We start from the raw sequence: 144,179 nt of genomic DNA on the forward strand, positions 1-144,179 counted from the left end.
ACATCATCACTCAACTCATAGCTCAAAGGATCCAAAAATGTTTCTCGATGTTCTACTACTTGAATTTATGTATAGTCTGTATCAACTAGAATACATATGTCCTCCTTAAACCTATCCACAATTGCAGTTGAGATCCCAAATCTCTATTTCATCTCATTTTGGAATGTCCTCATAATCAAATTACCATTGTCAAATACCTTGTCTGTAGGGAGCCTTCTGCATACCTCTATGATCTTTTCCATAGTGCATCTATAACTATTAATTATATCTGTTACTGACAAGTAAGGAAATCTCTCCAGCACATGAAAGAATATGTGATTTATCACTGGTTGGAATCTAAATACACTATTCTTTGTTCTCTTAATCTTTTCAAGGTTTTCCAAGAGTTTTATCCTTAGTATTTCACTCAAATTAACTTGCTCTTTCTCAACACATATCTTGTAAGCTACATAAATAAATCCTGCTGAAAATTCATCTATCTTAGAACTTACACAAATTAAAGAAGCAATAATTCTGCTAAGAAATCTCACATCATCCTACTTGATGGAGTTGATTACCATGGATTTCCCATTGTATACTACCTTAGTGTGACTTTCTACTTTCTTCTTAACCATTTTCACCTATGGATACACTGCCTTGTTTGCTAAGACTAGTTACCTCATGAATTAGGTTGTTAGAAATGCCTACTACGTTTTCTTGCATCCACAATTTTTCATAATGTATCCCACTCAATATGATTTGAGTCCATTCATCTGTATCTAGCTCACTGTAGAAATGATACTTAAACAAATCAAATTCCTTTAAGTGATCAAATTCGGGCTTCATAGTCATCCCATGGTTAAAGACTAGTTCCATATCCTTATCCATATATTCATTGCCAATTGACTCAAACTTGCAATTCAAATAATTTTCTACATCTTCAAGGTAAACTATGTTTTTTAGAGTAATAAACAATGCAAAGTTAAGGTTTCCATCACTAGGTTTTACAGAAACTACATTGAGCTTAGGTCTATTCTCATTCTCAACACTATGAACAACTAACATATCCATGATGTTTATCAACAATATCTTTTATCGAACAAATTTTGCAAAAAAATGATAAAATACCTCTTTCCAAAAATAGGGTTTGCTACGAAATTGCTTTGATAATTCACTTCCAGATGCTCTTCACTTCAAAAGTGTTCACAATGAAGTAAAATTCAATTTTGTACTCCATGTATCCATCAACTTGAAAATTGCATTAATTGTGTACTTTGCAAATATGAAAAAGCTATTATTTGCATTTTGTAATTAGATAATTGCCCAAGCTTGTCTATCTGATCTTCGGATGTCACCCAAGGTTTACTATAGCCTCCTTCCATCATGAAAAACATCCTTAGAACTTCACATCACAAAATTCTCTGAAAAAATACATTTTTCATCTTTTGTTACAGAATCAATTTTTACTGTAATACTAGTAACTCTATTTCATCATAATTTTTTTAGATGAGCTCCAAATCACAAGCAAGCTTAAGTACCATCTAAACATGACCGAATACACCTTTTCGCAACTTTGCTACCTCTAATTTGGTCTCTGACTAAAGTTATCAAATTCTAATGTTGTGAACAAGCTTAATTCAACTTGATTGAATCAAACTCAAAAACTGACTTTGATCTTCTTGTCTCATCATCTAAATTTTCTTTTAAGATATCTATTCCTTTCATGAATGCTTCATTAATTTCTTCTCAAAGTTCACTCACAATGTTTCTTTGTTCTTCACTGTTAGATCCAGAGTTCCTTTCATGGTTCCTTCTATCATTCTTTTTGTTTCTAAAGTTTCTTCCATTGTTCCTTCTATCTTTGGAGTTTTTGTCCATTTTGTAGTACTTTTCTATGTGTTTGAAGTTGTTACATAACTGACATACAGGTGTTCTATTTCTAGGATTCTACCGATCATCAGGTGCATGACAATTCTGAGCAATGTGTCCTAAGTTGTTACACTTATAACACATGATCTGTCTTTTGTCATCATAAGATCTTCTTTCTCTTGATGTTCTTTCATTAGATCTTCTTCTATCTATAGGGTTAGTATTTCTAGACATTCTACTATTTCTTCTATCATTATCATACTTAGGTTTCCTACAATCAATGCATTATGACCCATACAATGATAATTATGACAATAAAATTTATTAACATGATTAAATGACTTATTAGTACAATCTCTTTTCATATGACCTATTTTATTGCATAAAAAGTACTTACCTTTAAATTCATACTTGGTTGTTTTGGCAATCTCCACTTGCTTTGGTTCAACCAAGATTTCAACTTCATTGATTTGCTCAATTTCTTTAGGTTTCTCAGAAGATTGACTAGATTCAATCTTATCATCATATTTGCCTTTTTCTTTTGGATCTAATCTAATCTTAGGTTTCTTTGTAGACATGTTAATCAGATAACCAAGACTAGTCTTATCATAAGAAGGTCTTTGTCTAGACATAGAATCATCAGTTTTTTCTCTGCTAGAATAAAGTTTTTCAAGCTATTGTTTACACTATGTGAATTCACCTTTCACAATAGTATTTTAGTTATGGAGTTCTTCATGATCTTCTTTCAATGCTTCAAACTCAGATGTTTTCTTTGCCAGACTTTCTCTCAGATCTGCATTTTCATTCTTCAAATCAGATTCAACATTTCTTAAAGTCAACTTTAGATTTGTAATCTTCAATTCATGCTTCAAGATCTTGTACTCTATCTTCAACATTGAATAGTCATCATTAGTAGTTCCAAATTCAATAGATTCTAGCTTTGATTTTAGATGGTCAATCTTTTCTTTCAACTAACCAATGTGTACTTTGGAGTCTTCATATCTATCCTTCAACTTGTCTCTTTCTTCAATAAGGAGATCAATTTTTTCAAGAGCTTCTTTGAGGTTCTTCATCAACTGTTCCATATCCATAGGTATCTTACTTAAGTTTTTAAGCCTCTTCAAAGTAACTATGCTCTAATACCAATTGTTAGAAATAGGGATTACTAAGATGGTTTTGAATCAGTAATCTACAAACTTTAGTCACCAACTAGATATTATTACTTACTTTAAACCATGCATAAAAAAGCAATAAAGTAATACTAAATAGTAACAATAACAATACAAAAAGATAACTCATGACACCATATTTTGTTAACTAGGGAAACCTTGGCTAAGGGAAAACCCTAGTGGGGATAATACCCACTAGATAATATAATGATATATATATATATATATATATGTTCCTTGTTAGAGGATGGACCCTATTAGGAGTCAATGAGAAAATTTAGTATAACCAGTGCCTATTAGGAGACTTTGAATCCATGTTAGGAGATTCCAACCCTGTTAGGAGTTGTAGTATAATGTATGCAAGAAGAGTCTATTGCCCAAACATGCAATTTCAACTACAAGAAGAGCTCACTACTCAAAAAAGTAATTTACTATTATTTTCCTTCCTTGTCTAATCTTTGATCTTCAGCTTGATCTTGGATCACCAGATAAAATTTCACATATATCACTTTCACAAAAGTTTCCTCACTTCACAATCTTACAAGATAACACTAATACCCCAAGATTGCCCACTTCTTATCACAAGAAGTCCTTTGCATAAATACCATGCCTTTACATAAAAGATTTCTAGGTCAGCTAAGACCACAATTCACTTTTCCAAGTTAGAGTAAAAATCTAGGATGCTGACCCTAATTGGACAAGTAATTGTTTTGCAATCAAAACAATTCTTTCTTTCAATTCCGTTGTCCTACTTCATCAAAACATGATTAACTCTATTCCATATAGTCCATACAAACTTCCAAGGTTATACACATCATAACCAACATGTATACTATCTCCATGTAACTTTTCTTGACATAATATGACATTTACAACATGTTATAAACAAAACAATACACTACTATAAACTAAATTCTATACTTAGACAATTTTCTAGTAGCCAAAAAACTAAGTATCTTTATTTCTGAGGTTTCCTGTCAACATGTACATCATGTTTTACCATTAATGACAACAATTACATATCACTATTAGCCAATTTTCAACACTCAGGTCCTACAGTTTCTATTCAAATGTCCAATCTTATGACAACTATAGTAAACTATACTTCGATTCATCCAACTTTTAGATTTACCTTTGAAATGTCTTCAGATACAATTTTTTGCAATATGATCATATTCTCCACATAAATGTCAATTATAGCATGTATTGAAATCCAAATTATATGAGTTACCTTGTTTAGGTGCATTTCCTTGCTTCTTGGCTGTCTAATTAGGTTTTGCCTTTGATTTATATTGTTGCGCTTCATGTCCATAGTTCTAAAAATTGTAGAAATAGCCTTCAAAATTAGCTGCAACAAGTGTATTTCTAATTTTGGATCTACATTCATGTGCTTGATGTCCTAGCTTCTTACAATTAAAACAATATCCATTAAATTTGGGCTTAAGGTTTTTCTTACTAGTCTTGCTTCTAAAAACATTTACTGTATGACCTAGTTTTCCATGATGATAACATGTAGATTTGTTGTTCTTTGGATTTGCATTCTCCTATTCTCCAATTTTTGACGATTATCCTTCCTCAATAGATGATAGGTGCTCAACATAACCTAGACCAAATGTGTCATGGGGTCTTCTTTGTGATCTCATTAGTTCTTGATAGTATCTCACAACTCCATTGGGTTTATTTAGCCTTTCAATGAATTCCTTTTCAGATCTCTACTCGTTCCCTAGATGCTCATTCTCATATTTTAGATTTACAATCTCCACATCTTTCCTATTGAGTTCTTGATTTGCACTTAGGAATTGATTGATCATATCAAATTACTTGTGTGTGAGTTTTTGTACATCAAATATTCTATAATAAAGTCTTTTAGCCATTGTACGATTTCATAATAGATGAAGATAATCACACCATTGTCTTTCTCAAGGATACTATATCTATTCTAAAGACTACTTATTCCATCATGAAATACATTTGAATTGTCAACCTAGGGATGTAGGACTTGAAATGGGTCAGCACAGTATGTGCACTAAGTTCCTTTAAGAGTCTTAACACCTATGCTAGAGGAAAGTAAAATGCATGAAAGGAGTCTATACTATTGTGACAAAACAATAAACACACTTGGACTAACAACACATAACTGTACAAAACTTTGGAAAATGAATCTAAACTAGTTACAACTCAAAACATCCACCATGATCATTTTCCGCAAGTGTTGTAGGAACTTTCACAGTAACAATGCTGCAAGTCTAATACAGTAAATCTATCTTGAAAAGAGGAAATTAAAAGGAATGAATCTACTCTACCTAAATATATTCCACCTCCCAAGTGGCCCCCCTTGGTTGGTTTCAAATAACTACAAACACAACAAGTATTCCAAAATCACCTTTTCATTAAAATCCTTCTTTGACTACATCCATTGAATAATCCATGATGAATAAGTAACTTTTTGAATCTTAAACTAGCATTGTCTATATTCTCCTTAGCTTAATATGACGATTTGAATCCTTTATTTAGAGGATTGGATACTTATTAGAAAAACATGACATAAAAGTCTTGAGAAAACATCGCTAGAAAAGAAGGCAAAAGATCAACCATGACATAGTATATTGATGACTAAGGAATATAATAACAATTTGCAGGAAATATAGCAAGTTATGTCTCCTAAATTTCCTAGAATAGTAACTCCTCTTTAGGCATGGCTGATCCATAGGAACTAAACTATGCTTTCCCTTTCCATGATCGCTCTCCATCATCCTCTTCCTTTAATGTATTAATCACCATCCTTTGCATCGCTCCTCATTTTCCTAAAAGTTAGAAACATCTAGAACATATATGCAAGATAAAACTCTTACTCTTATTTTGATATTAGAACATAGCTTAAGATATTTATATGAAATATTGCATTCTATGTATAATATTAAGAAAAGTATGTCATATACACTACCCATAGGTTTAGTAGGTTCTAACTTGTCTCTGGCATAATTTCACAAGATATTTACACAAATATTTTGGACATGTTTTTGACAAAACACAAAGAGTAAGTCCAAATTACAAAAACTATATCAAAATTAAGATATTAATATGTCCCATCATCTACCCCCCACAATGAAAATTCTTGTCCTCAAACATTATACTTCCTTGCCATAGCTCTGAAGTCTCCCACTATAGTTTACCCTTCCTTCCCACTTCTAAAAGAATAGAAGAATCCTCTAGTATGCTTCCAATGTTCACCTATGTGTTCCTCAACCAATGGATCTAGTTTGGTAGCATCATGACCATAAAGAGGCCATAGAAGGGTAGGAGACTAAAAAGTTAATGGCATCTAGAATTCCTTTCTGATTTGTCTTCCCAGTTGTATATACTTGGCCACCCTATTAATAGTTACCTCAATATTGATAGGGCTATGTGGTTCTGCCTTTTTGATAGCTTTTGGCAATTAGTTCCATCAGTTCTTAAGCCCTACAATAGCTCTTTGCTATGTAAAGTTTGGAAGTATCTGGTAATATCGATAAACCTTTTCTCTTTCTAAAAACACTTTCTCCTTGATCTCTGGTTTCAGTCTTCCATGGTTAATCTAAACTAGTCTCTTAGAAGGTCATTAGGCTTGTGCAACCCATAGTGGTAATGGTTTAAACTTCTCAAGATCTCTATAGGTATCTAACTACCTATCATAATTTGTCTCGTTATGCATCTAGGACATTAAAGCTTCGAGGTGAACATCCCCTATATAAAGCAGAGGATTCAACTCTATCTCATGTGGAATTATGAAATTATGTAAATAAAGTTCACACAACAAATTCTTCTACCATGAAGACAAAGTTTGATACACATTGTAAAAATCTTTAGCATTTTTACCTTCATAATCAACATCCCTTATTTTCATCATTAGTTGAAATAGCAAAAATTGCTCATTTAGATAAAGGGAATACACCCTGGGTGGTGGCTTGCAAGCCATTACCTGGTTAGCTAACTTTAAAGCTTTATTCATTTATTGTTCCTATTTCTCAAGTCGCTCTTACAGTGACTCAATTTCCTCATCTTTGTCAAATATTACTTTCTACATTTGGTCTCTTTCTTGCCTCCATAAGGCCTTTTGAAAAATGAAGTGATTGTATAGACCAAATAATATAGATTGAATTGTAGATGAAGGGAATTCTTGAGCCATAGATTTCTTCTTCTATTCCTTAGCAACTTGCTGGAAGTATGGGTATACTAGGAGGATCTATAAAGCATGATAGAAACATTATAATATACATGGATTGATGGCAAAGTAGGTTGATCATTCTCAGGGGCTTTTTCTGAGACAATAGTAGGGTTCAACTCACTCATTTCCTAATTTCCCTATGGAATTTCATTATCAAGCTCATTTTCATTTGTTTCCACATTTTAGGGTTCCAACCATACAAGAGAGTCATCTAGAACATTCTCAACCACTGATTCTATATGAGATTTTGAAATTGAAGCATTTAGGTTTTTACTAGAAACTAGGGTTACTTGTCCTCACATATGAGGGCTTTGATACACAAGAACCTCTTTAACTTCTACTATTTTGTGGGTCTGCTTTGGTTTAGGTGCTATTGGGGTAGATGTTGTAGGAGTGGTTGCTGTAGGAACATACCTTTTTTTCTTTGTCACTTTAACATAAGGGTTTTGGGCTTCCTTTTCAAGATTAAGGCTCTCTTTACCAACCTTATGCTTGCCTTTTTTCTAGAAGAGCTAGTTATGTTACCCTCTAAAATAGGCTCAATAGTTTTATTAGGAGAGTTAATACTAGTTCTTTTTCTATTTGAGCTAGATTCTAACTAGGCTTTGTAATTTCTTCTTCATTTCCTAAATTTTGCAGAATAAGGTTGGCTTGAGGCTGCAAGGTTTTAAATTCAACAAATTCTACCCATGATATAGGTGAAGAATCCCTAAGAGACCTTTTAGCTAAAATTTTGATGAGGGCATGATGAGAAATATAATTTACATTTCCTTTCTGAGTTTCTTCAGTGCTAATACACATCATATTATAAAGGAAATTGGGGACATTAACTTGAATGTTATGTCTTAGACAACTAAGCAGCTTAAAATAGTGAGCATGCAAGTTTGAAAACCTACCTTCAAAGGTAAAATACCTAATGATATGGGTTGCCAATTCTAAATACAAAGCTAGGAGAGAGAGTATTTTACACCCTTTCTTTGTAATTTCTAGTTGAGGGTCACTCAACCAAGACAACTACTCCTGTGACAACCTGGCATCATGTTTATTTGGATAATGCTCCCCATTAGCTAGTAGTCCTATGACTTATGCTATCCTCCTTAGTAGAAATTACTATTGAGCCCCATAATATGGCTTCCCCTTTATCAAATGTCCTCACAAACTTCATTGCTTCTTCTTCATTGAGCTCAGTTGACTATAGAAAGTAGCCAAGCCATCCACAAGCATTGAATCATTGAACTACTTCCACGTCCACAAGTAGAATACTATGAACAATAAGCTCATGTCTCAACAACTATCCTCCCATCTTCAAAGTTCCTAGCCTCAAATTCTTCTATTCTCACCACTTTGATACATTTTACCCCTTTAACACTTCTGCAAATACCCTCTTCTCAAAATTTCAAATTGATCTTTATGAGAAGTGTTGATACCACATTCTCTTAACAAGAATCTGTTATGTTTGACATGTAAGATAATGATGCAATTAATTATGAAGGACTTAAGGCTTATACGATACATTTAATGTAGTATTATATATAAATATCGAAACCTATGCACTAAAAATGAATGAGTAAAAAATGTTGTACGTAAAAAATTTAGAGTGTACTTCTACATGTTAATTGATGAGCTGGTGAAGTCTAGTAACCACATAAAAGGTGCTGATGGTATGTTTTATTGAAACTAGTAAAAATAGAATTTGTGGGTGGCATGGAGTGTGAGTGGATGATAGATAAAGAAATGAGATGTGTTGGTATGAAGAAAAAGAAAAATGAATGAAAGAATGGACCTTAGATTAGATGAGGTTTTATTATGAGTGCTCATTGAAGGTTTATCATGGTATGGCTATAGGAAGAAGGTTTGCACCCTCTGCTACAGGAATTGTGTCCGTAGGAGTTGGTAAACTATTTAGTTGGAACTGCTGTAGGAGCTCATCTTTGGTCTATGATTTATGGTAGAGGTGCAACCTATGGCCATTTACAAGCAATTTGAATTGGACAGGATCAATAGTTGTCAGTTGGACTACTCCATTATTGAATACATATTTAATTTCATAAGGCCCTAGCCACTAAGTCTACAACTTCACTGGATTCTCTTTGAAATGAGAATTATATAGGAGAGCCCAATCTCCCACTTGGAATTGTTTATTAATGATATGTGCATCATGCCACTTCTTTCACTGCTGTTGAATGACCTTTGTTCTTTCCAAAGCTATCTTTCTCATTTCATCCAATGAGTTCAAGTGGAGAAGTCTCTCTTCTTGTGTTGTAGGAAGACTGATGTTTAATTCCTAAGCAATGGGTAGTTTTTAATGTTCAAATTCAATAGGGAGCATTGCTACTTTTCCATACACACATTCAAATGGAGTGAATCTAGTTGTTGTCTTCCATGTAGTTCGGTATGCCCAGACAACTTTAGTTAACCTGTTGCTCCAATCCTTCCTATGTAATTGCACTGTCTTAGTCAAAATGGCCTCAATTTCTATGTTGGTGATCTCTTCTTTCCCATTTGATTAAGGGTGATAAGGACTAGATTTTTGGTGCCTTATGTTATATTCTTTCATAAGTTCAATGATCAAGTTTGATGTGAATTGGGCTCCTTCATCTGTGACAAGTTCTCTAAGAACTCCATAGCATGTAAATATTTCCTCATATAAGAATTTAGCTACTTTCTCATCTCTTGCATTTTTCATTGCCCTAACTTCCACCCATTTAGTTAAATAATCTGTGCATACTAAGATGTACGATTTTCCATTTGATGGTGGGTCAATTGGACCTATAAAGTCCATACCCCACTTGTCAAAGGGTGTTACAACAATCTATGGATTGAGTGGCATCCATTTGACTTGGTTGGCCAAACCATCCTCTGGCATTTGTCACACTTGGTTGCACAATTTGCAACATCCTTATGTAATGCTGGCCAATAATATCTAGTTGTAAGTACCTTCAGTGTTGTTCTTGTTCCTACAAAATGGCCTCCACATGGCTCATCATGATAGGCATGTAATATGTCATATATCTCATCCTCCTTGACACATATCCTCATGATTTGATCTGGTCTAGTATAGAAGAGATTTTTATCTATCCATGAATAATGAAATTTTTTCTCTACGAGCTTCTCCTATCTTTGTGAGAAAAGTGTGGGGGCATTCTATTTGCAGCAAGATAGTTTTCTATGTTTACATGCCATGGTCTATGAGTTGCTATGTGGAACAAATGTTCATCTTGAAAGGTATCTTCAATTGGAGTCAGATCTTCATCAGTAATGTGCAGTATGGAAAAATAATCAACAACTATGTTGGACTTTCCTAGCTTATCAATAATGGTAATATCAAACTCCTACAACAACAAGAGCCATCTTAGCAATCTACTGGTTACAACAGGTTTGTTCATTAAGTACTTTATAGCTAAGTGGTCAATATAAAAAAAAAAAGGATATCTAGTTATATAATGTCTAAATTTGTTTAGTGCATAAAAAATAGATAAAAGTTCTTTCCGAGTTGCTGTGTGAGTTAGTTCAAGACCATGGAGGCTTTTACTAATATAGTAGATTGCATTTTCAAGGTTAGTAGGCTTTTGTCCTAATACAATACCTACAACATAGTTGGATGCATCAATATGGATATGAAATAGAATTGACCAATCTAGTCCCTTTAGAACTGGTGCTATGGTGAGGAGTTTCTTAAGCTATAGGAAGGCTTCATTACATGCACATGTCCAAATGAATTTAGCTTCTTTAGTCTATAGTGTATACAAAGGACTAGCTATTTTATTAAAATATTTTATGAAACTCCTATAATAGCCAACATGACCTAAAAAAGATCTTACATTCTTTGGTTTTGTAAGTATGGGCACTGTTAGAATTATCTCTATCTTAGCCAGATCCACTTGTATCCCTACAACTGATATAAAATGACTGAGCACCACTCCTTCCTACATGAGCATGAAATATTTCTCATTATTGAGTGATAGATTATGTTCTTTGCACTAGACAAGAACCTTTTCAAGATTCATCAAGGTTTCCTCAAAGGTGACTCCAAACGCTGTGAAATCATCCATGTATATTTCCATGCAGTCATGTGATATATCAACAAAAATATTGATTGCAACTCTTTGAAATGTTGCGGGAGCATTACACAGGCCAAATGGAAAGCCAAAATATGAAAAAGTACCCCATGAGCATGTAAATGTATTTTTATTCTAATCTTCTAGAGCTATACTTATCTAATTATAACCACTACACCTATCAAGGAAAGAAAAATATTTCTTACTAGCCAGAGTGTCCAAAACTTGATCAATAAAGGGTAAAAGAAAGTGATCCTTCTTTGCTGGCTTATTCAATTCTCTGTAATCTACAAAAATCCAACATTTCTCTCCCTTTTTATGTACTATAACTAGAGGTAAGACCCATTTACTATTATATATAGGGTATATAAAACCAGCATCAAGCAACTTTTGCAATTCAATTTTAACTATTTCTCTAAGTGCTGGATTAATCCTCCTCTAGAATTGATAGAGTGGTAGGCACCCTTCATTAATATATATTCTATGAGTGCATAAGGTAGGACTTAACCCTTTTATATCCCCATAGTCCCATGCAAAAGACTTTTCATGTTTATGAAGAATCTCTGTTATCTGTTTCATCTATTTGGGAGGCAGTTTATTTTTGACGTGGGGATTAGGACCTTTTGACAACTCAACAGTAGTTGTGAGATCAACCATAGCAGTTTTAGAGATCGAACTTGTGTCTAGTTCACATGGTAAAAGCTGATGGATAATGTTTGGCTCCTTGGGTAGAAAATAATTCTCATTAAATTCCTCATATGTAGTTAGTTCCAACACAAAACTGTCAGATACATTCTTTTCTACCACAAAAGTATTATTACAAATACTCTAAATTACTGAATCCTCCTCTTATAACTTTAGAAAAGACTATCTATGTAACATCATAAGCTATGCTATAGATTTTAACTCTTCCTCTCCATCCCCACTATTTGCAAGTTGTAGAATTGTTGGGGTAGCCCTTAAGCCTTCTATATTCAACTTTTTCATAGTATACTTGGTCATAATATTTATAGCAACACCAAGATCAATCAAGGCATTTTTAATAGATTGATAATTTATAATCATATTTTCAACTGGACTTCCTAGATTAGAATATTTAGGAATAACCAATTTTCTTAACATAATATCAGCCAATTATCCTATAACATGGACTATGGTTGGATCCTTTTTCTTTCTCCTGGGCTTTTTCAAAAAAGCTTCTTTAATGGCTTTGCCATAAATAGGAACATATTTAATAGCTTGGAACAAAGGAATCTAGACATGCATGTCCTTTAGCTGATCAATGATGTCAAAGGATTGTTCCTCTATTTGTGCAGGTTTACTTTGTATGAGCTTTTGTGGAAAAGGAGGTGAAACTTCTGTTTGAGTTTGAGCTGAGCTAGTTACATTGGTTGGGTCAACCATTTGTGGCAGAGAAGTTGCTAGTTCTGATGCTGCAGGAATATCTCATATTTCAGTTATGAGAGGTAGTTTAGGTGCTAGTAGGGTTGTACTAGATCTCAGATGTATATTTGCAACATTTGGAGCATAAGTAGGATATTGCTGTTAGTTTGTGGTGATTGATCGAGAAAGTACTGTACATACTTCATAAATTATTTGGGGCTTGGGGCATCACCCCAAAAAAAATTGGGCCCTATTTTATCGAGATTTTGGGCTAACACGTAATTATTAAATATAACCTTAAAGAGGTAAAAATACTTGTATAAAATGGCTTAGGGCTAGGGATTGTTTTATAAGGTGATGTGAAAATTTGTTCTTGCAGTGGTATGGAGCTGTAAGGGATTATAAATTGTAATCAGGTTGTAATCACTAGATTGTAAAAATATTGGACTTGTTATTTGGTGGATGTAGCCCAAGGTTTGGGTGAACCACGTTAAATCTTGGTGTCTTGTGTTACTTTCTGTGTGATCTATTATTTTCTAATATTGGTTATATTTGCATATAATTGTTATTTTTGTTTGTGGTTTTATCCTAACAATTGATATTAGAGTGAGTTTTTTTTTAGTTATCCTCTACAAGAAAGTTTCATGGTTGAGTGGGAGTCTCACAGTTGAGTGGGAGAAATGGTAGATGAGGGTAAGCTGAGGGTTGATAGGTTTAACGGGAAAAACTTTTAGTTATGAAGATACAAATGGAAGACTATCTGTTTCAAAAGGATTTATGGAAGCCATTGGAAGGCAAAACCAAGAATCAGGGATCTATGTCAAATCACGAATGGGATCTTTTAGATAAAAAGGCACTTGGAAGCCTTCAATTATGCTTGGCACCATTAGTGGAATTTAATATTATAAAAGTAAAGATGATAGAAGAATTAATGCAAACCCTAGCCAAATTGTACGAAAAGCTCTCTGCTTCAAACAAGGTATTTCTCATGAAGTGTTTATTTAATATGAAAATGGTAGAAGGTGGATCTGTTGCAGATCATTTAAATGAGTTTAATACTATTACTAGTTAGTTATCTTCTGTAGGTATCAATTTGGATGAAGAAATTAGGGCTCTCTTGATATTGTGTTCTTTGCCCGAAAGCTAGAATGGCTTGGTAATGGCTATGAGTAATTTTGTTATGGATCTAGTACCCTAAAATATGATGATGTGATTGGTGTTGTTTTGAGTGAGGAAACTCGTAGGAAAACCTTGGGTGGATCCATATTAGGAAGTTTGAACGCACAAAGAAGAGGTATAATGACCGAGGGAGGAAGTAATTCTAGAAATTGTGGGAAATCAAGAAAAAAGTTAAAGGGGAGGAGGTCTCAATAAAGAGGACCGAATGACTGTTGGTATTGTAGGAAACCAAGGCATAAAAGGAAAGATTGTTGGAATTGAAGGAAAAATGAAGGAGATAAACCAGATGGAGACAAGGAGGCAAATGTGGTAAGTAATAAATTCAAAGAGGATGCTTTGCTTCTATCTTTATAAAGTGTTGATGATTCATGGGTTTTAGATTTTGGTGCTTCATTTCATGCTACACCTCATAGAGGTTATTTCATTGATTATGCCCAAGGGGATTTTGGACATGTTTATTTGGGGGATAATGAACCTTGTCAAATTGTTGGAAAGGGAAAAATTAAGATTAAGTTACAAAATGAGAATCATTGGCTACTACATGGGGTAAGACATGTTCTAAGGCTAAGTAGGAATTTAATTTCAGCAGAGCAACTCAGTGATGAGGGTTGTGTAGTTACTTTTAATGATAACAATTGGAAGGTTTCAAAAGGTTCCCTTGTAGTAGAAAAAGGTGTGAAAGTAGGCACCTTATATCTTTGTATAGATCATATTTTTCCTTCTACTTTAATTATTTCAAATAAAAACAAATGTTCAGGAAGAATTGCTGTAGTTGAGCAGGAAGAACAAATAACTACAATAGATTATGATACAACGCTATGGAACAACAGACTTGGGCACATGAGTGAGAAAGGTATGAAAGTACTTCATTCAAAGAAAGTTTTACCAGGTCTAAAATGTGTTAATATGGATTTTTGTGAAATTTGTGTGTATGGAAAACAAAAAAGAGTAAGTTTTGTGAAGGCTGGGAAGGAAAATTAAAAGGAGAAATTAGAGCTTGTGCAAACAGATGTATGGGGACCAACTCAAGTATCTTCCCTTGGTGGCTCTCATTACTATGTTACATTCATTGATGACGTAACTAGAAAAGTATGGATTTATTTCCTTAGACATAAATCTAATGTATTTCAAACTTTTATGAAATGGAAATGCTTGGTTGAAAATGAGACTAGTAAAAACTTAAAATGTCTTAGATCTGATAATGGCAGTGAGTATTGCAATCATGAATTGGAATATTATTGCTCCATTAATGGTATTTGTAGATAGAAAACTATTCTAAGGACTCCACCGGAAAATGGAGTGGCTGAACACATGAATGAGACTATAATGGAGTGTGCAAGGAGCATGAGGTTGCATGCTAGGTTGTCCTTACACATGTCGGTGAAGGCTATCAATACTGCTATATATTTAACTAATAGAGGTCCCTCTACTCCTTTGGGTTGTGGTATTCTAGAGGAAGCATGTATTAGCAAGAGGGTAAGTTATTCTTTTCTCAAAACCTTCGGTTGTGAAGCTTTTGCTCACATAGATTCTAAAAATAGAACCAAGATGGAAGCTAAGTCAAAGAAATGTGTATATATTGGATATGGTGTTAATGAATTTGGTTATAGGCTTTGGGATTTTGAAAATCATAAAATTGTAAGAAGCAGGGATGTCATATTCAATGAGAAAGTGTTGTACAAAGATCTATTACAACAACATGAGAATAAAGAAGATGATTATGTAGTGCTGGATGATACTCCAAAAGATGATGTTCTAGCCATTCCTCATGATGTGCAACAACCGTAGCAACAAATACCACACACACCAGTGAATGTTAGATGGTCAACAAGGTAAATTAGACCTCCAAAAAGATTTTTACCCTCTTTGTATTCTATTTTACTTATTGATGCTGATGAACTTGAATGTTATGATGAAGCTGTGCAAGTGGATACTAAGATTTAGTGGGAGTCTGTAATGAAAGATGAAATGGACTCTTTGCTGAAGAAAAAGACATGACATTTATGCAAGTTGCTTGTAGGTAAAAGAGCTTTACAAAATAAGTGGGTTTATAGGTTAAAAGAAGAGTAAGGAGGTAAGAAAATATTTAAAGCTAGGTTAGTTGTAAAAGGATTTTCCAAGAAAAAATGAATCAATTTTGATGAAATATTTTCTTCTGTTGTTGAAATGACTTCTATCCATACTATTTTAAGTCTTGTGGCTATTGAAGATTTGCATATCGAGCAACTTGATGTTAAAACAACCTTCCTTCATGGTGATTTGGATGAAGAGATATATATGGCTCAACCATGGGGATTTGAGGTCAAAGGTAAGGAGAACTTAGTGTACAAATTGAAGAAAAGTTTATATGGCTTAAAGCAAGCACCTCGATAATGGTATCTAAAATTTAACAGTTTTATGCATAAGAATGGATATAATAGGTGTCATTTAGATCATTGTGTTTATTTTAAGAGGTTGGATAATGTCAACTACATTATTTTATGTTTATCTATTGATGATATACTTGTAGCTAGGTCTAACATGGATCATATTAAGGGGTTGAAAAGCTAGTTAGTACATGCATTTTCTATGAAGGATTTGGGGAAGAAAAACAAATCCTTGGTATGAAGATTTGCAGAAATAGGAAGAATAGAAAATTGATGCTATCTCAGGCTGATTATGTTGAGAAGGTGTTGCAACATTTCTCTATGGAGAATGCTAAAGTTGTCAGCACACCTTTACCTGGTCATTTGTAGTTGTCTAAAGAGATGTGTCACAAGACACAAGAAGAGGTGGATAAGATGTCCAAGATACCCTCTACTTCAACTATAGAAAGCTTGATGTATGTTATGGTATGTACCAGGCCAAATATTGCACATGCAGTGAGAGTTGTTAGCATGTATACGAGTCATCCACAAATTGTACATTGGAATGTAGTTAAATGGATTCTCAAATATCTGAGAGGAACATCCAATAAGTGTTTACACTTTGAGGGATCTACTACTAATTTACAAGGCTATGTTTACTCAGATTTGGTAGGGGATATTGATACTAGGCAGAATACTATAGGTTATGTCTTTACTATTGGTGGGGCAGCCATGAGCTGGGTTTCTATGTTATAGAAGGTTAATGCTTTATCCACTATAGAGGTAGAGTATGTAGTTGCTTCAGAGGTAGACAAGGAGATGATATGGATTTAGTTCTTCTTGGAAGAATTGGGACACCTTTAGATGGATCATTTTTTGTTTACAGATAGTCAGAGTGCAATTCATCTTGGAAAGAATTCAGCTCTCCATTCAAAGATCAAACACATATAGTTGCAGTACCATTTAATTTGATCAATTTTGGATAATGGACAATTAAAGCAAGACAAGATACATACAGATGAGAATCCAACAGATATGTTTACAAATGTAGTAACAAAGGAGAAGCTGAACTCCTCTTTAGCTTTAGTTAGTCTTCTAGACTAAACATGAATAAAAGAACAATAGAGTCTAGGGTGGTTTGATGCAATGGGAGCCTCATGGAGTAGTGTCATAGCTATAGGACCAGTCTCCTAGTGGGAGATTGTTGTTTAGTGTAGAGCCTGATTAGTCCCCAAGTGGGAGATTGTTAGTTTGTGGTGACTGATTAGGAAAGTACTATATATACTTCATAAGTTCTTTGGCATCTCTATTTTATCAGGATTTTGGGCCAATATGTAATTATTAATTATAACCCTAAAGTGGTAAAAACACTTGTATAAAAGGACTTAGGGTTAGGGATTGTTTTATAAGGTGATACAAAAATTGATTCTTGCAGCGGTATTGAGCTATAAAGGATTACAGATTGTAATTAGGTTGTAATCACTGGATCGTAAAAATATTGGACTTGCTATTTGGTGGATGTAGCTCAGGGTTTGAGTGAACCAAGTTAAATCTTGGTGTCTTGTGTTATTTTCTATGTGATCTATTATTTTTTGATATTGGTTATATTTGCATGTAATTGTTATTTCTGTCTATGGTTTTATCCTAACAATTGTTGAGCATCAACAAAATACATGGGTTATTGTGGTTGTTGGTTATTTGGATTTGGTTGAGGTTGTGCAAGAAACTAGGTCTACTTTTGAGGTCCAACAGTTGTAGGTGGTGGCATTAGTGCAGGTTGTTGGATTGGAGGTTGTAGTTGTGGATTACTAGGATTTTGGTTAGGCCATTGCTGAGGTCCTATCCATTGGTTTTTAGGTTGCCAATTCCTTTGGGGTGGTTGCCATTGGTTTGCTAATTCTACCATTGATTATTTTGTTGGTTAGACCACTAGTTGTTTTGCTAGTTTGGCAGGGAAGGTTGGGAGTACTGAGGCCATTAAGGTTGTTATGGATTACTTTTCCAAGCACTATTCCAAGTAGGTTGACTATATTGTGGAAGACCTTGGACATTATGATTTTTCCATTGATTTCCATATGGATTTGAATTTTGTAAAGGGTCTTGAGGCATACCTTGACGTGAGGCCCATGGTTGGCATTGAGCAATGAAGAATGCTTGCTTATCCTCTCCTTCTATCTTGAGCTACTTAGTTGGAAGATGTTGGTTCTCCATGCTAGAAACCAATTTGCATTGACAATCTTTCTTTTGCTTCTAGTAGTGTAGATAGTACTCAACTAAGTGCTCCATAGCCTCTTCACGCTTCTTCATTACAATCATTGTTTCAAGATGTGTAGTGACATTATTTATGATTTCTTGCTTGAAATCTGAGAGTAGATTAGAAATCTCAAGCTTTGTACCCTAACTGATCCCTTTAGCGACTGTGGACTGGTGTCCTCTACCTTTCTTCATAGTTGACCTTGAGTAGTTAAGATAGATTTTCTTGAGGTCATCCCAAGAAGATTGATATACATCATCCTCAGCCATCAGGTCTAGTGCTTGATGATAATTATCATTTATCCCTCTCAAGAAGACTATTTTTTGTGAATCCTTAGCCAGTACATCCTGAGGGTTCTTCTCTAGTGTATACAAGAAACACAAAACACTATCTTCCAATGTTACATCCTCCTTTTGTGATATTATAAAGATATCATCTCCGCTTGGATCATTCCCGTTGCAATGCTATTTGTATTTATCTAGAAACATAGTTTGCATTTCATCCCAAGTACCTGCTGCATTAGCTTGTAAGCACATGAACCATCGTAAGGTTGATTCTTTCAGTGTTGCTAGAAATAACTTAAGCTTATGTGCATCAGTGTTATAGTCAAAGCTACAAAAGAGTATGTCAAACTCAAGCAAGAAAGTATCAGGATCCTTAATTGCAAGGTCATAAAACTTTGTAAGATTAGTTGTAGGTATATTTTTGAGATTAGCATTGGTTATGAGGCTTGGGAGAGGAAATGGAAAAGTAGGTTGTGCCATTACTAGAGGTATTTGATTATGGAGTTGCTGTTGAAAAGGAGTGTTGGTTACAGGATTGTTAACAATAGGTGGATTTGGACCACAACTATCAAGAAATTTGGCCAAAATTTTAGCAAAAGGTTGAAGACTGCTTATGTCTAAGGGTTCTACTCTAGAGGAAGATCCTACAAGAAAATTAGGGCTTCCATCCTCAAAAGGCAACTCAACTTCTTCAATTTCTTCATTCAAATTAATAGACTCCCATGGAAGAAATCTGTCATATTCATCTCATTGTCTTCCTCTTGATGCATGCAATTGAATTGGTGAGTTGTTAATCAAGCCCACAACTTTGTTGTTTTTAGCTAACAAACTAATTTTGAAAATAAAGGACTCATGAAGGTTCCTAGTTTGACACCATCCCCAACAATGATGCCAAAAATGTATAGATTCACAATAGATGAAGATAATCACACCATTATATTTCTCAAGGATACTATATCTATTCTAAAAACTACCTATTCCACCATGAAATATAGTTGAATTGTTAACCTAGGGATGTGGGACTTGAAATGGGTCAACATAGTATGTGCACTAAGTTCCTTTAAGATTCTTAACACCTATGTTGTAGGAAAGTAAAATGTATGAAAGGAATCTATACCATTGTGACAAAATAGTAAACACACTTGGGCTAACAATAGATAAATGTAGAAAGCTTTGGAAAATGAATCTAAACTAGCTAACAACTCAAAAAATTCACCATGATCATTTTGTATAAGTGTTGTAGGAACTTTCACAGTAACAATACTGTAGGACTAATATATTAAATCTATCTTGAAGACATAAAATTACAAGGAATGAATCTACTCTACCTAAATCTATTCCACCACCCAAGTGGGCCCCATTGGTTGGTTTCAAATAACTACAAACACATCAAGTATTCCAAAATCACCCTTTCATTAAAATCCTTCTTTGACTACATCCACTGAATAATCCATGAAGAAAAAGTAACTTTTGAATCTTAAATCAGTATTGTCTATATTCTCCTTAGCTTACTAAGATGATCCAAATCCTTTATATAGAGGATTGGATACTTATTAAAAAAACACTACATAAAAGTCTTGAGCAAACATCACTAGAAAAGAAGGAAAAAGATCAACCATGACATAGTATATTGATGACTAAGCAAAAAAATAATAATTTGTAGGAAATATAGCAAGTTGTGTCCCCTATATTTCCTTGAACAATAACTCCTCTATAGGTGTAGCTGATCCATAAGAACTAAACTATGCTTTCCCTTGCCATGATATGTCTCCATCATACTCTTCCTTTAATGCAATAATAACCATCCTTTGCATCACTCCTCATTTTATTAGAAGTTAGAAACATCCGGAACATATATGCAAGATAACACTCCTACTCTTATTTAGATATTAAAACATAGCTTATGATATTTATATGAAATACTACATTCTATGTATAATATTAAGAAAAGTATGTCATATACACTACCCATAGGTTTATTAGATTCTAGCTTGTCTCTAGCATAAGTTCACAAGATATTTACACAAGTGTTTTGGAAACATTTTTGACAAAACACAAAGAGTAAGTCAAAACTATGAAAACTATATCAAAATTAAGACATTAATATGCCTCATTAGCAATTAACCTTTTGGCTTCATCATCCATTGTCTTATCTTCGTGAGCTTTCTTTTTCCTTTTAGTCACTTCACACAATCTTACTGATTGGATTTCATGTTCTCTCTTTAGTCCTCTTATCTCATCATTCAATGTATTGATCATCTCTAAGAGATATGCTATTGCTGCACTACTTTCACTAGAATTTCCATCATCAAGTAGTTCTTCAATGTCTTCCTATTGAAATTATGTATCATTTTGAAAGATTTCCATCTTCTTCCTTCTCTTAAAGATTTCTTCAATTCCTCTCTTGCTTAATTTAATATCTCACTTGACACTATGATTAATTAATTATATTCTTCATGTTCCTCTACTTATTTAATTAAATAGGTTCACTTTCCTAATGTATTTAAATTTAATTTAAATGCATCCCCTCTAATGTGTTAAATTTATTTAGTGCACAGTGCTCAATAAAATACCCTCTTAAATAAATTTCATTTTATTTAATTCCCTGCACTTTATTAAATTCTATAATCCTATGATTGAGTTAAATCATATATAATTTAATCTTAATCCCACCTAAAACCTAGCCTACCACCCATCACTCTTATCTTTCTAAGCCTACCCACTAGTTAATCCCACTTAATTATCCTAAACACCTTTCTAAACACCATTTACCCCCTAAGTGGTTTCTCACACATGTGTGAGTAACTCAAGATCAAAGAAAGCTTCCATTTTATTATTTTATTCAAAGCCTCTTACAACTCTTACACAATTGTGCCCCTTTCCTTTCTCCAAGGTTTCTCACACAGGTGTGAGGAAACCTTGAGCCATCCCTCTCACCAAAAAAGGTTAATGTTGACCTTTGCATGGGTTGTCTCCTTAGCCCATGTGTCTCTCGTGTGGCACCTATGTGGATGCCACATAGATGCCACCTCCCCAAGGCCTCTCTCAAGCCTATAAATAGAGACCTTTTCTCAAGCATTTCTCATCTCCCTCATTTGCATTTTTATCATGCTAGTATAATATTAGATTTTTTAGAGATTTTCATGCTTAGAGATAACCCTTGGTAGTTGTTTGCATTGTTTCAATTTCTAGATTTTGCATAGTTTCATGGTAGCATAATTTTTTTAGATCTCATTCTTGCATTGATAATCTAGTTTACTTTCTTGCATTCATTTCCATTTCCTAGAATGTTTTTAAGAGTGACTTCTTCTATAGCCTCCTCTTAATTATTCCTCACTCACCTAGCTTAGGTTCATATTTCATTCTGATACTTTCATCATCATGGGATTCATTCAATAGTTGTGTTTGGGAGAGCACATCCACATCTCTCCAACTAGAACACACCAACAAGGTTCACAATGGTGTCCTTGTTGAGCTTCTCCGAGGTTGCATGGGGAGTCTTTTCTTACAGTTGCATTAGTGTAGTAAAATTACTATACCCTTAATATTATTGTATATAGGGTTATGGATAGTCAACTTGTGGCTATCTTAATCCTTAATTAAGTCATGTTACCATTATTATATTATAATTTAGGTAGGTAGGTTGGCCTAGGTGTTATGAAGGGTTGTGTCTACTCAACCTAAGCATGATTAGGTATATATAGGAGGTTGTGAGTCTTATTTCATGATCATATTGTGAATTGTGTTCTCATTGGAGATATTTGGAGGTTGCCCCCTTGAAGTGGCCTATTACTTTCTACTATTATCAAGTATTTATATAATATTTCATATTATTTATTCTATTATGAAAGTTATTTCATTATAAGTGGTATCAGAGCATGATCTTGACACCATAGAGGCAAGATTTTTTCTCAACATTGGGGTGATTTTGGGTAGATCATAACTTTTAGATTTTAGTGATTTTTTAAAGATTTTTAAAGGGTTTATGAAGAACATATTAAAGAGTCTAAAATTTAGAGGAATTGGAGCAAATTTGAGGAAATTATTACAGAATTACTATTTCTACATATTTTTTTGAGATCTTTATATCTCTCACATCCTCCTGAATTGGAGTATAACTTGTATTGGGTTTTTCAATACATAGTAGACAAGCCTAAATTCAAAGCTTGGAGAAACTGAAAAATAAAAATAAGTAAGATATTGTAAAATTAGGAAAATTCTCTCTCAAGGTAGCAAACTTGCTAATTTGTTTGAGGATTTTTTTCGAGTAAGGATTTCTTGGCCCAAGTAAGTTACAATAAAAGATAAATAAATCAAAGAATTTACATTTCATTTGTGTGATTTATTTCAAAAACATTGGTTCCATTATGACAGGTCCTCCAACAAGAGGCAAAAAGAATTCTACCAAACTAGGGAAATCCTCTGATCAAGATCGGGAAGCAACAGAAGATAGTAAGCCCAATGAGGAACTCAGTAAGTTCAAGGAAGAGGTTAAGATGGATATGTGTGACCTACAAGGAGATATATCATATATACAAAGCATGTTAAGCACCTATATGAATGAAAAAAGGAAGGAGCTCTCAAGCAATCAAGGTGAAACCTTCAAGTCAACTAATAATGACACAAATTTTATTAATCCTATGGGATCTAGGAATTTTTTTCCAAAGGTGGATATGGAAAAATTTGATGGCAAGGATCCTCTAATATGGATAAATCAAATGGAGATTTTTTTTGAAATACATCAAATCCCATATGGACAAAAGGTTATGAGGGCCTCCTTATATCTAGAACCAGATCAATTCATTTGGTATCGTTGGATTTGTACTCATAGGAGGAAAAAGGGTCTCACTGTAACATGTTCAATTTTTATAGAAGAACTCCAAGCACAATATAGCAATAGTGTGACATAAAACTTCTTTAGCCAACTTGATAAGCTTCAACAAATAGGATCAGTTAAGGATTATATTCAACAATGCCAAAATCTATCCTTAAGAGTGGATACAATTATAGAGAAGAACTTGAATGATTTATTCTTGGGTGGTCTCAAGGATCACATTCAACATTAGGTACGCATGTTTTGTCCCTGTTTAGTAAATTAGTCTTTTATATTGGCACATAGGGTAGATGAGAAGTTCTTGATTTCTAGAAAGTAGGGGGCTAATGTGACACGAGTCAAAGGATATTCAACACCTTATCTTCCTCAACCTGCTAGGTTGACTCCATAAAAAATTGAGGAGAAAAGAGAAAAAGGGTTGTGTTTCAATTGTGATAGCAAACATAGTTGAGGACATAAATGTAGTGAAAAGAAATTGTTCTATATTGAAGGTCCAAGTGAGGAAGAAGAGGATGAGCCCATATCAGAGGAGGATAGGGAGTTAGGTGAGAAATCACATGATTCTCAACCAATCATGTCTTGTCATGCACTTTGAGGATTTAATACACCACAAACTCTCAAGGTAGTGGGTTTCTTAATGAAGCAAAAAGTAACAATGTTGACCAAATTAGGTAACTCATAATTTCATCAACAAAAAGTTGGCAACTCTTCTAATTTTTTTAAATTTATCCAGCCCTAGAGTTTCAAGTTTTGATTGTAGATTGGGGCACAATTAGTTGTTTAGGGAAGTGTCATAGCATCAAATTATCCATAGGAGATTATAATCTTGATACCCCAATGTATGTGATATCCATGGGTGTAACAAATATTGTTTTGGGAGTACAATGGCTTACTACATTTGGAACAATTGAGATGAACTTCCAAGAACTATTCATGCAATTTCAATTACAAGGAAAGGTAGTGGAGCTAAGGGGATTGAAGGAGAAATCTCCAATAGATGGTAAGCTTTCATCAAATGAAAAAAATTCTTAAGAAAGGTGTGGATGGATTTGTGGCCCAACTATGTTCATTCAAAGTCTCTCAGCCTAATGCTCTTACTCATCTAGATTTAAAAGAAATAATTGATCATCACTCAATGATTCTTGGAGATATGCCTAAAGGACTTCATCCTAAGAGGGATCATGACCATGCCATGAAAATAGTTCTAGGGATTCAACCACCAAAAATTAGGCCTTATAGGTAATCACACATACAAAAAAGTGAGATAGAAAAAATTGTTGAGGAAATGCTAGAGGCAGGAATTATCAGACATAGCCAAAGTGCTTACTCCTCACCTACTATGTTGGTGCATAAGAAGGATAAAACTTGGCACATGTGTCCAAATTATAGAGTTCTCAACAAGTACACCATTAAAGATAAGTTTCCTATTCCAGTTATTGATGATCTTCTAGATGAATTAAATGGAGCTATGTATTTTACCAAGTTAGATCTTAGATCGGGTTATCACCAAATTTACATTAAGGAGGAATATATTTGTAAGATAGAATTTCAAACTTATGAAGGTCATTATGAATTTTTGGTGATACCATTTGGTCTAAAAAAATGCACCATCTACATTCCAAAGTTTGATGAATTCTATTTTTAAGAAGTTCTTAAGAAAGTTTGTGTTAGTGTTTTTTGATGATATATTAATTTATAGCAAGACTTGGGAAGAACATTTACAACATGTAGATCAAGAATTAAAATTACTAGAAGATCACCAACTCTATGTTAAACCATCCAAGTATGCTTTTGGTCTTAAGTAGGTGGAGTATTTGGGTTACATGGTTTCACATGAAGGAGTAAAGGTGGACCCTAACAAAATTAAGGCTATCATGGAATGACCAATTCAAAAAACTATTAAGAAGTTGAGGGGTTTCTTGGGATTGACAAGATACTATAGAAGATTTGTGAAGAATTATGGTTGTATATAAGCACCCCTTACAACTCTATTGAAGAAGGATTCTTTTCATTGGAATGAATAATGTATCATTTGAGCAATTGAAAAAGGCTATGTGTACAACTCTAGTGCTTGCCACTCCAGACTTCACCAAGGAATTCATTATGGATCCTTTTTGAGCCTTCATGTACTTTTATTTCATACCAGTTTTGAGTCTTGGTGTTGTTTGGTCCTTTGCAATGTAAAAACTAGCCTAGGGAAGTTCAAGTTCGTTAGCACCACCTAATTTTGGTTTTAGGTTTGAGGACCATGACCAGTCTCCACTTGAGAATAGTTCAATGAGTATCATAAACCCAAAATATTATGTTGACTTGACTCTTTTTTTGTGACTCACCTTTGGTATTTATAGTCATCTATTGTTCCCATAGTATAGGTATCCCTACTATGGCAAAGGGTGTAATTTTGTTTGGAGGGTGGGTGGCCCCTATGGGTGTGAATAACCAATCTTTCTACATCAGCCCCTTGGATCTGTAGTCTAAAATTAGAGAAACAAGCATAAGAAGAAGAAAGGAAGGCTTCTATGCCCCAACCTACTACCATTACTTAGAGTGTAATTACATCCAAATTACCACTAGGGACAATGGCTTCCCCACCAAAACTTGTGTTTCTTGAGGACCAGTTGTCACCTTTGGAAGCTTTCCCTACAATGCATAATATGCCATTACACCCTCAAAACAATTTCCTAAAAAATGAACATTTGGCTCCCTGAGAAATAAAAGAATATGTCCAGGCATTTAAGGATACTCTAGTTTGAAATAATGTAGAACACAAGGATGTTTCTTGCTTCTTATTCTTGATGAACCTCAACTCTAATGAGCTAAATTGGTATCTTAGTCTTCTTGCTAATTCCATCAGTGAATGGGTTGATAAGGAGAAAACCTCTATATTGGTATTTTAGCTTGAAAGTGACCCTACTTTGTAACATCACGAGTTCATTGGAATCTAAAAGGAACCAAAAAAACCTTTTCCAATATTCAATAACCTATTCCAACATGCTCTCAAATGATGTTTGGATGATTTTTATCCCACACTAAAACTAGCCCTAAGAATGTACTTGGATTCTATTCCTTGAGTTGTCTAAACTTTCATCATATAGACAATGCCTCAAGTGGACCAAGATACCTTGGCCAAAGTTTACACCTTATCCTTAAAGGTATCTATCCAACTTACAAATTATTCGTTTGATGCTCAATGGAGTATACCATGTCAATCTTAGTCTAGAGTAGCTCCTCACTTGGGTAGTTATAACACTATTCTTGTAGAAGGATTATAAGCTTATCACATCTCTCACTACACATATGTGCCACAAGCTACCTCTACCTTGACTATGAAATATTATTGTTGGACTCAGAAGATGGTACCATAGGTACATGGGACTTCATTTCCTACATCATCCCCATAAGCCATACTATCTTATGAAGTCCCTACCTTTTATCCACTAGAAAAAGTGGGAAAAATCCTACCATCCCCATCACTTTTGTGGTCATTTAGGTTCAATATTCACAACCACCTAGTAAAACTACATGTCTTGTGACTAATATAGAATCCTCTTGAAGAATCATCATTGATATGGATAATTATATGAGCTATCTTAGGATAGAAAAGCATGTAGGAACAAACCAATAGTTTGCTCCTCCCTAGTGGGGTAATATCTTCTCATGATAGAGAGGTTCTTACAACTCTAGTCCTTGTAGAACTAGTAGTGGCAATTACAACTAGTAGTCGGGAAACTAACAATAGTATGCCAAATAATCGGGGAGTTCCCCCGAGTCATCTAGATAAGCAAGGAAGTGCAGGTCCTAGTCACATCATCCTCATGGAAAAATTATATCCTTGATCAATTGGTGGTGGTTACACGATACCAGAATGCATTCAAAGGCTACTTACACCACCATGAAGAAAGTGATCCAAATTTCCTCCTCAAACTTGTAGTCATGATCTAACCTGACATCTCTAGGTATCTTGGAAGAACCTTCTAATTCTTCCTTTGTCTTTGAAACTATTTTTTATGGGTGGGATGAGAATGAAGATGAGGAGCCCATTCTCTAAGGATTCTTTGATGACCCCATTGCTTCTTACAAGGCCAATACTTTCACTAATACATAACCTTTTTATGACATAAGGATCCAAGTCAATGAGGGCTCCTTTACAATGCCATTCCCACCTAAGAATACCTCCATACCTCCTAACCCTCATACCAATGTGAATCCACCTCCTTTCATAGGACCAACCCAACAATGTCATAGCTTTGTGATGAAAGGATTGGATCAATCTAGAGTGAAGTTTGATATCAAATGGGTGATGGAGAATACTAAACATCTCCTTGATGGACATCTTATTGAGCTACCCTGAGTAGTAGAATGAACTTATACAACAAATTGACCTTCCCAAAACATGACCAACTAGAACAAAAAATGTGACCTTTAATGATGCCAATGCAACCATTTTTTGAAGAAATACCGAGGATCATCCCTTCTTTCTTAATCTGAGAATCTATGGTAAAAAATTGCACAACTACTTGGTGGATTCTAGAGCTTTGGGTAATGGCACACCTCTTTCCATATGTAAGAAGCTTGGATTGGTCCCCACACCATCCAAAGGTGTTGTAGTGCAACTTGATAATACCACCATCAAGATGGTGGGTGAACACAAAGACATTCAGATCCAACTGGTCCAATAACCTCAAGTGTCTAACATCATTGACATTTAAGTGGTGAACATTCCTAGGACCTACAAGATGTTTTTAAGTTGCAATTGGAATAAAGCCCTAAATGGGTACATTTCTACAAATTTTTCCCACCTATGGCTTCCTTGGAGGGAGCAAGAAAGTTGGATCAAAATTGACAACAAACCATGAATGAGGCAAGTGCTTACTAACTATGGTTAGGTAAGAAAAGTTGCATATGCTCATCTTGAACCTATACTATATCACACCATGGCGACTTTATCCTTGGACATTATTTTAGGAGGGACATTCCCTAATGAGGATGAAATCCTTACATGGAGAATTCATGACCTATCACACAATTGAAACATGACATCAATCTTTAGTGTCACCCTAATTCCTTTACCAATCTCCTATTTGACACATGGTACAAAATCTATTATGAAGGACATTCCAAGTTGGAATGTGAGTGTTGGGTGAATTTAGAAACTATCTTCCTTTTTGTCATTCCCTAGGAAGAATAACAAGGACAAATTCATATTCAAGACATCCCTCCAACAATTATATCTGAAGGGCTAATAGTCGAGGGACTTATCTTTGTGTTACTTCTGAAGGTAAATCCCCCCCTATGTTCCCCACATCAGAGTACAAGTTAGAACCCCCTCCACCATAAGTACTACCTTCTACCCTACCCTCTGAGTCTTTTTCTATAGAAACTAGTCTATGGATCTTTAAATTTGATGGATCCCAGGCTAAGCCTAGATTAGGCATGGAGGTAAAATTGATTAACCAGAAAGGGAGATCTTTCCTTGCCTCCTATAAACTGTAATTTAAATGCACAAACAACATATACAAGTATGAAACTTTGGTGTTGAGTCTTCTTTCTACTCTATGGAAAAGAGTCACTTGCCTTAGGGCACTAGAGGAATAAGAATTCATTGTTAAACAAGTTAAAAGATAGTACACATGCCATGAAAAATGAATTATTTCAATTAGGTTTAAGAATTTCTTGAAGACTTTGATACCTTTAGTATTGAATTCATCCCACAAAAAAAAAATTACATCCCTGACACCTTGGTTGTATCTACCAGGAATCTTAAGCCCATGACAGGTTTTCATCTTCAATGATTATCTATGGGATTGGTAGCAACTCCAACTATCCTCAAAAATGTCAAGAACTTCCAAGTATTTGAGGATGAGCACCATATCCTAACCTTCTTGGCCAATAATGGTGTGTTCAAAGATAATCTTTTGGAAGAAGAAATACATGAAGATACGGGACAAGAGAATGACCTCAGAGAAATCCTAGATCTTCCTACCAACACTATCTTGAAATAGATGATAGACATTAAACCTATGTTTGACTTGGATCTATGGGTCAAAGATAGACATCCTCCCACCTCTATGGGAGGAAAGGTCAGCCTAAGAACACACATTAAGGAGAAAAATGTGTTCATTGGTACCATCACTTCCCCCAAACAAATGGAGAAGATTCTTGTTGTGCTCTAAGAATACATAGATGTGATTGCATGGAGCTTTGAATATGTGAAGACATAAAAGACATCCATGATGACACACACTATACCCCTCATTAAATGCCCCACCCAGAGATCCTTGGAAACAAGGATGAAATACAAGCAAGAAATTTTTTTTTAACCAAGTGTAAGTGTACACGATAACAACCTACACAGATCATAAAGATTGCAATGGAAGACAACAAACAACCTCACACCAACGGATCTCCAAATGCCATAACCAACCAAAAAATAAATAAGAAAACATAAGAGATCTACCAAGCTAAAAGACATAAGATGGCTCCTAAAAAATTGGCTAAGTATGAAATTTTGAAGTCTTGAAATTTGGCCAAGTCTAAATTTTTGAAGCCTTGAATTTTCCTAGAATCTTTATCTTAGCCCGTAGAGGTTTGAAACCCATCTCAAATGAATCATCGCATTTATTAAAATATATCTTAAGTATATGGAATTAAATATAATTCCTTATACTTAAATGATATATTTTAAACCTCAAAGGACTACAATAGAAACACACATAAAAGGATTTGAATGGAAACAACCTAGATACAAAATGTGACACCATAGGGTTAAAGAACATCGAAGAGGGTATCCAAAATAACTCTGAAAAGTTTGGATCAAATTGAAAAGTGCCCACTGCTAGCCCACACAAGTTTTTACAAAATTTGGGTGATACTTTAATACAACACTGGAAGAATATCGTGCGACATTCGTAAAGAAGGACGGCAACACTTTTAGGGACTGGGCAATACTTTTCTCAAAGGTGTGTGATACTTTAAGGGTATCGTATGATAGTTCTCAAAAGGAGGTACAATACTTTCCAGTATTGCACAATATTTTTGCAAGGGGCATGTGATACAAACAAGGAATGTACGATACAATTCCTATGGGTGTGTGATACATTATTGTGTCACACAGTGTTGATAAAATATAGCCTATAGAAACACAAAAACACTTAAGAGAAGCACAAAAGGGGAAAAATAGATTATAAAATCTCCACATCGGGGAGTGCTGGATCCAAAATTTGAGGCTAGAACACTCAAACACACTACTGAAAGACACAATTTACATCAATCCATCTAACAAGTAGTGAAGGAAAAAATACTGAAGTAAACATCGTAGTAACTAAAATAACATCATAATGAACATAATAACCAACTAAGTACATAGTTCCTCCCAATTATCAATGGCATCATAAGACCATCATGGGTCCTAGCCATCCCTCATGCATAACATCCCAAGCCATTGATCAGATCATCGATACTGTGATAATAGGGATGTCACTACTAAAACATGCTACAGTCAAAGCATAAGGAAATCTAACATGCTAGTAGTAAAGCATAAGATAAAATTGCAAGTAGATAACATCACCTATCACATGCCAATCATCATAATAAGGAATGTATTAAAACTAACATCATCTAATCATGGTAAACAACATCCCAATGAAAGCATAAATGATAAGAAGCATAATCTGTAAAGCGAAGTACCAAGTGAAATGTCCAGCCATGGTCACACTAGAACAATAGACTATCTATGTACATTGATCCATAGCAATGGTGAAGGTAGCTATGCCTCCCAACCACGTGACACCCGTAGGTCCACACCTACTGTGCTAATGGAGATAATGATCCAACCACAAACACACAAAACAAAATCCATGGATAACACACACACCAAGTAGTATGATGACTAAATCTAAGACATAGACAATGCATAAACTACAGGTCATGGCCAGACACCTCAATGGGCTACTATGTAGGGACTGACATCATGGAGAGTCACTTGGCATTGACAAGCCCAAGTTAGGATCATGCGGATACAAAAACCCTCAACGGAAAGGCTCTCACACATACATTTTATTATCTTTAATTTTATTACCACCCAAAGTTTTCTTTAGTTATCACTTAATTAAAACTCCCTCTGCCATACTTATGGCGTCATGACTGCCAAGCTGCAAGATAGAAGCCCCCTCCATATGCTACCCTACCCTACCCATGCTCATCTAATGATGAGTGCCCATAGGCATGTAAACTCCCAACCCAACCCCAATGATCATAACTTCTAGAAGTACCATGGAAGATCAGGCCCTACAATTCACTCGATAATTGTACACATACCTACTCATGTGTGGCACACCACCATCACAAAGATCAACACAAGAAATGGATGAGAACACAAACATAGAGGACAAATGCAACATGCATCCCAATGCAACATAAAGTGCAAACATGGTATGATGGATATCCAAATGGATCATCCAAGTCCACGAACCACATTGTGCTGAGAAAACTCAAGAAAATAGGGTGACATGCAAAACGAGGCAAAAACCCCAAATTTTGGAATATTTTTGAAATTATAACCCATTTGGCCTATGGGTTCAAAAACCTCAAAAATCCAAAAATAAAAGAAATCGGACACCATATGAAAAAATGGCCAGCATAACAGCTCAAAAACCCAAACCCCCATTTCAAAAATAGGGAAATTGTTCATACCCAACCAACCGGGCAGAACTAGCATACAAAAATGGATCAAAACACTAGTTCTCAGCATCCTAACATACTGCTACAAGAAATGGAAGTAGAAACAGAGCAAAAATAGTAAAACGGGAAGGCCCTACTTGACAACAAAAGGGGCTGAAATTGAAACTTGCAGAATAAAATAAATAATTTGCTAAAACTGCTAAAATTGACGGCAAAGCACAAACTCCCCAAGCTAAATCCAACGAGACCAATCGCACGAAGATTGCATGCTCACAACTCCCAGAATGAACAAAAGACCAATCCTTCGTAAGAGGATTTTTGAAAAAGTTCTCCAAATTCGAAAATCCCAATATCCAAAAGTGAGGAATTCAATTCCTCTTTGAACACTTATTCACTTTATGAGTAAATACTTGATTAGGACAAATAGCCAACTATAGTAGCTAAACTCTGAATCGATCCAAATGAAAATAGGTTATTATCCATAACAAAAATTCACCTAAGGCAAAGCTACTAGAAATTAAATCTGAAAAGATTTAAAACCCCAAAACCCAAAATAACAGAAAATAACTTAACACTTTCGCAACAAATGCAAACTTCTAAATGCACAGACACGCTCATTGGTCTAATCACATAATGCAGATGAGTTTAGATTTACTAATCACCGAAAGGTTTTAATTAAAATGATTAAAATAAGGATACAATGGCCATACAGGGACAATATTGGTAAATATGAATAGCTAAATCACTAACTCCATGTGCCATTGCCAGGGATATAATTCTTGTGCACTAAAATACATGATCAAGTGCAATTGCATATAATATCATAGCCGAAGGAACATGTATTAAAATACCTATTTAATCCATTTACATTACTCATGTTTGCAGAAAGCACAAAGATACAAGAATGAAGTAAATAACCATATCATAAAATTCATCTCATAACATGATTTACAAACATGTCCAATAAACCATATAACCAAATATCCTCATAGATCTACTGTCATCTCAAAATAGCATCAGCATGCAAATATGATAAACTGAATAGTATAGAAGTAAAACATCTATGGTACTAAATCAAAGTATAACATTTGACCCTCAGGTCATCTCAAAGAACATATAAAAGAGTAACGAGTATCTCTCAAATCAAAAATAGAAAAGGTACAGATTGTAAACATGAGAGGCACTACATCCTCCCCCACTAGCATAGGCTTACTCCTGGAAGCCAAGAAAAAGATAGGGGTACAATCCCCTTAGTCGTGTAGCATCCTTCCAAGTCACAAAGGTCTCATCGCTTGGGTCCCATTGGACCCTTGCTTGCTCTATGTCTTGACCTTGAAAGGTCAGCCTCTGGTGCTGTAGGATATGAATGGGCTCCAAAGTAAGCTACTCATTCGCTACTTGTAAAGCATCCCAATCAAGAACATGGGTCACATCTGGAATATACTGTCTCAACATATAAACATGAAAAGCATTGTGAATGCATGATAGGCTATGTGGCAATGCTAATCGATAAGCAACAGGACCAATCCTCTTGAGGATCTCAAAAGGTTTGATAAAACATGGCACCAAATTAGAGCCTTTCCCATAATGGATGGGGCTCTTCCTCAGATGCACTCTCAAAACACCCTGTCACCAATAGAAAAGTGACAGTCCAACCTATGGGCATCTGCATACTTCTTCTGCCTATCCTGAGTAGTAAACAAATGCTCCCTAATGCAAACAACCTATTGCTCCATATCCTAAAGCATCTCTAGACCCAAAAGAACTTGGTCCTCTAAACGATCCCACCTCAAAGGGGTACGATATGGTCTACCATATAAGGCCTAAAAAGGTGACATGCCAAGAGAACTATAATAGCTATTGTTGTATGCAAACTCAAAAAGGTACAAATAGTCCTCCCACTTCACCTACCTATCCATAACATACATGCGAAGCATATCCTCCAAAGCTTGGTTCACTCTCTTAGTCTGACCATCAATCTCTGGATGATAAGTGAAACTAAAATTGAGCTGCGCACCCAAAGCATGCTAGAGAGATGTCCACAGTGTAGAAGTAAACATTTGATCTCTATCCCAAATGATCTGAAGAGAAATCCCATGAAAATGAACAATATCTACCAAGAAAACATGCGCTATAGAAAAAGTTATGTAGGATGCTCTCATGGGTGAAAAATGTGCTACCTTGGACAACTTGCCCACTATCACCATGATACAATCATGTCTCCATGATGACATAGGCAACCCTGTGATAAAATCACTAGATATCTTATCCCACTTCCACTCTGGAATGGTATGTGGCTACAAATGACCCACTAGATGCTAATGCTCTGCCTTCACTCTCTAGCACTCAAGGCATCTAGCAACAAAATTAGCAACATCACACCTCATCCCTACCAAAAAGTATAGCTGTTTGAGATCAACATGCATCTTCTTAACACAAGGATGTGCATAATACGATGCATGGTGCACTTCTGTCAAAACCAAGGTATGAAGATCACCTAACATAGGTACATAGATACTCCCTATATGACGTAGTAGTCCATCAGACTCAAGCACATAACCTAAAAATCTCCCCTCAAGGGTACATCTAGACTTGATCTCCATCCTCACCTCTTGATACCAAGTGTCACTAGGAAAAGCCTCCAAGATGCGGCCCTGCAAATCCACTCCTAGTGACATCACTGATATGTCATGTCACCTTTTGCTCAAAGCATCCGTGATGACATTCTCCTTCCCTTTAATGTAATGAACATCAAAGTCATACTCACACAATAACTCCATCCAATGATGGTGTCGTGCATTTAGGTTTGGCTAAGTAAAGATATACTACAAGATCCTATGATTGCTATGCAACTCAAACCTCTGTCCCAAAATAAAATTCCTCTAACAGACAAGGGCATGCACTATGGTTGCGAGTTCCAAATCATGAGTGGGGTAGTTAAGCTCATGGTCTTTGAGTTTTCTAGACTCATATGCAATCACTCTACCATCTTGCATCAACACCACACCTACGCCTTCTAATGAAGGATCTATGCAAACCATGAAATCACCTATTAGATTAGGCACTGGAAGGATTGGTGCACAAGTCAAACACTCCTTGAGAGCATTAAATGCTACCTCACACTGGTCTGACCAAAAAAACTTCTTCGCTTTCCTATGAAGAGAAGTGATGGGATGGGCTCCTTGAGAGAAATCCTTCATGAAGCAATGGTAATAACCCACCAATCCCATGAAACTACTAAGTTTTGAGACATTAGTGGGTGTCGACCAATGCATGATGGCACAAATCTTCTTCAGATCCACTACAATTCCATCACCAGTGATGATATGTCCCAAATAGTTCACCTCTGATTGGAAGAACCCACATTTACTCAAGTTTCCATACAACTGATGGTATCTCAAGCACTGCAATACCTAACATAAATGGACTTCATGCTCCTCCTTAATCTTTGAATAGATCAATATGTCATCTAGGAATACAATGACACACTAGCTGAGGTAAGTATGAAATACACCATTCATCAAACTCATAAATACTGATGGAGCATTGGTTAACCCAAAGGGTACAACCGTGAACTCATAATGCCCATACCATATATGAAAAACCATTTGATGAATATTAGCCTCTTGGATACGAAGTTGATGGTATCTTGACTTAAGATCAATTTTTGAAAACACTTGTGCTCCCTTCATTTGATCAAACAAGTCATCTATCCTTAGCAAAGGATAATGGTTTTTCACTGTCACCTTATTTAGCTATCGGTAGTCAATGCACAAATGCAATGAACCATCCTTCTTCTTTACGAAGATGACTAGTGTACCCCATGGGGATACACTAGGACAAATATGGCCCTTGGCCAACAATTCCTCCAACTGCAATCCAAGCTCACTCAACTCATGAGTAGTCATGCGATAAGGAGCTCATGAAATCAACTCCACTCTTGGTACAAGATCAATCTGAAAATCAATGTCATGCTATGGTGACATGATTGGAATCTCATTAGGAAACACATCTTCATACTCATGAAGGAGTGGGCGATCATCAAGTGTCACTGTATGACCATCAACATCCTTAAGATCACTAAGAGACACAAGAAACAACCAGCAACCCTTCTGCACACTCTGCTTTAGCTGATTAGCTGAGATCATATGAAGCGAGACTGGTTACTGAACTCCCAAAAGTTCCACCTACCCACCTATGTCATCCACACATTATACCACCTTACAATGGAAATTGATATTCACCTAATGGGCGGCTAACCAATCCATGCCCAACACAATGTCATATGATCCCAGAGGTAGAATGCGCAGATCTACTATGGTGGTGAAGGTTCCCAAATTCAAACAACAACTCCTAACCAATGAGTCAACAACCACCTTAGAACCCATGGCTAACTCAACCTACCACCTATCAACCTAATGCATTGGCACTAGCCCACATCACTGAACAAGAGATGGTGAAATAAAAGAATCAAAAGCACCAGAGTCAAACAAAATTGAAGTTGAAATACCATGCAATGTTCCTATAGCCTCAACTATTGTACCTTGATGCTCAGCTTGACAATTTTCAACTACCACAAATACTCTATGATTCCTACTCGAACCTCCTATAGTAGGCTCAGATCTGGCTGCACCCTTACCAGGTCCTATAGATGGTTTGATGGAACACTCAAATGATTTATGGCCAGGTTGGCCACAAGAGTAATAATTCCTAGAAAAGTTGGGACCTGTCCCACAACCACCTTGAGTAGCGCTAGGATAGGGTGCACTACCTCTACTAGAATTCTATTGACCACCCTCTGGAGGATGATCCTATTGAGATTTCTATCCTCAGTTCTGATTATCTCCTTTCTTACTTGAGGTACCAGAATCATGTCCACCCTTTCCCCAAAACCTCTTATTCTTATGGTGAGGACCACCTTGAGAGGGTGCTAACTAGGTTTGACCTTTCCTTGAGGACTAAGAATAATGTGCATCTTGTCCTAAGTTCTTTGCACTTTGGTTCTTAGAACCTGATCTGCTACTAAAACCTCTAGCTAGATTCTCCTCTGCAATATGAGCTTTCTCAATAGCGAGAACAAGAGTCCTAGGTTGATGCATGTAGACTTCTCCAATGGGGGAATCCTTATGGCCTTGGATAAAATGATGAGCTAAGAGTAAATCATCATTATTGTAGCATGAATACTGCCTAAGTTCAAAGAATTAAATCTCGTACTGATCCATAATCACCACCAAGTAGGAAGATTTTCCTATGAACGTATGCCCTTTGGGATAATCAATGTTGGGGCCACATTCTAGAAGGTGATGGATATAGCTTTTGAGGGATTAGTCAAGAAATGTATTTTCATCTACATGGATGATTTAACAATCTTCTCTTGGCATAGGAATGATCATCCCACCCAAATTTTTAAGATTTGTGAGAGATGTCACCGATTCAATGTCTCATGAAACCCAAAGAAATGTATATTCAAGGTCACTAAAGGAAAAATATTGTGTCTCTAAAAAGGCTATTACTATTGATGCTGAGTGAGTGGAGGCTCTGTTAAGCTTACACATGTTTGAAAACAATAAAGAAATGAGGTCTTCATTTAGGAAGATAAATTTTTTCTGATGTTTCATCAAAGGATTTGTTGAGGTGATAAGGCCCTTAAACAAAATGATGAAAATGGATAGAGAAAATTGAGTGAAATCCAAAGGAAAAGAAGGCCTTTGAGTAGATAAAACAAGCCAAGACTGAAGCCTTAATTCTGGGAAGCCTTGACTAAAGTATCTTGTTCTATATTTATTCCTTTTCATATAAACACTTTGTTGCTATCATATTAACTCAATAGGTTGAAGAAGGAGAGAAAATCATTGCTTTCATGAGATAGAAAAATTTTTCACTTCTTAGGGAAGTAAAGAAATTTTGGTACTATATTCTTTGAAGTAAAGTGTATGCAATCATCCAAACTAAGTGGTCAAATCCCTACTTATGTATAGTGAACTCAGTGAAAGACATAGAAAGTAGATGGCTATCCTTAAAGAGTACAACCTAGAAATGTAATGCACAAAATTATTTTGCGATGAAGGACTATGAAAAAATATGGTCTCGACTGACCCCCAATTGAATTCTTGACTTACACCATGGAGACTCTGACCCAAGACCCATTGTACATTGATTTGGTGTATCTATTGCTACACAAAATGTTTTGAAAGGTCTCCCATCACATAAATGTCATGTCCTTTGACTAACAAATACACATTTTATGATCAAAGGAAAAATTCTATTTCATCAAAATTTCAAAGGCATATATCTTACGTGCCTTAATTAGGAGCAACCAAAGAAAATGATAGAAGAATTCCATAGATAGTGTAGAACCAAACATGGTATAATGACCCATAAGATACTCTGGGATGAGTATTACTAGCCTTGTTTATTCTAAGGTGTTCATAACCATGTGAAGAGATGTCACACTTTCCAAACCGCTGCTTCTAGAGAGTGAAACCCTGTGATTCCTCTTCATCTATTTTTTGAGGCTAGACCTTTTTCCCAATGGAAAATTGATATTATCAAGGAGATGAACATTAATTAATCCATCAAACATTGATATGTATTAACCATAAAATACTATTGTACTCGATGGTTTGAAGCTATCCCTTGTAAAAACAACACAAAAAATGTATTAATTTAGTTTATTGAGGAGAAAATTTCCATGAAATTTTGAATTCCTTTCACCCTCTAATGCAACAATGACACACAATTCGCCTCCACCCAACTTTTAGAGCCAACAAGAACCTCCTAGAGGTTACCAAACATCTCTTAGAGAGAGATCCTAGGGATTGACACAACAAGATTAGATTCACACTTTGAATAGAAATTGAAATAAGGCTACCTTGGGGACTTGCCTATTCTACCTAGTTTATGGCTAGAATTTAGTATTCTAGATGAATCTTGAGGCTCTAGTCCGATAATTCATGAGGGAGTTTGACAAGAAAGATAAAATTGGGAAATTCCACCTCCTTAATCTTATTTTCCATGAAGAATAGAGAGATGCAACCCTTGATCACTTCTCCAAGCACCAAGTAGTTGTTAAATGATGGTTTTACAAAAGACCCCAATATAAGGCCTTTCAAATTTCAAACCTAGTCCTCATATGGGACAAGACCCATGAGAAGAAAGGATAACACAAAAAGTTTTGATGGCTATGGCTTGGACCTTTCTAGATCACAAGGATTTGTGGAGCTAATACTTACCATCTCAGTATAGTGAGTGGAGAATCTATTCTATTTCTTGTTAATAGGTAGTTTTCCAAGCATTATTTCAAATAAGGAAATGGGAGAAGTGCATCCATTCCCCTTTTTTGTAACATATGTATAGTTTCTAGTAAATATTCTTTGGTGTATCTTAGGGTGCACCCTATAAATTCTCTTTTTGTCTTGTTCCTCTTGGTTTCTTATTTTTCTTGTTGGCCCCTATGAATAGTCAGGCTAGGTTTTTTATTTTTATTTTTTTATCCAGGTCTTTTGGGTCTTTTTAAATTTTTGAAGGACCTTGTTTCTTTTTCCTCCAAGTAGGCATGCATGTTTTGAATAACGATGTATAGCTCAATAGAATCTATTTGAGGTATTCAATTATTTATTTACCCATCTTGCAAACTCACACTTGCACTATTGTTGTAGGTTGAAAATTGTAGGTATGAACTCATGATGTGACCAACCTTCATCAACTCAAGAAAATTGCATTTTTTTGGTCTAAAAGCTAAAATGATTGACTAAGTTGGCAATAAAAGAGAAGAGAAGAATCATTATGAGGATGGAATGAATAGATGAGTCTTGATACACTTGATGAAATTCTGAATAGATAAGTGATATCTCAAGAAAATATTTGTTTCCTTCCAAAGTAAAAAACAATAAGGATGGGATGGTAAAAGAAGTACTTCACAAGGAAAAAAATTAATTTCTCTGTCTAGGGAAAGATGTACCACCTCCTATACCCATATAAGATTATTTAAAGAAAATATAGAAGGAAAGAGATGCCTGATTCTTGAAACATACATGATATATGATAAAAGGAAAGAAAAAAGGGAATCATGAATGAGCTTGGTCTCTTTGTTTAATTCTTTAAGAATTGAAATGATATACCCCTTAAAATAACACAATTCATTGCTGGATGTTGGTAGAGTTCATGAGTTTTGGTGAGTTAGGATGTTTAGATCTAGAGTTCATGCTTAAAGGGATTAGCTTTGCAATAGTAAGGTACTGGTGATTTCAAAGGCTAAGTTCTACAGTTCTCAAATGTAAGGCATTTTCCCTATCGATTAACCATTTTTTATGCTCTACATAAACATCCCTAGTTTTAGTGAGAAAAAAATTGGGTCCTCTCTTTTCACTTTTCCCTCACCTCACTTGGGGTATGTATCTTTGTTTGGTTTTTATTTTGTGTGTTTGGGTTTCCACATCCTTGTCCAGGATTTGGGACCCTTGTGCATGAAAGAATGAAGAATCAATTTTTGACCTCAAGGTAGGGGATCCTCGGTCTTCGCAACGGCTACTTTTAGATTAGGTAGGAGTTTGTTCTCATGTATCTTTGATGGTAGGGAAAGGTTTCTATGATCCTAAGGTTGGATGCATGGTAAAGTTCATTAATGAAGGACACGTACAATTAATGTTCCTTTTTGCTATCATGATTATTGGGTTATTTAAGACACCTAAAGGAATTAATTTTCATTTTTCTCAATAATTATAGTTGTGCTCTACAAGTAAAAGTTATCATTGGGGTTGTCACTCCACCTGTAAGTGTCCATTTTGTAAGTTTGTGATGGTATTTTTTGTAGGGTTAGGATAGTTTTGATTCATGTGCAGATGAGAGTGAGTCTTGACATTGTGGTTATCTTCTATTCTAGTGCTCCAAGTTGATGTTTCCTCCCTCCAACTTTTTTTTTTTTTTTTGGTTGTGTCTTTTTGTCTTTGTGTAGTCATTTTCCCCCCCCTCTTTCATCTTTCTTTATACTCATCTTGCCTTTTTTCCACTTTGGTGTGTTTTTTTTGGGTGGTTGTACACGTCCTCTTTTGGTTGAGCTTGCATGTGGTTTCTTGTCATCAAGAAGAGTCGCTTCAGTTCCACCCTCTACATTTTAGTGAGCTAGTTTGAGTTCCTTTAGTGGAATGAACTATGTAGCCTAGATTTTGGACCTCTACAAGGGTATCTAAAATCCATAGTGCAAATCCCATCTCCCTATAAGAAGATGAGTCCAAATCTGTCTCTTTTCATTTTATTTTGTTTGGTTTAGCTATGCAAGTTTTACGTCTGCTATTTTTCCTAGGATCTTGCCCTACCCAGAAGTGGTTTTCATCATTTGGGTACTCTCTTGTAACCTCTTTTGGTCTTGTTTTTTGTGCCATGTAGGATATCACTAATTGATTTTCTTAAAACTTGGCTAAAGGTCTACATGCATACCTTCATGGGTGCCTAGGTGATGGTTTTTGGCTTTGAAAGCTATAAAGAATGGGTATGCTGTCTCTTTTTCACTCACACATGCGCCCTTAGTCTTAGTAGGATATGGTGGTTCATTGGAATGGTGCTAGTGGATCCATGGTTTTCTAGGGTGACTATGAATGATAGTTTTCCACTTTTTCTCATCTACTTGGATACATCATTCTTTCTTGGGCTAAGTATCTTGCATTACTTACAACAGTTTTGCTAGTATTTGAATTTAAATTATTATCACATCAAGAGTAGCTAGAATTTATTAATCCCATGTGTTACATGAGTAAAGGTTGGATAGTGGTCTTGTCAATCACATAAGGACATCTCAACATCATTATCTACGTTGCCAAAAGTCTTGTCTGAGTGACATAATTTTATTGGGTTTTTGGCAGAGAGAAAACAATACAGTGTTAAGCTTGAACTATCTATTTTTGTACTCATGAAATTTTAAATTGTGAGTTTTTGAGATTTATGGATCTTGAACACCACTACAAGTGAGTAATTATTTTTATGCTTCTGAGGTATGGCTTTCAATTACCATCCTTTTTCCTATTTATCAGAAGTTAGTATACTTTCTTATGGCTTTAGTTTATATGTCCTTTCTCCATGTGGTGTGTTTGTTTTTTCTAAAAGGTGTAAAGGTGAAAGATCTCAAGATTCCTAAAATATTAAATTTGATAAAAAGGAACAATATTGTTGAAAAGTGCATCATAGTATTAATGTATGTTCGGTCTTTGTAGGTGCTAATGGGTGCTAGCTTTGGAGGATTGTAAAAATTATTTGGGTATCATGGGTGGACAAAGACTGATAGAAATTTCAAAATATGGAGACCACCTAATAAAAAGGGTACCTCTAGGAAAAGATGAGAAGATGATTTCTCAAGAGTTATAGGCTAGCTAGGTTCCAAGATCCAAACCATGGAAGGGTCAGTTACCAACAAATGAGTTGAGATTTCCCAAGAAGGGAATCTCTGGAAGTATAAATTTTACAAATGGAAGGATGTGTCCATGATCAACCCTTCATGAGAGTGAGTCTGAAATGTTAATCTTTTGGACTTGATTAGGCCTCTTCTTTTATGTCTGAGCCTTTCAGTGTCATGATATTGGAGGGTACTTAATGAGGACTCCCCTACACGTAAGATTTTTAGCATGTAGGGATCCTTTTGGTTGGCTTCAATACTTTCTCAAAAGGAGCTTCACTTGCTTTTAGAGGCAACAAAACTCTACTAAGTCTAGAACTGGCTTCAAGAATCTCTCTTGCTTGTGACTTGGTTGGTGATCTTGCATTACATGGTGGTCAGTAATCAACATTGGGTGGGTGGATATAGTTTCCTTCTAGATGCATGGGTGAGTGTGTTGGGTTCCTTTCAAATTTGGCCTTCCACTGCCATTGTTGGATGACATACTTATTTATGATGTAGTAGGCAGTTAATGATGGCAAATGAATAATTCAATTTTTCAACTATCCACTCCTCTATGTACTAGATGCATTTAAGAATTTCAGAGAAGTAGAGTTCTCTTCTCAATCTGTAGGTATCTCAAGGAAACAATTGATAGGAATTTGATGGAAAAATATGTAAAGATCAACATTTATGGATCAAATTTTCTTTGGGAAATCCCCTTCCTCATTCTCCACTTCTTTTCATTCTCCTTCCATGCATTTTAAGTGTAATTTCCTCTTCCACAAATTTTTCTACGTGAAGATGTCAACAGATTTTGTAGATCTTAAAAATAAAGGCAATAGGTTAGATAGTTACGGTAAGATGTTAGTTTCCCACTTAAAGTTGTAGATAGTTTCCTATAAATAAGAAGATTGTCAACTCTTCTAGGGTTAGCCAAAATGATAACTGTATCTTCTATTTCATTGTAACACCATCATTATGAATGAAAATACTATCAACTTTTCTTTTTGTTTCAATTTGGCTTCCTTGAAGCATTTTTTCACCTAGTGCATGCTCATATATATAACATTTTATTAGAGTAGAGGAATCCTAGAGTCTTGCTATGGGATGTATTTATCTTTGAAAGAAGTTAGGTCTTTCTATTTTTTTATTGTTATCTTCCTTGGCTTGGATGAATCTAAATAATCTTGTTTACTTTAGTACTATTTCATTTGCAACACTTAGTTATGTTAGATTGATTAGTTATGCTACCATCGAAGCATGTATTGTTGATAATAATGGTGAAAAAGTATACTCTAGGTAGATTAAATCTTTAACCCTATAGGATTTTATTTTATGTTATTTTCTTTCTTTAATCCCAGAGTTTCATTCTATGATATTTTCCCAATCAAGTCCAAGTGATCCATTGCCAAAACCAATATGAGTCAAGAATTGCCGAAGTCTCTATCCATTTTATTATAAATATAGTCACCTCCTTATCAAAATTTTCCTATTCCTTGCATGATTGAGAATTTATTTACATGATCTTGGGAGCTAAGATTTCATCTCTCTGCTCTTTTAGGTGATATTAGCCAAACATTCTAGTTCAGTGATAATTGTTACTCTATTGACAGTGCACAAAATAAAGTTCTATCAATACAATGGTAGGAAATTAATATTTAATAGCTCTACTAAAGTAAATAAATGAACCTCATTTACCAGAACATCACAGAGTTGAATAGCCCTCTAAAATAATATGCTATTAGATAGCTAATATTTTCTATTAAGATCAATGTATTGTTGATTCAATAAGTCAAAAAGTCTTCCATTTATTTTTCCAAGTTGGTGGAGAAAATTTTGCTTATTCCATGTTTAGCTACAACAAGGATGATAGAGATTCACAAGGAGTGACTACTTTTTGGAATCTTAGTGTTTCCTTAGGGAGGACTATTATTAAGAACATACACTTCATAGCTATTGAATGCACCTATAGGGGTCATGCTTGGCACCCTTTTAGTATATATGTTGCAAAGACAAGAACTAGAAGATTAATTATTTAGAATTAAATATCCATCTTCATGGCTAACAATAGAGACACAAATTTTATGATTATGGGTGATTTCAACTCCCAACTTTATCCTTCTAAAAAGTGGGGCAGAGCAGTTGAATTTATAGATAGCATAAAATATTTGAATGATTTTATCACTAGGAATGATCTTCAAGATGTGGAACTTTAGGGAACCCCCTTTACCTAGTCAAATGATAGAAAAGGCCAAGGCCTCATCCAAGTAAAATGGGATAGACTTCTTGTCTCAGTTGACTAGAAATAGTTAATGAACTCCACTTTCTCAACTCATCCTTAGACTATTTCTTATCAGGCCCTAATTCGGCTCAATTAGATGGATGGTCTTTTGTGGTCCATGACCATTTTTCTACGAAATTATGTGTTATTCCCATGCAAAATTTAGGAAATTTACCATTGATTGGTGGACTATCTCTACAGAAGGCACAACTATGTAAAGTTTGGATAAGAAACTTGAAATGTTAGAATAAAGGAGATATACCAAAACAAATAGTATTTTGGTGACATTTTTAAGAAAAAGGGGGAAATTGAGGAAACAATTAAATAGTTGCAACAAGTCGTGGCCAATGGGGATGATGTTGTTGACACTTATAGGGAGGAAGAATATTATTGTAGTAAATGAAAGAAAATTATTGGTAGAGAAGAAGTGGTCAGGAAAGAAATGATCTATAATCTAGTGGCTTATAGAGGCAGATATTTTCTTTCATATATTTTCCTCCAAGCATAAGAAAATAAATACCATTATATTCCTTGAAGGTAATAACAATAATATTTTGAATGAGAAAGAGGCTATAGGGAGATGAGATGTTCAATTCTTCTCTAAGACCTATGGCATACTTAATAAGAGAATTGATCTTGAGGTTAGGAGGACTCTCATTCATATTTTTCCAAGGACATGTTCTCCATGAAAGCTTATAAGGACCTAGGCCCATATGGGTTCCCCTTGACCTTCTTTCAACACTTTTCGGAAATCATTAAGATGGATTTGACGAGGGCTACTAGAGGCTTGTTCAAGACATGTAAGTAGCTTATGAAGTTTAATATTACTTTTAGTGTTCTAGTCCCCAATGTTTCTAATCCTAAGAATTTAAGTAATTTTAGAACCATTATTCTATGAAATACTATTTATAAAGTATTTTTTAAAGCCCTTGTTAATAAAATAAAATCCTTCCTTGGTACCTTTATTGACACTCCTCAGAAAGGATTTGTCTTGGGTAGAAAAATTCTAGATGATGTAATAACAACTCATGAAGCTACACTTTCGATGAATAAGAGAAGAAACCCTCATATGGCCTTGAAAATGGATATTTCTAAGGCTCATGTAAAATTTGATTGATCCTTCCTTTTTGAGGTTTTGGATGAAATTGGATTCAATGGTAAACTCATGGGAATGATCAAGAAAATAGTGGAAACTCGTAATTATTTTTGTCCTAGTGAATGGTACCCCATGGGTTTCCTTTGGTGTGGGCCATGGAATGATATAGGAAGATCCTTTCTCTCCTTATTTATTAATTATGGTGGAAATTTTTTTGGTATATCCTTCATCAATTTGTCTAGTATAGGGGACATCAAGGAAGGGAAAGTAACTACCTCCTTGCCTTTGGAGGATACCCAATAATTTTGGATGACACTTTTGTCTTTGGTTTCTCCCTCAATTATTAAAATAAGGGTTTTTCATAGGTAAGTGGATGACTATGCTTCCACCTTTGGGGAGTAGATAAACTATAGAAAGAGAAAGTTGTACTTCTTTAATATAGAGTTTGATCTAGAAATATGTATTAGTGCTATTATGGGATGTCAATCTTTTGTTCTTCTTGATACTTACCTTATCCTCCTCCTTATGGTGAAGGAATTTTCTAATAAATTTTGGAATACTATTCTAGAAATAATTTTAAAAAAATTGTGGGATAGAAGGGATAGGTTTTAAGTAGTGTGGGAAAATTCCAATTGTTGGCTACTTCTCTCCACAGAATACCATTGTACTTCCTCTCCTTGTTTGAGATCTTGTATGGTATGGTGGAAAACCTTGAAAAATTATAGAGAAATTTTCTCTGGACTAGTAATGAAGAAATAAACATAATGATCCTTCTAAATGGGGAAACAATGAGTAAACCAAAGGAGAAAGGGGGGTTAGGAGTTAAAAATATTTTAAACCTTAATAGAGCTATAATAACCAAAATTGGTTAGTGTCTAGCTTTGAACCAATTTAGATGGGGAGGTATAATGAAGGATAAGTATCTTAACAATACCCCCTTTGTTTATTGCCTATTAGATAATGATTATCCATCATAATCTAAAATATAGAACAACCTAATTGAAAATAAAAATCTTCTTCCATAGGGGCTTTGATGGCTAGTTGGAAGAGGGAAACGAGTCAAGTTCTGGGAAGACAATTGGCTTGGAGGGAAGCATTTGGCTATGAGTAAATTTTTTCATCTCAAGGATATGCTTAAATTAAACTATGAGGAGAGATTTAGTGATGATATAATCAGAGATAGAAAATGGAAAAAGATATTGGAAGGTGGGATACCAAGTGATCTTGAACCTTTGGTTGTTGAACTCATTGAAAATTTGGAAATTGATAGAATAAAATGATTCTCAGAGGAAGATAAAATTTTATGGGATAGAACTACAATTGAAAAATTTACAATTTGAAAACTAATAGAATAAAAAATTCCTAGAGGTAGATAAAATTGTATGGGATAGAACTATGGTTGAAAAATTTATAGCTAAATCAACTTACCTCATCCTTTGCAAAAATAAACAAGCTTGCCAGTATTGGTAGAATGTTTGGAATCGCTAGTTGATCCCTAAAATTAATTTCTTCTAGTGGAAAACTATCCTTGGAAAGATTTTGACTAAAGAAAATATCAAAAAAAGAGGTTTTTAGATCTCTAACAAATACTATCTCTCCAAAGATGATGGGAACATATTACACTCATATTTATTTTATGCCCCTTTTCTAAAGTGATATGGTCTAGATAATATTTGAAAAGTCTTCTATCTTCTATGAAGTGTGTTTTTTTTCTAAATAATGTACAAAAAATTATCATAAACTAGGAGTTCCCTTTAATCACCCTTTGATCAAATTATAATGGAAAATGACCCCCGACCATCCTCCCCCCCACCCCCTGCCCCCAACATTGAGGAGGGGATATGGAAAGAAATGAATAATTATTTTTTAGAGAGGAGGATTTGCCAGTGGAAGTGGTTACCAATATTATTTTCAAACTCTAAAAGGAAAATATAGATTGTAGTAAGTGGAGGACCCTTGCTAACCTCTCTTCAATAGGTGATTAGAAGGATTGAAATTAGAATCTTCCAAAGGCCTTCAAGTTTTATAATAATCTAACTTCCACTTCATGGAGAAATACTAAATGGTCACCTTCAACCCAACTAATGATGAAGTTAAATTTTTATGGGGCAACAAAATGCAGTTGTGTTTCTAGGAGAGAGTGATTAGAGACTTGACTAGCCAACAACTAATGGCCTCTGTGGGAAAATTTGGCAACACTTCCAACAATGTGGTAGGGGCTATGACTTTATACTAGGTGCTAAGACATTTTGTTAGTCTAGGGCAAAAACAACCATGCATTAAGGGTGAATCAAATTATTGTCACTAGTAAATTTGGACCTATTTTTTGATGCTCATCCATCAAGATTATGACTCCAAAATGTCAAAAACTATAATCACTAAACTAGAGTCAAAAGTTTGATGAACAAGACAGATGTCGATATATCGATGGAAAAATTTGTAAAAAAATATTGCCATCATTTTTATATGGTGGCGTTAAACAACTAGTTCAAAATGACGAACTATCGACAACCATGAGAGATGGTTTGATGGGTATTTGACATCATTGATGGAAGGATGTGTTGAACTATTGATGACCTCGAGAGATGCTTTGATGGGTTTGTCATATTGTCGATGATAGGATGCATCAAAATAGAGATGACTTGGAGAGATGTTTCAATGGGTTGCTTATACCGTCGATGATAGTAAATGTCAAAATGGAAATGGTAGTCAAAGTTTTTAATTTTAATTTTTAACCCTTTAACACTAATCAAATTAATTATCATTGGTAGGCTATATCTTTGAATGAGAAATTAAAGTCGTAGTTTTGTACTCAAGGGCCAATTTTATGACTGCATTTTCCAAGTGATAAAGAAAATTATCTTAAGCATCAATGAATATTGCTTTGGATTTCTTATTTTAAGCAAGGAGAGAATATATGATCATTGCATAAAAAGGATCAATTAAGGAACCATCGTCTCTATATAGTGCTCATGGTGCCAAAGGGCAACCAACTTATATAATAAATGAATTCAATGAAAAATTAACTCTTGATATGTGGTGAACTTATGTAGTAGCAAGAAAAATTCCATAAAATAATTGATATTCATATAATTTTTTCCCAAGAGGACATATTAGACATCATTTGTTAATCATGTCTTGTATCGTTAGTTTAAACACATTGGTTTTTTAATTTGCGAAGAGCTGCTATTGGTAAAGGTTGCATGAAGAAGAGTTGCAACCCAAAATTGCACTCCATCTTGAACTATTAAAGGAGAATGGTAATCATTCCAAAGAATCATTGATTACTTAGACTTTCTTATACATCCAATAGTGGCGAGTTCTAAACACATTTTCAATGTAGTATGCCAATCATCAATATATGTGAATAATGCACATGTTGGCAATAAATTACAAGATTGAATCAGGGAGTTATGACAATATAAGTCCATTTATATCAAAGCATATCAAGGAGGGATTTGAATATGAGAGTAGTTTTAAAAAATGACAGTGGCAAGTTACTTCGTAGGGTCATTCCATGACAAATAATCAAATGTTTTCATGACATAAAACATGACCATTGTGACAACAAAAAATAAACATCATTATATATCATTGCCACTAGTTATGACAATAACTACAATAAAGTAATGATGCACACTTTTTGCATACTAACAAAGGCATGTTGCTATCTTCACAACTTATAGAATTCTTGACATTTTTCTCTCAATATAGACATGAATTTTGTTGACAGACTTTAAGGAGCTTGTAGAGAATAGGGATCTCGTGGTTTCTTTTATATTTTTGGAAAAATAAGGATGATAATAAATTAAAACTTGAAAGAAACTCTTGGTATCAAATAAATAAACTCTATGGTCTGTGATGCCTAATGCTCTCATACCCCTTCAATCTTAGAGTCATATTTCATCCTATGATCTACATTCATTCACCTTCATTTGGCTTGTATAGATTCATAGCTTGTACTTGTAGAGAGTCTCATAAGAAATTGATAGTAATAAAGATAGTATAAGAAACCTAAAGCCAATAAACTTAGAATATTAGTATACCTTAATATTAATGATCAAAACTTTCTCCTCCTTAGTGGACAAGTGTGATACACAATCTCTTACAAGAGTAGCTCCATGTTTGCATACAACTTATAAATAAAGCAACATGTTGTCCATTTATACTAGAGAAGAAATTGGTAATCAACAATAAATCAAAATTTGCATACAACTTATAGAGAAAGCAACATGTTGTTATTCATAGTACTTATGTTAAGGCCATTTTAAGCCATTCACTTGGAACCTGCTATGTTCACCCACTAAAAGTAAGTACCTTGTTGGAGACTTCAAAGTTTGAGCATCCCCATGATCTACAATAATGACAATATTGCATGTGAGAGTCAATAATGACATGATACAAAAATAAGTTGTAACTAAAATGCTTTTAACGGGTTTAATTTGAGCTTCACTTGGTTTAATTTGAACTTCACTTGGTTTCAAGAATCCTTTCATATTCTATACTTAACAAGGCCAACCACGTGAAGGTGGAAGCTCATTTGGCCTCTCCCACCCACTGTAATCTCTCTAAATTCCCCATTAACAACTAAGTAAATATTTCATTAATTCATTTTAGAAGTATATCATTGAATTATTATAAACAAATAACAAACATTAACATGACATACAATTCATTAATACATATAAATATTTATCAATAATTTGAGAACACATCAATCATTATATTTACATAACATTCATTAACATGAAATATAATTCATTAATACCTATAAAAATTCACCAATAATTTGTGAACACGTCAACCATTATAATCACATAACAATATTCAATAACATGACATAAAATTCATCAAAATTCATCATCAATAAGCAACATTCATGAAAATCCATTAATAAGCAACATTTATCATCATAAAAATCCATTAATAAGCAACATTCATAAATATCCATCAACACATTCATCATCAAACAAGGTTTTTAACATTCTTTTCTTCTTTTCTTTTTCCCTTTTTTGAAGATAAAGGCAAATAGGCACAACCTAAGTCTCTTTGGCATCTTGTGGCTCTTGTGGTTCTGATCTTACAACATGAGGCTTCCTCTTCTTTTGTTGAGGACAAGGTTGATGCGCCCCTACAATAAGAAATAAGTGGGTTTAATTTTAAACTTTTTTTTAATGTTATAATTATTTCATTAATCTATAGAAAATAGCAGGGATTTTTCTTTACTTGATAGTGCCACATCATCTACTATCACATTTTGTTCAGGCCAACCTCAACATGCTCAACATTAACATCACACTCTGCATACTCAAAAATTATCACATAGAGGTTACACCAATTACAATTTAAGATGTTAAATTTTATTAATAATTACATGATTAATTTTCAATAGAAATTGAATATGTACCTATATCATTGTGATGCACATTGAGGTCTTTGTCATGTTTAGGATTTGTGCCTTCGTCATCATGATTAAGATCTGTGCTGAGAGTAGTAGGCTGCAGTGAAATGCAATGTGCACATTGTTATCATTGCTTGAGATTAACATCAAGTAGATTATTTGTCATGAAGTTCTCAATTACTATTATTATTCATTTTTCCTATTTACGTGTGTGTCAACCATAACACCAAAATCTTCTCTACATGTTTGATAACTAGAATCTATGTGGTGTTAGGCAACCATTGCTTTATAGCCTTGCTTGAAGCCAATTTGTTTGTCCTCTTTTGTGGGCACTAGATTAAATTCAATGTCCTAAATTTTTTGCATAATATTGTCAAGAATTAATGTATTGCTTATTTGTAATTTTATATTACAAAATTGATATGAAATTTCATTTATTTCTACTTACAAGGCATGAGTGAATTTCTATATATCCACCAAAGCCAAGATGGTGTTGACCAACCTTCTCTTTCCTAGCTTGTGTTTCCTTTGATGTGTCCTGCAACTTGTATATGTAAACTTTGAAATATGTTAGTTTAAATAAATCCACAATCACAATTCTAGAAATATGTTAGATTATATAGATCCATAAATGAATTAAACATGTAAATTGTTAAAAAAAAAGTAATGGCTCAACTATCCTCTCTTACTATGAAATCATCATGATAATATTCCATGCCTTAATGATTGGCTATGATACATGATCTTTCTCTCCTATGTTATATTCTACCACTACTATGAAACTTCAATGATTGTTCACTTTTCTCAATGAATCTATTTCTTTTTCCTTCACTCCATACCTTTGACTACCGCAACGTTCCTCAAACATGCTTACGGGTCATGTGAAAAGGCATTAAAAATGATCAAGAACCTCCTTGGGATGTTGGAGAAGTTCTAGGACAAGCATTTCTATCACCACAATATTTTCTGTCACCACAATATTTTCTAACTTCAAATGTCTCCAAATCCTTGTATTTTCATATGTTCATCATGGTACTTCTTTTAGGAAAATGCACTAACCCTCTTATAAATAACATATAATGGAAAAAGGCCTCACTGCTCATTGTTGGATAGTAAATACTATGCAAATTTAGAATGAAAAATACTTGATTGTATGATTCTTACTGTATGGGGATTAGGGAAGGTGTTAATTGTTTCTTGGTTGTCTTGATAGGTATCTTATGGGTTTGAACCATAACCATTACTCCTTGTGAAGAGTTGACCAAAAATCAACATGTTAACTATTGTTGCAAGCAAAAATAGTAAATCAACATTCTTGAAAAAAAATATGACAGAGGCCTAGTTATTGTGCATACATGTTTGAAGGTTGGTATGAATTCATGAGATGTTGAAGATTCTATTAGAATGACAGAATAGATGAGAGACTAAAGTTTATGAGACACATACCTATTTTTTTCGAGTGGTGGGTTAATTCCTTTATCCCTTAGTTTCTTCTCTTTTGCATCTTCAATGATTTCATTCCACTCTAGCTGTGGCACCATAGGAGGATGCTTGTACTTTGTGTTGAGCTTTAGAGCCCTTTTGTACTAGTCTCTCACAATATTTAGATGTTTTCAAGCTTTTTAGAAGTTGGGCTCTATTCAAAATATTTTGACCAAAGAACTCCTCCATAGCTTTTATGAGATGATCTTTTAATTTAGGGGTTTGCTCAGTCCAAATTTTAACAAAAAACAAAATTGTTAGATAAAAAAATTAGTTCAAGGATGAATAGAAAAATTTAGCAACCAATTATATCAAGCTACCTACCTTTTACGTAATGTAGGTCCAAATATCTTCAATGTTAAATCATAAAAAGTTTCATAAAAGAGATCATTTCCTGTAAAATCATCACCACATCATTAGTAAAAAATGAGTTATGAATAACTAAACTACAATTATACAATTTTAAAGTACTTGGAAGCTTAGGAAATTTTAAGGGAATCATATCTTTCTCAACCATCAATAATGATGCCTCCAACGATCTAGTAAAAGTAACACAAGCTACTCTTGCAAAGGCTAGTAATCTATCACAAGTACTGGTATCAATTCTATCATCAACATGGGAAGGTATACCTCTCACATAACAAAGTTAATCAATGTCATAATATACTCAAATGAACAAGAAAGTAAAAATATTATCATATTTAACACATAACAAAATGTAGCAAAACAAGGATTTACCAACTCTACCTATAGCAAGTGTGGATGTTTGCATGCTCCTTGCTACAAATCCTACAATCAACAATCTTAGAGTGCTGGCTAACCTTGTGAAAGTAGGTGTATGGAAATCATCAACACCTAAACATTAATTATATATATAATCACACACACACACACACACACACACACACACACACACACACAAAATGTATTTTTCATGTCCCCTATTTTCCTCTAATAGAATTTAATAATAAATAATAAATAATAAATAACAATGACATCGCTATCGAGAGAAACTCTCCACCCATGAGTTGTTCCAAATAAATATTATCAAGTCGAGGGTAAGAATTATACCGCTATAAGTAGAACTAGTCCTATCAGAATATATCAAGAGCAGTAGATCATTATATCACAATAAGCAATATTTGAAAGATAATTGCATATGTTAAAGGATCAAAATTAGACACAACGATAGTATCATTGAGAACACTTGCGAGTTTTCATCAATAGATGAAGAATAGAAAATACATCACTATGAGCGATATGAATTAAAGTGAGAGTAGGAATAGATTTTAGCTTACTTACATTGTCATATTAGAGACAACTACCAATCTCATTAGTTGCATAGTTCAAATCAAAGATCATCCTTGCATAATTACTATTAGTCATAGAGAAACAATAGAGATAATCTTAACATTGTTGCTTTGGACTAAGTGTAGATATATAGACCAAAATCATCTTACATATACCTAATTATTGTATCAGAGATAATAGTGGCATTGTTCTCATATATCATATCAATTGTATAACATAAGAACAATCTTTTAAAAGTGGTATCGTAGAGTATTTTTCTTACATCAATCGTTATCAGTTTTAAGTTTTATTTGAGATTTTAAGGAAATAAGTCTCTTGTAATTGAGTTTTTAAAGTTATTTGTACCTATTTCCCATGTCTTAATAAAAGGAGATAATACATCAAGGGCATTATTAATGAGGACCAATATAGATATCAGAGGCACATTTTATGACATTGCCAACCAAATCATATAAGAGGCAATGATAGAAAGTTTCATATCAACTATTATGTACAACACAAATATCAAAATTAGATCATCACAAGTTCATGGACATGGAATTGGTCAAGAGGATATACATTTAAGAATATATCATCATAAAGGTTCAACAATTATAATTAGAAAAGATATATGAGTTTCCCACATACAACTAAAATAACATATTAGGAATTTGTATCAATTATAGAGTATGGATAATGGATTGTATCAATCTCATGTATCAAAGAATGAATACAAGTGGTAAGTAAAGGAGAAGAGTGAAGATGAAAACAATAATATAAAACTGTCAATAATAATCATGAAGAAAATAATGTCCCTTCTAAAGATTGAGAATTAAAATCACATACTTCTAGGATGTATACTAGTACCTTCATCAAGTGGAAGAACTCAGTGTGGTGTCAAAAAATCTTGTAACAAAACATACATATTTTGGTTCATGATCCATAAATTAGTATAAAACATAAAGCTTTATTGAAATATTGTCCTAGCAAAAGACTCATTGTTTCTTACTTCTAGATAGCATGCTCTACAACACAGTTCATTTCTTGTGGGCCACATTTTCTTTTGTTGGATGTGGATTCAACACAATCACAAAAATTTATAGATTGACACTCTTCAGGGTCTTTTTACATAGGCTAATAGGGTCACTTCTATAGATGTGATGTCATCATCATATAATATAGTGGCTGCCATATTAGCAAGTAATTGTTGTTATGCAATTTGTTCCTTTCCCTTTCCCTATGAATCAAATTGTGACAAAAAATATTAGTAAAATAATCAAAACAAGTCCAAAACCTTCATGGAAGTAACATAATAATCTAACATTTTGTAAAATTATAATTGCATTCATTTTTATACAAAAGGTTATCCTATTGGAGAAGGGGTGGGAGCAACATCCTTGCTTTTGTCATCTGATGGCTTGGCCATGTCGCCCTGTGACAAAGAATATACATAAAAACATTAGCATAATCAAAGGAATAGTCCACTTACCAAAACAACTTATTAGTAAAATGGTATATTGGAAATTAGATTTCTAATTGAAAGTAATTAGTTTAAATTTTCCATATATAGAAATTTCAAGTCCCATGATAATAACTTTCTTTGTATCTATGCAATTCAAATTGTAATCTATTAGTAAATATTCCCCAAAACTTATTGATTTTATTGAACATACAAAAGCATGATTTCTCTCATGCGCCTCAAAAATGCAATTGGGTCTCTTATTAGTTGACCCAAGATGTGTACTATTTATAAAACTTGCAATGTTCCTTGTTACTTTTGGCCTTCCATTAATGTACACAATGAGTCTTTTACTTTGATCATTTTCTTTCCATTGTAGATAATTTACTAATAGTGCATACCTACACATACTTTTTTTATATTGAACTATCCGCATCCATTTTTTGTAATTATAACAAGCTCCTAGATACTCCATCAATTTAACAACCTTATTATAACTGACCTTTATGTCTTCCATGGAAAATAGGCCCAAACCATGTAATTATGATGGAACTATGTGATATATCCTCTTGTTAACACAAAAATCATTGTTAATTGGAGATAATTCCTTTGGTAGCCATTCTTTCTCAAGATGTGTATATCTCAAGGGAACCTTGATGTCATCGTTTGTCTCATCATCATAAGAACATGACCCCCTTGAGAAAGGAAAAAATTCATGCATTTATTGAATTTTCTTTTGATTTTTTCCCTCTAGTTGTCTTTCTTTTGTAGACGTACCACATGTCTCACTGTCCTCGTCTATACCTTCATTTCCCTCACTTTGAGGAAGACAAATCAAACAGATACCTATTTGGTGGTAGGTGGAGCCCATCAAATGAGAGATATAGTTGAAGGAGTGAAATATTAGGATATAAAATGAGGCTAATATTGATGGAGTTTGCCTAAATTTAATGTCAAAAGGTAAAGACAAAGCAAGGTAATAAGCTTATATCTCCTAATCCATGTCACTTTGTACAATCCTCATTAAAGGGGTATAGTTTCCTACATATGTAAATCATTTTTCTTAAGTTAGTTAAAAGTTACATGATACTTATGCTACAAATTATGCATAGAAAATAACATGAACAATATGCATACATCACAAAAAACATAACATTGTATATTTTTCAATTGGTTACCTCTACAAATAAAATATATAAGTAATCAACAACTAATGTATTTCCATTGATCATGTCATTGATCATCTTCTTCGTCCATCTCATCATCATGAACATCATCATTATTTCCATCATCATCCAAATTGTCAGAATGACCATCGTCAACATTATGATCATCACTATGACCATCAGCATTGTCATTAACATCACCACCATCACCATCACCATCACTACCACCATCATCTTTGCTAGCAATAGAACCACCACCACCATCATCAATGTCATCACCATCAACATGAACATCTTCACCACCACCACCACCACCACCACCATCTCCTCCTTCATCTTCTTCTTCAATCACATTATATTTTACCAATCTTCCTCTTAGGTCATGTCTAATTAAAAATTACGAACCCAATTTATGTTGAACACCAAAGTAAAAAACTTGCTCACATTGGCTTGGAGGAACATAGGACTCATTTCTAGCTAGCTCAAATGACCTTGTATTAATCATTGTAAATTCATTATCATGTTCAATAAGAGTTCTACTAGGATCATTTTTTTTAGTCATAGCCTATACCATTTGACACCAAATAGAACTTGTTTGAAGGAATTAAAGTCACACTCAATTATATTGTCCAGAACACCATAGTATCTATTTTTAGATTGTTGAAGATGCATGTCATTTCTAGATGAAATATTGGTGACCTCAAATATTGCAGTTATCCTAGAATCACAAGTTCTCTTAGTCTCATCCACTTTTTTTAGGTGAAATTTATGGCCATTGTAGTACATAGCTTTGTGGTGCTTGAATTGTTATTTTTCAAACATGTCAAATTTATGCATCCATCCTTTAGTTAATATTAATCAAATGGGACATGATAGACTAACTTATACATACCTTTCTACCTTTTAAACCAATTGCTAGATCAATTACCATTGGCACAACATTGGGATATCCATTACACTGAGCTTCTTTAACCAATGAATCAACACCCTACCATGTTAATGAGCAACCATTTTGTTGAGATCGTTCAATCTATACCATCATCCAATCAAGTTTTTTTGCAATATACAAATGAAGTGCATCCCACTTACGAACAACTATATAAAATGAATAGACTAGTTAGAAATAATTTATATTGATGATGGATAAGAATTACTTAACTCTAATAATATCTTATAATTAACTCTCACTTTTCTCAATCTACCTTTCCCCATCAAGTACTCCCCTTCAAATCTATTCATGGAGTTGGGATCCCAAATGCGATCTACATGGATCTTTGATGCAAACTTGAGAAGATAATTCACTAATATAAACCATGGTCTGGTAGACCATATATCCCTCAACCATGGAACCTTCAAGACGTGCTCTCTATCAAACGAAGCCCTTCAAAAATTTTAAGTGTCTCTCAACCATCTACATTGACCTAGTTGATACAGGTCCACCCAATTCAATCTGCTCAACTAGATGTATGAGGTAGTGTTCTTGTGCAATGAAAAAAATTGAAGGTAGACATTTTTGCATCTCACACAAAATCTAAGGAATTTTTCTCTTCCATTGCTTTATGTCTTTTTTTTATCAATTTCTTTAGATGACAACCACCTAGAAGATATTCATCACATAAAAATATATTAACAAGACTAATAAAACTTATATACAATAAATGTAAAAAATAACACTTCTAACCTCATGTATTTCCCAAGATCATATATAATGTGTTTGACACTCATGTTGTTGAAGTTGTGTGGGAGAGATAGAAGTAGAATGTACTGTAGTAATAATAAAATGATCTTTTCAATATATTATAAAATAAAATAATCAAAAGTACATGATGTCTTACAAATTTATTGTAAATAGAAAAGAACATGACTTACCTTGACGTAGGTATGCCAATCATGCATTTTAAACCCTAACCCAAAATCACCTTTCTTTGATATGAGACTGCTTATGTTTGTAGCAAATCCTGTGGAAAATTTAGGTTTTTTTTTTGTGGCTTCATATATGGCATCATTTTGTTACTAGATTAATAACCAAGGAATGACACTCATATTAATCCAATTTCCATTTCTATTTGATTTAATAAAAAGCTTCAATGCATGATTGGATTGATCAATGTTGTTGCAAATTTTGACTAGTTTTTCTTTGTCACGCCTTTCATCTGATATTTTCCATAGTGTCTCTATTACATTCTTTCTAATATTCATAGGATCAAACAAATGCATGATTGGGAGGTGTTCATAGTACAACAACCTACTAAATTTTCTAGGATAGTTTTTAAGTCCTTTTGGAAGTTCTCATTGATACCTTGATGACCTTCATGAACATCAATTATATCATTAGTAAACAAAAGACAATATCCAAGTTCAAATTTCATATAGAAACCTACATCAGATGGAATAACATTACCTTGACGATTCATTCTATTGTATTCCAACTTTCACATATGAGGTGTCATTCTTCATGGCTTTGATGTTGTCTCTTCTTTCCCATTGAAAATATGTTTTTTAGCAATTTGATACTTATGATTTTTGTGGAGAAAGTGCCTATGCTCATCGAACACTTGCTTTCTTAAAATTTTTGAATGGCAAAATTTCATCTTTGGACCAAAAATTGGACATGCAAATTTTTCCTTTATCTGAAGACCTACAAGATCATGTATAATTGGATGACAAGTGTAGTGTAAGATTCATATTTACAATTATTACACACAACTTAAACATACAAAAATAATAATATGTTAATAGTTTTACATACCACAAAAATGTGTTAGTCTAGGGGCATCATGTATAGTCCATACAAGCATTAAACGGAATTGAAATTGCTTTTCACCAATTGTTAATAATAAAAATAGGCTAGACCGAGTAAACAAATCTCATCTCTCCAAATGGATTAACACTTTATTTTGCCAATGAAGCTTCAGATTATGAGGTTCTTGTTTTAATATTGGCCACCTATCTTCTATGTCCTTAAATGAAGAACCATCCACATGCATTCACATAATGTCATCTTGACTTCTATTGTGTGCATGGTAATCCATAAATTGTGCCAAGCTAGTACACCTAAATAATAATTACAGACATGGAATAATGGGAATGTACTGAAGAACCTTATGAGGGACCTTTTTCATTATTTGATCTAATTGATATCTACTAATGTGATAATCAGGGAATTTTGTTAAAAAGTTATGTTGTTTATGATATATAATATGATCATTGGGACATGCATGTATTGTTTGATACTCCATTCCAATATCTTTCATAGTGGTCGATAATTCTTGGTAAGAGCAAGGTAGAATATTTGATGGTGATAAAAAACACTCCTCTATCAATCTATGGAAAAACATTGATATTAATATAAAGAACATTAATGGTACACTAACATAGAAGATGAAAAAAATGACACTATACCTTAGCATACGTGAGATTGCTACATTGGATATACCATTCATAACCTTAAAGTTTACCAGCAACAATATAGTGGAGAGAAGTTTTTTTTGGGAGCCTTGGTACAAGGGCTCATATGCCTTTTCAATTGTAGCTAGATGAAGGAGATGCACAACTATCATCATCTTTATCGTCTTCATTAGTTGTGCCAATAATATCTTCTTTAATCCTATTCTTTGGCACATTATCAGCTGCACCAATACCAACATCTTCAATTGTTTTCTCTGCTTCATGATCATCTTCTTCCATGGGAGTATTACCTTCTACTTCAATATTCACACCTCCATGTTCCACCAGTTCAAAATTTACATTCATCAAAGGATGAAACTCCTTTCCCCCTTCAATGTGATCGTGTTGCCTACAATGTCTTTAAGCTATTGTGATTAGAATTATTTGATTATTTAAGCCCTTGCATTTTTTGCAAAGACATTAACATTTTCCATCACCATTTCTTTTGAACTAAGACCACAATCTACCAATTATCACCTTATTTTGTTTTGGATCCATATTGTTAGCGTGGACTTTCTTTAGAAAAAAATATTCAGGCTATAAAATTATAACAAATATAAACATACAAGCATTAGTAGTATGTAGTATATAATTGATAATAATAAAATAATTAAATTTTACTATCTCTTTAGTACAAATGGCATCTGAACAAATCAAATAAATTATACAATATAAATATTGCCATTGATTTTGAACAATATAGCATTAGCATTGTTTCTAGACTTCATTCAACTTGGTAGAAAGCTTTTGGACTATTACATCCATGAGGTAAGGGAGAAAGTGCATACCGCATTGTGGCAATTCATGCTACCTAACTATGTCCAAGGCTACCTAGCTATGTCCAAGGCATCTACACACTTGAGGCATACTCTGCCTATCCAACTGTTTACATACCTATATACACGGGATCAAGACCCTTGAACTAATCACTTTAACAAATATATAGTTCTAATTTCTAATTGTTTTGATTTAGCTATATTCTTATAACCACTAGTGAGCTTTAGTCACCAAATACACCTCTTCACCATCATACACCCATTAGGGAAAATCAGGTAGTTTTCTATAATTAAAATCTTGTAATACCCCAGTGCAACCTTTTTTTGTAGTTTATAGTTAATGTAAGGTTAACCTATATATGTCCTAACTCACTACTTATATAGTTATGTTTTAAAGCTTGTGACAATAACCAATAGGTCTAAATAGACCAATCAAGTTAATGCTAGCTGGGAAAAACTAATTATTCATTTTATTGTACCTAATCTGATGGCAGTTCTACAGGAATTGGTAATCAACCTAGCCTATCAACCACTATACCAATTGACTTATATATTTCCTAACTCATTCCTTATATAGTTATGTTTAAAAGCTTTTGGCCATGCTACCTGTTGAGTGAGTTTTAATGTTTATATACATAGATACATAGATGCATAGATACATAGATACATACATATATACACATATACATATGTACATAAATACATATACATATGTATATATATGTAGATACATATATACATACATATACATCGATAAAAAAAGGTATGACAATGAAATCCTGGATCTTGGTGTAGGGGCCCTAGGTCCTGAATAAAGTGGTCAAACACAAGGGAGGATAGTATAGAAGGTGATCAACAAATGTCCAAGTTGACACAAGATAGTTTAGACAATCTCAAACATGCACTTAGGTAAGTTATTTACATGTTGTAATAAGGTCATAGGCAAGTCAAAGTTTGGTCAACGACTGGTCAAATATTATGAGTTCACCAAAAACTCCATTTTTATGTTTTATAATATTTTTGAATATTGTGGTATAGTTTTGAAGGCATGTGGAGTCTTTTATTTGAATTTTGTGTAAAATTTGTAAAAATTGCAAAAAAATGCAATAAAAGTTGTCATGCAACTTTCTGCAATTTTTCTTGCAATCTGGAAGTGTAACAATTAGATCATTATTTTGATCGAATACTGAAGGATGAAGTTGTAAGGTCAAGTAAATTGATTATCTTCAACCTATTTTGGGGTTGGAATAGTACTGTATGGATTTGGAATGAAATAGCAATCCTTTTGGTGGAAAAATCCTTACTCTTGCTGATTCAGTCTTCAGCCCACCATAACATATACATACATACATATATACATACATACATATACATACACACATATATACATACATATATACATACATACATATACATACATACATACACACACACATATATAAATATATGCTTACATCTGCATATGCAATTTTATCACCTCATTGAACTAACTTTACTTTCAAATGAAACTTTATGAGCTAAAATATTGAAATTATACAAAGGAATCATGGAGGAAAGTAAAATAGGTAAGTGAATGAATGTTGGAAGGCATAGATGTTAATGATGGGAAGCACCAAGCATCATGAATGACTATGGAATTTGGTGGTTTTGGCTTCGTAATTTCTATGTTGATGATGGAAAGTAGTAGTTACCTTCATACTATCGTTCATGGTTTGAGAAATTATATATGACCTACCCTTATTTCTGATAAATTATTATCAAAGGAGATATATTACTACCTTTTATCTGAACAACAAACATGATTGTAATTTTGGTTTGAACGTTATGAACATGCAATAAGGAATCTTTCAAGTTAGAGCAATAATGGAGGAAAGATACATTCCTACATTTATGATGTTGCAAAGCTGAAAATGGGTAATCATTGATGTCACTTGATCTCATAAAGAAATACTGTCCAAAATCTTGAGAAAGAATATGGAGCTTCGGAAAGATTCTTTCAAAAAGAACATAAATAAATTCATTATTACTAGTGAGCCTAGTGTTCAAAAAATTTCAATTGTTGAAGGACTTGCTCAACATATTATACAAGGAGTTGTTCCTAAACTACTCATAAACTAAAAATTTGGCTTAGTAGATATGGATGCGCTTATTACTAGAACTAAATTTTGTAGAGATTTTGAAATGATTAAAATAGTATATAGAAAAGTTATAGCATTGCATGATCATGTTGTTGCTTCTATTGAAAATACACCAAATCTAAAGTTAAAAGGAGGATGGATTGGGGCTTAGACCAGAATGATATATGAAATAGCGTGCAATTATTCTAATGCAAAATTGCAAAAATTGGAGTTAAAATTGGTAGAAATTAAGATTAGATTTCTCCCAGTGGTTATAGCTCATAATTGTAAATCTAAAGATGCTACAAAAAAATGCCAAGAGGAATTTAAAACTTGATTCAAGCAAATGATCAGATACACATCTTATGGAGGAAATAGATGAAATTAATAAGTTTTAGGGCTAAAAGTTGTTTAAAATAATGCTCACATCAACATCAAAACCCATAACAATATGATTTTCTTCCTTACATTATTAATTTGAACAAGAGAACTTCAAATACATCATTGAAGTTTTTGAAACAAATCATTATCCAAAAAAAAAATCCATCCCTGTGATTCCCAATACAAATATTTATCATGAAGAGGGCTCATTAATGGAAGATGGAAACACAATGAATAAATTGAAATAGAGAGAAGAATGGTGACAGACCAAACCAATGTTGGAAATGAAGCAATGATAGATATGCAAAGGATAAAGAGGATGATGGTACTCCTTTGGTTCAACACATAACCAAGGAAACATCTAAATTAGAACCAATCTTTGCAATCTAATAGGTTGAATCAATTAAAACTTTTGGATATAATGAAGATGCAAAAGAAAGTCACAAATGAATATTAAAAGGTGTAATAGGTCCAAGTCCACGTGCACCTGCAAAACCAATATCAAGTGTATTTCAGATGTTTCTGAGGTCTTGTATCCTAGGTTTATCATATTTTCTCATTTAGTGTTGCTCTTAATTTTATTATTATGTTCTTCATTTGAATTTTTAATTCTTTCTATTTTCTAACGTTCTGGTCTTTGCCAAAGTAACAGAGTTGTGGGAACTAGTGACAACAATAACATTACATGGAAACCAGTGAGATTCTTGTGCATAGAATATGGCTTTGTTTTATACCATGAAAGCATAGATCCATTTTATTATCATAGTTAAGGCACTTTTTTGGTTTAGTAAACACTTAAAAATCTTAGATGGCTAGGTCTTTACAGAATCCAATTGAGAAATTAGGCAATATAAACAATGTCTAAATCAACATAATCAATGGCCATAGTAAAAATTACCTTGAATTCTTACCCTAAAATTAAGCAAGTTGCAAACAAAAATTTCCTTGAACCCTTACGAAAAATATGATAAACACCTTCAACCCTTACATTGAAATTAAGCAAGAAAATAGAAGAGTACAAGACCTTACCTTGAAAGCAAGTTCCAAATAGAAGAGGACGTAGATAATGAAAATGAATCCATCAACCTTACCTTGATGACACTGAATATCTCTTAATTGGTCATGCCTAAAGCCTCCCACCTGTATTTTTCCATGCAATATGAAATGAAGTTTCACTTTTTTTTTTGTTTTTTTAATATCCCCAAAAATGTCGAGTTTGACAGCAAACTTAACTGTCATCAAAATTTTGACGTTATCGGGATCAAATTTAAAAATAAATAAATTTGACAAGCCAAATTGGGTTGCCATCAAAAATTACCCCCAAATGTACTAGTGTGTGGAAACTATCAAAGGGAATATGAAACCAGGTTGGTCTATCTATGGTATCATTGGAGATATTTGGCCACTTTTGACTGGCACGGAGAAGTATAGTCAAAAACACATTTATAGGGAAGGTACTATTGTGCTAGATTCCTTGGAAAGCTTGGGGCTGCAAATCCAAGGAATAAGGTGTCAGAAGCATATGACCTTTCTATCTTCTAAAGTTTAAGCCCTCATGGAAAGGTAAAAAATTAATATAAAAAGGGAATGATGCATACTTTTTGGGTGAGGGTTCATTATTGCACACGTAGAGAAGTGCTTACTTTTAAGTGGGATATCACTTTGAATTTAATTTAAATCAAATGATGAAAATATGGTATGATTTAAATGTGACATCAGAGTTGTGTTTTAAAGTCATTAAAAAATTACTTGGAGGATTATAGATAGGATTACCAAAGGTTTTGTTAGAAGGAGATTGAACAAAAATATTAATTAACTTTATACTAAACTTTTTGTTTGGATTAGAGAACACATTTTTTAGAGGTATATGATTGATTTCAAGAAAGGTTGTACATGTAGGAGTTGGTGTGCAAAATAGATGCAAAACCCAATTTTACAGAAGCCACATTAAACACATGTCACCCCATTGATGATGGGATGAACAATTCTCTACTTCTTTGAGTTATAAGTATGGAATCTTAAACCACTCTTATAATTACAACTTTAGGCTTTTTGTGAGTGATTTTTTTCTCAGACCAAGTTGCTGGTGTAAGGTTTGACCAAGATTTTCAATCTAGAGTTGTCAAGGGATTCTACATAGGGGTCTAAGATGGGTGGAAACATGGCAAGGATTAAACTATCAAAAAAGATATGGTGAGACATGATGATAACTATTCTTCTCATTTTGTAAATTCTTGGATGGATATAAGGGTCACAATAAATGACATCTCTTTCTAGATGAATGAGGAAATTACTACCATTTCTATGAGGTTATCTATGGAGGGAAGAAAGAGGCAAAAATTTGCTAATTTTTTTGATTAGATGAGCCTCAAAATATTCTTCAAGGGAGATGAAGAGCCAAGAAAATTTATAGTCAAGTTTAATTGTGAAGATCTTTCGAAGCCTTAGGATGAGGTATGCCATGTGACAATGAATTATTTTACTTTTGAAGGAATATTTCACATGTTATATTTTTATTAGGTTCCTTTACTAAACTATTTTAGGCACCATGATGAGGTTTCTATTCCTTTTTTCCTTCTTTATGTTCTTGAAGCCTCAGTGATGGAGGTGAGGGATAGAAGGATAAGGGTAAAAACTATACCATGCTCCACCAAGGGCTTATCCTTTAACTCTATAATTTTCATATTTTTGTATGTCTTCCTTAGTGTATTGCTTTTGTGGATAATTAGGGTTCATAGAATCCACCCATAATTAAGGGTGGGCATTGTTCTACAACCCTTATTCCTTAGTTGTCCCCATCTTCCACCCCCTCTAAAAACTCCAAAAGAAAAGAGAAAAAATAGGATGGATCCCATGATACTACTAAAATTCCTAAAATGGATTTTTCTATTAAAATTCATATGGTTGATTCTAAAGAGGAGAATGATGGGGGTTGTAGGAGGTCGGGTATGATAGACTCTAAAAAATCATTGTTCAAAAATCATGATTCTATGTGTTTTTGCTATTTTTGGGATATATAAATTTAGCCATCAATGAAAATGAAGATTTTGGAATTTTGGAGGATTAAAAATATAAAGACTCCAAAGTCACAATCTCAAAAGTAACCAAATATTTGATCCTAGAAATCGCAATTTTGCTAGCAACTAAAAAGAAGGATCCCATAATTGTGATTTAGAAAAAGGCTAAAAGGAACAATTCCAAAGTTGCGATCTCAAAAAATGAGTTAAAAGGGCCAGTCAAGATTCCAATTATCACAGTCTTGGAGAAGATTTCATTATAAGGATGCAAAAAGGTGAAAAGACAAATTGTTAAATTAATAGTGTGAAGTATGAACTAAGTACTCTGTTCATGGGACACATGGAAAATTTGTGAAGTGGGTATATGCATAAAAATTTATATACCATAAATGTGGAATGTGAGTAAATTAATCATCTTTACAAAAAGGGTCTTTTTCATAACTTCATACAAGGGGAGCTAGGATGGAAGCTGGTGAGAAGGATTTGGAAACATACTAGGAGTTTGTGGAAACAATAAGTTTGAGCTCTTTCATTGTTCTAATTATTACTCATTTGATAAAAATGCCTATCAAAAAAGATACTGAGGAGTCTAGGGAAGTTCCTATTGAGAAACATATTTAGAAGATGTTAGAAGTCTTTCCTGATTCCTTTATTCATGGTCAAAAGTTATTCTTCTTAGACAAGTTTCAAATTGTGGGGATTCTAACATTTCATTGCATGGTTGAGATTTGTTCTAGTATTTCTATACAAATAAGGATAGGAAGGGGCCCATAGATAACCCATGGAGGCTAGACTTAGGGAAAATTGTGGTTCCACATTTTTGTGTGGATACTGAGCTAATAGATGTCATAGAAAACCACTATGAACCACCCACTAGGACTACAATGAAAATGGATGGAATTCCTTTACTGGTTATCACAAAATCCTACATTGAGGAGTGCTTTGGTCTAAGTACCCAAGACTTAACAAAGATTGTTAGGAAATATTTCAAATTTGAATATTATAAGACTATGAAATTTGGTAGGTTCAAAGAAATTTCACATTACATGTATAGGGGTTATAACAATAGGATTATGTATGTTGATCATTTTGGTCCTCATTTGGTTGAATCCTTTTTATATTTTTTCAAGTACTCATTTTATGCATGGTTACAATTATTCAAAAATGACAAACAAAAAAAAAAATTCCTTTAGATTATATGCATATGTGAATGAAAATTTTGAATCCTCACACATATTTGGAGTTTGATTTTTGCAATGAGATTGAGATGCCCCTTTACAACCAATTGATCAAATGGAAAACTACTAAATATTTTAGGAACTATTCCCTGTTATGTTACTTAATTCTTCATCAAAATGTCAACCAATTTAGGAATTCCATGAAGTTGGCTTTAGTTGATGAGGAAGGGAATAGACAACCCATTCAACTATGGTGTCTACTATAGGACACACATGCTAATGATGAAGATTTTATAGTTTTTAGGGATGAGTTTTTCTAGTGGATAATAATAGCACTCGGGGGAACCCTTACCAGAATGCCACAGTCAATCAAAAACATGTTGGCACCTAAGGAATTTTTGGCTCACAAGGGTTATAAATATAATTTTGGTGACTACATTCTTAAACCAAAATATTTTTTAATAAGGTTATATGGGTTTAGACAACCACCTCATAGGCTCCTTGTATTTATCTCAGATAGATTAGGATTCTTAGAATTTATGTGGAAATTATTTTGGGTTGAGAAGGAATATATTCAACCAAGGAAGAAGGAAAACATGATGCCTTCTTTTATAAAATTTGATGGGTATGTAATTGGAGCTAACAAAATTTGAGAAGTACTGGAGGTCTTTATTAATAAATTCTTGCTAACTAGTGATCAAAGTAGAGATTATGGTCTTGAGGGGCACTTTAGAGCCACAAAAGCCATCTATTCTCATAAGCTCAAAATTGAGGATGATGTTATAAGGAATTGTAATGATGTACAAGAGGTAACTTAGAAGATTAAGAAGTGGAATTTCTTAATAAAAATAGAGAATCAAAGATAAGAAAAGGTTTTCCTTTCTTACACACTGAAGAGTGTATTGAACTTTTGAGAATTGAAAAATGTATCTATAATTTTGAAAATTAGTATAAAAAATATGTTGAACAAGAACTAGGAAAGAAATTAGAATAGGTATCTCTTCTACCTCCTCAAACGAAAAACAAAAGGATGAGTAAGGTTGGTTCAAGTGCTGCCCAATCAACTACTAATCCTCAAAAGGAAGATGAAACCAGTTCTCCCTTGGTATCTTATGAGGATTTTGAGGATGAGGGTTTGATTGGATTTGTTAATTTCCTTAGAAAGATGAAAGAGTGTGCTGAGACATCTGAACCACCTCCTTAGTATACTAAGGACCAATATGATTATTATGCTCAAACAATGCCAAATGATGATCCAATAGATATCAATGATGAGAGGGAAGCTATATCCCTTAGGTTCATTTAGTGTGATAATTTCAACTAGACTAAAGAGTTTAAATATTTTTGGATCTAGTATAAAATGAAGGATTTTGATGAGAGAAAGAAGGAGAGGCTTGAGGGAATTGACGAGTCTCAACATGCTTGATTTATTAAAAAGAGATAGATAAATTGAATCTAGATAATTAAAAGAATTATTTTTACTTGGTCAAGTAAGGAAGCAAGAGGATTCCACATTTTTATCATAGTTTGAGTCATTGGACAAGGTTGAAGGAATCTGGTATGACCCTAAGATAGAAACTCTTGCTACCTAGTTAACATTTAAAGGAAATAAACCAAGAATGATTGATATATCAAAAAGAGAAGAGGGGATGGCCTTTGTACAATCAATGGAAATTACATACCCCATGCTTGTTGTAACTAGATTAACTCATGAATCAATGTTTAATTAGACCCAAATTAAATATGTAAAAGAAATGATTGTGGAATTATAGAGAAGAGAAATAGAGATGATTTCAATTATAAACATAATGCATGCAGAAAAAAAGGAGATTAGAGAAAGAGCTACATGGTTCAAAAACTGAGAGCTCTAAAGCTATTGTGGTCTATAAGTCTATGGATGTTGATGTTGAAGAAAAGAATGTAAAAGTATTGTGAATCCTTAATCATAAAGAATGTACCTTCAAAACACTAGAAGAAATTCTTATTTATAAAATTAGTATTATTTTGACTAAGTGTGATGAATATATAAAGGATTTAATAACATTGGAAATATGTTATAATTCTTTATGAAAGGAAAAGATAAACTCTCTGAAATAGAAAGAAAATGGGGACCATCTAGATATGAGTTGAAAAAACTCTTTGAGGTTATAAAAAGAGATCCTGATGCCTCTATGTAGATAAAAGCTGCTATTGATCTTATTGATTTTATTTCAAAGAATTTGAGTTATATACAACAAGAATATCCAAGGTTGGAAGAAAAATTGAGCCAAATTGCTTATGTTGATCATTCCTTTCTCCCTACCATTAAAAATAAAGATGGAAAGATCAAACAATTGGAAGAATGGAGGTTAGAGTTTCCAAGATTGCCTCAAGTAGAGAACCAAATTCAGGGAAGAAAAAAATTTACAGATTGACTCATTTTATAGGTTGTTAAACAAGATAATCGCTATAGAGGAAAAATTTGCAAAGTTTATAATAGAGATGAACATAGCATGAGGGAAGCAATGGATGGATTTGCCAGCATTTTCTCCAACAATATCAAAATCCATATGGACTACTGATGCCTAGATTGCTAAATTGATTGATGACTATCTCAAAGTTCTTGAAGATGTTTATGATGAAATTGTGGTTGTTGATGAAGTAGAAGATACTTAATGTTATATTTATGATTCCTTAATTATGTTTTAGTTATTAGTTAGTTATGAAGGGTTTGAAGCTATGTGCACCTTTTTTTTTTTTAATAAGAAAAGGTACCAAAACCTCTATTTAAGAAGATACATTTTCAAAAGACAAAGTAAGTGATGATATTGATATGTACTATTTTAAAAAAATATACATAATGAAGTAGTTTTTATTTTTATGAAATTACTTGTTGGATGTGAAATCAAATTGCTCTGCTATATTTCCTTACAAGTGAAGTTAATATGATGAAACTTTCTCTTTCAATAGCGTATGGTTTTAGTTTCTCATTCTCTTTATTGTCCCTTTGGCTTATACTATTGTTTTGATGGGTGAGAATAATACATAAACTTGATTTATCAGATATTTTCATAGTGAGTTATGGTATCTATCTAATTGGTCTCCTTTAATTGGGGTTAAAAAAATTTAGACTAGGGATTATATTTACATCTTATCTATCCAACGGATGATGGGGTACACATTGTCTCTTAAGGTTCTTTGGTGATAAGGATATGTGGAAGATTAACTCTATATTACCCAATGGAATAGGGACTAATATCTATATGTTCATTTGAAGTTGATATGCATAGTTGTAGACTAGTGAAATTACATCCACAAGTATTGCATGAATTCACTCTCTCATTTACCTCCTTTTTTTTATACTATCACATTTGATTTCTCCTTGAGTAAAAACTTGGCAACTCAAGAGTATCATCCATAAAATATATATTATTAAACCCCAAGTTCACTTAAGAAGTATTTATTCAGGTACAACCACCTAGGTCTTGCATGGCCTAAAGTATGGAGGTTGAGTAATTGTGTTTTGAACTTCTTTGTTGACAAAAATTGTGTTGATTTCTCAATATCTAGAAGGCAAGGCCTATAGGGTTTCAACCAATAATTTTGAGAACCAATAGGGTAGAATAGCCAAGAATTATACAATCTAAGGAAATATATGACTAATATATAGATTGATACTAGAAAGGAAGATCCAGGGTAGGGAGCTAGTGAGAAGAGGAAGTCAAGAAGAAAGGAGACACCAGTTAAGAAAGTTTGTGCCAGTAGGGAGGAAGAGGAAAACAATGATGAGGCAATGGAGGAGACCTTAGACTTAGAGGTGGAGAAAGATAAAAAGATGAAGGAGGTTGGTCTTGAAACTACACATATGTCTACTAGTTTCACTATGAACACTTTTGACTTCAGTATCAGTATCAATCCTCTTACCCAAACAATCAATATGACTTCCTTGATGACTGCTACCTTCCTAGTGAGGACTAATAAAAAAGAAAAATAAATATTTTTTATTAACCATAATGTGTAGTGGTTTCATGATATGCTGATACCTAAAGGAAAATTAATGTATGCTAGGAATTGAGCAGTATTGTGTGGATGCAAAACAAGAAAAGATGTTGGTGTCTAGTATGCAATGAAGGTGACTCATGTAGTGACAACCACACTCAGACTACTCCATAAGGAGGATGATGAGGGTCTTGACATGGAGGACTCCAAGAAACTATATGGCTTCCTAGAAGATGATTAGGCTAAGGTCTTGCCAATGAAAGGGGAAAGGAAAAGAATAGAGTTTATGACTTTGTTATTTTATGTTTTATTTACTATACTATGGTTCTATTGGGATGTTCTAGCTGGTAACTTTTTGGACTATCTAGTGATGGCCTTAATGGACTTTAATAAAATTTTAGGTAGTTCCAGTTGGTATGTTGTAAGTAGGTATAGATGATATGTTTATATTTATATTAATTGGAAGAACAATGCCATGGTTGCTAGTAATTTTTCTAGGATGTTAGATAAGAATTTGTTTTGATTGTGCAAGTTCTAGGGGACTATATTTTTAATATTAAGGGATAGGGTTGTTAGTGTTTTGGTACTATGAATGGTATAACCATTGTTTTGTTATAAGGGATGACCCCCTTATTTTTGGTTTCTTTAATATAAAAAACTAACTAAAAATATCAAAAACATCAGAATTTAGCCATCATTAACATTATAAAAAAGAAACTAGCATATATAGAACTTATGCTCAACAAGCAATCTAACCTAATTAAAGTCTTGTGAAAAGGCCACTTAGGGCTATCAACACCATCAACAGTATCTAAGATATTTAAAGAATACCATAAACAACAACTGTAACAATAGTCTTAGCATAAGACCAAGTATGACCATTATAAAAAAAGCCATTCAAATTGTAGACACCTAAAAACCTTTAGAAAATAAAGTTTTTTTATTTTTTGAAAAATTCCTGATGACATCATCATTTATTAATTAATTATTTATTTAATTAATTAATTTATTTTTAATGCCATTAAATCCCTTTATCTTAATTAAAAATATTTAATTAAGGAATCCCTCCCAAAAATGTTTAAATCTTATTTAAACATTATTTCCTTATTTATTAATTATTTAATTAATAAATTGACCAAAAAACCCAAAATAAATAAAAAAATTATTTTTTGCCCAAAACTTGGCCAATTTCCTTAAGACCACTAACCTCTTCCAAAATCTTCTAATCCTTCTTTAATTTTAATTAAAGGCTAATCCCATCATTTCCTACCCCTAATCCCAACTCAAAATATTTAATTAAGATTAAATATTAATCCTCATGTTTATTAAAAAAGTTTTAATAAATATCTCCTCAACCCAAACCCTTGAAATAAATAAAACTTTATTTATTTCCTAAAAATCTAATTTATCCTCATCCTAAGAAGTTCTAGACTCTTCTAGAAATTCTTCATCCTCATCCTAGGAAGTTTTAGACTATTCTAGAAAGTCTTTATCCTCATCCAAAGTCTAGACTCTTTTAGAAGATGTCTTTAAAGCTAATCCTAATCCCCTCCTAACCTTGTCACATTCTCTAAACATGGGTTAAGACTTACTAACCCAAGCCAAAGTTAACAAATATCTCCTTCTCAACCCACCCACATTAAATGCCATCCACTTGCCTATCCCTAAGCTAATCCTAAACCATCCTAATCCATCCTCTAATCATTTGCACAAGCCTAAGAAAGCTTAAAACATTCCTAATCAAGCCAAAGTTGAAATTCCTCTCATCTCCTTCAAAATATCCCAACCATAAAACTTTATGAAGCCCACTAGGCCATAAATGACTCTTCCAAGCCCTTTTATTGCTCTTACAAGCCATTATGAGGGTCTTTATGAAGATTTTATCCCTTGAGCCTCCTTTGTTGACTCATCCTTCCCCTTTCCTCCATCTTCTCACCTTGTGACATGTGTCACTCCTTGATTGGCTATAAGGAAGCACAATCCATGCGCTCTCCTCTCATGCAATCTGAGCCCTCCATGAGCTTTTTCCCATCCTTGCATCTTAGCCCTCAATCCATCAAGCCTCTTGCCTATAAATTGGATCCTTCCCCTTTGAAAAACAACACAATCTAGAAAGTAAAGCCATAATACCATTTTGAGAAGCTATTTTTACATCAAATCCATTCACCAAAATCTATCAAAAATCCTCCATTGAAGCCCATTTGAGCATTTGAGCATACATACATAATCAAGCCATCTTATCTATTAGACACACCTCTACATCAAGTGATCATCTTCATTGAGAGAGCCTATCCATGGCTCATATTCTCATTTGAGGACTTCACTTTGTCTCTCATGAAGTTATGTTAAATTAGTATGCAAATGCTTTTGATTATTTTTAATTTAGTGTTTCTAACATACTAAAGTAGCATATACAAAAATAAGAAGGTGTTTCATCCCTAATTAGATTCCTTGAATCTACAAATAATAGTTTTTATTATAATTAGTAGCTAAAAATAGGGGTTGACTCTTACACAACTATAACTTGTGGGTTGTCAAGAGATCATGAACACATTATAGATATTATATGGTACAGTTTCAAGTTTGTGGGAGTTTTCCTTTTTTAATATTTAGATCAATTTGATGATTTATAGAAAATAAAAATCAATATGGAATGAATTTTGTCTTTGATTATGGTTTGAACTAACTGTAGGTAAGCTTTTTGGTGTCTCTTGTGCCTTTGTTTCTATCTCTACCACAGTGAGTTTTTTATTTAGTTATATGCAAACAATATCTATTTGTATAGTCAATTGGAGAGAATAACATCATGTGAGAATAGGGAATATATATACTATTATAGTAGTATTAACCACTTACATTCTTTTGTTTTTGGCTTCCATACCAACTACCTTCTATGTTTGTTGAGGAGTATTATTTTTGTCATGCCAGTTCAAAAACTTCAAATGAAAGATTATCAATTTTGAGATATTAAGAGAAGGGTAATTATTTTACTATTTCAAGGACTTGTATAACTCTTTACTGTAATGCAAATTAACAAGTGTAGATAGTTTTAGAGAAGAGGAAACACACATAACATAGAATTTACAAGGAAATACTTGGTAAATATATATTGGTAAAAAATGATAGGCAAATGTGTCTCAATTTTACTTTAAAAAAAAATTGAATTTTCATGTTAGAACTATGTCCAAAATGTATGAATAACCATGACTTTGTATTGCAGATAACAATCAAGGTGCATAGTCCAAATTACAAACCACTTACTAAATTTAGGAAGTGTGACTCATACAACTACATGCATAACACTTGTCAAAATTATTATTTTTAGTAAGTAACCAAAATTACTTACTATTTGTGACATAAGAATCTATGATGATTCAGCCCCATTTTATGACTTAACCACAACTAGATTTTGTCCTTAACGACTGCACATTCCAACATTTACAAATATCCATAACTTTTTAAAGTTTGTGTGTCACCTATTTGGGCTCAAAAAATTTCATATCCAACATAATCCTCTATTTCTTATGTGTGTATAAATTAAGATACATTCCCCCCTTCCTTTCTTCCCTATCTAAGGGGTGGATCTATTGTATAAGCAATAATATAATATGACATTATATTTTCCTAGTGTAATAAAGGTTATAATAATGTGAGTTATAAGTATTTTCTCGTATAGTTCATAGTTCATATTAAGAGCAATTATCATATTCTTCTCTATTGTCATATTGGAAGGTTTGTTGGAGACATAGGCATTCCAATATTCTTCTTTCGACATTAAGGTTCATAGGTTAATCTTCACATAAAATCTTGATGCATGTACTGAGAAATTTTGCATGACAAATATAATTATTCCTTTGTATCAAAGCTTTTAAGAAGATTGAGGAAATGTGATTTTTTAATATGCCTTTTAATGATAATGCATCACTATATCATAGCTTTAATTCCTAACAATTCTATGATGCAAGTTATACAGTTTTTAAATCAAGTGTTTTCTAGATGTCTCAATGTTTTATGTTTTTTCCCCTTATACTCAATACCCTACTATGTAAATTTACTATTTCATATTAGAGGGTGGTTTATAATAGTCAATTGAATGAAAAACAATTAGACACCCTTTTAAAAGTTATAAATTAACCAAAAAGATCAATTTCATGAATGTAAATTTGGTTGTGATCTAAATCACTTTTATAAATAGAAATCTAATTTAAACTAAAAAACTAAAAATATATTCAAACCTATGAAAAATACAATAATAAATAACACATTAAAACCATCATTTAATGTTCTAATTATTATACTAGAAGTTTACTAATTAAAATAAATTGAAAAATGAATAAATAAATGATATTTAGTTTTTTTACATATGTTAAACTCTTAACTTAATTCAAAGTAAAATCAAATGAAGGTAAGTCAACCAAGAAACCATAATAGAATTTTGCACTCTATAATTGTAGACGTCTCCAAGTTTCATAAACAACACTCAATGACTTTTAATGTGAAATAATTATCAAGGAAAATATAATTATGATCAACATAAAAAATAAAGTAGTTCAATATGCCATCAAGTAAAACCCGTGAAATTTATTATCATTTCCATGAATTGATAAAATGAGTCATTTCCTTGCAATTCAAGGTAATGCTCATTAGTTGGAAGAATTTGATTTCATAAAAAATTATGATCAATGATGTCAAATAGATTTTGAAGAAAGGTGTACCAAGTACTTCCCACACATTATATCTATCTATTATTATTACTTAGTGAGGTGTTGAATTTTTTATTAATGTTGTCAATCTTATTTTATTAATTTATTTTAAGAAGTGAATGGATAAAAGATGAGTTTTTTTAAAAAAGTTGGATAAAGGTAGGTTACATTGTGGAACAAAATAATTTTGATTAGCAATATATTTCTCTTAGAGATATTTGGGTATATTAGTTTGTTTACATTTTTGGTATATGTAAATCTTAAATATTTAATTCTTATAAATAAATTTAAACAAAGTTGTTCTAAAATAAACTTAGTAATGTTTAATTCTTTTAAAAATGATATTCAACAAGTATGCTAATCAAATAGTACAAAGTTCATATAACATTTTTCACCTTTGTACTAATGTTCTTCACATATCAACTATTGTGCTAATAGGTTGTAGGACTTTTCTAGGGAATTGAACTTGTAGGTTTGAAAAAAGTGACAATGCCTTCGTGAATAAAGGCCTTTAATAGTGTTATTGATGATAAAATAACTAGAAAGAAACCTCCTTGTAAGTGGTCTATCTAGAATTAGAACAGGATAAAAATATGAGTTGACAAAAAAATGATAGCTTGTACAATAGAGCATATTCAAAATTGTCTTGTATAATTTTGCTTTAAAGTCATGTATTGTTGTGGCTTCACAAATCATGCCTTATTTTTGACTAAAAATGGGGAATCTATTAGCATGAATGTTGATGATATTCCTATGGGGGAGTATCCTAGCATTGTTGGAGAGATGATATAGTGATCATGTGTTGCATTTATGATAGAGCTTGTCATTGATGTCAACATATTGGTTATTCTGTGAAGATTGGTAGAGCAACAAATGCAATTTTCTTTCACAAGGAATGAAGTTGAGTTTATGAGGGCTTGGAATAATGTTCTACAGAGTGTATTGATGTCACTATTAAGAGTGCATGCAAAAATATGATGAAAATGTAGAGTTATTCAAGATTTATTGAAGACAACATTCAAACATAGCTATTGGTTAAGCAGTTGTTGGTGTTTTGATTGTATCTCCTAACAAAGATAGAATTTGTTCATGAACTTGAATAGAGGTAGAAGACATGATGAAGAAGTTGTCGTCAAGTGTGCAAATCTAGATGAGCATCAAGTGAAGAGTTATGAAGACTGCGAGCAAATGTTTATGTATAATTGTGAAAATACGTAATATTATAAAGTAAAGTATAAATGTAATATCTTAACATGGTCCTATATTATAATTGTAAATTGGAAAAGCCTTAAGACTGACTCAATAATATGTTTTAGGATTTGGTATAAAGGAAAGATTATTTCCTCGTGGTACAGTGTGGCATTTGTGGATATTTGTGTAGTGTGAGTATGGGAACTTGTATGGGAGATCTAGTAAACATGATATTGAATATCTCTTGATTAGCAAAGTGCATGGTGTAGTTGAGGCATAGTGAGTGGACAAAGTACTGTATCTAGAAAATAATTTGTTTTTGTATAGTATTGAGGTGCATCTATATTATTCAGTGAGGATAGTACAAAGACTATTTGGATAGTAGGTCCTTCTATCTTCCCATCAACTCCTAACAGGGTTGGCACAATTCCTAACAATGACTAATATATATTAAATGCATTTCATTGACTCCTAATAGGGTCCATCCTCTTACAAGGAATTTATATATTAGTACATTATTTTGTAGGTACCATCCCCACTGGGGTTTTCCCTTTGATCAAGGGGTTCCCTAGTTAAGAAATATGGTGTTATTGTGTATGGTGATTTTTCTATGGTTGTTTCATCTACTATTTACATCTTTTAAGATTAATAAGGATATTGATATTTGTTTTAATTGCATAACTGATTCACCACACTGCCCCTCTCTCAGTTGTTTAGGTGGAATTTACTTTCTAATAGTTGGTATCAGAGCATCAGGTCATTGAGGGAATATCTTAACAACTTAAGGAGATCTATAGTGAGTAATCATTTTAGGAAAGATAGTCTAAGTTTTGATGGAGTTGCTATGATAGTTGGGAGGAGAAAATGAAGACACATTTACCATGCGTGGGTCAACTATAGCGGTTGATCACTAAGAGCAAGAGGAATTTGGTTGATGAAGATAAGCTTGAGTCTTGAGTTGAACTTCAGAGAGACATGTTCATGTGCAATATGCTTTCTAAAGAAGCACTCTTGAAAACTCTTCTAGAAAATGAGTTTAGTTGGGTAAAATATTTAAACCTAACTCATGAAATTTGGAAATCTTTTGTATCTACATTTGAAGGTGATAAACATGTTAGAAAGGTTAGACTACAAAATTGGATATGTTTATTTCAACATGATAAGATAATGGAAGATGAATCTATAAGAAGTTATTTTGTAATAATATCACAAATTGTTACACGAAGTAAGGATTGTAATGGAACAAAGGATAAAAATGAAGTTTTATGAAAAATATTGAAGACTTTGATGCCTACATACAAACAAATGTCACAAATGATTGAGAAAATTGTTCCCTACACACCTAATTTCACAAGAGAGACTCTTCTTTGGAGATAAGAAATAGTTGAGATGTGGATGGGACAAAGTGGAGAATTGCCTAGAATTGAGACTATTTTCAGTGCACTAAGTGGTCGACCTACATTGACAAGAAGTGCTAGTACAAGTGGAGATTATTCCAGTAGCATCTAAGGAAAAATAGAAGAAGACAAGAAGATTGAGGAATGACTTGCCTTGCTTATCTAGAGATAACCTAAAGGTACAAAAATCTTTAAATGTTGGACATGTAATGAGTATGGTCATTATTCTTCTAAATGCCCTAAAAGAGAAAGCAATTTTAATAAGAAGCCTTATAATCCAAGGAAATGTCTATTCACTAATGATGATGAATTAGATGCTTGTGTGGAAATATTTTTGATTGAAAGTGATGATATAGGTTTTGTTTCTATTAAGGAAGAAAGTCCAAAAAAAGAAGTGAGAGAAGAAAGAGCATCAGTGTCACACATTGAAAATAAGAATTATGATTGGATTACAGATAGTGGTTGTCATTATATGATCGAAGCTATGAGCAAGTTTATTAAATTCAATAACTATGATGGTGGAATACTTAGAGTTGGAAACAAAGCAACCTACCACATTAAAGGAAAATGTTCTAGTACACTTGATGCAAAGACTAACACTTATGATGTTTAATTTGTTGATGGTTTGAAACATAGTATTTTGAGTGTTGGACAACTAATTGACAAGGGATATTAGTTACAATTCACATAGAAGACATTCATTATTAAAGATAAATATGGTTAGATGATTGGTACTGGTACAAGGACAATAGGTAATATTTTCTAGTTGAATCCTATTGAGATGGCATGCTTAGTTACTAATGTGGATGAAAATTGGTTGTGGCATAAAAGGTTTTTTCATATAAACTTTGACAAAATTGTGAAGATCAGTACTACATTTTCTGTTAGAGATTTTCCTAAAATTATGAAGCCTACCAATGTGATATGCAAGGACCGTGTTATGGAAAAGCAGTAGAAAAGTTCATTTCCAAGCAAGAAATTTACTACATCTCCAAAGCTGGAGATTGTACACACAGATTTGAGTGGTCCTACAAAGACATGAGATTTCTATGGTGAAAGGTATTTTATAATTCTTGGTGGATTTTCAAGAATGATGTGGGTAGCATTTCTTAGAGAAAAATATGAAGCATTTCAAAAGTTCAAGTTGTTTAAGAATAGAGTTGAAAATGAGTCAGGATTAAAGACTAAATGTTTAGGATCTGATAGAGGAGGGGAGTTTACTTCAAATGAGTTTAAATTATTTTTTGAAGTAAATGACATTAAAAGATAACTTTCATCCCCTTAGACAATTCAACACAATGGTATAGTAGAAAGAATAAACATATCTATAAATGAAGAAACAAGAGCTATGATGTTTGAGAATAATTTAGTGAGATTTCAAGTTGATCCTTAAGAATCACATTATGCAGTAGCAAAAATAAATTTTTAGATAGTTGAAGGGTACCCCCAATTTTTGATTATGATATGACATATCAAAGGAATTTACCTTATGTCCATACAATAATGTGAATCGAGCAAGAAGTTTAGATGATAGAAAAAGTACAAGTGGTAGAGAACTTTTCTTGGGAGGAAGATTAGTTTCTTGGCTAAGAAAGAAACAAGATTGTATTTCACAAAGCATGACAGAAGAAGAGTATATAGCAGTAGTAAATAGTTGTAATCTGATCATATAGTTGAAATAATTGTTGAAAGGCATTGGAATTGAGTTCATAGAGTCTATTATCATACACTGTGATAATAAAAGTATGGTGAGTATGTCAAATAATTCTATTTTACATTCAAAGAAAAAGCATATATCTATTAAGCATCAAATTTAAAGAGAGAAATTTGCAAAGAAAGAGATTAGATAATAAAGTGATCATGTTGCAAAGATAATGTAGTGATCATGTGTTGCATTCATGATAGAGTTTGTGATTGATGTCAACACAGTGGTTATTCTATGAAGGCTGATAGAGAAACAAACACAATTTGGTTTTGTAAGGATTAAGGAATGAAGTTGAGCTTATGAAAAATTTGGATGATGTTCTATTGACTGTATTGATGTTACTATTAAGAGAGAATGCATAAATATGAAGACAATGTACAGTTATTCAAGAGTTATTGAAGACAGTGTTCAAACATAGTTACTGGTTAAGTAGTTTCTAGTGTTTTGATTGCATCTCCTAATAGAGACAGAATCTAGTCATTTAGACTTGCACAAAGGTAGAAAACATGATGAAGAAGTTGTGGTCAAGCACAAACATCCAGATGTGCATTGAGTGAAGAGTTATGAAGATTGTGAGCTGATAGTTTATGTGTAATTATGAATAGGTGTAATTTTGTAAAGTAAAATCAAAATGTAATATCTTAAGATGGTCTTATACTATAATTGTAAATTGGGAAAGCCTCAAGGCCAACTCAATAATATGTTTTAGGACTTGGTATAAATGAAAGATTATTTCCTTGTGGTAAAGTGTGGCATTTGTGGATATTTGTGCAACACAATTATCCAAACTTGTAAAAGAGATCCAATGGACCTAGCATTGAATATGTTTTGATTAGAGAAGTGTATGGTGTGTAAGAATTTTCCTTAGGGAAAAATCACCCAAGACTAAGTGCTCAAAACCTAGCACAAAATAGACCAATAGAGTATGATCAGAATAACAATATGAAATCCCATTGATGTCTAAATCTTTGGATATCAAATCATTCAATAATTTATTTTGTAATTGATGTATTGATCAGGTACACTAGAAGTGCTTGTATATAAAGTGCTCTAGAATGACTAGTAGTTAGCAAAATGATAAGCCTCACAACTAAATACATGTCCACCAAGAGTGGATTATCCTCCATTGAGCACATAAGTTAGTACGATGATGAGAGGATAAGTGCAACAAGGTGTATCTCACATAGAGATGTTGTAGACACCATATGCTTAATTAGAGTGTGAACAACTACATTCTCTACATGAAAAATTAGTTGATTATATAAACTCCAGTGTTGTATACACCATGTGCTAAAATAGAGTTTCTAACTCTTGTGTTGTCTACAAGACAACTCATATGAGTACGCATACTCCTAGGTGTCTAACTAATAAATAATAAAATAATGCATTTATCCTAAGTAAACTTAAGTAATGTGTAAATAATTTATACTAACACCCCCCCTTAAGTGCAACTTAGGGAAATGCACTTAAGCTCATAAAAGCTATGATGAAAATGCATAATGGGTCCTAGCTAGTAGGCCATGTTAGGTACCAATGTACAAATGTAATGTTGTACATACAATGTAATGCAAGTAAATGCAATCTCTCTAAAAATGGTGAAAGAGGAAAAACCTCATAGGAGAAACCCTCCCCCAAAAAGAGAGATAAGTACAATATAGAAGATGCATGTATGGGTGGAGTAATCAAGAGCACTCCATTATGCCATACATAATGCATGTACAATAGATAATCCCTCCATGAAACCCACCCTTGGTGAAGGATCTCCTAATGATGAGTTCTTGAAGACAAAAGAGAATCTAATTTCTACAAACAACACTTCTCCCTTTAGGAAAAAGAAGCACCAAATATAGGTACAAATATGCTTCCCATTGTGGAGAGGAAGATGGAAGAGGTATCCAGATGTAGTATGGTGTGGATGCTACCTCTGAAGTCTACTCATATGTCAATAAGTCCTTGATGAATGTAGATGCCACCAACCAATCTAGTGAAGAAGGTGGCAAACAAGGTAACATATCCATGCATGAAACTAAATCAACCTCCAAAGACAATGATGCATCTTGATAGGAAGATGTAGGAAGAGAAGCAATGTTGCCTTCCATCAATAATGAATGCACACCCATGATAGAAGCTCCTTGATGACTGACGAAGTTTCACCATGAAATTTGAATGATGTTCCTCCTTATAGAAAGAAATGGTGCCATAGGTGTAGAAGAGAATGCTCCCCAACTAGTAGGAAGAATCCTTAGAAGATATGATGTTTGAGGAAACTAGAATACAATTTCCAAAGACTAATATGACTCCTCACAAGTGAAAGAGTCCTTCTCCATCTACTAGAAAGAAATATCCACAATAATGTCACTCTCAAAAGAAAGCTTAAGTGGTTGAGGGTCAGAGTGTTCCCTCACAACAAGTGAAGAATAAGTCTCCTTAACAAAGAGAAGATTGATGTCATTAATGATGTCTCCCACATCTTCAATGTAACACTCCACAAAAAACCTTACAATGTTTGGAAGGAAGTCATCCCATGAAGCTGAAGTAGGAAGACATGGTGTTTCTTGCTACACTGAATTAGGAGCATCTTTGGCTGGAACTGGATCAATAGAAGCAACAGGAGCATAAGGTGGTAAAATCTCATCTGGAGTTGAAGGTACCATAACTAGAGTGATTGGAGGTAGAATGTCCTTTTGAAATAGAGGAACTATTGGATCTCCATATGCTTTCTAAAGAGCCATCAAAATGTCATAAGGATCATTGAACTTGTAAATGATATCAAAGCAATAAGCATTGACATTGAAATAAATGACGTACATAATTTTTTTGATAGGTATATAATCATTAGAGGGTAGTTCTTTGGAACATAGATAAGTAAATACTTCCTTATGCTCTCTTCTTAGATGATCAATTATCAAGGCACTCCATTTCTAATGGTTCCTCTTTGTCAACCTTAGTGTTACACAAAACTAACATGTGAAACAAAACTCCATGAGATCAATAAATGTATACACCCCCAAAAATGCAAAAAATAGTCAATCAACCCCCCCCCAATGTATGATTTGGCACTTTATACTTAGTGCAATTACAATAGCCGCTTGCAAATTTAGGCCTTAGTGGACTTCTAATTTTATTGTTTTACAACATCCTCTTGGAGTTTAAATCTGGAACTTAACAATTTAGCTCAAAAATACAACAATTTTGAAGTTTTATCTAAATAATACAATGCAAAATAAGACCTATTTCTTAAAGTGGTATTTCTATCCACAAAAGCCTATAATATAATTGTAGATCTTGAAAGTAGATGAAAAATTAGGCACTTTCAAAAAATGGAACTTGAAAATGTGTCCAAATGGGCCCATGCTAAGCCTTCAAGGTTGCAAAAATTGGGATTTATGATTTGTAGAAACATTCAGGAATAGAGATTTCAAACATCTTGAACCAATATGTAGATCACAAAATTCTACCCCAAAACAAAAAAAATGGTAAAAAATAGGACTCCGTATGAGGGAGATATCACTGTTTGAAAATCGCCTCTGTAATTATTTTTCCTAAATCACCTCCATCGCACCTCCAAAAATCAATTGACTCTAGATTTCACCTCAGATGTTCAATTTTGATAAACAAAAGTCTATTTGGGTTTTTTTTGACCTTCTGAATATGATGGCAATATTGGATTTGCACTAGCAAGCTCCAATCTTGTCTTATAAAAAATCTTTCCTCTATAGGTTTGATGGCCAAATTTATTTTGAACAAAATATACAGATCCAAAAAATAATGCAAAGAAATTGTAGATACTGAAATAATAAAATATGTAGATCTAAAAATTAAATTCAGAGATCTGAAATGATCATACCAAATTCACAAATCAAGCCTTCGGGTGCCTATTTGCAAAATTTTTTTGCCTCAAATTTGACCATTGCCCAGGGTAGGCAAATTTATAGTCAAAATTCATTGAATCGATGCTCTAGATGCAATGGTGAGGTCTTCTTTGGCTCTAGACACTCCCAATAGCTACAGATACTCCAAAACTAAATTGAGGTCCTCAAAGAGGTGAAGTAAGAATGATCTCCAATGGCTATGAAATGATGCCTCTATAGCTATGATACCATGTAAGAATTTTCCTTAGGGGAAAATCACCCAAGACCAAGAAGCTCAACAACTAGCACAAAATAGACCAATAGAGTATGATCAAAATAACAATATGAAATTCCATTGATGTCTAAATCTTTGGATATCAGATCATTCAATAATTGATGTTGTAATTGATGCATTTATTTATTTTCAAGTACACTAGAAGTGCTTGTATATAAAGGCCTCTAGAATGACTAGGAGTTAGCAAAATGATAAGACTCACAACTAAACACATGTCCACCAAGAGTGGATTATCCTCCATTGAGCACATAAGTTAGTGCGATGATGAGAGGATAAGTATGACAAGGTGTATCTCATATAGAGATGTTATAGACACCATGTGCTTAATTAGAGTGTGAACAACTATGTTGTCTACATGACAACTTAGTTGATTATGCAAACTCCAATGTTGTACACACCATGCACTAAAATAGAGTTGCTAACTCTTGTGTTTTCTACAAGACAACTCATATGAGTACGCATAATCCTTGGTTTCTAACTAATAAATAATAAAATAATGCATTTGTCCTAAGTAAACTGAAGTAAACTGTAAACAATGTACACTAACATGGTGTAGTTGAGGCACGGTGAGAAGACAAAGTATTGTATCTAGAAAAGAAGGTTCTTTTCGATAGTGTTGAGGTACATCTATATTATTCAGTGAGGATAGTACAAAGACTATTTGGATAGTGGGTCCTTCTATCTTCCCATCAAATCTTAACAGGGTTGGCACAACTCCTAATAGGGTTGGAATGTCCTAATTGGGATTCACAATCTCCTAACTAGGATTGATAAGTACTAAATGTATTTCATTGACTTCTAATAGGGTCCACCTTCCTACAAGGAATTTATATATTAGTACATTAGTTTGTGGGTACCATCCCCATTGGCACTTTCCCTTTGATCGCGAGTTTCCCTAGTTAACAAGTCTCATGTTATTGGGTAGTTTGATCTTTTTTATGGTTGTTGCATCTACTATTTAAATGTTTTGGAATTAATAAGGATATTGAGAGTTGTTTTAATTGCATAACTGATTCACTCTACCTCTTAGTTATCTTGGTGAGCTTTATGTTCTAATAGAACCCCTTGTTTAATTTTAAGATAGAGGAACCAACTCTCCAAAATAGGGCATCTTCATAGGTTCCTTATAGAATGGGCCTCCAGTTAGTCGGGTAAAGGAGTTTGGTCAGTCAATGTCATTCTAGATCAAGAAGCTAGGAAATCAAATTTTACCAAGGCTACAAAAGGTATACATGTGCACTAAGGGCACATGCACACCATGATAAGGTGCACCACTTAAGGTATCCCCCTTTTGGTGCACATGCACACTAGGCACACATGCACACCCTCCAATAATGCTTATAAATACATGAACCCCCTCAATGCACTCATTCACACTCAAAGGCTTGTATATTAGCACATCATCACACTTAGAGAGTTGTGCTACCTCTACTTTTGTGCACTAAAGTAAGCTCTCAGTGTACAAGTGCACCCTAGAGGCTATACTAGGTGATCTATATGTGATACATGTGCTTGACACCCCTTTTGTAATGAAAAACAAACCCAATCCTATGCATATTTTACACCTTACGTATTTACACAAGTGCATGATTATTCCAAATATGATAACTATGTGGACCTTGGACCTTAGCATCTAGTTATCACATTGGGCACACTAGTTTCAAGTGTGCTAGGTCTGCTACTATGCCAAATTTAGATTTTTTCTAGTTTTTGTCAGCTTTTGCTTATTTTTGTCAGCTTTCTACTAGTATGGATTATATATTAAGAATAATTTTGACCTCCCATCAACAATATACTACCATCTATCTTTTATACAGGTCAAAATGGTATCTTCATCATTATGCATGTTGGAAAAAATTTCATCCAAGCTGGAGACCTTTAAGTATCAAGGTGCACCAAGGAAGTCCTAATTTGTTAATAACCATTTAGAAATTTGTGACATAGAGCTAGGCCACATATATTGGAATAAATTATTGGTTCTCTGTAACAAGCCATGTGAGAGATCAAAGATGATCACTTCACTCATCCTGAGTGGCCTGATGAATGCAACATCATTTATAGTCGCAATATAGTCCTTTGAATTGATCATGGTGTTAGATTAACATTGCATACCCAAGGAGAAAGTTGTAAAGAGTGTTACTAGGGAAATTATCCTTGATATTTGACTAAATAAAATCAAGAAGGTTTTCCACCTACCGATCATAGATGAATACCAAAAGATAGTCTATGATATAGCAAATAGGTGGTACTGGGAACATGAACAAGAAGTCAAGGAGCTAGTGCAAGAAAAGTACCTTCTCACTAGGATCCCTCTTAATAGAAGTTCTAGAAAATTTGAGACCTATGGATTTATGATAGATGACATAGGGTATTGCATAGTTCTTTTGAGCAAAGTCATGGGCCACCCTGCGACAAGTCATCTGCAGACTTGGATGGTCCACTTTATAGAGACAATTAAAAGAAGAGGCCTACAAATTGATTGGGGCTCCATTATCAAAAATTCTCTAGATGAGAAACTCATCTTAGTTAAATTAGAGCCTTAATTCTACATAAACTCTTGTGTGGTCTACTTCTTGGCATTGCGATCAACAAACTATGTAGAACTAGTGAAGAGGGGAAGTATGGAGGATCCTAATGCACATCTATATATTGTGTACCCCAAGTGAGAGTGGAAGAAACTCCTAGATAAAAGTACAAAATAGATAATGGTAAATGATTCTTTTTTTTTCCCCATAATCTAGTTCCTTGAAGGGGATTATGCAAAGAGGATATCTGGAGAGGTTGCACCTAGAATGAAAAAAAGTGTGCATACTTCATCTAGTTCAATTCTTTTACATACATCTGATTAGTTGGGACCCTCCTACGCCATAAGAATATTACTTGCTATCCATTGGATAGACTTACATTGTTATAGATTTCCAATAAATTAGCTTCGGCCTATGATAGAGTGTGGAAGATGCATAAGAATTGGTATGGTAGATTAGCATAGGGACTTTTGAGGTGAAGTAGAAGGATGCCATTGCCACATAGAAAATTGAGTGGGAACAATACCACTTAGATGATTATCTGGTGCCCCACCCCTACTTTGATAGCATTGGGATGGTAAAGCATCTCATAGGAAAGGAGTTCATACCATATGAAACTATCAAAGATTATTGGATGAATTGCATAGATGATTATGAGGTTTGAATTAAGAACTGTTATAGCATGAGTCTGTCAGTAGTTGAGAGGTCACTTAACTTAAGTATACCCCAAAATGTATGAAACAAAGATAGTCATAACATACTAGATCCTTTCTATAATAAGGATAGAATATTTGAGTACCCCATAATGAATGCAAAGATAGATAGGGAAGAAAATAATGACATCCAACATTGGTCCTAACATGTCATTCAAGTCACAAAAGACTAGATCAAGAAGCCTTTCCACTTGGAGCCTATATCCAATGCGCCAACCCTATAGGCACCTGTGAGGTCCAAAATGGGAAAAGGGACCAAGATAATTTTCCCTAAGTGTTAAGAGTAGTACCTAGTTAGACCTGAGACCATACCCAAGCATGAGCGAGAGGTGGCATACTTTTGTAGTGAAAGGGTAAAGAGGAAGAAGAAGAGAAATCATACTAAGGTAGAGGAAGCTCTTGTGGTGCTTGAAGAAAATGCAGTACAAACATAGGCCTCCCTATAAGTTCCAAATAAGAGTAGAACAAAAATGGTGGTAGTAAGGGTTAAGAGGAGAAAATTGAAAAGGAAAAGAACTCTTTCTCCCAATATTCTGGAGACCATCCTTGAGGTAGAGAGCAAAGAAAATGAGAAAGAAATTGAATATATCCCTCTTAATAATAGGACTTGGTCAATAAGGGCCACTAAAGAATAAAGGAGAAAGAGCTCAACACATATTCCCCTAGTTTCCCAATAAAAACATATTCAAGTTGAATAATCCATGGACAAAGAATAGGAGGGATGGACTAAATCCATCGAAGGGGATAGGTCAAATGTTTTAATCTTTTGGAGTTTGGCTTCATGCCCATATGGAATCATTTGGAGGGTGGGGTGATAAAGGATACACCACACTAAGAATAATTGAGAAAGGACTAGAATCAACTACCTCCACTCCCATAATAGCCTTTAGGCATACCACCTCCACCTCCAAGGAAATTTTTTTTATCACCTCCACCTCTAGAGGAGCATGATTCTACTTTGTTCTCTCTTCTGATGATAAAGCCAAGGAGCCAAATAGCATAAGGGAATTGCCTTGCACAACTACATACATGTGAAGTTTTAGAAGAATGGTAGATTACTAGGAAAAGGGATCAATAACCACCTATGGTAGAGTCATGGATGTCTCCTCCAAGAACCATAGTGGCTAGCCTAGAGATAGAACCACCTCAAGTAGAGAAGATCCCAAAAATGAGTGATAAGGGAAAAGGACCATCTCTAAATATGACCTCTTTATCTACTTAGTATATGTATCCTATGGGTACTACTCCAACATCATTTAAATAAAAAGTATTAACTTGTCAAAGGAAGTCTTTGAAATATAGAAAAGAAGAAGGATTTATTGCCTTGATGAAAGTAATGAGATCACTGAAACCTAATCAAGAAGATCCTAAGCAGTTTGATTTCATGATGAAGAATAAGAATGAAAATTTTATTATACATATTTTTATTATTCCTTTGATAGATGTAGAGAGCATCACATCCAATGACTACCAAATGTAAGAAGTAGTATTGTGAAAGGCTAGCAAAGACACAACCAAAGTTTTGACCAACATGGGCCTTAAGAAAGTGTTTCAACACTTTGACAAGGATGAGGAAGAGATTTTAAAATTGAGGAACTGGAATGATCTATTATAGGAATATGTAAAGGAGATAGTAGGTCCATTGACCTTTATCATCTTGGAATCACCCTAGTAGATGCCCTTAAGAAATGAGCTTGGACCTTAGTATAAAGTGATTCATTTTTGGACTCATGCAAGAGATGACATCACAATTTTGAAGATAAAGGTGTCCAAATAATTGAGGCTAATATTAACCTACTTTATGCTATATAGAAGAATGTTGGTAGGTTGGTTACAGTGCAAGACCAAGATTTTGGGTTGATGGATGAAGCATCCACTTTGACCAATGACTTGGAAGAATTGCAAACCATTATATGTCAGAGGTATAGAATTTTTTTAGATGTATATATGGAAGAGGATTAGATGAAACATATGATTTAATAGAAAATATAGTGACCAATAATAGGGTCATGATCAGAGTCTTTGAAAATATCTAAGATATAAAGAAGATGACCCTTGATCTATTTTTGGAAGTAGATTTATATTATAATGCTGTCAGCCTAGAGATTTTTGAAGAAAAATCTAGATCCAAATTTTTCTTAGTTGATATAGTTTTGCAATATTTTTTGGAATTATTTGAAGAAACTTCATCTAAAGATGATATCACATGCATCTTCAACGTTCAGGAGACACTAAAAGAGTTGGACTCTAAGCTAGAGGATTTTCTAGAAAATAGATAGGAGGCCAATGAGTTTCAGAGAGAAGTAGGAACTTAGTATGAATCTCTAAACTTTCTAGATACTGAAGAGATCACCTCCATCATCCAAAAGTTCAAGGATGCGTATTTAGACATCATTTTAGTGGAGGGTCAATGAGTTCGAGATGTTGGAAACTAAAGATTTTGGACTTAGACAAATTCTGTCAATTTTGGTCCTCTCACCTCCAAAGGAGCACATGTGCATAATTTTTCAAGATAAAAAAATGCACCAATAGTTTTGGATTAGTTGTGATAGTGCTAATAGTTAATTTCCATTTCCTTTTTCTTAGTGTTTCTTACACCAAAAACTTGTTTTGGCAATAGCTTAACTGATAGAGACACATAGTAAAGCTTAAGATCACATCTAAAGAAGCACCAAAGACTCCCACATCATCCCAAGTCATCTATCTTCTTATCTTCTTCTTCTTTAAGAGTTTTTGAGTCATGTAAAGGTCCATGCACCATGTAATTAATAAGATAAAGAGTGCATGCCTACTTAGCACCTAGTTAGTTTGTTTCTATATAATTTGCTTTAAATTAATAATTTGAGCATGCTTTTTGTGAGGAAAAAGCCCTAGATCCAAAATTTTCATTAAGGATGAAATTTCCTATAAATATAGAGATGTAATATGTATTCACAACCAGTATTTTGATGCAATAAGGTATGCTATTAGTGCTTTCATTCTATGTGTAGTTCTACTTGCTGGAATGTGAATTTTCTTTATGAATTTAGGTTCATGAATAGTGAAGAAGCCGATATCTTTGTTGTATGTTAATTCTCCCATGATCAATTAGTTCTTATGTTTGTCATACTTGCTAGAAAATTCTAGTGTTATGATAAATTGGAGGAAGGATCACCTTCGAGTTCTTGCATAATAAATTGTCTCATGTGTGCACACATCCTGTGGTTATAAAATTTGATGAATTGTGAAACATCCTTTAGTATTCATTAGTTCCCTTTGACAATTGCATTGGTGGAGTTGAGGATGTGTTGCTCATAATTTCATTGATTTTCTACATGATCCCTTTGAAAATTCAATTTGCAGACGTGTTGTAGCGATGAATTATGGTGGTTATGAATTTCATTTTTAGCAATTTTGTTAAATTTTTGGTTACCCTAACTCTGTTGTTTTCTTTTGAACATGTGGTTAGAATAAGAATTCATATAGTTGCATTGTTAGAATTTGCATCCATGAATAAAATTGGAAAATACAAAAATACATCACTTTGTGGTCACTTTTCTCCAGAGTTTTATAGGATTCATAGATACCAACAAAGGCCTCATTGTGAACATTCACATTTTTCTTCAATTGAGCTACATAGTGGGTTGAAAAAGACCATTTGAAACCTTGAAGTTGGTCGATTTGATAAGCTTTTCAAGAGAGAAATTCATATGGATTTCTATTGTTGTTGTTGTGTAAAATGACTACTCAACATGTATATTATCAAATACATTGTGAAGTGGTATACATTATATAGTACTTTTAAAATCTATTATAAAATATTATGTGATTTATTCTTTCATAGTCAAAGTTATGTATGTTTCAATATTTATTAACAAGTATCTAATTCATCATTTTCCAAATTATATTTTTCATATTAAAGCAACCAAAACTTGGGGGCTAGCCCTTAAAACAAAACACTGCTATTCTCAAATAAACAAGTACTAACAAGTAGATTAACAACATGTTCACACCCTTTACTTTAGTATTAAAAAAAAACCCCTAGGCTAACTTGTCCATCATAGAGAAGTTCTTCATAACCACCAGATCGAAACTATCATTATCTTTAAAATTAGTGTTTAGAGAGTAACCATACCAACTAAACCTATCTAAAGTATAATGTCTTAAACATAAGAAAACTAAGGCCATATATATTTAGTTCAAAGTATCACAAGCTAGAACACACCAGAAGAAACATATCATCAAAATTAAAACATATAAAACTAAAGGGCTAGTTCTTGGCTTGTTCCTTTCCTTTCTATTAGTAGCTTTTGCCAATCATTTGCAAGGAAACCATAGAAATTTTTTGAAACCTTGATTCCAAGGCCTTCTTCCTACTTCTCCTGCAAGAGTAGTTGGAAACTGGTCACTGTCATTTGTGCAACCTTCTCAAAAAAATGTAAGATATTCTTGAAACTCTCATCTAAGGTAGAAAAATGGTCTTTGAGTTCTTCCATCTTAGGGATTCTCTTCTCCACAGTACCAATCAAACCTTGGAAATCAACATATTTTCCTTTAGGAATATCTTTTTCTGGAACCTAGAACACAATGGGGTTAGGAAAAAACTTATCTTTTTAATTTTTACCAGTCCTCCTAGGAGAGGTGGAAATCATCAGAGAGGTTCCCATGGTAGTCTACATATCCGAGTGAGTTGGAGCAGAGGTTAAATCAAAACTATTCATAGTAAAGATGACCAAGAAATGAATGGAGGCTCTCCTCACCTCCAATTTATGTTTAGTGTTCTCCTCCTCTAATTGTAAGGTCTCCTTCTCAAAATCCCCTTCCTCCTCTTCATCTTTTCTACCAATATACTCCCTCCTATATTTTTGCTTCCTCGATTTTTTATTTTCACTCTCTCCAGAACATGACACTTTCTCATCCATATGCTAATTACTAATTACCATTTTTTTTGGTTGGCCTAGCTCTTGGAAGGTAATTTTGAATTTCTACAGCCACCCTCAATCTCTTCCTTAGACTCCACTAGATCATTCTTTATAGATTTTTCAGCTTTGGGTTTTTTGCTAATAACTTGGGTTCCTCCTAGTAAATTCTTATACCTTTTGAAAATTCCACAGGGGGTAGAAGTGGTGAAGGCTAAGGAGTGGGGGACCTTGAACTACTCCCACTACCAAATTTAGGGGGATTTTGTGGGACTTTATTATTAGCTAAAGAAACATACCTAGGTGGGAAAAAGGAAAGATGAATTTTTTATAGTTACAGAATGAGCCCTTGATGGACAATGAATTTTTTTTTAAATTTCTTCTTTCTCTCCCTAACTTCCATAACAACATCTTCTAGGTCATGGAGGAGGGAAAAGCAAATAGATATACTATCATGATTATAAAAGTGATTCAGTAAAGGGAAATGGTAAAAATAAAAAACCCCAAATGTTCCTTCTAAAGTTAGGCACTTCATTATGAATAGACATAATTCAGTCCATGGTTCAAGAAGCTTGTCCTAGCTGAAACCCCCTATATGTCTAAGGGGTTCTTCACCCTCTTTGAGGAATCTGTTCAAGCTTATTTCATCAAAAATCTTCATTACTTTTTGCCAATTCATTCCCTCCATAGAAATCCTTCCAACCATAAAAATTTATTTCCTCATTTACTTGAAACAAATTATCATTAATTGTCACTCTTCTTTTAGTCGATGAGTTAACAACCTATGAGGAGCTATTTTTTTCATATCTTGTCATGAATTCCATGAAAGGAACCAAGCCTCCCTCTTTTGAAAAACCCAAGTGTAGGGATTCCTCACATAGTCATCAATGCTTAATGGCTCAACTTTGACCACGTCTGCACCCATTTCTACCTCTTGAGAAGAATTCTCTGAAGCTCCAAATTGATAGACTTACAATAAAACTTACTCTAAAAGCCAAATCTACATTTTAACTCTCTCACAAGAAAATATAAAATCTTAAATCCATGTTTCAATAAACAATTTGAGATTGCACAATTATAACTTGGAGTGGTGGTTAATTTTCAATCATATCTCTATAAAGGAAACACGTGTGTAACACCACCCTTGGAATCAATCAAAAACTTGACTAGCCTCCAAAAAATGTATTTAATAGTCTTATTTAAAAATACAACCTTTCTAATTAATCCTATTCTATCAAAATATCCTATAATCTTCTTTGTAATCTTTCAATTAATTCTCATTATTATTATTATATCACACCACTTCCAATTAATGACCTTTAAATCATTCCTTTTCCTTTAATGGTTTAAAATGAAAATCATTGTGGTATCCTCCCTCAAAATCAATCTTCACTTTTATCATTAAATTTTAAATCATATTAATTACCCCCTTTAAATAGCTTGCCACCATAGCTAATGAATAAATTATCCACATATAATAAGCATTCATCATTCTCTATGTGTGTTAATTTCCTCCCTTACCATATGATGGGGTCCTAATTTGACCTTGAACTTTCTCCTTAACTTTCTATTTTTATTTTTATGTACTATCTTATATGAATTATATAATTTTCACCATAGGATATGATGTTCCTAAATGCATAATCGGTTCCAATTTACTTTATTCCTTATAATTCAAATGTGTGATTCAAAAAATTATTTATTATCAATAACTCGTGTAATGAAAATGGATAGTCTTAATCTATTCTAAATATTTCCTAATTTTTTTAATAAAAAATTATGAACAAGATGTTGCTAATACTTTACATTATGCAACCTAATTTGAAAAAAAAAGCCATCCTAAACGCACTAGGATGAATTCAATTGCACAAAAAATGATTGTGTACTCTTATCCTACTATTTTTTCAAATATTTGTAATAGAGTTATAAACATAGCATATACATTCTAAAGTAGCAATCGAAAGCTTGAATGTTGAGGGAGGATATTCATGCATACTTGGGACTTGTTTAAGAAAGATGATTCATGTCATCTGTGAGAAAAAGCTCCAGGCAATTAGAGGCTAAACATGGTCAGAACATGAAAAAGTATTAAATCTTGAAGATCATGGGTTTTTAATCATGGTACAAGAGTTTTTGCAAACACATAATCAACAATTGTATTGATCCATGTCATATAAATAGAAAATTATAAATATGGATACACATAGAGTGATATTGTACAATCATGTCAATATTTCGATTATCTTTTGAGATAATCATCCTAGAAGCATCAATGAAGGAAATTAAGACAAGAAAAAACAATAAAAAACTTAGATGTTATTTATTAAATAATTTCTTGAGTAATTTATATGCAGTTGTGGGTTTTTAATTTGCCACCATTAGCTGTGCAAATAATGATATAACTTATGACTTTTAATTTCAAATTTAATTAATGAAATTTTTTGGAATATAGTCATGAAAAAAATTAAGTAGCAATATATTTATAGTATCTAGCTTGATGTATTTGGGATAGAAGGATCATTTGCTTGATGTTAATTCCAAAACTAGAATGATGCATATACACCTCACAATAAGACTGAATAGTTTAGATGTTGAAAGAGTAGCTTTATATAACTATCAAGAAGTTGATTTCATAATATAGGCACTTTCTATGATATTTGAAGACTTAGTAATCACCGTGATTTTGATACTCTCTAGGATTATGATTCAGCAAAGATTGCACTTACTATGGATGAATCTAATTTTAGATATCACATGCTAAAATGACTACAAACAAATAAGAGTGAAAATCTCATGTTGTTAAAATTTTGAACAAAGTATTATTTTGTACTAAAAATATAACACATATCCTCTGCAAGATACCCACCTATTTTTCACCAAGCCAATTTACCTTTGTCACAATCCATATTATATATTAGATGTTTATGGAGGTAGCACCAAAACATTATGCCATTGTTGTGCCTTGATATTCAAGCACTTTTCTTCTAGAATCACCAAAAATTTATTTCATTTGTTTTTAATTAAGAAAATAGGTTTTGAAGGGGCCCTAAAACCCTTTACAAAATATGTAGAGATTAAACATTAAAGCTCATTAATAAAAAATACACACAAGATAGAGCTAGCTTCAAAAAGGAAAACAAACAAAAGACAACAAAGAAAAGCTGAAAAAGAAAAAAGACAAAGAACTGGCCAGGGGATAGCTAGTCATTAACCCATCTTTTTAATCATCTTTGCTACTATTTCTTGGATCATGTCCATCTTCTCAATGACATATTTGATCTATTTTATTTTAGAGGAAGCCCCAGTAGTCATATTTTTTATAGTAGCCCTGGTCCTTCTGTCCACGCCTTCCTTGCTTTCAAATATAGGTCTAGTATCCTCATCCACATAAATAATGGCTTTCTCCCCCAGGTTTCCCTCCATCTTGGTAATCAGGATCCTTACATGCTTGTTGGAGGCTTTGAGAATATTATAGCTCTATTCTATAGTGCTCCTGAGCATACTTTCAATCGTATTGACTTTGTTTTCTAGTTCCATCACCCTGGCTTCCAACCTAGAGAAAGTGGCCATGTCAATCAAGGACCCAGTGGGGGGATTGTCTATTCTCTTAGCATCCTACATCTTGTTACCACATGCCCTCTCCTTAACTGTGGTCATCCTATCCTTCAAGTCCAAAATACGATGAAACATCCATTTTATTGACCTAAAGTTGTCATGCAGGTTATTCTTGGCATTATTGAGGATGTCCATATCTTCCTCTTTAATATTATTAGTGAGAATGACCAAAGAACGATCAATAAGAGTTTGGAGGTCCACCTTAGCTAGATCAAATTCTTTGACCTATAAGTTAATTATTTCCCTTGCAATCCCCAGACTCACATAATCTAAGGTCATTTTTCTCTTGGAAAATTTTCTTCCTTTCCCTTGACACATGGACTCTTCGTTACATGTTTTTGGAGAAGAATGGGGGGAATGATCTTTATCGTCAAGAGAGAGACCCTCCACGCTAGTGCTTAATGAAATCAAGAGGCAAGTCATCACCCAGATCCTCTTTCACACTCTCTTTCCCTATGGTTTTCTTTCTTAATGCCACCTTAGAAGGCACATTCTCCTGACCACCAATGTCCATGTCATCTCCTTCTTCCTCATAATCATCTAAGGAAATAACCACTTTAGCCTTCTTTTTTTACTTAAGGGGTTTGAACTTTTGAATATGATTTCTCTTTTTAGGAGTTCCCCCTAATTGAGTCAACTCCACATCTTCCTCTAACTCCATAGAGTCTTCCTCATACATCTTCTCTTCTAACTCCACCTTGTTATTATGGTTTTTTGAAGCTTGTCCATATTTTTGTGGGGATTTACTAGGATTTTTGCAAATGGAGTGCTTTCCCTTCCATTTTGAATTCATCCTTAAGTCCTCATCATCAAAGTGTAGCCCTTCACTATCTTCAGTTTTTGAAGAACCATGAGAGTCATTAGAATCAATGCCCATATCCACCTTTCCCTTTAACTCAGGAAATTTCCCAATTGAATGGGCTTTAATATACAAGCAAATGAGTAGTATGAGACCCTCATGTAAAGGAGGATTTGCAACAATTTTCTCTCTAATGCCCTTTATACTAGCATTTAAAGATGGCAAAAAGAAAAATAAATAAAAAACTTGATGTTATGCCGTAAATGGTTCAACAAGACAAAGTGGTGTGAGAAGATTCTAGAAAATATGGTATCTAGAGTGACATAATAGATGATAGCATGTAGGAAAAACCTCCAAAGTTTTTTGATACATTTTGGCTTAAAGTAGGTCTTACCTTTGTCTTTCACAAGGGCCTCTCTCTCATTTTCCTCCTTGCGGAAATCATCAATATGTGCATCATAAAATTTATAGTCTTTGTAGAACTTCCTCCCTTCTATCTGAAAGTCAGTAATTGTTGAAATGAGCTCCTTGCTAATGGTATAATTTCCACCATCTAGGCTTAGTGAACCATCACTCCACTTCTTCTAGAAAATATTGGTAACTTCTAGATTTCCTCCATGAAGGTGGTGAGGTGCCTATTCTCCAAAATTTCCCAAACCCTTGAGCATTTCTTCCATTGTTCACAGTTAGATAGTTCCTATGTCCATTGTCCTCCCATCTTGGTTATGTGATTTTTGACTTCTAGAGAATACTTGCAAAACCTCACCAAAATAACTACCAGTAAAATTGAAGAAGTGGTTATTAAAATCACCCAGAAAGTGTGCAGAATGATAAGATCATTAAAACAATTTCCTTTCTTTTGGACATCCTTACATTTCAAAATAAGTGAAATAATATTTCAAGGCATGTCCATCATTATCATGATTGCTCTTTCCTTACCATTGATCATATCATAATCAATGCAAGATATGATTGTCATAGTGATGATTTCATCACCTTGCCAGGTCACAACCCCTTGACACCTCACTATCTCATTTTCAATTATGTCAACCACTATATTGGATTAATGGTACAGATGAGAGATATAGTGGCCATCCAAGGAGTTTATAATATTTTTTCTTTTCCAATATAATGGTTTCAATATTCAAAGAAGGTCTAGCTATTCCTTTAAGGTAGCTAATTATGTTCATTGAGTCTCCTTTTAACCATAGATTGGAGATGCCCTAGGTTTTGGCCAATTTCGTTATTTGGAGAGAGGCCATAGGCTCAATAACATGGTTGGTCCATCATCCCAAGGGGAGAGCCACTGCTGTAATGCTTTAGCCTTAATGGTTTCTTATTACTCCCCCACACCCAACCAACCTAGGGTTTGCATTGGCCACCCCATCAAATTTGTCTTTGAACCATCCTTTGGGAGGAAAAATCCATTTGATTTACATTATATCCTTGATATTATGGTTTAAAAGGTTGTCACAGGGACTTCTTCTATCATCAGATTTGAGAAGATCGAGGTTCTCAGAGATTGAATTAATAATTTTGGAGAAGACCACTAAAGTGGGGCATGGGACTTCTTTATCTTTGATTATCTTATTTTTCCTCTTCTTCCAGACACCCCAACACATGTGAGGCGCATCAAGAGTCTAAAAGGAAGAAACATCTTTGGGGCTAAGAGTAGGATGGATCTACTAAGAGAAGTAGTCAGGGATATAAATAGGAAGAGCCCACGAGATATCTAGTCTACTGAGGAGTCTAGACCATAAAAAAATTTCAAAGGAGTAGTGTAGAAAGATGTGGTTGATAGTGTCTACTTTAGAGAAACACAAAATACATTTTTTTGGTAGAAAAAAACCTCTTTTACAAAGGTTATCAATAGTGAGAATTTGTTTTTTTGAACAAGAATGCAAAAGAAAATATTAATCTTGGGGGTAAGGGATATAATCCAATGTGCTTTCTCCTACAATGGAGGAGTCAGAGAGCAATTGGATAAATTTTGGTAAGAAGAAGCTGTAAAAAAAGTTCTAGAAGAAGAAGCCTCCCAAATTAATCTATCTGGATCGGTCACTATAAGATAGAATTCAACATAAGAGCTAGGGGTTGAAGTTTACAAAAGCCGTGTATCACCTAGTTGTCATTCCTCCAATAGTTAACAATTCTACTTCCAAAACTTTCCATGTAAAAGTCCTTCATGTTACCCTCCCGATCTTCCAACGGTCTAGGTGGGAGTCAATTATCCTCCTAAAACTAGATAGAATTTCCATTTCCAACTTTCCATATTTCTTTCAAAGATGCCACTTTCTTGGCTTTCAAAATACCATTCCAAATGAAGTATCCATTAGGTATGTTATTAGTAGTAAGAAATTATTTTCAAGAAGAAGGATTAGAGAGGTATTTGGCAATCAAGATTTTACTCCATTCATCATTATTTTGGAATAGTCTCCAAACTTATTTAGCAAGCAAAGAAGAGTTGAAAACCCTAATTTTCCTCAATCCCAAACCTCCAAAATCCTTAGGAAGGTATATAGTATCACAAGATATCAGTGGCATTATTTTCTTCTCTTTAATGCTAGACCAAAAAAATCTTGTTTGGATCTTCTCAATATCCTCGCTAATTTGGAAGGAATCTATTATAGGCTAAGAGCACAGGTAGACAAGTTCTACAATGTTGACTTCAATTAGATCTTACCATCTTCACTGAGTGTGATTTCTTTCCATCTTATAAGTTTTCTATTAAATTTATCTACTAGGGAATGCCAAAAATTATCTGATAGCTTAAGACCGAGGGACAACCCGAAATAAGTAGATGGAAAATTCTCGATATTGCACCCCAAAATAGTTGCAATCCTCCTATATCTATCAGCAGACGTATTAATGAAAAACAAGGAACTTTAATTCCAACTTATAAGTTTGCCAATGGCATGATAGTAATAATTGGGTAGATCCTTAAGATTTTTTTCTTCCTTGATGGTTAATTGGAGTTAATGCCCTACAAAATGAGCCTCCCCAAACATTGAGTAGCTATGATGAAAAGGACATAAAAAAGAGGGTCTCCTTGTCTAAGGTCTCTAGAAGGTTTTAAGAAAGAGGTTGGAGTTCCATTAACTATAACAACCATAGAGAAAAAATAAATTAATTGGGAAAATTTCTACACAACTTGTTATTGAATCCAAAAGCTTCCAAAACCTTGAGCAAGAAAGAATAGTCCATTCTGTCATAAGCTTTGGAGAAATCCAATTTGAGAAAGAAACCTTGATTCCTTGCAACATCAATGGAATAAATGACTTCATGAACCATCATGATGGAGTCCAAAATCTGCCTTCTAGGAGTAAATCCAGATTGCTATGGGGAAATTAAGATATGAAAGATCTCCAACATTCTTAGAGTGAGGACCTTAGAGATAATCTTATAAAAATAAGTAAACAAACTAGAAGGTCAAAATTTTCCCATAGTATTAGCTCTAGGAAATTTAGGGTTTAGGGCCAATAAGGTATCATTAAGCTCCTTCAATAGATTCTTGGAGCCAAAAAATTCTTGCACAACATTGATCACATCATGTTTAACTATATGCCAATATTCTTGAAAGAAGAACATGGGGAAACCTTTAGGGCCATGAGCTTTATCACCATACAAAAATGCCTTTTAAACCTCCTTCTTAGATGGGATTGAATAGATTTTCTTGTTGAGAGCTTCCGCAATGATAGGGTTTGTATTTCCTAAAATCCTCTCCTATTTAGTAAAAGAAATGGTTGGATCAGCAAAAAGGATCTCTTCAAGATGTCGCTTGGCTTCCATATTGATGTTGTCTTCATCAACAATAGTCTTTTCATTTTTTTATAATTTTAGAAATATTGTTGACTAATCTATGCTTAAGGATAGTGAGATAAAAGAATCTTGTTTTATGATCTCCCTCCCACAACTAGATAGATCTAGACCTTTTCTTTATAAATTTTTTTCTTTACTAATAATATCATGGTAGGAAGCTAACATGGCTTTTTCTTTCTCCACAATTTTAATGTCATATCCCATATTTTGTGTAGAATCATGTAATAGAGATATCTCCTCCCTAATATTAGCCTTCGATTAAAAAACATTTATGAATTCAAATTTATTCTAGATCTTGGTATTTTCTTTTACATTCCTTAATTTCTTAGCCACTTTAAACATTGTTGTGCCCTCGACATGAATTAACCACTACTCAACAATGTTATTTTTGATGTTGGGGTGCCCCTTCCACTTTTTTAAATGTAAAGGGGAAGTTCCTTATTCTGTCCATTTTCTCCATCATTAGAACAATTGAGGAGTGATCAAATCCAATCCTAGCCATGGCCATCAAAGTATAAGAGAAATTGGCTAATCAATCCATTGTAATAAGAGATCTATCAAGTCTCACCTGGATGCACTCCCTCCCAACTGCGCAATTTAACCATGTGAAATCTGCTCCTTGAAGGTCTAGATAAAAAAGGGCTAGGTCATTAATAAGATTTATTAGGTCCATTCTACTATCAAGATCAATCTCCATACCACCTTTTTTCTCCTAACCCTTACGGGGCATGTTGAAGTCCCCCATTAGGATACCTTTACCCTACATCCCTCTAAGAAGATTCCTTATTTGGTCCCAATATTGTGATCTACTTCTTTTAGAATTTGGAGCATAAATATTCAAAATGAACCAACTATCATCATCCTCGACATTAGTGAATTTACTCAAAATAATGTTATCACTAGTATAGATAATGTATCCTTTATATTTGTTGGAATTATAGAGAATATAAATCCCACTAGAGTCTCCCTTAGAACTAGAAACCATTATATAAAATTTTCTCACTTTCATGGTATCCACTCTATCCTTAGTCATTTGAGTTTCTTGGATCAAAACAAAATCAAGTTTATGGTCCCAAATTAAGTTACTAACTACATTCTCCTTATGTGGACTATTTAGGCCATAAATGTTCCATGATATTATCTTCATTTCTTTTTTGGAGAAAACATCCTGAATAGTCAATTGGGTTTCATTTGCAATATTCTTACATTCTTCTTCCTCTCTAATAGTTCTAGCCTTTCTCCTTTTAGGTGTCTTTGGTTTTCCCCCCACATCCAACTTACTTTTACTTTTAGTGGCTACTGGTGAGACATGAGAAGGTTTTTTTTTTCATTTTTTTAATAAAAAGTTTGTTCATTTATTTTACAACTTACTACTCCTTTGCACTTGTTGCAAGATTTTAAGTGGAAGAAGAAATGACACGAGTAAACAAGCTACTAAAACATGGAATAGGTGATGATAGATAGAAGACTAATTAGTTATGGATCAAGGAGTATGACAACTCACCACTCACTTAGAAGAGTCCATATAACTAAAACAATGGTTTGAAGACTACATGGAGATTGCTACCGATTTCATTCACAATCATGCCCATGTTTATATTATTACCCAGATATAAGAGGATGATTATAGAATACTGATTCTAATTCTTTTAAATAAATTTGACTTGTATTATGACTTAACTATAATAAGTATTTAGTTACTTATTATGATGTGGTGTGTCATTTGAAAGTAACCATATGATCCATCATCCTCTATAAGTATCTGATGTAAAATACAACTTTTATGTACAATTGATATAGTTTTTACAATTACAAAGTCTCTTTACATATAGAATATATATGATCCTCTAATATATGATATTTTCATTTGGAAAGATTGAATATTGAGCAAAGCTCATGGATTATGGATTATTGAGTAAACTTTTATATGTAATTTTGGGATTAAATTGCAATGAATTGAGCATATGAGTGTCTTCATTGTATTTCCATTTCTCTCATAACTAGTAAGAATATTTATTTTATTTATTTACATAAAGCTTTAGAGTAAAATTAATGATATAGTTTTGTCCTTTATGAACATTTTTTAATTCCATGAATAATTTAATATAAAATAAGTGGATTATATCATTTAGAGAACTTTAAACTTGATTATCATAAATATAGAGAAATATTTAATTGTTTTCATATTTGTGTCTAGTTTGTCTCCTTAAGAGTTAAAGTGGAAAGTAGACTAGTATGAAATTGCATACATTTGATCCCCCATGTCTTGAACACTAAATTGTTTATAGTTGAAGTGCATTGAATTTTTATAAAGTTGTATTTATAAACTTATAAGACTAACTCTATTTCCCTTTAACTTCTGGCACTAGTCTCTATACTACTTGTGAATAATTATCTACACACATGCAATTACATCATATCTTTCTTTTGAAAATTTATATATTCATTTATGGTTTAGGAGGACCCAAGAAAGAAACCAATACCATGAAAGCATTAAAGGAATATGGAGGAAAGTATGGAGAAAATAAATTCAATTGGGAATTATTAAAACCAATAATGACATTTGAAGGCAAAATCAATGATGTAACAAGGGTCCTAGCAAAGAATCTAGGATCACATCTTTGTAAAATGAGTCAATAGAACCCCAATGGACTCAAATAGAATTAGAAGGACAATAAATATGTAATAATAGTATAATAATAAGGTTTGAGTGGTTAGAAGTTAGAATAAGTCAATAAATTGTGAGTTTTGATTAAGTAAAAGTAGGTTTTAAAGGACCCAAAACTTGTACAACAACAAAGTTCTGGAAACAAGCAAGAGAAAATAACTAGAGAGAAAAGAAACCAAAACCAAGCATGAAACAGACCTCAAACAAAAAAAAGAGGTCATAGAGGACAGTGCTGGAAAAAATAGCAAAAGTCCAGCAAAGGAATAGCAACCGACCAGCTAAGGAGTGTTGATTAGATTCACAGCCTAGTCCACCAGAGAATGCATGGTTTCAACAACAGCTTTAACCTTGTCTTTCCTACTAGTTTCCTCAATCTTCTTTGAATGGGCTTGGGAAAGCATGCTTGGTCCTTGAGAATCAGCCCCCAAGGGAGAATACTGGTCTTTAGTTGCCACATTCTTCTTTAAGAAGGTAGAGACATTTTCCACCATCTACTTAAGCTGTTTGTCCATGTTGCCCAATCTGGATTCAAGTTTTGACACCTTCCCCTAGACACTACTAATATCCTTGTCCATAACCCTCTGTTTAGCTTCCAACATAGAAATCTTATGCATCAAATTTTTAACTTCTTTAGCGTTTCCTATGACCTTTGAGAGCCTGCCAATATGTTGTCCTAGAGTTCTTCCCCCTCTCACCATTTTGGAAAATTGTTCCATTTCCTTGTTAAGTAGAAAATTTTTATGCTTTAAGAGACCTATGTCCTTTCAAATGGAGCCCGGTTTGCCAACCATACCTTTAGAAAATCCTAACCCACTATCACCCCCTTCAAATTTAGATCTCTGCTCATCAATATCAACATCAAAATCATCTTTAACTTTCTTAGCATTTTTATTGACTTGATACCACACATACTTCCTTTTCCTCTCCAAGTGATGAGCCAAAGGCTCATCATTAGACTGCATAGGCTCTCTCTCATCTCGACAACCCTTACCTTTACTTTTACTACCTCCCCTATTTTTGATGTGATCATGAATAATTTCTTCAACAAAATCACTTTCCCTCTCCTAGTCAGAATCCTCCTTCTCAGTATTGTTCTTCTTTTTCTTATTGCTACCACTGAAACCAATTTTAGGTCTAGCCAGACCTCCTTCAGGCTCATCTTATGTATCGAAGTCATAACCTTTTTCTTGAATCCTCCCTTGCATATCTTGATCTTCCACTTTAAAATTCATAGGTTTCTAGATTTTTTTAGATCTAAGCACATTCATGATCAAAACCATAAGCCCTTCATGGAAAACATGTTCCCCAGTTGGGTCACGCTGAATGGCTTGAATAGAAATTGCAAGAGATTGCAACAAGTAGGAAGGAAAATTCACCATAATATTACGTCGAAAATGATTTGCAAGCACAAAGTGGTAACCATACAATTTGGTATATTGACCATCCAAAGTAACATATTCCATGATGATAAAGAAAATAAACCACCACAGACAAGACACAAAAGCCAGGTTAAAGTAAGAAGTACCTATCTTAACCAGATGGTTTCTTTCTTGTTCAGTCTCAGCAAAGTCATAAATTGCCTTGTCCAAAATCTTCCTTTCCCTGTAGAAATTCATCCCATCCAAATCCAACCCAGTAGCCTCTGCAATGGTCTCAACCGTTACCTCCATCCTCTGATTCTTGACCAAAATCGAGCCATCCTTCCAAGATTTTACAAATTGGTGCATGATAGCAGGATTATTTCCTTTAAGTCTCTCCATGTAGCTGGTAAAATTGCCATGCCTGAGGATATCCCAAACCTTGAGTTTATTCTTCCATTTTGCACAACTAGGTGGTTTGACCCATTTCTTCTTTCCCCCATAATCTTTTCAACAGACAACCTAAGTTGCTCTGGTTGAGGAACCCCAAACTCTCTACAAGATGAGGCTTTGATTTCCTCACACTGAAGAACTCCAATCACCCTAAAATCACCACAAATTGAACAAAAATAGAAAGAAATAACCCATAATCCATGCGAGCTACCCACATTTCCAAAAATAAAAGCCCACTTCACTACAAAGAGGTAAAAATCATAATTCCCTGACAGTGTCATTATTAAAAGATATTTGTTGGGATTTCCATTTGTCATGCTGGACAAACTCGTGGCCATCAGCAAGTAAAGTGGCATATGAATCCCATATGATTTTTTGATCATTATAACATGCCACAGTGGAAGCCTAATTAGCTAAGCCATGTTCTTCCCTATAATTATGGGAAATAATGCAATTTTGAAAAGAATTAATAATATCCCCAGCCTTAGATATAATGTTACTAATATTCCATGATGGTCGATACATCTTCTTTAAGCAATTTATAATGTTGAGGGAGTCACCTTCAATCAAAATATTAACCAGATTCAGGTCTTTGGCATACATAAGACCATAAAGAGGAGATGAGGCTTCCGCAACATGATTGGTTTGATACCCTAAAGGTATAGCCATACCACCAAAAAAATCACCATTAGAATTCTTAATCACCACTCCACAACTAGTAAGGCCTGGATTCCCTTTCGAGGCCCCATTGAAGTCAACTTAAACCAATTAGTCAGAGGAAAATCCCATCTAGCACTTTCCCTTGGGTTAGGAAGTATAAGGAAGAATAAAATCCCACAATTTAGTAATCAGAGGGTTCTTAGAAGGAGCTTTCCAAGACAAAAAGAACAACTAGATAGTAGCATGAGGGACCCAGTCCATATTCATTAAGTCCCAAATTTTATCCCAAACCTCAGTAGTAAAGGGGCAATGGAGCATAAAATGATCCACTGATTCCTCATCATTCTTACAAAGAACATACTGTTTAACAATGAAGAATCCTCTCTTCTTGAGATTATCAAGGGTTAAAATTTTGTTTTGTAAAAGAATCCAAAAAAAGATATTAATTATAGTAGTCATACCTTTGACACAAGCCATTGCCTAGCAGGGAACCTCATAATCTTCAAAATAATTAGCAAAAGATGATGAGGTAGAGTAAACACCACTAGGATCCTTTTTCCAAATTAGAAAATCATCTTCATGGTTCAGACAATAAGAATTTAGGCAATTAGTGAGGTCAACAAGATTCAAATCCATGCTAAGAAGATTCACCCACGAGTCTTTCTTCTAGTAATCACTAACCAGAGTACCAAACTAAATCTTGCACCTCTCCATCAACCCATTCCATCTTGGATCCTCATAGAGGGGGTAATCCAAAATCCAAATATCTTCCCAAAAAAATATCTTCAACCCATTTCTAGCCTTCCATTTGACTCCTTTCCTTAAAATGCGTTTAGTTTTCTAATCATTCTTCCAAATCTAAGACCCCCCTTGATCAGAATAAAAAAGGAGGAGATGCTAAAAATCAAAGTTATTCCAATTATATTTATAATCCCAAATATTCCTCCGTTCCCCCTCTTCCTAATGCCATCTCCAAACAAGTTTAGCCTATAAGAGCTCATTCATATAAGAAATCCTTCGAAGCCCTCCCTTCCCCTTGGGAATGTAAACATTCTCCCAGGAAATAAGAGGAAGTCATTTTTTAGTCTCCATACCTATCCACAAGAAAGTTTTTTATATTTTCTCAATAGCAAGTGCAAACTTTCTCAGGATTTTAAAGACACTCAAGGCATATAGCAGCACACTTTGGAGGATAGATTTCAAAACAATGACCTTCCCAGCCTGACTAAGGAGGGATCCCTTCCAGCTAGCAAGTTTCAAGTAAATCTTGTCAATCAGAGAGTTCCAAAAATTATCAGGGGGAGATAAACCCAAAGGTAGCCCTAAATAAGTACCAGGCAAGTATCCACTTTCACACCCAATAATCCTTTTAATCTTAAATTGTCTAGCCTCACTAACATTAATAAAATAAATCACACTTTTATTCCAGTTAATGATTTGGCCAGAAGCATCCCCATAGTTAGTCAAAGCCTTCTTAATATTCCTAGCATTTCTCACCGAGGCCTCCTCGATGACTATAGAATAATCCACAAATTGTTGATGTGAGCACACTAGAGCAGAGGAGGAAGGGCTAAGACCAATAAAGTCTCCTTTAAGCACCATATTATTAATAAATCTTCCCAAGCACTCAGCTAGGATAATAAAAAGAATAGGAGAGATTGGGTCTCCTTGTCTGAGGCCCCTAAAACTCTTACAAAAAGAGAAGGGAACCATTAACCAAAACAGAAAAGGAAGTCAAAGAGATAAGCATAAAGATAATATCCCTAAATCTCGTATTAAAACCAAATTCTTCCAAACACCTAAGGAGGAAGTTCTAGTCAACTCTATCATATGCTTTAGAGAGATCAAGCTTAAGTAGAAACCCTTCTTTCTTAGACAACACCAGAGAATGAATGTTTTCATCAACTGTGATAATGAAATCCAAGATCTCCCTAACTAGAACAAAGCCATTTTTCTGACCAAAAATAATAGGTGGAAGAATGGAAAGAATTCCAAGAGTCAGAACTTTAGAAATAATCTTATAAAAAGAATTGCATAAACTGATAGGCCTAAACTAATCGAAACTATTAGCATCCGACTTCTTAGGAATAAGGGCAATGAAGGTCCCAATTAATTTTCTAAGGATGTTTCTTGAGCCAAAAATTTCCTTAACACCATTGCAAACATCAGGACCAATGAGATGCCAATATTTATGAAAGAACAAGAGGGGAAAATCATCAGGACTAGGGGCCTTATCACCCTTAAAAGAAAAAATAGCCTTAGAAATCTCATCTGTAGAGGGAATGGAAGTCAAGACTAAGTTTTGAGCTTTAGAAATATAGGAAGGAATATTGTTCAAGAATAATTGCTACTTTTCCATATTCAGGTTTGGGTCACACTGTAGAAAGCTACCAAAGAACACCCTAGCCTCCTTTTTAATAACATCTTCATTATCAGTCATACCATCCATTGTCATGAGTTTGGTTGTTCTATTAGCCATCCTATGCTTCAAGGTAGTCATATGAAAGAACTTGGTGTTTCTGTCACCTTCTTTAAGAAAAACTTTTCAGGAACGCTCTCTCCAAAAGGTCTCCTCCTTAGAAATGAGATCATGAAGCTTAACCAGTTTATTGGTCTCTTCTTCTCTAGAGACCATCTCATAACCATAAGATTGAATCTTATTTTGAATGTCTTTAAGCTCCTCCAATATCTTGGTTTTGTTCTAAAAAATATTACCAAAAGTAGTTTTATTCTAGATTTTAATGCATTTCTTGACTTTTTTAGTTTGGCCACCACTCTAAACATAGTTATACCCTCGACATCAATATTCCACCACTCCTGAATGAGGATCTCCAAATTAGGATGAAGGGTCCACATTTTTTCAAATCTAAAAAGGTGATTCTTTTTAAATGTAAAAGGGTCAGCAGAAAAGAAAATAGGAAAGTGATTAAAGCCCACCAAAACTTGAGCACTAAGAGAGCATTTAAACTTCAAAATCCATTCATTGTTGATAAGGGCCTGGTCTAGTCTAACTTGAATAAGATCCTTACTAGCTCTTCTATTTTCTCATGTATACTCAACTCCAAGTAAATCAAGATCATGAAGCATATGGGAGTCAACAAAGTGCATAAGATCTAATCTATTATCCAGAATGGATTGATTACCTCCCCTTTTTTTAGATTCCTTTAAAGGGATATAAAAATCCCCTATCACCAACTAGTTATTGTTAGCAAAAAGCTTTCTTTGATTAGAAATTTCTTCCCACAAAGCTTTCCTCCCCCATTTAGTATTAGGGCGTAAACATTATTGAGAACCCAACTAAAATTGTCCTTAGAATTAACAAAACACACATTCATCATATTTCTATTTTGATAAATGAGTTCCCCTTGAATCTATTTGTTACTCCAGAACATCGTCAAACCACCTAAAGCACCATCAGAGTCACTTCCAAAAATATTTCCTCCCTTAAAAATAGAGAGATATTCCACCTTATCTTTGAGCATGTTAGTTTCCAGGATAAAAAAAAATTAGGTCTATTATCCCTAATCATATTTTTTAAAATATCATGTTTGTGAGGATTATTTAACCCTCAAATATTCCATGATATGATCTTCATAGTTTAAATTTTTTTTAAAAAATCAAGGATAGTTCTCTAACAACCATCAAAAATACTCTTAATAGCCTCAACTGTTCTTTTATGTTGATTAGAAGGTCTACTAGCAGAAGATGGCAAAGACCCAACATCACCATTCTCTATGCTATCACTACCATTCTTAGCAATCTTACCCTTAGAAGGCTTTGGATCAACTTTGGCTCCCTTCTTGTTGGTATTCATTGGAGTAAAATTCTCTCATCTTTACTCCTTCTACCTCTAGATTTCTTCCCTCCTGCTATCCCACAGGTCCCAAAAGTATCCTTCTTCATAGCCACTTCCTCAACATGGGAAATAGTGAGAATGTCCTCAACCACTCCACTAACAAAAGAAATTTCCTTCTCAACAGGGTCCCAGGGTAATGTGTCCTTGTGCGATCCATCAGAAACCTTAATCCTATCCTCTCTAAAAGGAGTCTCCAAATTTGGAACCTCCAGAGGATCCAGGGAAGGGGCAGCCAAATTAGCCACCGTTGACAAAGGTAATGTAGCACTAAGATCCTTTGAGGGACCTGACAAGACAAAATCCTCCCCATCTTGATATCTCAAGTTAGAAATCTCCCCATTCTCCTTTGGAATATCATGCAATACAGGGGTATCTTGTTGGGAAACAACATCCACACCAGCCGCATCCACTACAACCTCTGAATTGCTAGAAATTTCCTTATGTTTTGGGTTTTTAGTAGGAGAAGTCACCTCAGCAGTCACCACAACAACCTCTAAGGATTGAACATTCTTTCCCCCTACTACAACACTTCTTCTATCCAAATGAGCAGGGTCCTTTGAAGAAACAAGCCCCACAACTTCCTTATGACCTTCCTTGGGGATTTCCAAATGAGCTTGGTTCATAGCAAGAGAAAGCACCTCAATTGACACCACAATAGACTCTTTAGATAGATCTTTCTTTCCCCCCACTAAAGAATAACTACTATCCAAATGGGAAATGTCCTTAGGAGGAACATGCCCCTTGACTCCCACCACTGTCTCTTTAAGTTGGGCTTTTTTAATCCAGATTTTCTTGCTCATCTTAGCATTCTTATTAGCTTTACCTTTCAATAAAGGACATTTCTTAGCCCAGTGAGTCGCTTTCTTGAAATGGAAGCAAGTAAAAGGGATAGATTCAGATTCGATCTTCTGGTCCCAAACCCCAAGTTTAGATTTGAGAGCAATAGATTTTGGGAGGTCTATCCCATGAGAAACTCCAACACAAAACCTTGCAAAGTTCAATCTCCTCCTAGAAACTGTCACTGGATCTAAAGAGAGAAGTTCCCCGAAGGTGTTGGCTATGCCTTTGAAAACATCTTCCATCTAGAACTGAAGAGGGAGACCATGAAGTTTCATCCATAGAGGAGCTTGAATAGCTCAATCATCCAAGGAGTAAAGATTGGGGGTCCTTTTCTATATAAGCATGGTATGCTTCCCCATTACCCAAGGGCTACTACACAAAATATCTCTCTTATCCTCATCACAAGAGAAAGAAAAAGAAAGGCAACCTTTAGCCATAGTAGAAATATCCATTTGACCCTTCAAACACCATTTTCTCTACACAAAAGCCCACACATCTTCAATATTAGGCCATGCACCAATGAAATGCCCAACCAGGGTAGACTCCATATAAGAGATGTTTCTATCAATAATCTGATCAGGAATCTCAATAGAAAACTTACCTTTCTCCTTCGTTGAAATGTCTTTAACTAGCGAAAAAGAAGATTTTTTTGTGGGTAGAATCTGAAACAAGCTAGACCATTTTTTATTCTGTTCCCCCCCCCATGCATCTGCCAGGAACCTGCCATCATTCGCATCCCTAGATTCACCATCATCCCTAGATTTTTTAGGGAGATTCCCAAACTGTTCCCCAGGTACAAGGGGATTCAAAAACCTATTCCTACTTGAACTCTCACTACTCCATTCTAATCCTAATCTTGAGTACACCAATAGTTGGTTGCCATACTCAGTATAGATTATGTCAATAAATTGTGATTTGTAAATTAAAACATTTGAATTATAGAGGTTAGTGGGAATTATGAGGGAAATTAGTTTTTGAGTATATTATGGACTTTAATTAAGTATAATTAGTTATATTTAGTTTGGGATGTTTAAATACATCTATTTAAGCATGTTCAAGGAGTTGGAAAGAAATGAGGAGCATTAAGCCACATGAATGTTATCAATATATTTGGCAATAAAAAAGTGATTTAATTTTGTAGTTGGATGTTTTGAAGAGTATTTTGATTGCTCTGGTATAATAGATGATTTATAAGTTTCATTAAGTTCTTATTCACATGATTATATGAATATTTGATTAGGTTTTCAATCAGATTTAGAATTTTGTTTTGAAAGGTGCAAGGGTTTTGAGTTTTCCTTAACATAGTTTTAATTGAACTCATTATAATTTGGTCCATTTTTTGAATGGAAATATGATTCTTAGGAAATGGACTCATTTTCACATGTATTATAATTTTTTTATATAACACATACAATAATAATGAAGATTTCAGGGATATCCCAGAAGTTTGGTGAAGGAAAGGACAAGAGTATGGTGGTTAGCCTACAACAGTAAAAGATCTTCCTTAAAAAGACTAGGTTTTGATGATTGGAGACATTTTATATGATTGAAGGGAAGGTGTATTGAAGGGAAGGTGTATGAACCTTGAGTCTTGTCTAGAAGCATTGGTAAGTTGGTGAATTGAAAAACCCTCAATTTTGGTGCATTTCAGTGAGGGATTTGGGGGTTTAATGTAAATTGATGTATTCATTGTTAGAATTCTTTTAGAATAACTAAGAGTGGGGGGAGAGGGTGAATCAGTTATTCAAGGTCTAGATGTACAAAATAGAACTTTTTACAATTCAATGAACCCATATAACATCCTTAACCATGCATTCATTGTGTGTTAACCAAAATTGATATGTTGTTATAACATTAACATGCAAAAGTATAAAACATAAAACACAACATAACCATCAACACACTTGATACAATGATTTAACATGGAAACCCAATTTGGGAAAAACCATCAGTAATATGCTAGTCCTTTTTCACTCTTTTGAAGTGATACCCTATTAAATTCCAACCTTGTTAAAGGTTACAACACACACTATTAAATGTGACTTGGTTAGGGGATTTTAATCACCTTGTTAAAAATGAGCCTTGTTAGAGGACTTTAGGCTATTCACTTAGAATGCCACCTATTAAAGGATTTTCCAATGATTTTTAAGTCAACCTTTCTCCAAAGAATTTACCCTATTCTGATATAGTTTTTAGAAAGTAATAGTAGAGCTTAGATCTGATATAACTTACAACCTTACTTGTAGATTATAGATCACCATTCAGTCCTTGACACTTCTTGGATTTCAATCTTTGCAACTCTAACAACTTGTTCACCCTTCAAGTATTCATCCTCATTAAGCTTTTGTGCTTAGTTTTCCATTGCAAACTTCTTCTCTTGGGTCACTTGATGAAGCAAACCATCTTCCTTCTCCTTGTCATATTTTTGCATCCAAAACTTTCTGACCTCTTTTCCAACACCGCTTCATTACCAGTCATCCCTACATATAGAAAATTGGAACTCTTTTCCCCACTTATTATCCATCTCAAAAATTAAAGTTTTTGATGGATTAGGTAGGATACAATGTATCTTCCACATATCTTGTCTTCTCTAGAAACTTCTCCTAGAATCCATTTGAATTCACCTCCAATACAGTTTACATAAGATTCTGTGCCTCCAACTCATCAATCTTATCTTCCTCTTGATTTAAAAGTTCCATGAAAACAAAATTGTCATCTTTTATTTTGTGAATATTTGATCTTTTTGATAATGTATTATCTTGGCATTATCAATTTACTGATGCTCAACACACACTGTGTTATGTGACATATATTGTAAAATCACTTGGCATCAACTGGATTTTACTGGTGCTCAACATGTATTGAAAATCACTCGACATCAACTACCTTGCTTGAAACCTACTAACTTGCTTGACATCCACTAGGAATTTCTTTCACTCAGCTCCAACTGACTTTTTGTTTAGCTTGCACTATTTTTGCTCAGTACCTTCTATCAAGTTGGTCAAGCTTAGAAAATTAACTTTGTCCAACATTATTCTTCTGAACTTTCTAAGTGTAGCCAATCATTTTGTAATCTCAATTAGATCATCAATACATTATGTTATCACTGTCTTAACTAATTCTTACACTTCAATACATAATCATAACTCAACCTTTCCTCTAGGTACTTTTGTTACATCTTGTTGATCAAATTTTCTTCATCAATCAACTAAGTGATAGTGCTTGAAACATATAATCAATTATCTTACCAACATATAGTAGGATTGACATCGGTGAAAAAAATAATGATTGAAAACACACAGTAATCTTTCAACAATCTTTCCATTCAAATATTTTTAATCATATATCAACAATCTCCCTCTTTGGCATTGATGGCAAACCAAACTGATCAACCAGTCAAACAAGTGATGAACTAACTAGGTTAAAATAGTAAGGCAATACCAAAAAGAAAGCTTGTGAATAAAACTTCTCCCTCTATCAGCAACATCCTCTTAGGTTATAAAATATAATATTCTCTTCTTCCATGGATCAATAGAATATTAGAATATCTCCTTTTGTTTTCTGCTTTCTCCCTCTTTCTTTCTTTCAGTCTTCTGATGATGTACTCTCACTTCATTGCTCTTCTTTTGTGTGGATTAATGTACTTTCTCCCTTGATCATGAATGAGCTTGACCAGTTTACTATACTTTCTCCCTCTTTGACAACAATCCCAAAGACATAATCTCAACACTTGACATCTTGATATAAGCAAACATAGGCTTTTTCAAGCTCTTCAATTTTCTCCTTTTGTCATCTTGCTTGTGACTAATTTGTAATTCCAGCTCTCTGATTACTTTAGGAAACTTCCTAAAGTAGGATTCATTGCATCAATTTGTATGAAATGAATGTCATCTTTTTTGATGCAGGGTACTCCCTCTATCTTTTACATAGCCTTTGATAGGGGTATCACTCCTAGTTTACCTCTTAGATAGTCATAAGCATCTTTAGGTAATGCTTTGGTGAAGATATGGGAAATTTTCTCCTTTGTGTTGATATATTCCATCTTCACCTCTTTATCTTGAACCAATTTCCTTACATAATGATACTTTATTGAAATGTGCTTTGTCTTTGTATGCATTACAGGATTCTTTGATATGTTTATAGCACTTATATTATCACAATAAAGTTACATTGGTTCAATGATTTCTTCCTTCATTCCCTTTAGTAGCTATTTGATCCATACAATGTTTGTGCAATTAATAGTAGCAACAACATACTCTACTTCAGCAGTAGATTGGGAAGTACAACTCTATTTCTTGCTTGTCCATGTAACAAGTCTTCTACCTAAGAAAAATGCTCCTCCACTAGTGCTCTTTCTATCATCAATATTTCTAGCCCCATCAACATTAGTGTAGGATTTCAGTTCAAAATTTTCATTTTTCTTATAGTATAAACAATACTCTTCTATTCCTTTCAAGTATCTCATTATTCTTTTCATGGTCATCAAGTGATTCTCTCTAGGGTTAGCAGAGAATCTAGCAACTATCCCTATAGCTAATGCAATATCAAGTTTTTTGTTTACTACATATTGCAATTTTCCAATCATGTATCTATATAATGGTTGATTGACCTCAGCTAAATCATCATTCTTTGATAGCTTGAGTGTTGTTACCATAGGTGTACTAACTAGTTTTGAATCCTCAAGTCCAAATATCTTCAATGTTTCCTTGACATATTTTGACTGAGTGATATATACACCATACTTCATATGATAGACTTGTAATCTTACAAACAATTTGATCTCTCCAAACATTGACATTTCAATCTCTTATTTCATCTATTTTGTAAAATCTTTACACAAAGCATCTTGTCCTCAAGGTATTATGTCATCAAAAAATATTTTAGATAATAGTATACGATTTTCTTTTTTTGTCTTCATGTATAAATTGTTGTTATCATCTATCCTTTCAAATCCAATCTTAACAAGATAACTATGAAGTCTCTCATACCATGCTCTTGGTGCTTGTTTCAATCCATACAGAGCTTTGTGCAATTTGAATACCATGTTCTTATTATTTTTATCCACAAATCCTTTTGGCTACTCTATATAGACCTCTTCTTCTAATATCCCATTTAGAAATGCAGATTTAACATCCATCTGATAAACTTTAAAACCTTTATATGTAGCATAATTCATACTCCTTCCATTCTTGCAATAGGGGCAAATGTTTCAACATAGTCAATTCCTTCTTCTTGTGCATACCCTTTGCAAACTAGTCTTGTTTTGTTTCTTATCACTTCATCATTCTCATCTAACTTGTTACTGAATACCCATTTTGTGCTAATCACATTCTTGTCTTCTAGTCTAGGAACTAGGCTCCAAGTCTTATTTTTTTCTATTTTCTGAATTTTCTCTTCCATAGCCTTGTATCAATCATCATCTTTCAATGCATCTCTCACTGTCTTAGGTTCCTTCATGCCTAGAAAACATGCTTCACCTCTCAACCTATTTATTTTGATTGGCCTTGCATCTTTGTCTATAATGATTTGATCTACAGGATGGTGTCTTTTGACATATTTGGATAGTCTAGGTTCAGTTCTTGTGGCTACATTCTGTCTCTCAACTTCAATATCACTATGTTCATCTCTGTCAGGTGTTTCAACATCTCTTTCATGTGTGCCAATCTTAGAGTTAGATTGCGTATTCTCCTAATTTTGCAACTCAGTATCTAAATGTAACTCGACATTCATAGGATGTGACTTGGCAGTTGTTGAAACTTGATGTTGACTTGTTGCATGATTTGTAACATCTTCTTCAGTAGGCATTCCTTCATAATAGTATACAAATGTCTTATAATGTTCTGGTCCTTTTGTAGGTTCAACTTCATGTGCTTCCATAAACTCATCAAAATTCACATTTGTACTTTCCACAATTTTTTTACTATTAGTGATTAAACACTTGTAAGCCTTACTTCTTATGGAGTAACCAAGGAATAACCTTCTTCAATCTTTGCATCAAAATATCCTCCTAAAATTCTATGGGCAGTCGATCCAGTAGATGACTATCAATGAAACATGTTTACTCCTAACATCTTTAAGAATATAGCATTTTCTTCCATATACCTTAAAATATTTCATATTAGGCGGATGACCATACCATAGTTCAATAGGTGTTGAGTGAGTACATTTTTTTACTTGCACATAGTTTAAGGTGTATATTGCAGTACTTACAGCTTCTCTCTAGTATTTTAGAGCAACATTTTTCTCCATCATTAGTATTTTAGCATAGTTCATTACATATCTATTTCTTCTTTGAACAATTTGATTTTTTGGAGGGTCCTACGTGCTGATGTTTGTCTATTGATTCCTCTATCATTGTAGAACATCTCAAAATCATGTGAAGTGAACTCACCACCTCTAACTGATCTCAAGCATTTCAAGCTCATACTTGTTTCTTTCTCAACTCTTGCCAAGTACCATTTAAACATTTGAAAAGCATCTAATTTTTGTTTTAGAAACATGACTACCATCATTCTTGAGTAATCATCAACAATTAGCATTATATACCTATCTACTTTGTAGTTTTGCACTTCAATGGGTCCACACAATTTAATATGAACAATTTCAAGTATTTCCTTAGAGGTGTAAGTTTTATTTTTAAAACTTGACTTTGTCATCTTACCTAGCTAACATTGTTTGCACATTATATTTTCTAGTTTCTTCAACTTTGGCAAACCTCTAACTCTTTTCATGTTACTTATACTAATTAGATTATCAAAGTTAACATGACATAATCTCCTGTGCCAAATCCATACATCATCAAATTAAAAATTTTCAATATGACAAGTAGCATCTTCTATATCCAAATAGAACATATTACACTTAGTTTGATCACCTTTTCCATTTGTATTATATATCTTGGCTGATTTGTTTTCAAACTCAACTTTGCATCCCAAATTATTCAATTGTGACACACTTAGCAAGTTATAATTCAATCCTTTAAAATAATAAGCATTGTCACATGAAATCTTGTCTATAAGCTTGATAGACCCTTTTCCTTTATTAAACATGGTACATCATTACCAAATCTTACACTATTTCCATCATAATAGGTTAAGGTAATGAACTTACTTTTGTCTCTAGTCATGTGAAGTGAGCATCCATTGTCAATGATCTATTTGTCATTCTTGTTCACACAACTCATAAGTGTAGTAACCTCATCCTCATTTGATTCATCCTTCATTACAACATATACTACTTCATCATCATTTTCATCAGAGTTATTTTCATCAGCAATGTAGCATGATTTCTTGCCTTTATCTCTGTAGTCTCTTCCATCATCTTCTTTTCTATTTTTGCAATTGTTCCCTTCTCTAAAGTTCTTCTTTTGTGTACATCTTGCTGCAATGTGGCCAACTTCATTGCAATTGAAACAAATGATAGGCAACTTACCTTTGAAATTACCTTTTCCTTTGTGGAATCTTCTGGCCAGCAATGATTCCAATTGTTCAATGTCTTTTTCATCTATACTACTGTCATTGGATGCATATTTTATCTTTCTTTTCTTCTTCTTTGGCTTTAACTCCTTAGAATCCTTTAGTAATAGTTTTTCTTTGAATGCTGATTCAATACTCTTTGGTCTATAGTTGTCAAAATTAGATAACTCAAAAGTAGTGAGTCTTCCTACCAAACTTTCAAGTGTTAGATCATTTCTTGGCATGCATCTTAACTCTTGAATTACAGACACTCTAATGGCATACATAGGAAACAATGTTATCAAGACTTTACTTAGCATAGTATCATCATCTATTTTACTAGTTACACCTTTTATTGCACTAACAACTTCTTTTATTCTAGCAACATATTGAGCAATGTTTTCACCTTCTTCCATTCTCATGTCATGAAACTTACCTCTGATGCTCTCTAACTTAGCTCTTTGAAATTTTTTGTCTCCTCCATAGATGGTGTTTAGGGCATCCGAAATCTACTTTGCACTTTTAAAATCTTTGATATCATCAAACTTAGCATAGCTTATGGCAGAGGCAATCTCGAACATAGCTTGATTATTTTCTTTCTTTTTCTTCAAGTCTTCAGTAGTTAGGGCTCCTGCTGGTTCAACATGTTCTATTTTAATGCAAGTTTGTGCATAGTCCCCAAGTCCTCCAAGGTGTAGCTTCCTTAAAATTTTCCATGCAAGAAAGTTATCTCTATTCAGCTTGGGTATCTCTCTTTTTGACATCTTGATCTTTATGCTTTTAGTACCTTGAAACTAATCCTATTAAGCAACTATTCTTTGATACCAATTGTTAGAATTATTTTAGAATAACTTTGGGCGGGGGGGGGGGGGGCAAGAATCAGTTATTCAAGCTCTAGAAGTAAAAAGTAAAACTTTTTACAATTTAATGAACCCATATAACATCCTTAACCATGCATTCATTATATGCTAACCAAAATTGATATGTTACTCTAACATTAACATGCAAAAGTATAAAGCATAAAACATAACATATCCATCAACACACTTGACATAATGATTTAACATGGAAACTTAATTTGGGAAGAACCACCAGTAACATGCTACTCCTTTTTCACTCTTCTGATGTGATGCCCTGTTAAAGGCCAACCCTATTAAAGGTTACAACACACACTGTTAAATGTGACCCGGTTAAGGGATTTCAATCACCTTTTTAAAAGTGAGCTTTGTTAGAGGACTTTAGGACATTCACTTAGAATACCACCCTATTAAAGGATTTTCCAATGACTGTTAAGTCAACCTTTCTCTAAAGGATTTACCCTGATCTGATACAGTTGTTAGAAAGTAAAAGTAGAGCTTATATCATATACAAGTTACAACCATACTTGTAGATTACAGATCACTATTTAGTCTCAACTCTGCTTGACTTTCAATCTTTATAGCTCTAACAACTTTTTCACCCTTCAAACATTCATCCTCATTAAGCCTTCTTGCTTAGTTTTCCGTTGCAAACTTCTTCTCTTGGGTCACTTGATGAAGCAAACCCTCTTCCTTCTCCTTGTCAGATTTTTGCATCCAAAACTCTCTGACCTCTTTTCCAACATTGCTTCATGACCTGTCATCCCTACATATATGAAATTAAAACTCTTTTTCCCACTTGTTATCCATCTCAAAAATTAGGGTTTTTGATGGATTAGGTAGGATACAATGTATCTACCCCATATCTTGTCTTCTCTAGAAACTTCTTCTAGAATCCATTTGAATTCACCTCCAAAATGGTTTACATAAGATTCTATTCTTCGAGCTCATCAATCTTATCTTCCTCCTGATTTACTCATCTTTTATGTGGCAAATCTTTGATTGTTTTGATAATGTAGCAGCTCGGCTTTATCAATTTACTGATGCTCGGCACATACTGTGTTACTTAGCATCTATTGTAAAATCGCTCAGCATCAACTAGATTTTATTGGTGCTTGACATCTATTGAAAATCACTTGGCATCAACTACCTTGCTCAACACCTACTAACTTGCTCGACATCCACTAGAAATTTCTTTCGCTTAGCTCCAACTGACTTTTTGCTGAACTTGCACTAACTTTGCTCGACACCTTCTATCAACTTGGTCAAGCTTAGCAAATAAACTTTGTCCAACATTATTCTTCTAAACTTTCTAAGTGTACCCAATCATTTTGTAACCTCAAGTAGATCATCAATACATTATGTTATCATTGTCTTAACTAATTCTTACACTTCAATACATAATCATAACTCAACCTTTCCTCTAGGTACTTTTGTTACATCTTGTTTATCAAATCATCTTCATCAATCAACTAAGTGCTAGTGCTTGAACTATATAAGAAATTCTCTTACCAACATATAGTAGGTTTGACATCAGTGACAAAACAATGATTGAAAACATAGTCTTCTTTCAATAATCTTTCCATTCAAATGATCTTTTCAATCATATATCAACATTGGTTTGAAATAAATTATGGAATCCTTTAATTTTTAATAAAATAAAATAATTTAAAAATTCTCAAGTTTTTGGGGACATATATTTTGGGTACTTCCTTTGTAAAACCTAGGTTTTTAAGCCTAAAACGAGGGCCATAATTGAATAGGGACACAGTCCAAAACAACTCTATCTAGGTTTTCCATATATAGTAGAGAACCCAAATGGGTATCCAGATATATAATTTATTTTCTTAATTGTTTGGAAAATGAGGGAAAAAAATGCAAGAGGACAAAATTGGAGGGCTAATTGGGGCTCATTGGTGTAATATTATTAACTTGAAGTTTGGAAGAAAACCCATTGGTTGTGAGTCTAAGAGTGTTTTTTTAGTTTTTAACCTCTTGAAGCCATTTAGGTGTCATTCTATTGGGTAATTCTTGTATTTCCCTTATAAATATATACAAGTTTGGTTTCCTATCGTACTTTTTTGCATCAAGTTGTAATAAAGAAGAATAAAGTGGATTCTTAAGGAGGGATAACATACAAGTTTGGAGATATGGTGCAAAAGATTCAAATGGCAAGAAAAATAGAAGAGTTAAGGGCAACACTTGAATGAAAGGAAAGAAAGAATATGGAATTAGAGGCAACAAAGTAGAGGGAAGAAAGGAAGATGAGAGGGGAGAGAATTTAGTTGTTGGAGAGGATAGAAGAGTTGGAAAAGGAGAGAAGAGAACCTAAGAGAGAAGATGTTCATGAAAAAAACAACAAGAAGAAGCACACCTCCCAAGACAAGTACATGAAGAACATAGGGAATAAGATGATCCCGAGGAGAGGGGGTTTATGAGGCCAATTAAGATAGTACAAGGTACTAGTGGGAAGATAAGTGATGATTTACTATTATACCAAGGGAAAATGGACAATGAAGAAGCCGTTGGATAGATAGAGGAATTGGAGAACTATTTTGATTTAGAAGATGTGGATGAAGACAAAAATGTGAAGTTCACTAAAGCAAGGTTAAGGAGAACAACCTTCACATGGTGGACCAATATTTAGAATGATAGGGTTGCAAGAGGATTGAGTAAAATATTTAATTGGGAGAGGATGAAGACAATGGTGAAAATTAATTTTTTACCATCATATTTGGAAATCTAGATAAAGATGAGGAGAAATAACTTGAAGAAAAAGTACATGGATGTTATATCCTATACTGAACAATTTCACACCCTAAGCATTAGAAGACCATGGAAGATGAAGAAGAAAAATTGTCTAGGTACTTGAGTGGCCTAAGGTACAACATTCAAGATGAGATGGTTTTAAATATGCTAAGGACCATTAGAGAATGCTTTCAACTTGTTGTTAGAGCAGAAAAAAAGTTGAAAAAGAGGAATGAAAGACAAGATAACAATAGTAGAGGAAAGTTAAAGACTTAATGATGCAAGGTGCTAGAAGACACACAGTGAAATTTAAAGACTTCATTTTTACTTTTAAAAATTAGAGTTCCTTATCATTTGTGTAGTAACAAGTTGGTTGGAAGAAAGCAAGACACTCCTGGGACAAGAGTCTTCTGTTTGGTGGGGAGTATGGTGCTAGAGAACCCAAGAAAGAAACCAATACCATGAAATAATTAAAGGAATATGGAGGAAACTATGGATAAAATAAATTCAATTGGGATTTATTAAAGCTAATAATGGCATTTGAAGGCAAAAATAATGATGTAATAGTTAATTGTTACAATAAGGATCCTAATAAAGAATCCGGGATCACATCTTTGTAAAATGGGTCAATAGCACTCCAATGGACTCAAATAGGTTTATAAGGACAATAAGTATGTAATAATCTAATTTGGATTAAAATAATAATGTTTGAGGGGTTAGAATTTAGAAGAAGTCAATAAATTGTAAGTTATAAATTCAAACATTTGAATTATAATGGTTAGTGGGAATTAGGAGGGAACTTAGTTTTTGAGGATATTATGGAATTTAATTAATTAAAATAAGTTGGATTAGGTTTTGGGTGATTAAATACATCTATTGAATCTTGTTTGAGGAGTTGGAATGAAAGGAGGAGAATTAAGCTACATGAATGTATAGTGAAATAAACATTTTTGGCAATAAAAGAGTGATTTAATCTTGCAGTTGGATTTTTTGAAGAATATCTTGATTGATCTGGTATAATAGATGATTTATAAGTTTAATTACCTTCTTATTCACATGATTATATGGTTATCTGATTAGGTTTTCAATCAGATTTAACATTTCATGTTGAAAGGTGCAAGGGTTTTGAGTTTTCCTTAACTTAGTTTTGATTGAAGTCATAATAACTTGGTTCATTTCTTGAATCACCATCTAAGTCTTAGGATATGAAATAATTTTAAAATTTATTATAATTTTCTAACATAACATATTCAAGAATATTGAAGATTTTAGGGATATCCCAGAAGTTTGGTGAAGGAAAGGGCACGAGTTGGTTGGCTAGCCTACAAAAGTGAAAGATCTACCTTAAAAAGACCATGTTTTGATGATTGAAGAGATTTTATATGATCGAAGGGAAGTTGTATGAACCTTGAGTTTAGTCTAGAAACATTAGTAAGTTGGTGAATTAAAAAACCTTCAATTTTGGTGAGGGATTTGGAGTTTTAATACAAATTGATGTATTGGGTTGAAATAAATTGTGGTATTATTGTATTTGTAATAAAATAGATACTGTAAAAATAAATTAGGTTTGAGGACATATATTTTGGGTACTTCCTTTTTAAAATTGGGGGTTTTAAGCCTAAAAAGAGGGCCATAGTTGAATAGTAGGGACACGGTCCAAAAACCCCTATCCAAGTTTTGCATACATTGTAAAGAATCCAAATGGATATCCAAATATTTAGATAAGTTTCCTAATAATTTGGAAAATTTGGAAAAAAATGCAAGGGGACAACATTGGAGGGCTAATTAGGGCTCCTTGGCCTAACACGAGTAATTTGGAGTTTGAAAGAAAACCCATTATTTGTGAGTCTAAGATTTATTGGAACACTTAATTTAAGGAATTTACAAGTGATATAAGGCATTTGGGACATTAGGTAAGTCGTATGGTTTTTAACCTCTTGAAGCCATTTAGGTGTCATTAGGCCTATTGGGTAATTCTTGTATTTCCCTTATAAATCCATATAGTTTGGTTTCCCATCATACTTCTCTACATCAATTTACTTCATTAAATTAAAATTATCTTTTATTTCTAATACCTTAAATTTATCTAATTACCTATTTCATTTTGAATTCAAAGTATACAAGTTTAAAATACTTTCATTTTGAAGTTATCATTGAAGTTACAAAGTTAATGTAATCTCAACACTTTTCAAAAAAAAATTGTGCAAGTTAGAAGTTTTCTACATCTCATTCCAATTTAGAAAATTTTCATTGCATTCATAATCAAGTTATCTACTACAAATTTCCATGGATTTTATCTATTTGTCCATGATTAGGTGCACCTATCTTGGTTTTGAAAAGCTAGAAGCATAGGGGATTCATATGATATTAATCAATCGTGTTATCTTGGCCCTTTACTAGTTGGAATCCCAAAATCAAGTTGGAAAGACTCATAGGATTTCAATCTATGGTTTTGGGAACTGACACTATGAGGAAAATATTTTTTTTTGGTAGTGTGTCCATCTACCTCCAACACCTTAGTCCTTAGACTTACAAGCCCAAGCTCACCATAGAATCAACATAAACATCTCCTTCCATATAGATATTCTATAAATCATAACCTTCAATTTTAGTGAGGAGGTTCCAAATGTCCCCCATTGTTCCATCTATAGACTAACTTGGGGCTATACACTCTTTCAATGTATGTACAATCACCTTGGAATTACCATCAATATAGATGTGGTTTATGATGGGCTGAAGGAATGGCCTAAGTCTATGGGTTTTTATGGTTTTTATGATTAAGTTGAAAGATTTTTTACTATAATGTTCTATATGAACCTATAACTACCTTTCTTTTCTATAAGTTTCATGAAACTATATGATTTCCTAGATATACTGCTATGGGTAGAACTTATATAGAAGAATGGGATTATATATGTCTGACTTATAGATGTGCATACCTTTTTCCTTTCTTACTTTTAATAGGTAGGTTCTTTTAGCTATGCATTGTGAACAAGAATTGATATATGTATTAAATTTCTATCATGAATTAATTGAGTAAATTTGTCCTACAAATTATTCAATGTGTACTAATCTATTGCAGGAATAAGTCAAAGGAAGGAGTGCATACAAAGACATTAATAGTATAATTATGTGGTTACTTGATATTTATGAGTTGTTAAAGATTAGGTCAGCCTAACTTCCAATTGCTACGCAAATCCAGAAGCCATTATGTCATATGTTTAAGACTAATTTTGTTGAGATGTGTACCATGATGTAATAATTCATTACATTTCAAAGTTCTCATTGTTGAAGCTATATCTTATGAAGTTAGTTTTTGTAGTTGCTTTAAATAAGTTGTTGGGTCAGACCTCAAATATAGTTCAACATATTTTATAATTTTAATAGCATTTTTCTTTCAGATTTAAACTATCATTTCCAATTTGTATTATTCTATGAGTTGAAAGTTGTTATTGTTGTGTTTTAATATTTGATGTTTAATTGTTGTTGTTCACTTATCCAAGTGGGGGCACTTGGTGAGTGGAACTAGCTGGTAGAATTAGTTTATCTTGTGATATCATTATGTAAGATCTCTATTGTTCCTAAAACCATTGGTAACAAAACCAATATTTGTTCCTACAACAAAGGCAAATAGTGTAGAGTTATGTTTGTATTTCATTTCTGTCATTTAGCTAAAGGTTTCTTACATTCACATATAGATTAAGTGTTCTCGTTCTTAATTCCATAGGATAGAAAATGATAGTTAAAGAGGTTTAAAGCATATACTTTGTTGACATCATTTCAAGTTTATGTCCCTGGTCGATTAAGTAAATGTGTCGAATGGGTAGTTTTGGATGCTATGTTGGATGTACAATCCATATGCACAAACCTTAGTTTCTAGTTCAATCATTTTAACAAGCACTTTCATCCAAGGTTAGAAAACTATTTAAACCCCTAGTAGAGTGCAATAGCTTCTATAACATTATTAGAGGCATTACCCAAATCTCTTGCATAAGCTATTAGCTGATGACCAGTTGAATGCCTCATTACATCTCTGCTAGCACTACAACCATTTCTTACTGCCCCATAAAAATTGATCTTAACCCTAGGAAGAATGGGATGAATCTATTTAGTATTCTTCCTAGCCAAGGAATCCAAATTATCATAAACCTAAAAGGATTCTAGGATCATCCAATTTAGAGCCACTTTTTGTTCACCAATTAAGGGAGGAGTCTTGGGTGTTTTCCACTCACTACACTAAACATTCTCTTTTAGCATCTTGATTATGATATTAGCAACCACTTCCTTAGGACTCTCTTCCTCCTTGAATATTTGATTATTTCTCTCCTTCCAAATTCCCTAGCACACATGAGGGGGAGTAATTTTTCATAGTAATCTTAGTACTGGTTGATAAAAACGACAATCTCAATTTAAAACAAATTGTTGTAAGTCATTCTAAAAGACCCACTACAAAGGAAACTTCTAAAGGATTAGGGACTAAAATATTGAAGAAAAAGTACATTAAAGAAAGATACACTCTATACCGTCCTCCTTAACCTTGCAATGATAACATCTATTGTGAATTTAGAAGCCCCTTTTCCATAGATTATCAATTGTAAGTATTTTTCCATGTAATGTTGTCATCTAGGAAAAGTTCACCTCAGGAATAAGTTGATTATTCCAAAATTTCATCTAGTGGGAGGGTGGGGTGGGGGAAGGGAGGGAGAGGGTTGATTTATAAAAAATAGTATGAGGTAGGTTATCTTGAAGGAGAGGTTCCCACTGGTTGTTCTATCTCAGATAAACTTATCTTCCCCCAGGAATTATTTAATTTTATAACAGTCAAGAATATCAATTAGTTCTCTAGCTGGATATCGAAGGTTAATTAGGACCACCTACTCTGGAATTGTTTTCCTCTTTCTCTATCTGCTAATGGAATCACACAACTTTTCAACATAGGAGTATTTAAGGATTTCCTCCAATTGGCCAAATTTACTTTAGGTTAAAGGTTTCCCTTTGAGCCAATTATCCTCCCAAAATCTAATATTATTTCCCTTTGCAACCAACCAATGATTCCCTTCTCTAAGGAGGTTTTTATTTTTAATCAAGTTATTCCTAATTTTAGAGGCTGAAGGCCAATCATTGTCCTTAAGATAATACACAAAAGGGTTATTATTGAGGTACTTAGCCTTCATTATACCACACCATCTTGCCTAATTTTCAGCCATCCTTCACCCAAATTTAGTATGTAGAGGTCTATTAAGATCCAAGATCTTTTTTACTCTAAGTACCCCCTTTTCCTTGGGTTTGTACACCATATCCTAGTTACCAAGGCTTAACCTAATCCTCTCTTCATTCCTCATCCATACAAAAATTCTTTGGAGCTTCTCTAGATTGTCACCCATTCCTTGAGAGATTCTAAAAAGTGATAGAAAGTACCATGGTACCCCTTAGAGATATATAGTTAATAATTATAGTTTTATAGAATTTCTAAAGAGCTTTCCCTTCTATCCTTCTAGTTGATTTTGTGCTCTTTCCAAAATGGTGTTCCAAAATTGGTTGGAGACTTCCTTGATATCCCATAATATTAGTTATATAACTTTAAAGGTCATGGTCTATGTTGAAGAAGTATATCTTTTCCTTATTGAAATTTATTTGTTTCACTAAGTTGTTTGCTTGATCATCCGACAAGTTATGCTAGGCCTTAGCATCAATAATTGAGAATAAACAATAAAGAAAAGTATTGAATACAAAAAATGTTGAATGACTTTGAGAGGTAAGGAGGTGGCAGGTTTAATCCTTGATATCACCTCAAAGTTTTCCAATCTAGAGAAGGATCTACCCATCACCTTAGAAACCATAATAAAAAGGGGGAGATAGGTCCCCCTTTCTCTAAACCCCTCCCAACTCCAAAATAACTTGAAGGAGTACCATTTACCCAAACCAAATAATTGTTAATATCAACCATGGAGTTGATCATCCTAATAATTTTATTATTGAAACTAATCCTATCAATAACATCAAAGATGGAATCCCAGTCAACCAAGTTATCATACGCTTTAGAAATATACAACTCAAGGGCCATACTAAGGTTTATGTTCTCGTCCATAGAATGGATAAACTCATGAATTTTTATCATTGCATTAAGAATTTTTTAGCCTAGACTAAAAAAGTTTGAGGTATGTCAACTAAGCTTCCTAGAAAGGGTTTTATTATATTCACAAGAATCTCAGAGAAAAATATAGACCTTTTTCCATAGACTAATAGGTCTAAAATCAGTTAAGGCCTTTAGATCTAGAACCTTGGGAATAAGAATAATATACATGTTAGTTAGTCTCCTTAATATCTTTCCTATTTAGAAGAAGAATTCCCTAGTAGCCTTGGTTAACTCCTCTTTGATGATATCTTATAAATATTGAAAGAAAGCTAATGAAAAACCATTAGGTCATAGGACTTTGTTGGCATTAATAGAGAAAACCACCCTTTTAAATTCATCCTTAATAACCTAAATGGTAATGAATTCATTGTCCTCTGGCTCCTTCAACACCCTTGGAAAGGAGTGAATAAGAGTAATTCTTTCATTAAAATATACATTTTTCTTCTAACTAGCATAGGCTTGAGAAAAGAAACTAGTAGACCATCTCCTTATTTATTCTTGTTCTGATAAAATATTGTTGTTACTGTCCTCTAGAGACATAATATTATTCCTTTCCTTATGCTTAGACTCAAGTAAATAGAAAAATTAGTTTTCCTATCACCTTCTAGAATATATTGGATCTTAGACATGTTCTTCCAATACACTACAAAAAATAGGAATATTAAGAGTTGGGGGGGTGAATCAGTATTCAACAATTTTTTTCCCAACTATGGATATCATTAATAATTTTGTAACTTTCATAAGTAAGTAAAATAATTAAGCTAAAATGTAAACACAACCATAAATAAATATAACACATAACACCATATTTTGTTAGCTATGGAAACCCTAGTTGAGGGGAAACCACATTGGGGATTGTACCCACAAAATGATCCACTAATTAAAAGTATCTTCTGAAAGATATTGACTCTATTAGGAATGTGTTGCATCACTATAGTGTTTAGTCCTTGTTATAGGACTAGGAATTTTTAGAAGCCTTGAAATTGTTAGGAGTTGTTATTACAATTACAAAATGTATGCAAGATGAGCACACTACCCAAACATGCATTAGACAATGTTATTTAGTATAAAAAAGGAATAGATACAAAAACCTCTTTACAACTATTGATATGTTCAATATCTGATATGATCTTTGTAGCTCACTATACTAACTTTTCATTCTCTTTCTTTACTCACTTTGTTATCAAGTTCACATCACAAAATAACAATATAGATATCACAATAACCATACTTAACTTTGCATTTCAAGTCTTTCCTTTATACCATGATATTCAATAATATGTTGTACTGTTAGCTTTCAGGATTTCACACATGTCTAAAAATACAAAACTATACTTTTCCTACTTAGGGTTAACATATAGGATAACATCTCTAAGTAATCAATTAGTTATTTTGAAAAAGTCAATAATTCCTTAACATAAAATATATGGTTCCTTAACTTTTTCATGTTCTGTCTATGCATAACTACAACTAGTGAAATTGTAATATCTCTTTCCATACTAACCATAATGACTAACACACTTATATACATCTTGACATACTATATCACCATGAAAATGTGCACATGTGAATAATGTCTCTATGAAGCTTGCCAATAAAAAATGTGTCTATGCTTTAGGATAACCTATATGACACTTAGACAATCTTCTAAGTTTGTATACTAAAACTTTATCATTGTGTCGTACTTACTTGATACTAAACATATGTTGCCATAAATGAAAACTTCATATCATCTACCCTAGCCAAATTCCTAATAGTCTCCCCCTTTGGCATTGATTGAATCATATTGAAAATTGACTAAGTCACAAAAAGTAAAGATTTTAAAACTTTGAATCTTTACATGGCCTTTACAAAATTTGAAAAATGTGGATCTTTTTCCATTTATATAATATTACATCCTTATATCCCCATCACATATTTTACATGCTATAATCCTCCTTGCATATACATATAATGTTCCATATACTATCTCTACCCTATTTACATCAATGACAAAGATAAGCCAAAAACTATATACATAGAAAATTTGTACTACTACCTTCCATTTCTTCATGTTGACGGATTACTCTATAATGCAATTCTACCAAAAAAGATTCTCTTTAGGTTTGTTACACCTCAATTCCACATGGCTTTCACTAAATCTAAAACTATCAAAAGTGCATGGAATCCATAAGATGCTAGTTTAGTGGCTAGAAAATCTAAGTAGCTAAAATTTTCATAAGATGTCTTTTCTTTAACACAATCTTCAAGCTTCCTTTGGACTGTATCAATCTTGAAAGATAAGTGTTCTCTCAACAAGGAGAACCTCTACAATATTTTCTCTTTATTGATCTCTAGTATCCTCCTCCCACCATAGATCTTTTTTAACCTTTGTTCCAAGTGGATTACTTAGGAATCTTTCCTCTTGAACTCATTGGTTACTTTCTTCATCTCATCTTATTTTGTCTTGATTATTATAGTGAAGGTGTTCATGTACTCATGTGGCAACACACATTTCTCATAAATGTATTTTGAAAATAGATTGTTTGGAGTATGAAACCTATCATGGAACAATAATTATTTTGTCAATGATGTCAAACCTGCTACTCGTTGGTGAGACAAATCAAACCTACTACTTGCTGTTGAGACAACTTCTTTTTGGTTTGAATGCTATCATTTGTTTGATTGATGAAGAGTATTTGAAAAGATAGGATAAGAAGAGTACCTAAATAAAGGTTGAGTTATTTGGTGTGTAAAAGGAACACTAAGACCAAGAAAGACATTAATGATATTATGTATTGTTGATCTACTTAAGGCTAAAGTAAATGGATACTTAAGCTAAGCATAGAAGAAGAGTTTTCATAAAAAGTGTCTTCCAAGCCTAATCGAGATAATAGTTTAGGAGGAGCAGAATTTAGTACATGCCAAGCATTAGGTAAATAACATTAGTTACCAAGCAAAGAAGACTTAGTTGATACTGAGCAACCCAGTGTTGGCTGAGCATCAAAAGATTGTTATTGCTGAGTGAGAAATGTAGATGCTGAGTGATAGTAAAAAGAGTTTAATCAAAGGTTTGATAAATTAGAGCCGACAAAATTGATTTCTTGAATTAAGTGAAGCATGCGAAGGATTTCTATGATAAGATGGTGGCATAGAATTCAAGATAAACCATTTTGAGGTGAATTAAAAGAGTATTGTAGAAGAAGTTTCTAGAAGGGACTAAAATGAAAAAGTGGGTAGATTCATTGAATCTTTACCTAAATCTAAAATAGACAATTGTGGCTAAATGGAAAAAGATATGCATTCTCTATTTATAGAGATAGAAGGCTAGAAGAAATAGTTGTCATGTGCAACAATTTAAGGAAGACAAGAAGTCTAGGGTGTTGCTTTTTATGGTGGCCAAATAGAAGAGTTTGCAATTGGCATACAAAGGAGGAAGGCTGAAGAGGATGAATGCTTGAAGGGTGAACAAGCTGTCAGAGATAAAGAGTATGAATGCTAAGAAGAATAGGGGAGTTCACCAGAGATCTATAATTTGAAAGTGAGTTGTGTTTATTATCAGATCAAGTCTTGTTGTTAGTTTCTAACAACTGTATTAGTTTGGATAAATTCTTTGGATTAAGGTTGGCTTAACATTCATTTTTAAATCCTTTAACCAAGTGATATTCTAATGGAATGTTCTAAAGTCCTCTAATAAGGTTCACTCCTATTAAGGTGATTGAAATTGTTTAACCAGGTCACATTTAACAGTGTATACTGTAACCTTTAATAGGGTTGGCCTTTAATAGGATATCACTTCATAAGAGTGAAAATTGGTAGCATGTTACCGGTGGCTTTTCCCAAATCAGGTTTCAATGTAAAATCCTTGCATGAAATTGTGTGAATGAGTTTGTGATATTTCATGCTTACATTTTTGCAAAGTTATTTTTGACCTAGGATAGTGACCTACTAAGTTAATGTATTGGATGTTCTAATGGATGCATGCATGATATGATTTTATAGATATGAATCTATTAAGTACAAAGAAGTTTTATTTGAACATTTGGAACTTGGATAATTGATTCACCCTCCTCTCAATTATTTTAAAAATTCCAGAAATTGGTGCTTATAAGGAAATAGTTTGAAGTTATTAAAAGCTAAAGATTAAGATGTATAGAAATGAGGTGCCTAGATTGAACAAGGAATACTTTCCTGCATCGGAAAGTTTGATGAAGCTACATCTAGGAGGACTTAGCAATTATGCATAATCTACCATTAACACTAAGAATATTGATCCTAATGGATTTCCTACTACTGATGATTTGAAAAAGAAGAAAGAACACAATCAAGCAATGCTAGAGCTTGCATCTACCTAAGCTACTCAAAGCTTGATGACATCAAAGGATATAATTTTGCTAAGAAGATGTGGGATTCTATAGAGATGATCTATGGAGGAGAAAAGAATACTATAAGAGATAAAGCTAAAAGTCTAAGAGAAAATTTTGATGACATTAGATTACAAGAAGGTGAAACTATATTCCAATATTGTACAAGAATCAAAGATATTGTGAATGCTATCAAAGGAGAAAATAGTGTTATTGAAGATAAGACTATGATCAACAAAGTATTGAGAACCCTACTACCTATCTATGCTATTAGAGTCTCTACCATACAAGAACTAAGGTGTGTTCCCAATAGTAAACTAACCCTTGAAGTACTGATAGGTAGACTCACTACTTTTGAAATTTTTCTAATTTTGATGATTTCAAAATTGAAAATTTTGAATCTCCTTTCAAAGCTAAATTGACACTGAAAGAGCCTAAAGATAAGAAGAAGAAAAAGGTCAAACATTTCTCTAGTGATAGTGACACAAATGAAGATGATGTAGAAGAGATTGAAGCATTATTGGCTAGGAGATTTCATAGAGGCAAAGGGAGATACAAAGGTAAGTTACCTATCATGTTTTTAAATTGTAATGATGTTGGTCATATTACTGCAAATGTCCAAAGAAGAAAAAAAATAAAACTGAAGATAAATACATATGTAAAAGAGACAAGAACAAAAAAGACTATAAAGAAAAAGGAAAGAAGGCTTGCTACATTGCTGAAAAGGAATCAAAAGATGGATATGATGACCATGATGATGAAGTTGTGTATGTTACTATGAAAGATGATTCTAATGAATATGAGGCAACTGTATTAATATCTTATGTGAAAAAAAGTGATAGATGGATCATTGATAATGGATGTTTGCATCACATGATTGGAGATAAAAGTAAGTTCATTATCCTTGAGTATAAAAATAGAAATAGTGTTAGATTTGGTAATGATACACCCCATCTAATAAAAGGTAAAGGATCAATAAAATTGACATAAAAGATCATGTGTGTTAATGCTTACAATGTAGAAGAACTTAACTATAACTTGTTGAGTGTGTCACAATTGAATAGTTTAGGTTGTAAAGTTGAATTTGATAACAAGAAGGCTAAGATCTATGACATTGGTGGAAAAATAATTGGAAATAGAGATCAAAATAGAGGTAATTTGTTTTATCTTGACATGAATGATGGTACTTATCTTGTTATAGAATTTGATGATGTTTGGCTATGGCACAAGAGGTTATGTCATATTAACTTTGATAACTTAGTTAGTATTAGTAACATGAAAAGAGTTAGAGGTTTTCCAAAACTAAAGAAATATGATAATGTGATTTGCAAACAATATTAGTTAGGAAAGATGAAAAAATATAGTTTTAAAAGTAAGACTCATTCATCTAAAGAAATTATGGAATTAGTTCATATTAATTTATGTGGACCAATTGATGTGCAAATCTACAAAGGTGACAAGGGAATTATCCTATTTGTTGATGATTATTCTAGGATGATGATAGTTATGTTTTTGAAAAAATAAAATGATGCTTTTCAAATGTTTAAGTGGTACTTGGAAAGACTTGAAAAGGAGACTAGCAAAAGGTTGAAATATCTGAGATATGATAGAGTTGGAGAATTTACATCAAATGAGTTTGAAATATTCTTAAATGATAGGGGAATTAAATGAGAAAATTCTACATCTAGGACTCCATAAAATGGGATTTCTAAAAGGAGGAACATATCTATAATGGACTATGTTAGAACACTGATTATGGGGAAGAATGTTGCTTTGAAATATTGGAGGGAATTTGTAAGACCAACTATCTATACCTTGAATTGAGTACAAGTCAAGAAAGGTACAAATTCCACACTATTTGAACTATGGTATGGATACTCACCCAATGCAAAATATTTTAAGGTATTTGGAAGCAAGTGTTACATTCCTAAGGACAAAATGAATGGGATTTGATGCTAAAAGTGAAGAAGGTATATTCCTAGGCTATTCCATAAGAAGTAAAGCTTATAAGTGTCTAAATACTAACACTAACAAAATTTTGGAAAGTGAAAATATAAAATTTGATGGCTATATAAAGGTACATGAAGCCAAACCTAAGAAGGATCCCAAATAGTAAAAACCTTCATATACTACTATGAAGACATGAATGCTAATTAATTTGTAAACCAAGTTGTAAATCAAAAACAACAAGTATCAGTGACTATAGAGTCACATACAATGGATGTTGAGTTGCATTCAGGAACCAAGTTGCATTCAAGGACTGATTTCTATTTAGGAGTTGAGTTGTAGATAGAAGTCAAGGTACATTCTGATATTTAGATCAATGTATATGAAAGGAATGACTAGTTAACTAATAGAGAAGTACATAGTGACTCTAAAGTTGATAGACCCATTGAAGAAGGAAGAGCAGAACCAAGATTGTCAAAGTATGTTAGAAGACATCACCATGCTAGAAAAAATATTGGAGATAAAGAAGCTAGACCAATGAGAAGGAATAGGTTGAGAAGAGATACATGTTTCTTAACCATGCATGAGCCTAAGTTAGTGAAGGATTCATTATCGAATGAGGACTTGAGTAAAGCCATGCGAGAAGAGATTGATCAGATTGAGAAGAACAAAACATGGACTCTAGTACTAGAGCCAGAGAACAAGAATGTGATTGGAACCAAGTGGGTGTATGGAAAAAAAAACTAAATGAGAATGGTGAAGTCATAAGGAATAAGACAAGATTAGTTTGCAAGGGATATGCACAAGAAGAGGGAATTGACTATGGAGAGATATTTTCCCTAGTTACAAGATTGGAAGGAGTAAGAACTCTACTATCGTACTCTACATAAAAAGGTTTGAAAGTTTATCAAATGGATATGAAGTCAACATTTTTAAATGGTATACTAGAAGAGGAGGTTTACATAGAACAACCAGAAGGATTTTTTGATCCAAGAAACAAGAACATGGTATGTAGATTACACAAAATTTATATGGTTTAATGCAAGCTTCAACAGCATGGTATGAAAGACTTCACAAATGTCTTGTGAAGATTGGTTTTGAGAAGACTGATGATAACAAAAATATGTACTTGAAGACAAAAGGAGCTAAAGGGATTTTGCTAGCTGAAATACTTATTGATAATATAATATTTGGAAGACCAAATGCATTGTCTAAGATAGTTGGAAATGAACTAAAGAAAGAGTTTGAGATGTATAAAGTTCTTTGTTGGTTTGCAAGTATATCAGATTAAATATGGTATTTACATCATCCAGTCTAAGTATTTCAAATAAATATTGAAATTTTTTGATATGGAGGATTCAAAATCTATTATTACTCCTATGGTGATAGGACACAAACTATCCAAAACTAATGATTCTACTAAAGTAAATCAAACATTGTACAGGTCTATGATTGGTAAATTCGAATATGTAGTTCATAGTAGACTTGACGTTGCATTAGATATTAGGATTGTTGCAAGGCTTTTTGCAAATCCCAAGTGGAATAATTTTATGGTTGTTAAAAGGATCATGAGATACTTGAAAGGAACATAACACTATGGTCTATATTCCAATAAGAATGATAAGTTTTAATTAAGATCCTATACAAATGCTAATTGGGTTGGAATCATTAATGACAAAAAGAGTACAAGTGGTGGAGCATTTTTTTAGGAAAGAGATTAGTCTCATGGACTAGTAAGATTTTTTTTTTTTATAGCATAATCTACTGCTGAAGTTGATTATGCAACTATTACAGTGAATTGCACAAATGTGGTATTGATCAAACAATTACTCAAAGGAATGAGGGAGGAAATTACTAAACTTGTGGTACTTTATTGTGACAATAAAAGTACTATAAACATATCAAAGAACCCTATGATGCACATAAAAAAAAAGAACATTACAATCAAGTATCATTACCTAAGAGAAATGGTTCAAGAAAAAGAAGTGATAATGGAATATGTGAATACAAAAGAAAAGATAGCTAATATATTAAAAAAATATTTACCTAAGGATGCACATGAATATCGTAGAGGTAAACTAGGGGTGATACCCCTATCCAAAGATACTTAAGAGGCAAGAGAATTTCCCTGCATCAACTGAGTTGAATGTCATATTTTAAAATTTGATGCAATGGATATTACTTTATGAGCTACCTAAAGTAATAAAGGAGATGAATCATAAGATTTATAGTCACATGAAAGGTGATAGAGGGAGAACCTAAATTGATTATATCTACATGAATAGAAGAAAAGTCTTTGGCATTGTTGTCAAAGAAGGAGATATAAGAAAGAGGGAGATATAAGGTTAAGGAAGATATTAGAGAGATAAGATTAGACAAGGAAAAATAAAGAGACACATATATTGATAGAGGGAGAGATTTCAATACAAGGTATTAAATTTCTTTTTGGTATCGTTATTGGTATTGGTTTTTCATCAATGCCAAAGAGGGAAATTGTTGAAAAGGCATTGTTTGGAGTATGAAACCTATCATGGAACAATCATTATTTTGTTAATGATGTTAAACCTACTACTTGCTGATGAGACAACTCAAACCTTCTACTTGTTGGTGAGACAACTACTTTTTGGTCTGAATGCTATCATTTGTTTGATTGATGAAGAGGATTTGAAAAGATAAGATAACAAGAGTACCTAGAGAAAGGTTGAGTCATTTGGTGTATAAAAGGAGCACTAAGACCAAGTAAGACATTAATGATATTATGTATTGTTGATCTAATTAAGGTTAAAGTAAATGGTTACTTAAGCTAAGCCTAGAAGAAGAGTTTTAATAAAAAGTGTCTGCCAACCTTGGCCAAGCAAAAAGTTTAGGTTGAGCAAAAGTCAATACATGCTGAGCATCATAAAAATATAGTAAGTTTCAACCATCAAGTGAATAAAGATAGTGAATAAGAAAGGAAGACTTAGTTGATGCCGAGCAACCAAGTGTTGGCCGAGCATTATAAGACTATTATTGTCAAGTGAACAATGTGGACACCAAGTGACAGTAAAAATAATTTAATAAAAGATTTGACAAATCTAAGCTAAAAAAGTTAATTTATTGAATTGTATGATGCATATGGAAGATTTCTATGATGAGTCGGTGGTATAGAATTCAAGATAAACCATTTTGAGGTGAATTTGAAGAGGATTATAGAAGAATTTTCTAGAAGGGACTAAAATGAAAAAGTGGATAGGTTCATTAAAGCTTACCTAACCCTAGCATGGAAAATTGTGGTTAAATTAAAAAAGATCTAAATTCTTCATTTATAGAGATAGAAGGCTAGAAGAAATAGTTTTCATGTGTGAGAACCTAAGGAAGACAAGAAGTCTAGGGTGTTGCTTAATATGGTGGCTAAATAAAAGAGTCTACAATTAGCATACAAAGAAAGAAGGCTTAAGAGGATGAATGCTTGAAGGATGAATAAGTTGTCAGGGATAAAGAGTATGAATGCCAAGGTGAATGAAGAATTGAACTAGAGATCAATAATTTGCAAGTGAGTTATGTGTATTATCAGATCAAGTCCTACTATTACTTTCTAACAACTATATTAGTCTAGATAAATGCTTTGGATTAAGGTTGACCTAACAATCATTTGTAAATCCTTTAACTAAGTGACATTCTAATGGAATGTTCCAAAGTCCTCTAAAAAGGATCACTCCTTATAGGGTGATTTAAATCCTTTAACTGGGTCACATTTAATACTGTGTATTTTAACATTTAATAGGGTTGGCCTTTAACAGGGCATCACTTAAGAAGTGTGAAAATTGGTAGCATGTTACTTGTGGTTTTTCCCAAATTGGGTTTCCACATAAAATCCTCATGTCAAATTGTTTGAATGAGTTTATGGTATTTCATGCTTATATTTATCAAAAGTTATTTTGACTTAGGACAATGACCTACTAAGTTAAGGTATTGGATGTTCTAATGGATGCATGCATGATATGCTATTATGGATATGAATTTGTTAAGTATTGAAAAGTTTTATTTGTACATTTGGACTTTGGATAAATGATTCACCCCACTCTTAGTTATTCTAAACATTCCAAAAATTTCATTTTTTTCATGTACACATTTCCTCATTTCTTTAATGCAAATATAGAGATTAATTAGGTCATCCTTCATATTACCTTCTTGAATAAATTTGCATCATGCTCCATTCGTGTCTTGATTATGTCATGTCCCCTAATTATGACAATATCGATAAATGAGATAAAAGAAATTTATAATAATCATTTTTATGATTATTTAAAGAAATTATATATATAGGAATAATTATTATTTAAATTATAAATTTATTGTCAATAAATATAATTGAAATATAAAGAAACTATAAATCAATAGTAATATAAATAAATGATATAGTTATGATTTATTATCATACTATATTTCTACTAAAACATGAGAATTAAACTTAATATTAAAAATAAAACTATTTAGTATTGCTAATAAAAAAATATAATTTAAACTATATATCCAATATAACATATATTATTAATATTATATACAGACTACTTATGAAAGGACATGACTTTAGGTATGATAACTTATTTATATAGAATATTATAATTGAGAAGGGGATATATGAGGATAATTGGAAAAGAAGGATAAATAGAAAGAGACATGAAGATTGAAAGAACATTACAAAATAATAATTTGAAGAATAAGACATATGACTAAATTCTAAAACAAAAATTGAAAAACATAGAGGGGACATTATAGATTATAGCAACTTCAGTCATAGTCTTGAAGTAACTATCAAATTCTTCCAAGACTCTAGGTGCCGTTTTCTATGGATTGTCCTCATTAATATGGATAATTATTAGGCTTTCCATTTTCTTTGCCATCATCTCAAGAAATTCTAAGGTCTCTTTAATCCCTTTTCTTTTCTCTACCATCTTGTTATGGTCAATGCTGAAATCTTAGTAAGAATTTCCATCTCTGGATATTCTATTGGGGTCTATGGTGTAGATGTCATTGTGCTTGCAATCAGAGTCTCAAGGGATGAATTTGAAGAACTTGCTGCTTCTCTTCTTCCATCTTTGATTAGAGTGATCATCTATATTCTTTCAATAGTTTGACTGTCATTAATTGATTTTAGTGGTTCATCCTCTTGCTAACTTAGAATAACACATATTTGCATCTATATCTGCTTTGACTGCAATGAAAAGTGTGAAAATTCTTATGTCATTATTTTCCAACTTTCTTGCACTCCCTTATCAACTCTCTTAAGTTCATCTGCTAAAGTAGCCAGATCCCCATCCTTCTTTTCTTCTACTCCTTCCTCATTTTCATCTTTCTTTAATTCAAATTCTTTATTTTTCTCTTCCTTTTCTCCGTCCTCATTTTTAGAACTAGTATACCCTACCAAATTATCAACACTAGGGTCATAGTCTTTAAAGGGATCTTGTGGTGTATAAATGGTAATGCTTGTGCTATCAACATTTATTGTGTCTGTACCAATTATAATTTAAGGCATTGCTGATGTTGGTACTTTTGTTGCTCTATTTTCCTTTGCCTCTTTAATTTTTAAGCCCTCTATAGTTTCTATTGTACCTTGTGAAGGAATTGTTTCATCCATCTTTTCTGCTATAACTACTATTGTGGCTAGAGTAGGGATTGCTCACCCTATTATTGTTCTTTCTTCTTCTTTACTAGGTTTAGTAGAAGAAATTATTTTGTGTTCAAAAGTCTTCTATACTTTAGTGTCTGTCATCTCTATCATGACCTTGATAATGCCTTTCTCTATCTCTTTGTTAACATCTCCAGAGTTGCCTCCCATTATAATGATAACTCTTGTCTTATTTTGTAATAATGACTCAGTGATATTCATTATCCTATCAAGATGTTTATCATTTTAAACATCACATACTTTTATAATCAATATTTCCCTTATTTCTTTGTCTTCACTAAATTATATTTTCTTTCTATTCACTAACCTATCATACAAATCTTTGGGTCTCTATCTTTCAATATCTACAAACTTCTTACTAGACAAGGTCAAGTGTGTAGTAACTTCAGTCTCCTACTAAAACTTGTAAATTTTGTTGTAAAAATAATAGTATTTATTCAAATATACAAAGTTTCCATAATCTATGATCATACAACTTAAATTTTTAACCTTTGGCTATCACTACTTTCTTCCTTTTCTTGTAGTCTCATATTCTCCTTTTCTTCTTGTGTAGAGGGTTGAGTCTATATAGGGGCTACCTTTCCTCTCTTATTATTCTTCCCTTCATATGAAACTATCACTTTCTTCCTTTAACCAACTCTTTCTACCATCTCCTTTCTCTTTTCTTTTCTTTTTTCTAGGTGTTTCTACTAGACCTTTCTTAACTTCTACTAACCTCACAGACTTCCTCTTTAATTTAAATACACTCACCTCTTCTTCTTATTCTGCTTCTTGGTTGAGCTAAATAGGTGACTTGTGCTTTGTTTTTGCACTAGTGAAACTAGTACATATGGGGTGGAAGATGTCTTGGCTATTGGTTCTTCCACTGTAACTTCAACATTTAATGGTGTTGCCTTAGAACTAGGGCCTACTGCTACCAATGATGGCACATATATAAAATTATCTTATCCTATCTATTTAACCCCAAATAATTTATTCCTTACTACAGTGAATTATTGTGGTGTCATGTCCATATCATTCATGACATTCTTTATAGTACTATCAACCTTCCTCTTAGCTAACTTCTAAAGCTTATTTTGATAGACCAACTGCATGTTCTCATCATATGTTCTAAACCTGTCAAAATGATCATCTCATTTTGAATTAAGGATTGCTTGCACACATCCTTCAATCTCTTCCATAATTCCTTCATAATTTATGTATGTAAAGTTTGTGTCAATGATTTAACATATTTCGTTGTTGTACTTCTCAACCTTTGATTTAGGAAGTCTTATTATTTTCATCTTTTCATTCTGAAATGTCCTCAAGATCAATGTTGCACTATCTTCAATATTTTCAATTGGATGTCTTCTATGTAGGTCTATTCTCTTTTGTATTGTACATATGTGACTATTGTTTATCTCAAAAAGTGACATAAATGGAAACCTTTACAACAAGTGAAAAAACATATAGGCAATCAAAGACTAAAACCTAAGTTATCCATTTCTAACTTTCTTGATTCTCTCTAGATTCTCTATCAAGTAAATTCTCATAATATCACACAAATTTACTTTGGCTCTTTCAATGCACGTCATGTAGGCTATGTGAAAAAATCTAGTTGTCATATCATCATCTATAGAATCAGAACATGTGTTTGCTTCCATGACCATAGTGGAAAACCTCACAATATTGTGAATAATCTTACTAGCAACTATGACTCTTCCATTGTATGATGATTTGGCATACTCAATTACAAGTTTTTTTTCACTTTCTTCTCATTTAATAAGATTGTAATAATTTTCCTTAGGAAAAAATCACCCAAGACCAAGGAACTCAAGCACAAGAAAAATAATAGACCAAAAGAGTATGATCAGAATGATGATATGATATTCATTCAATGTGAAAGTACACTAGGAGTGTTTGTATATAAAGGCCTCTGGAATGCTTCTAGAATGCATAGGAATCAACAACATGATAAGTCATACAACAAGGCACATGTCCACTAGGTGTGGGTTATCCTCCATTAAGCACAAGAGTAAGTGCAGCGATGAGAGGATAAGCCTACGAAGGTGTAGCATGCAAAATTATGTTGTAGACACCATGTGATAAATTAGGAGTGTGAATAACTATGTTGTCTACGTGAAAACTCAATTAATTATGCAAACTCCAGTGTTGTCAACATGACAACTCATAAGAGTACGCAAACTCCTAAGTGTCTCACCTAAGAAATAATAAAATAATGCATTAACCTAAGTAAACTTATGTAAAGTGTAATAAGTAGATACTTATTTACACCAACACCCCCCTTAAGTGCAACTTAGGGGAATGAACTTAAGCTTATAGAAGCTAGGATGAAATACAAGATGGGTCTTGGCTACTAGGTCATGTTAGGTACCCATGTACATAATGAAATGTAATCTCTCATAAAGTAGAGAAAGAGGGAAAACCTCATGGGAAAACCATCCCACAAAAAGAGAGATGAAAAATGAAGATGAATGGATGGATGGTGTAATCAAGACCCCCCCCCATTATGACATACATTAAGTATATACAATAGAGAAATATGAGAAGAACAAAATCCCAAAAGAGAGAAGAACAAGAGAGACAAGGTAGTTCCTCCCCACCCCCTAAACATAGTGTGTCGATCAGTGATATCTGCTCCAATGTAGAAGCTGATCCAATGCTACTAAATAATGTTCCTCCCCTTTGGAAGAAAAAATGGTAGAGGTACAAATGAGATGCTTCCCCTATGTATAGAAAGAATATCGATGATGAATGGTGTCTCTGAGACCTACTCAACTATCCCTATGTTGATGTTGATGGTCACCTCTTCCAATATTGGTGAAAAGAAAAATTGTAGATCTAGTAAGGATGGATGTAGAACCTATCCCAAAGAACAAAATGTCTCCTCAAATGATAAAGGTACCTTCTACAACTATTGTATAGAGGGATCCACAATCATATCAACCTGTGAAGACTAATCATGTAGAGAATGGATAGGAGGGTCAAAGTGAGCCCTTGTGACAACTAAAGAAGGATCTACTACATAAAAGAGAAGCTGTATATCATCAAGAATGTCTCCCAAATATGCTATGTGTGACTCCATGAACAAACTTGAAATATCTATCAAGAAGTCATCACCTGATGCTAGAGTTGGCAGACAAAGTGTACCCTACTATGTTGGACCTATCACTATGGCAATTGATGAAGTATTTTCCTCAACAAAGAGATGATGAATATCATCGATGATTTCTACCACATATTCAATGTGAGACTTCATGAACAAAAATTCAATTTCTAGAAGGCAGTCATCCCATGAAGCTAAAGTAGGAAGACATGGTGTTTCTTACTGCACTGAATCAGAGGCATCTATGGCTAGAACTGGATCAATAGAATCAACAGGAGCATCAGGAGGTGGGATCTCAACTAGAGTTGAGGGAATAAATAGTGAAGATACTAAAGAAATAATGCCCTTTGGATAAGGAGCAACTATTGGATCTCCATATTTTTCCCAAAGACACATCCAAATGTCATAAGGATACCATAACTTGTCAATGAATTTATAGAAATTAGAAGAAGACATATTGAAATAAATGATATCCAAAAGTGTTTTAATAGGTTGCAGATCAGTTATGTGACCAAATGGAAGAGATCAGTTTGTTGGAACATAAGTAAGGAAATACTTCCAGATGTTCTCTCATTAGATGATTAATGAGTGAGGCACTCCATTTCTGATAGTTCTTCTTTGTCAACCTTGGTCTAAGACCACCTGACATGGGGAGCAAAACTCCTTCATGAGAACAATGAATGTATGCAACCCCCAAAATGTAGAAATAATCAGTCAACCCCCCCTAATATATGATTTAATGCTTTATGTGGGCTTCTAATTTTTCTTGTTGCAACTTCCTTTTGAGACTCAAAAAAGATATGAAGCACTGTAGCTTAGATGTACAACAATTTTGAAAAGTAATCAAAGCAATATAATGTAGAAAAGGACCTATTTCTAAAAGTGATATTTATGTCCACACA

Source organism: Cupressus sempervirens, chromosome 5 (genome assembly GCF_028749045.1).
Source record: "Cupressus sempervirens isolate cs-2001-9-10 chromosome 5, ASM2874904v1, whole genome shotgun sequence".
NCBI lineage: Eukaryota > Viridiplantae > Streptophyta > Pinopsida > Cupressales > Cupressaceae > Cupressus > Cupressus sempervirens.